Source organism: Babylonia areolata, chromosome 8 (assembly GCF_041734735.1).
Source record: "Babylonia areolata isolate BAREFJ2019XMU chromosome 8, ASM4173473v1, whole genome shotgun sequence".
In the NCBI taxonomy this organism is placed as follows: Eukaryota; Metazoa; Mollusca; class Gastropoda; order Neogastropoda; family Buccinidae; genus Babylonia; species Babylonia areolata.
The window spans coordinates 19,931,037-20,052,746 of NC_134883.1; the positions used below are offsets into that span (position 1 = coordinate 19,931,037).

The 121,710-nt window shown below is 44.1% G+C and overlaps 4 protein-coding genes and 1 pseudogene across 7 annotated transcripts in view; 3 read left to right on the top strand and 2 right to left on the bottom strand.

Moving 5' to 3' along the window:
* Nucleotides 1-4,130: 4,130 nt before the first annotated feature.
* LOC143284632 (aminomethyltransferase, mitochondrial-like) lies at nucleotides 4,131-29,623 on the bottom strand. The gene is made up of 8 exons (XM_076591499.1): nucleotides 29,431-29,623; nucleotides 24,087-24,209; nucleotides 20,242-20,499; nucleotides 18,788-18,866; nucleotides 16,129-16,274; nucleotides 14,860-15,046; nucleotides 9,952-10,068; nucleotides 4,131-7,646 (listed from the first exon to the last, which is right to left on the bottom strand). The coding sequence occupies exons 1-8, from the start codon at nucleotides 29,509-29,511 to the stop codon at nucleotides 7,426-7,428; spliced, it is 1,212 nt and encodes a 403-aa protein (XP_076447614.1). The 5' UTR covers nucleotides 29,512-29,623; the 3' UTR covers nucleotides 4,131-7,425.
* Nucleotides 13,193-13,950, top strand: LOC143284943 (uncharacterized; annotated as a pseudogene).
* A 400-nt stretch (nucleotides 29,624-30,023) lies between the features above and the next one.
* On the top strand, nucleotides 30,024-59,737 carry LOC143285084 (inhibitor of growth protein 3-like). Its single transcript, XM_076592292.1, has 10 exons — nucleotides 30,024-30,182; nucleotides 30,350-30,421; nucleotides 35,201-35,307; nucleotides 35,884-35,949; nucleotides 37,711-37,807; nucleotides 39,758-39,811; nucleotides 45,296-45,561; nucleotides 47,405-47,586; nucleotides 55,658-55,925; nucleotides 59,320-59,737. The coding sequence occupies exons 1-10, from the start codon at nucleotides 30,155-30,157 to the stop codon at nucleotides 59,428-59,430; spliced, it is 1,251 nt and encodes a 416-aa protein (XP_076448407.1). The 5' UTR covers nucleotides 30,024-30,154; the 3' UTR covers nucleotides 59,431-59,737.
* An 11,038-nt stretch (nucleotides 59,738-70,775) lies between these two features.
* LOC143284633 (inactive selenide, water dikinase-like protein) lies at nucleotides 70,776-99,067 on the bottom strand. Of its 3 annotated transcripts, none has more exons than XM_076591500.1 (8): nucleotides 98,970-99,067; nucleotides 97,533-97,771; nucleotides 95,185-95,288; nucleotides 94,233-94,382; nucleotides 92,527-92,639; nucleotides 81,595-81,785; nucleotides 76,055-76,267; nucleotides 70,776-71,423 (listed from the first exon to the last, which is right to left on the bottom strand). In XM_076591500.1, the coding sequence occupies exons 1-8, from the start codon at nucleotides 99,050-99,052 to the stop codon at nucleotides 71,239-71,241; spliced, it is 1,278 nt and encodes a 425-aa protein (XP_076447615.1). In that variant the 5' UTR covers nucleotides 99,053-99,067; the 3' UTR covers nucleotides 70,776-71,238. The 3 variants fall into 3 exon arrangements, with proteins under 3 accessions (XP_076447615.1, XP_076447616.1, XP_076447617.1); XM_076591501.1 differs by lacking the exon at nucleotides 98,970-99,067 and adding an exon at nucleotides 98,610-98,671; XM_076591502.1 differs by lacking the exon at nucleotides 98,970-99,067 and adding an exon at nucleotides 97,873-98,027.
* An 8,881-nt stretch (nucleotides 99,068-107,948) lies between these two features.
* Nucleotides 107,949-121,710, top strand: part of LOC143284634 (filamin-A-like) — a 200,330-nt gene continuing 186,568 nt past the window's right edge. Inside the window, exon 1 of one of the 2 annotated variants that reach the window (XM_076591504.1) lies at nucleotides 107,949-108,095. The gene's annotated coding sequence lies outside the window, so the exon portion shown is untranslated. The remainder of the gene's footprint in view (nucleotides 108,096-121,710) is intronic. The other variant, XM_076591507.1, reaches the window with a different exon arrangement.

The following is a 121,710-nucleotide window of genomic DNA, read 5'->3' on the forward strand; positions in this document are numbered from 1 at the left end:
ATTTCAACACATTTCTCTCTGTTTATTGTGTTGTATTACAACACACTTCTCTCTGTGTATTGTGTTGTATTACAACACACTTCTCTCTGTGTATTGTTGTATTACAACATTTCTCTATGTATTGTGTTGTATACAACACATTTCTGTCTGTGTACTGTGTTGTATTAAACACACTTCTCTGTGTATTGTTGTATTACAACATTTCTCTATGTATTGTGTTGTATACAACACATTTCTGTCTGTGTACTGTATTGTAGTACAACACATTTCTCTGTGTATTGTGTTGTATTTCTCTCTGTCAAATTCGGGCTGTGTATTTTATATTTTTTTGGCTGACAACCTGTTTCTCTTGGTGAAATTCAGGCTGTGTATTGTATTACTTTTTGGCCGACAATCCATTTCTCTTGGTGAAATTCAAGCTGTGTATTGTATTACGTTTTGGCTGACAACCCATTTCTCTTGGTGAAATTCAGGCTATGTATTGTATTACTTTTTGGCTGACAACCCATTTCTTTTGGTGAAAATTTGTGTCTGCATATGCACACTGTGACAGCAATGTGGACACCATGACGATATGGACACCATAACAACAATATGGACACCATGACAATGATGTGGACACCATGACAGCAAAATAATTCTCACATGTGGACACTATGACAACGATGTGGACACCATGACAGCAGTGTGGGCACCATGACAATGATGACACCATGACAACAATGTGGACACATCTCTATCCAATACCAGCCTCTGTCTTCTCCCCACAATCACCAACATCATCAACTCATCCCTTCTCACTGGAGCATTACCATCAACTTTCAAGACTGCAATTGTCCGGCCTCTTCTGAAGAAACTCAGCCTTAACTCAAATTTTTTTTTTTAAAACTATCGACCAGTTTCTAACCCTCCTTTCCTGTCCAAACTTTTTGAAAAAGCCGTCCTAAAGCAGCTCAACAACCACCTTTGTTTCAACATGCTCCTCCACTCTATTCAGTCTGCATATCGTGCTGACCACAGCACCAAAACCACTCTCCTCCACATCCTGAACAAACTACTGCTAGCAACCGACTCATGAAAAATTTCCCTTCTCACTCTCCTCGACTGGTCAGCCGCATTTGACACGTCAGCCGCATTTGTCACGATAGACCAATCCTTCTTTCCCGTCTTCAATTTACATTTGGTATCAACAGCACTGCTCTCAGCTGGTTCAAATCATATCTCACCAACCTATTCCAGTCTGTTGAGGTTGATAATTGTGAGTCTGAACCCGTTAAAGTCGAACACGGAGTCCCACAGGGATCTGTTTTAGGCCCTGTGCTTCACACTGTACACTTCACACTGCTCCTCTCACTGAATTATTCAGCCGCCACAATGTTGGTCATCATGAATGCTTCCTGGACATTCAAATCTGGATGACTCTAAATTACAATTGAACAAGGACAAAACCAAAGCAATCATCATCAGAACTAAACAAAAACTCTTCCATCACAACTGATACAATCAAACTTAGCAGTACATTCATCCCTCTTTCCAGGTCAGTCAGGAAGCTTGGTCGGCGTTGTCCTTGACAACACAGTCCATGCAAAAATTCAGTCAGACCTGTCAGTTCTGCTATTGTCAATTGCTGTGAATCAGTTCCATTCAGATGTATCTGTCCACCAATGCAGTATGCAGACTTGCTGTTTCTCTCATTCTCTCTCGCTCCGACTACTGTAACTCTCTATTGTCTGGTTTGCCTGCTTCATCCATTCAGTCCCTGCAGCACATACAAAACTCTGCTGCCCGATTTGTCCTGAGAAAGAAAAGATCTGAGCACATCACTCCTCTTTTGCATCATCTCCATTGGCTCCCTGTCTCACACAGAATAAAGTACAAAATCAGCACTCTATGTTATAAATGTATTCACAAATCTGCCCCTTCTAATCTATGTGGCTGCCTTCACCTCTACACCCCATCTCACTCTCTACGATCAACTTTGGATCCACTCTGTTTATGCATACCCAGATTCAAACACTCCACTGTTGGCCGCCATTCTTCCTCTGTCTCTGGATCTTGCTTTTAGAATGAACTTCCTCTTCCACTTCATCAGATCTCCTCACTCAGCTCTTGGTCTGGCCTTAAAACCCAACTCTTTCCATGATAGTTTCCCTCCCCTGCCTTTTCTTTGTCTTCAGTTTCATAAGTTTAGAGTTATGTACGCATGCGAATTACTGGTGTGAAAGCACTTTGATATGTCAATGCAAAAGATTCAGCACTATATGAATATTTATTATCATTATGGACACCATGACAGCAATGACACCATAACAGCAATTCTCACATGTGGACACCATGACAGCAATGCGGACACCATGACAATATGCCACCATGACAGCAGTGTGGACACCATGACAATACGCCACCATGACAGCAGTGTGGACACTATGACAGCAGTGTGGAGAAAGGTGAGAGCGGGATTTGAACCCAGAATCTCAGTTTGTATTGGCAGATAAGCATCTTAACCATTCTGCCACCTTCCACCTCACAGTCATGGCGGTGTTTCAATGCGTCATGAAGTAATACTGCACACCAGACATGGTTGTGGCTCAATACGTCATGAAGTAATACAGCACACCAGTTATGGTTGTGGTTCAGTACATCATGAACTAATACTGCAAACCAGTCATGGTTGTGGTTCAATACGTCATGAAGTAATACAGCACACCAGTCATGGTTGTGGTTCAATACGTCATGAAGTAATACAGCATACCAGACATGGATGTGGTTCAATATGTCATGAAGTAATACAGCACACCAGTCATGGTTGTGGTTCAATACGCCATGAAGTAATACAGCATACCAGACATGGTTGTGGTTCAATATGTCATGAAGTAATACAGCACACAAGTCATTATTGTGGTTCAATATGTTATGAAGTAATACTGCACACCAGACATGGTTGTGGTTCAATAAGTCATGAAGTAATACTGCACACCAGTCATGGTTGTGGTTCAATGCGTCATGAAGTAATACAGCACACCAGTCATGGTTGTGGTTCAATATGTCATGAAGTAATACAGCATACCAGTCATGGTTGTGGTTCAATAAGTCATGAAGTAATACTGCACACCAGTCATGGTTGTGGTTCAATACGTCATGAAGTAATACAGCACACCAGACATGGTTGTGGTTCAATGCGTCATGAAGTAATACTGCACACCAGTCATGGTTGTGGTTCAATGCGTCATGAAGTAATACTGCAACCCAGTCATGGTTGTGGTTCAATATGTCATGAAGTAATACAGCACACCAGTCATGGTTGTGGTTCAATATGTCATGAAGTAATACAGCATACCAATCATGGTTGTGGTTCAGTATGTCATGAAGTAATACAGCACACCAGTCATGGTTGTGGTTCAATATGTCATGAAGTAATACAGCACACCAGTCATGGTTGTGGTTCAATATGTCATGAAGTAATACAGCATACCAATCATGGTTGTGGTTCAATACGTCATGAATACAGCACACCAGACATGGTTGTGGTTCAATGCATCATGAAGTAATACAGCACACCAGACATGGTTGTGGTTCAATACGTCATGAAGTAATACAGCACACCAGTCATGGTTGTGGTTCAATATGTCATGAAGTAATACAGCACACCAGTCATGGTTGTGGTTCAGTATGTCATGAAGTAATACAGCACACCAGTCATGGTTGTGGTTCAATACGTCATGAAGTAATACAGCACACCAGTCATGGTTGTGGTTCAATATGTCATGAAGTAATACAGCACACCAGACATAGTTGTGGTTCAATACGTCATGAAGTAATACAGCACACCAGACATGGTTGTGGTTCAATACGTCATGAAGTAATACAGCACACCAGATATGGTTGTGGTTCAATACGTCATGAAGTAATACAGCACACCAGTTATGGTTGTGGTTCAATACGTCATGAAGTAATACTGCACAACAGGCATGGCTGTGGTTCAATATGTCATGAAGTAATACAGCACACCATACATAGTTGTGGTTCAATATGTCATGAAGTAATACTGCACACCAGACATAGTTGTGGTTCAATACGTCATGAACTAATACTGCACACCAGACATGGTCAAAGAATCAACGACAAAAACCCTGTTTTGAGAATTTTTTATTTCTGTCATTATTTTTTCAGCTGTCATGATATATCTGTTGCAGCAGCACTGCACTGCCTTTTGATTGTAAAATTGAAATGAAACTCAGAGAGTTCAATGGAAAAGTAATATGAAAAAACAACAGGGAGAATGTAGTGAAAAAAACAACCAGCATAAAACAAAAATCACAGAAATGATTAAAGGTATATTATTTTCAAAGAGTGATAACCAATAAGGATTGAACAATTATTGGAACAAACAACATGGAAATGGCACATGCTGCACCAAAGAGTCGCACATCTGAAACAGAACTGATCAACACCCACAAACACACACACACACACATACACAAATAATCCATTCAGAACACCTTCAGATTGTTGATAGATATATATGTGATCATTCATAACATTGTTTTTAGCAGCCACACAAATAAATTTAAGAAAACGCTGTTACAAAAGAAAGAAAGAAAAAGAATGATACACTCTTGCTAAGAATACATCACTGCTTCCATTGTTCCAGCCATAGCATAGCCAGGGAGTAAAGAATAAGCACTTTAATATTGACAACACACACTGTTCCCCTGACCCCAGCACTATCACTGACACAATACACACTGTTCCCATGACCCCAGCACTGTCACTGACACAACACACACTGTTCCCCTGACCCCAGCACTATCACTGACACACACAGTTCTCTGACCCCAGCACTATCACTGACACAATACACACTGTTACCCTGACCCCAGCACTATCACTGACACAATACACACTGTTCCCTGATCCCAGCACAATCATTGACACAATACACACTGTTCCCCTGACCCCAGCACTATCATTGACACAACACTGTTCCCCTGACCCCAGCAATATCATTGACACAATACACACTGTTCCCTGACCCCAGCACTATCATTGACACAACACTGTTCCCCTGACCCCAGCAATATCATTGACACAATACACACTGTTCCCTGACCCCAGCACTATCATTGACACAACACTGTTCCCCTGACCCCATCACTATCACTGATAGAACACACACTGTTCCCCTGACCCCAGCACTATCATTGACACAATACACACTGTTCCCCTGACCCCAGCACTATCACTGATACAACACACACTGTTCCCCTGACCCCAGCACTATCATTGACACAATACACACTGCTCCCCCAACCCCAGCACTATCATTGACACTATACACACTGGTCCCTGACCCCTGCACTACCACTGACGCAACACTGTTCCTCACGTATTCAATATAATTCACACAAGGACTGGAATGGAAAATTGAATTTGTTGATAGTATGAATTCAATTTGGCTGTTGGTATGCTATAAAGTATGGACAGACATACAATGTTTCCATTCACACCATTATTTCATCGGCAGATTGTTGGCAAAATGAACACCATCAACATCTAAACAAAACAAGCAGCAAGGTGTGTGTCAGCAAAATGACCACCACCTACATCATTAAACAAGCAACAAGGTGTGTGTCAGCAAAATGACCACCACCTACATCATTAAACAAGCAACAAGGTGTGTGTCGGCAAAATGACCACCACCTACATCATTAAACAAGCAACAAGGTGTGTCAGCAAAATGACCACAACCTACATCATTAAGCAACAAGGTGTGTGTCAGCAACATAAACACCACCTACATCATTAAACAAGCAACAAGGTGTGTGTCAGCAAAATGACCACCACCTACATCATTAAACAAGCAACAAGGTGTGTGTCAGCAAAATGACCACCACCTACATCATTAAACAAGCAACAAGGTGTGTGTCAGCAAAATGACCACCACCTACATCATTAAGCAAGCAACAAGGTGTGTGTCAGCAACATAAACACCACCTACATCATTAAACAAGCAACAAGGTGTGTGTCAGCAACATGAACACCACCTACACCATTGAACAAGCAACAAGGTGTGTCAGCAAAATGACCACAACCTACACCATTAAACAACCAACAAAGTGATGCAAAGCTGTGATTTCAACATTCCAGTCACTAGGCTATATGCAGCTACATGGTAAATGCTGTTCATGTTACACCCTTCAAAGCCTGGTTCATGTGACTTGACAGGATTACAGTGAAATGTTTCTGACAGCGTATGAAAAGGATTTTTTTTAATACCTAAAATTATGTTTAATCTAACCTACCATGACCTACTTGTGTGTGTCGATTGGCCAAACGAGCTAAGTAAGTTTGTGTCCTGATACAAGTCTTTGTCAGATATAAAACATGAGTGTTAAAGAATCGACAGACAGAAATATGAAAAAACTTAGCCGTATGAAGAGCACAGGATCAGGAGTCAAGATGGCTGCCGGAAAAATAGGGCGCTAGTCAGGGATGCACAGGGGAGGTAACCTACTTTGGGAGGTTATCAGCCGTAGCTACTTTTGTTTTCTCCACATAAACGGTAGTAGTTTGCACAGAACAGGAATCAGACCCCTGCCGGAGTCTGCACTAGTGGGTCACGGTTAAGTATGTGTAATTAAACAAACATACCATGACCTACTTGTACAGATTTCAGCAGGGGTTTGATTTCTGTCCTGTACTGAAGGCTACTCCCCTCAACAGCTGTGGCTTGTGACCTCTCAGTAAATGACCTCTCTTTTGCGAGCCTATACACAGTCCTTTGACCAGTGTTCTCTTTAGCCTTTCAGCAGTGTCACTTCACAGAAATGTGCACAATCTCCATTGGCCAGCATTCTAGCAAGGTACAGTCTCAAATGTAATCTTGGTAACCTCACAGAAAAAAGGCCAATTAAAAGTAATCATCGCATAAAACAATCTGAACAAATGCATTCATGAACACAAACATGAAAACAATTCTGGTTAGCGAGCAGTATTCTGATTTAAAAAAAAAAAATCATTTCCATCATTATACACTCCTTTCACAAAAAAGGGGGTGGGGTGGAGTGGGGAATTCCAATTATCAGGCATTTTAAAACAAAACTGCATGTTACAATAAAGGCACCATCGGTTCATTTGCACAGGATGGGAATACCTCTTCTCCATCATAAACAAGGTTATTTTCGTTCTTCATCATATTTTCATGTCATTGTATCATAAACAGGAAGGTATTACAATTCCTGATAACATTTTCAGGTTATTTAATCACAGACATGGGGGTTATTATAATTCTTCATCACATCTGTAGTTTATTGTACAAATAAACAAGGCGGTTATGATTCTTGATCAAATTTTCAGTTTACTGTATCAAATCTTCACAGCTGAAAAAGACACTTGAAGAAACTCTTCATGAGAACACTAACATTCTTATTTAGGAATGTAATACCTGGCAGGCACAAATGGCATTTTGGATACCACTGCATCATGCAGCTTCTTTCTGACCTCAATCTTGACAGTAGTACCATTCTTCCCAAAGTCCCTTTCCACGTAACCCATGGCAATGTTCTTTTTCAGGGACGGGGATGGACATCCGCTGGTGATCTGTCCAATGCTCTTCTCTCCACTGCCATCGTAGATTACTGCACCGGCTGTCAACCAAGAAAATCCACACTTTAGTTTTTGGCTCTCTGTACCAAAATAAACAACAAAAAACAACAAAACTTTGCATTTAATTTCTGTGAATAAGAAAATACAACAGTTTTATGTTTTGGGTTTCTGCATAAAAAATACAAACATTTCATTTAATTTCTGTGAACCAATAAAAAGGCATAAAAATTTTTTTTTTAAAGCATTCACATTCATAAGCAAGAAAAATGAACAGTTTATGACTTGACTTTCTGCATTGTGAAAAACATTGCATTTGTATTCTCTCTGAAATAACTTCATCTTGGAAACAAGCATGTTTTTGATTCATCAAACTGTCACAATCAATCAATGCATTCTCTGTCCAGCTCTCCATGTGAGAGAAATATGATCAATTGTGACACAATCAATCAATGCATTCTCTGTTCAGCTCTCCATGTGAGACCAATATGGTCAATTGTGACACAATCAATGCATTCTCTGTCCAGCTCTCCATGTGAGAGCAATATGGTCAATTGTGACACAATCAATCAATGCATTCTCTGTCCAGCTCTCCACGTGAGAGCAATATGATCAATTGTGACACAAACAACCAATGCATTCTCTGTCCAGCTCTCCATGTGAGAGCAATATGGTCAATTGTGACACAATCAATCAATGCATTCTCTGTCCAGCTCTCCACGTGAGAGCAATATGATCAATTGTGACACAATCAATCAATGCATTCTCTGTCCAGATCTCCATGTGAGAGCAATATGATCAATTGTGACACAATCAATCAATGCATTCTCTGTCCAGCTCTCCACATGAGAGCAATACGATAAACTGTGACACAAACAATGCATTCTCTGTCCAGCATGTTTTTGATTCATCAAACTGTCCCCCACCCCCACCCCCAAATTGTCCACACAACCAAACAAGTTGCTAATCATTTTGGTCACTTTGGACACAAACAGAATTGATGCATTCTCTGTCTGGTTCTCCATGTGAGAGCAATATGATCAATTGTGACACAAGCAATGCATTCTCTGTCCAGCTCTCCATGTGAGAGCAATTTTGTCAATTGTGACACAAACAATGCATTCTCTGTCCAGCCCTCCATGTGAGAGCAATATGATAATTGAGTTTTGTAAATCCAGAGCTGCAATGGCTGTTTGCTGCTTGAGGATGAAGTGAGATGTTGTCTACATGTGTGTTGTTTCGGAAAGGAAAAAAACCGCAAAGTCTGGAAACCCTGATAGAGTTAAGAGGTAGAGGACACATTACCTCTGGGGAGCGATAAGAGGTCAGAGAACACATTACCTCTGGGAGGAGATAGAGGACACATTACCTCTGGGAGGGGGGCGGGGGGGGGGGGGGGGGCACCAGTGGGTGGGGGATGGAGGGCGATAGAGAGCACATTACCTCTGCGGGAGACAGAGTTCACATTACCTCTGGGGGGACACAGAGGTCACATTACTTCTGGGGGGGGGGGGGACAAAAGTCACATTATCTCCAGGGGGAGATAGAGGTCACATTACCTCGGGGGGGGGGGGGGGGGGAGATGGAGGGCACATTACCTTGGGAGGAGATAGAGGTTACATTATCTCTATGGGGAGATAGAGGTCACATTATCTCTAGGGGGAGATAGAGGTCACATTACCTCTGGGGGGGAGATAGAGGTCACATTATCTCTAGGGGGAGATAGAGGTCACATTACCTCTGGGGGGGAGATAGAGGTCACATTATCTCTGGGGGGTGGGGGTGGAGGGCACATTACCTCTGGGAGGAGATAGAGGTTACATCACCTCTGAGGGGTGGGATAGAGGTCACATTACCGCTGGGGGAGATAGAGGTGAGAGGTCACATTACCTCGGGGGGGCACGGGGAGGGGGGGGGGGAATAGAGGTCACATTAACTCTGTGGGGAGACAGAGGACAGAGGATGCATTACCTTTGGAGGGTGGGGGAGATAGAAGTCACATTACCACGGGGAGGCGGGGAGGGATACAGGTGAGAGGTCACATTACCTCTGGGGGGAGATAGAGGTCTATTTACCTCTGGGAGAAGATAGAGGTCACATAACCTCTGGGAGGAGATACAGGTCACATTACCTCTGGGCGGAGATAGAGGTCACATTACCTCTGGGGGGAGACAGAGGACAGAGGTCGCATTACCTCTGGAGGGGGGGGGGGGGGGGGGTAGAGGTGAGAGGTCACACATTACCTCTGGGGGGAGACAGAGGTCGCATTACCTCTGGAGGGGTGGGGTAGGTCACATTACCTCGGGGGGGGGGGGGGGGGGGAGATAGAGGTGAGAGGTCACACATTACCTCTGGGGGGAGGCCCCACAGACACAAAGCCCACCCTGCGCCGTGCAGGTTTGTTGGTGATCTGGTCCAGGATGACCCCCGCCCCGGGAAAGTCCCCTCGGCCTCTTCTGCTCTTGGCTGCACACAGTGCACCCATTTAATACACATTAACTGTGAACATGGCTACAGCCTTTTCCACATCAACTATCAACATGGCCACAGCCTTTTCCACATCAACTATCAACATGGCCACAGCCTTTTTCACATCAACTACATCAACTATCAACATGGCCACAGCCTTTTTCACATCAACTACATCAACTATCAACATGGCCACAGTCTTTTCCACATCAACTATCAACATGGTCACAGTCTTTTCCACATCAACTGTCAACATGGCCTGTCGACATGGCCACAGCCTTTTCCACATCAACTGTCAACATGGCCACAGCCTTTTCCACATTGAAATCCTGAAAGAAATGACAATAAACTCCTGTGAGCTTGATCCTATACCAGCCTCTGTCTTTTCCCAGTGTGTCTCACAACTTCTCCCCACAATCACCAATATTGTCAACTCATCCATTCTCACTGGAACGTTTCCATCTACTTTCAAAACTGCAATTGTCTGGCCTGTTCTAAAGAAACCCAACCTTGACTCAACATTTTGATAAACTATCCACCAGTTTGGAACTTTCCTTTCCTGTCCAAACTTCTTGAAAAAGCCATCCTGAAGCAGCTCAACAACCACCTTTGTTTCAACAATCTCCTCCACCCTTTTCAGTCTGCCTATTGTGCTGACCACAGCACCAAAACCACTCTCCCCCACATCCTGAATAATCAACTGCTAACATCTGAATAATCAACTGCTAACATCCAACTCTGCAAAAATTCCTTTCTTACTCTTCTCCACTTGTCAGCCGCCTTTGATACGAAAGGCCATTCTTCTTTCCTGTCTTAACTTACATTTGGTATCAACGGTATTGCTCTCAGCAGACTCAGATCATATCTCATGATGATAATACTGGTATTTATATGGCCCTGAATCTTGTGCAGAGACAAATCAAAGCGCTTTCGCACCAGTCATTCACACGCATGCTTCAGTTTTGTCCGCATTCAATTGTAACTATTTATCTCACTGGCCAATTCCAGTCTGTCATAGTTAAAAATTGTGAGTCTGAACCGGTTAAAGTTGAACATGGAATCCCACAGGGATCTGTTTTAGGCCCTGTGCTCTTCACACTGCACTGCTCCTCTTGCTGAAATTATCAACTGACACCATGTCAGTCATTATTCTTATGCTGATGACACTCAACTTCAGAAAAGTGATACCCCTGAAAATTTGCTCTTGCTCCTGCAAGACACAGCCGACTGCTTCCTGGACATTCAAAACTGGATGACTCTTGAGTTACAATTGAATGCGGGCAGAACTGAAGCAATCATAGAACTAAACAAAAACTCTCTTCCATCACAACTGACACAATCAAACTAAAAACCGAAGCAATCATAGGAAATAACTAAAACTCTCTTCCATCACAAATGACACAATCAAACTTAACAGTACATCCATCCCTCTTTCCAGTTCCGTCAGGAACCTTGGTGTTGTCCTTCACAACACACTGTCCATGCAAAAATTATCAGTCAGACATGTCAGTCCTCCTACTGTCAACAGCATCGCATCAGTTCCATTTGGAAATATCTGTCCACCGACACAACATCTAGACTTGTCATTTCTCTCATTCTCTCTCACTCCTAATACTGTAACTCTCTATTGTCTGGTTTGCCTGCTTTATCCATTCAGTCCCTTCAGCGCATACTAAACTCTGCTGCCCAACTTGTCCTCAGAAAGAAAAGATCTGAGCACATCACTCCTCTTTTGCAACATCTCCACTGGCTCCCTGTCTCACACAGAATAAAGCACAAAATCAGTGCTCAATGTTATAAATGTATTCACATATCTGCCCCTTCATATCTCTGTGGCTGCCTTCACCTCTACACCCCATCTCGCTCTCTATGATTGACTTCGGATCCACTCTTATTACACATACTCAGGTTCAAACACTCCACTGTCGGCCACCGTTCTTCTTCTGTCTCTGGACCTTGCTTTTGGAATGAATTTCCACTTTCGTTTCGTCAGGTCTCTGCAATCAGCTCTTTCAGGTCTGGCCTTAAAACCCACCTCTTTCCATGACAGCCTCCCTCTCATACCTCTTCAGTTTCTTGAGTTTCAAGTCATGCATGCGTGCGAATGACAAGTGTGAAAACATTTTGATTTGTCTCTGCACAAGATTCAGCGCTATATAATTATAAATTACTATCATCATTATCACATCAACTACAGACATGGCTACAGCCTTTTCCACATTAACCACATCAACTGTCAACATGGCCACAACCTTTTCCACATTAACCACATCAACTGTCGACATGGCCATAGCCTTTTCCACATTAACTACATCAACTGTCGCCATGACCATAGCCTTTTCCACATTAACCATATCAACTGTAGACATGGCCACAGCCTTTTCCACATTAACCACGCCAACTGTAGACATGGCCACCACATTTTCCACATTAACCACATCAACTGTCAACACGGCCACAACCTTTTCCACATTAACCACATCAACTGTCAACACAGCCACAACTTTTTCCACATTAACTGTCAACATGGTCACAACTTTTTCCACATCAACCACATCAACTGTCAACATGGCCACAACCTTTTCCACATTAACCATATCAACTGTAGATAAGGACACAGCCTTTTCCACATTAACCACATCAACTGTAGACAAGGCCATAGCCTTTTCCACATTAACCACATCAACTGTAGACATGGCCACAGCCTTTTCCACATTAACCACATCAACTGTCAACATGGCCACAGCCTTTTCCACATTAACCACATCAACTGTCCATATGGCCACCACCTTTTCCACGTTAACCACATCAACTGTCGACATGGCCACAGCCTTTTCCACATTAACCACATCAACTGTCAACATGGCCACCACCTTTTCCACATTAACCACATCAACTGTCCATATGGCCCCAGCCTTTTCCACAATAACCACATCAACTGTCGACATGGCCCCAGCCTTTTCCACATTAACCACATCAACTGTCCATATGGCCACCACCTTTTCCACATTAATCACATCAACTGTAGACATGTCAACAGCATTTTCCTCAGACATGGCCCAGTTAACAACTTTAAATGCGGTACATGGCTACGTTCACATTAACCACATCAACTGTCAACATGGCCACAGCCTTTTCCACATTAACCACATCAACTGTCCATATGGCCACCACCTTTTCCACGTTAACCACATCAACTGTCGACATGGCCACAGCCTTTTCCACATTAACCACATCAACTGTCAACATGGCCACCACCTTTTCCACATTAACCACATCAACTGTCCATATGGCCCCAGCCTTTTCCACAATAACCACATCAACTGTCGACATGGCCCCAGCCTTTTCCACATTAACCACATCAACTGTCCATATGGCCACCACCTTTTCCACATTAATCACATCAACTGTAGACATGTCAACAGCATTTTCCTCAGACATGGCCCAGTTAACAACTTTAAATGCGGTACATGGCTACGTTCACATTAACCACATCAACTGTCGACATGGCCACAGCCTTTTCCACATTAACCACATCAACTGTCAACATGGCCACCACCTTTTCCACATTAACCACATCAACTGTCCATATGGCCCCAGCCTTTTCCACAATAACCACATCAACTGTCGACATGGCCCCAGCCTTTTCCACATTAACCACATCAACTGTCCATATGGCCACCACCTTTTCCACATTAATCACATCAACTGTAGACATGTCAACAGCATTTTCCTCAGACATGGCCCAGTTAACAACTTTAAATGCGGTACATGGCTACTTTCATCCCGGAAGCAGGTTGGCTTCATGCTAGGTTTAGAGATCCTTCAAACAACTTTGTTCTGTTGGCCACTTTCATTAATCAATCTGATAATTGTTAGTGATTCATAGTTACATCCCTTGTGGCTTGGTAGACATTACATGGACTGATTATATACACTATAGAGCAACATGCTTCCTAAAAGGAAAATGGGAGACAGATCTTAAGACTACATTTCATAGCCTTAAATATTCTTGATGTTTCTGTGTTTGTTAGATATTGTTGATGTTTTTGTTTTGTAGAGCATGAGTTGTTTTTTATGTTGAGAATGAACAGCTGAAGAAAGCAGTGTTTTGCAGAGAATGAGATGTTCAGAATGAACAGACGAAAGAAGTAGTGTTTTGTAGAGAATGAGATGTTTTTTATGTTCAGAATGAACAGCTGAAGAAAGCAGTGTTTTGTAGAGAATGAGCTGTTTTTTTATGTTCAATGTTCAGAATGAACAGCTGAAAGAAGTAGTGCTTTGTAGAGAATAAGTTGGGTTTTTTTATGTTCAGAATGAACAGATGAAGGAAGCAGTGTTCTGTAGAGAATGAGCTGTTTTTTTTTATGTTCAGAATGAACAGCTGAAAGAAGTAGTGCTTTGTAGAGAATAAGTTGGGTTTTTTTATGTTCAGAATGAACAGATGAAGGAAGCAGTGTTCTGTAGAGAATGAGCTGTTTTTTTTATGTTCAGAATGAACAGCTGAAAGAAGTAGTGCTTTGTAGAGAATAAGTTGGGGTTTTTTATTATCAGAATGAACAGATGAAGGAAGCAGTGTTCTGTAGAGAATGAGCTGTTTTTTTATGTTCAGAATGAACAGATGAAGAAAGCAGTGTTTTGTAGAGAATGAGCTGTTTTTTTTATGTTCAGAATGAACAGCTGAAAGAAGTACATGTAGTGCTTTGTAGAGAATAAGTTGGGTTTTTTTATGTTCAGAATGAACAGCTGAAGGAAGCAGTGTTATGCAGAGAATGAGGAAGTACTGACAAATGAGCCAGGTGAGAGAAGCCTCCACAGGAGTGGTGCTTTCGTCGATGTCGTTGCCATAGAGACACAGCCCTGCCTCCAGGCGCAGACTGTCCCGGGCCCCCAGTCCTACCATCTTCACGTCCCCCTCTCTGGATGACAGCAGGCCTTCTATCACACCCACTATGGCACTGGCTGGTACTGATATCTGAAAACATAACATACACCTGGTACTGATATCTGAAAACATACACTGAAATCTGAAAACATAACATACACCTGGCACTGAAATCTGAAAACATAATATACACCTGGCACTGAAATCTTAAAACATAGCATACACCTGGCACTGAAATCTGAAAACATAACATACACCTGGCACTGAAATCTGAAAACATAACATTTGTATTTGTATTTCTTTTTATTACACCAAATTTCTCTGTGTGAAATTGGGGCTGCTCTTCCCAGGGAGAGCGCGTCGCTACACTACAGCACCACCCATTTTTTGTATTTTTTTTCCTGTGAGCAGTTTTATTTGTTTTTCCTATCAAAGTGGATTTTTCTACAGAATTTTGTCAGGAACAACCCTTTTGTTGTGGGGGGGTTCTTTTACATGCACTAAGTGCATGCTGCATACAGGACCTCGGTTTATCGTCTCATCCGAATGACTAGCGTCCAGATCACCACTCAAGGTCTAGTGGAGGGGGAGAAAATATTGGCAGCTGAGCCGTGATTCGAACCAGCACGCTCAGATTCTCTCATTTCCTAGGCAGACGCGTTACCTCTACACCCTACACCAGTAGTATTGTAGTAGCACACTACACAAACCTCCACACCATCTTCAGAACATATACACCCTACACCAGTAGTACTGTAATAGTACACTGCACAAACCTCAACACCATCTTCAGAACATATACACCCTACACCAGTAGTACTGTAATAGTACACTGCACAAACCTCAACACCATCTTCAGAAAATATACACCCTACACCAGTGGTACTGTAATAGTACACTGCAGAAACCTCCACACCATCTTCAGAACATATACACCCTACACCAGTAGTACTGTAGTAGTACACTACACAAACCTCCACACCATCTTCAGAACATATACACCCTACACCAGTAGTACTGTAGTAGTACACTACACAAACCTCCACACCATCTTCAGAACATATACACCCCACACCAGTAGTACTGTAGTAGTACACTACACAAACCTCCACACCATCTTCAGAACATATACACCCCACACCAGTAGTACTGTAGTAGTACACTACACAAACCTCCACACCATCCTCTCCTGTGTAGCCGCAGCGTGTTACCCTGCAGTTTTCAACGCCACAAACATTCGCGGGCCGGGTGGTCATGAATGGAAGATTTGACAGGTCAAAATCAACCAATGGCTGCAAAACTTTTGTCATCAAGGGACCTGCAACAAATGGATTTAAATTTTTTTTTTTTTTGAAATTGTATATAAAACAACAGAACAGAAGAGAGGCCTCACCAAGCATGTTCACTTTTTACTTTCTGCCTGTTCAGTGCATTCCACTGTACATTGTGTCACCAAGCACTAACTATCCGTAGGATATACCATCAATACAATTAACTCTCTCCATACGAACGGCGAAAGAGACGACGTTAACAGCGTTTCATCCCAATTACCATCATCAAAATATTACAAGCGGAACGCTCTTACACTAGGAGGTGAATGTTGACAAAGAATACCACAGTTCTGATGATGGAAGCTAAAGGATGGGTCATTCAGACACCCAGTGGACATCCGAGGGGTCTGTGTAGAGGAGAAGAGAGGACTGGCCGTACTGAGTGAGTTAAACAATGTGTCACCAAGCACAAACTATCTACAGGATATACCATCAATACAATTAAACATTGTGTTATTAAGCACAAACTATCTACAGGATATACCATCAATACAATTAAACACTGTGTCACCAAGCACAAACTATCTACAGGATATACCATCAATACAATTAAACATTGTGTTATTAAGCACAAACTATCTACAGGATATACCATCAATACAATTAAACATTTGAGCCCTGACCACCGGTTTACCGGTGGTGGGGAGGGGTGGCATAACGCCTGGCCACCGGTTGAGCAGTGCGTAAGCACTTGTGTTGTGTTTTGCTATTGGTTGACTTATATTGAAGAGCCAATCAGAAAAACTGTAATATTCCGATGCCAGCGAACGCAGTACCAACACTGCCGCGCCCCCTCACTGTGTTTTGTGCCTGTGCTTTGGATAAAAAAAAAATCGATTTCTACCATGAAGCGTGCAGAGTCTCAACCTGACACACCTCCTTTGATCAACTGATTCTGCATGCTCAGATTCATTTTCAACATCACTATCTGTAGCAAAATTATCCGATTCGAATTCCACTTCACTATCAGAGTAATCATTGTCATACTCTACTTCCGATAAATCATCAAGGATATCAATTACTTGCTGCGTTGTGTACAGTTGTTTTCTCGCACGTTTTGTCCCTGATTTCTGCCCTGACAGGCCAGGTTGAGACTGCACGCTTCAAGTTTTTACCCACCGCTCAACCGGTGGCCGGGCATTATGTCATTTTTCTCTGCCACCGGTAAAGCGGTGGTCAGGGCTCAAGGGGTTTAATACCAATTATTTGAAAATTTTGGCTCAGGAGCTCAGGCAGAAGGGTTAAAATTGCTCAGGAACTCAGGGCTCAAAGGGTTAAACATTGTGTCACCAAGCACAAACTATCTACAGGATATACAATCAATACAAATATTGTGTCATTAAGCACAAACTATCTACAGGATACACCATCAATACAATTAAACACTGTGTCACCAAGCACTAACTATCTACAGGATATACCATCAATACAATTAAACATCGTGTCATCAAGCATGAGCTATCTACAGGATATACCATCAATACAATTAAACATTGTGTCACCAAGTATGAGTTTCAGTTTTCAGTAGCTCAAGGAGGCGTCACTGCGTTCGGACAAATCCATATACGCTACACCACATCTGCCAAGCAGATGCCTGACCAGCAGTGCAGCCCAACGTGCTTAGTAAGGCCTTGAGAAAAAAAAAGATAAATACATAAAGAAAGAACTACTACTAATGATAATATGTATAAGGTGCAAAAACGTGATGAAGTCAACTATAAGCGTACAAAAAAAAAAAAAAAAAAAAAAAAAAGATAAAATAATAACTAAATAATAATAATAATAATAATATTTAAAAATAAAAATAAAATAAATAACTAAAAAAAAAAAAAAAGACCACAATGATGATAAATAAGCAAATAAATGTAAAAAAAAAGCAGACACACATTCACACATACCCACACATATGCATATCAGATATGCACCAAACATGCAGTTTCACAGATATGAAAGTACAGTTAAATACACATAAATGTACATGAGCCCCAACACACACACACACACACACACACACACACACACACACCATTACCCTGCACCTCCTCTACCGCATTCCACACACTCATTTCTAGGCTACGTATTGCAGCTTTCACAGCACACACACACACACACACACAGGCACACTTACTTGTACAAGCACACACACATACGCCCATATCCCCCACCCCAAACCCCACACACATATATCCAAAGATACATATATGCACAACCGCACACTCCAATATTCCGTTGCTCCCACAGTATAGGCATGCATACACACACATACCTCATCCTCTAACCCCCCCCCCCCCACACACACCCTCCTCCCACACACATACACATACACACATGCACAGAACTCTCCTGACACTTGTGTACACTTACACCCTCGTCTTAGGTGTTTTCAGGGGACTATTCAATAATAGGATAGGTAAGACCTTAGTCAATGATGCAGTAAGATATGTCAAGTGTTTAGGGGTGTTTGATAGCAGGGTGGATGAGACAATCAGACAGATGTTACCTTGCACAGCAATGAGGGCGTTTGTGTTGTGTTCCAGACTGACATCTCGGCCAGCCTCTCTGAACTTCTTCTCTGCAGCCTGGATAGTGGGGGAGGGAAAAACAAAGCTGATCAGAGGTTCAAAAGTGAATTTAAAAAAATCATGAGACCAAAGGTTTAAACCCAATGACTAACATTTCCCACATCTCCCTCCTCCCCCACCATGTGTGTGTATGTGAAGGTGAGTTGAGACACTGTGAAGAAGTGTGTGTATGTGAAGGTGAGTTGAGACACTGTGAAGAAGTGTGTGTCTGTGAAGGTGAGTTGAGACACTGTGAAGAAGTGTGTGTATGTGAAGGTGAGTTGAGACACTGTGAAGAAGTGTGTGTCTGTGAAGGTGAGTTGAGACACTGTGAAGAAGTGTGTGTCTGTGAAGGTGAGTTGAGACACTGTGAAGAAGTGTGTGTCTGTGAAGGTGAGTTGAGACACTGTGAAGAAGTGTGCGTCTGTGAAGGTGAGTTGAGACACTGTGAAGAAGTGTGTGTATGTGAAGGTGAGTTGAGACACTGTGAAGAAGTGTGTGTCTGTGAAGGTGAGTTGAGACACTGTGAAGAAGTGTGTGTCTGTGAAGGTGAGTTGAGACACTGTGAAGAAGTGTGTGTATGTGAAGGTGAGTTGAGACACTGTGAAGAAGTGTGTGTCTGTGAAGGTGAGTTCAGTCTGCAGGCAAGAAGATGCCTCACATGAAAGACCCAAAGCAACAACAAGATCCCTCACATGACAGACCCAAAGCAACCCCTCACATGAAAGACCCAAAGCAACAAGATCCCTCACATGACAGACCCAAACAAACAAGATCCCTCACATGACAGACCCAAAGCAACAAGATCCCTCACATGAAAGACCCAAAGCAACAATAAAATCCCTCACATGACAGACCCAAAGCAACAACAAGATCCCTCACATGACAGACCCAAAGCAACAACAATATCCCTCACATGACAGACCCAAAGCAACAACAATATCTCTCACATGACAGACCCAAAGCAACGACAATATCCGTCACATGACAGACCCAAAGAAACAACAAGATCCCTCACATGACAGACCCAAAGAAACAACAAGATCCCTCACATGACAGACCCAAAGCAACGACAATATCCGTCACATGACAGACCCAAAGAAACAAGATCCCTCACATGAAAGACCCAAATCAACAACAAGATCCCTCACATAACAGACCCAAAGCAACACGATCCCTCACATGACAGACCCAAAGCAACAACAATATCCATCACATGACAGACCCAAAGAAACAACAAGATCCCTCACATGACAGACCCAAAGCAACACGATCCCTCACATGACAGACCCAAAGCAACAACAATATCCCTCACATGACAGACCCAAAGCAACAAGATCCCTCACATGACAGACCCAAAGCAACAACACAGGAAAAGGTAAGCACCACTTACACTCATGTTGGCCCAGTCTTTGTCGATGCAGCCAGCATTGGACACAATGTAGAGGAAGCCCTGGTCAGTGCTGGACACGATGAGGTCATCACAGATCCCTCCCTCACTGTTGGTGAAGACGGTCAGTGTGCCTGTGTTGGCCTTGAGGCCAGCGATATCCCCCACCACTATACTCTCCATCATGGCACAGCGGTCAGCTCCACTCACCTGGGTTTGCAGCATGTGGGACACGTCAAATATACCCACAGAATTCCTCACCTGAAACATCAAATATACCCATGGAATTCCTCAGCTGAAACATCACATCAAATAGACCCACTGAATTCCTCACCTGAAACATCACATCAAATTTTTCCACTGAATTCCTCACCTGAAACATCAAATATACCCACTGAATTCCTGACCTGAGACATCACATCAAATATACCCACTGAATTCCTCACCTGAAACATCACATCAAATTTTTCCACTGAATTCCTCACCTGAAACATCAAATATACCCACTGAATTCCTGACCTGAAACATCACATCAAATATACCCACTGAATTCCTCCAATGAAAAATCAAATATACCCACCTGAAACATCAAATATACCCATGGAATTCCTCACCTGAAACATCAAATATACCCATGGAATTCCTCATCTGAAACATCACATCAAATATACCCACAGATTTCCTCACCTGAAACATTAAAAAAAAAAAAATATATATATATATATATATATGTGTGTGTGTGTGTGTGTGTGTGTGTGTGTGTGTGTGTTGTGGGTGGGTGTGGGTTTGAGTGTGGGTGTGGGTAAGTGAGATGCAGCGCGTGAAAACCCTGCTAAAGTCAGAATTTTTGTCATTTATGTACTTTCAGAAAGTTAAAAAATATCAATGACTAACATACAAAAAACAGAATTGATCTATCTTTCATAGTCTGCTTTCTATATATATTTTGTGTGTGTGTGTGTGTGTGTGTTCAAATTGGGTGTGCCTGAAAAGAATGGAGAAACTGGCTCATGAAAAAAACATACATTTGTGTGCTTGTAACTTTTGAACAAGAATGCATGTGGTTTCAAAAGATTCAGAATTTGGCAAACTATAAATTCCTCTATAATATGAAAAAAGCACAGGAAAATTCATATTTTCTTTCTGTACTCAAAAGTCCAGAATGGCAAGTGAAGGATGCCATGCCACAAGAGAGCAGTCAACGGCAATATTGAATATTCAATTGAGAGACGAAGGTCGCATTTGTGTTTGAACAAAAAATATTTCCTATAATGCAGATGAATCTTCTGAACTTCAGCTTTGGATCCCAGATCAAAATAACATTTACTAACTGCAGTCTTTAAGTGTATTGCCAAATCATCGGCTGACAAAATTTCAGAAAAACCTGGAGTCAAAGGCACTGAACATTTCAGCTTAAGTACCAAATGTGTGCAGCAGTACCAACAGTGCATTCACCTGAAAAAACTAAAAATACTACAGTTCCAGACAGTTTTATGATAAAATACCAACACCAAAGATAATACTTCAAAGATACGAAATTTGAAAAAGACCTCAATTTTGATCCTGATGACATATTTTTTAAGCATAGCTAAGAAAGTTGGCTGCAACTTTAGCTGGGTTTTCGCATGCTGCGTCACATAAACCCCCAAGTTCCTCACCTGAAACATCACATCAAAATTTTGGAAACCCACTCCATTCCTCATCCGATAAAACACAAACATCCAAACATAGGCATGACAATCTTTTTTTCATTTCTGATGCTAAATGAAATGTTGATTTACAATTACACTTACAAATTTGATTGAAAACAACGCACTGCCATGGGAATAATCTATAGAAGTTTTATCAAGCAGAAATTGCATTCAAGACATGAATTAGGCCTACACCTACATGCACTGTTCCTTGTCCCCCCCCCACCCCCCACCCCCCACCCCTCTAACCATGCGTGTTCACATTTCCCACATCCCACACCATGTGTAATCACATTTCCCACACACCCCTGCTCCCCCACCATACATGTCCAAATTTCCCACATCCCTCCTCCCCCACCATGCGTGTCCAAATTTCCCACATCCCTCCTCCCCCACCATGAGTGTTCACATTTCCCACATCCCCCCCCGCCCCCCCCCCCCAATGAGTGTTCACATTTCCCACACCCCCCTCCTCCACCACCATGAGTGTTCACATTTCTCACATTCCCCTCCCACCCACCACCCACCATGAGTGTTCACATTTCCCACATCCACCCCCATGAGTTCATATTTCCCAAATCCACCTCCCCCCCCCCAAGTTCACATTTCCCACATCCCCCTCCTCCCCCACCATGCGTGTTCACATTTCCCACATCCACCTCCTCACCCACCATGAGTTCACATTTCCCACATACCCCTCCTCCCCCACCATGAGTGTTCACATTTCCCACATCCATCTCCTCCCCCACCATGTGTGTTCACATTTCCCACACCCATCTCCTCCCCCACCATGTGTGTTCACATCCCACCCACCCTCACCCCCACCATGAGTGTTCACATTTCCCACATCCACCTCCTCCCCCACCATGTGTGTTCACATTTCCCACACCCCCTCCTACCCCACCATCAGTGTTCACATTTCCCACATACCACCCTTCCTTTCATCTGTCAACTAGGTTGGTTAGTTTTTCACAGGATTCTGCAGTCACTCCATAATTACGTTCTTGGCGTACCTTCCTATGATAAGTTTACCTGACTGTTCTTGAACAGTGTGTTTGTACATGTGTACCCATAATGATCTAAGTATAAGTTTGCCAGACTGTTTTTGAACAGTGGATTTGTACATGTGTACCCATAAGTGATGTAAGTATATGTTTACCAAACTGTTCTTGAACAGTGTGTTTACATGTGTACCCATAATGATGTAAGTATATGTTTATCAAACTGTTTTTGAACAGTGTGTTTGCACATGTGTACCCATAATGATGTAAGTATATGTTTACCAAACTGTTCTTGAACAGTGTGTTTGTACATGTGTACCCATAATGATGTAAGTATAAGTTTACCAAACTGTTCTTGAACAGTGTGTTTACATGTGTACCCATAATGATGTAAGTATATGTTTACCAAACTGTTCTTTAACAGTGGGTTTGTACATGTGTACCCATCAGGGATGTAAGTATATGTTTACCAAACTGTTCTTGAACAGTGGGTTTGTACATGTGTACCCATAACTGATGTAAGTATATGTTTACCAAACTGTTTTTGAACAGTGTGTTTGCACATGTGTACCCATAACTGATGTAAGTATATGTTTACCAAACTGTTTTTGAACAGTGTGTTTGCACATGTGTACCCATAATGATGTAAGTATATGTTTACCAAACTGTTCTTGAACAGTGTGTTTGTACATGTGTACCCATAATGATGTAAGTATAAGTTTACCAAGCTGTTCTTGAACAGTGTGTTTACATGTGTACCCATAATGATGTAAGTATATGTTTACCAAACTGTTCTTTAACAGTGGGTTTGTACATGTGTACCCATCAGGGATGTAAGTATATGTTTACCAAACTGTTCTTGAACAGTGGGTTTGTACATGTGTACCCATAAGTGATATAAATACATGTTTACAAGTGTTCTTAGCAGTGGTTTTGTGCATGTGTACTCATAAGTGATGTAAGTATGTGTTTACCAAACTGTTCTTGAACAGTGTGTTTGTACACGTGTACCCATAACTGATGTAAGTGTTCCTCTGAAATATCAGTTCAATAAATTTGCCTGTAACTGTTCTTCTGGTATAATATATCCTTTGTACAGTTTACCATTTGAAAAGATGTTCTTCAAAGTTCTACCGTGCTAATGATGTAAATTTACCTGAAAGTGTTCTTCTGAGATACTGGTTTTGTATTGCACTGGCATTTCCCATCCAGCAAATGGCACCATCTTGGCACCTTGAGAAAGGTGGAAGTCATACAGGCAGGTTTTCCGAAGATCACTCTGAAAACACACCATCTTTGCTGATACACAAACATGTTCATCTAATTGACATCATTTTGTATATATGATACACTTGTTATCACAAACATGTTCATCAAACTGACATCATTTTGTATATATGATACACTTGTTATCACGAACATGTTCATCAAATTGACATCATTTTGTATATATGATACACTTGTTATCACAAACATGTTCTGATGGACTGGTGTGACAGGAACTTCCTCCCGCTCAAGGTCGCCAAGACAGACGAGATGGTGACTGACTTCCGCAGGAACTCAAGTGGCATCGACCCACTTGGCATCAAGGGTGAGGAAATGCATATTGTGCACACCTGTACCTTGGCACAGTCATCGATGACAAACTAGAGTGGACACCCAACATCAACACCTGCCGCAAGAAAACCAGCCAATGCCTGTACTTTCTGAGGAAACTCTGACAGTTCAGAGTGAGCAGCACCATCCTCAACCTGTTCTTCCAGACTACAATCCAGTATGTACTGTAAAACCAGCTGTGTTGTTTCAGCTCTCTCAGGAAAGCTGACAGGGAGAGACTGGACAGGATTGTTTCAGCCACAGCCAAGGTCATTGGCCAGGATGTCACCCCCCTTACTGACACCCACAACAAGTCAAGCCGGAAAAAAAGCCTGCGCTATTCTCCAGGACCCTGACCATCCACTGCACCCTGCCCTGTAAAACGGCACCTCACATCGCGACTCTGGTCTCTTGGAGGTCTGAACTGGTGCTATCATCTGCCATTCCAGCACTGATTCAAATCATTTTGTGTGTGTGTGTTTAATTCACTCCGGACGAATAGTTTTCTCCCTTGCTTTCCCCTGCAGACGACCCATTTGTTAGGGTTAGGAAAAAAATCACAAAAAATACAAAACACAAAGTAACTGAATGAAACTCCCTGTACTTGACCCACTGACCCCTCTTTTCACGTCATGTGCACACCCACCCCTCTCCCTCTCTTCACAGCCCTCAGAAGCTGAGTCACTGTCAGTAACCACTTGGTGGCAGCTTTTTTCACAGCAGATACTTTATTCAATGTCTTCATCATCCTCACCGATGTCAAAACCTTCAGTCTGAAGCATTTCAATCACTTCAAAACCACAGCCGGCACAATGGCCAGGTTGAGCTTTACCATCAGCCATTTTCAAAGCCTTACTTCCAGTTATTACCACACAGTGTGACCGGCTGTCGCTCCTCATGGGTAATGAAAGGAGATATATCAGACTGGTGGCTGTTGGTCTTCATGGGTAATGACAGAAGACATATCAATCTTTCTGACTGTTGCTCCTCATGGGTAATGAAAGAAGACATCAATCTTTCTGACTGTTGTTCCTCATGGGTAATGAAAGGAGACATGTCAAACTTTCTGACTGTTGCTCCTCATGGGTAATGAAAGGAGACATGTCAAACTTTCTAACTGGACTGTTGCTCCTCATGGGTAATGAAAGGAGACATGTCAAACTTTCTGAGACATGTCAAACTTTCTGACTGTTGCTCCTCATGGGTAATGAAAGGAGACATGTCAAACTTTCTAACTGGTGACTGTTGCTCCTCATGGGTAATGAAAGGAGACATGTCAAACTTTCTGAGACATGTCAAACTTTCTGACTGTTGCTCCTCATGGGTAATGAAAGGAGACATGTCAAACTTTCTGACTGGTGACTGTTGCTCCTCGTGGGTAATGAAAGGAGACATGTCAAACTTTCTGACTGTTGCTCCTCATGGGTAATGAAAGGAGACATGTCAAACTTTCTGACTGGTGACTGTTGCTCCTCGTGGGTAATGAAAGGAGACATGTCAAACTTTCTGACTGTTGCTCCTCATGGGTAATGAAAGGAGACATGTCAAACTTTCTGACTGGTGACTGTTGCTCCTCATGGGTAATGAAAGGAGACATGTCAAACTTTCTGACTGGTGACTGTTGCTCCTCGTGGGTAATGAAAGGAGACATGTCAAACTTTCTGACTGGTGACTGTTGCTCCTCATGGGTAATGAAAGGAGACATGTCAAACTTTCTGACTGGTGACTGTTGCTCCTCGTGGGTAATGAAAGGAGACATGTCAAACTTTCTAACTGTTGCTCCTCATGGGTAATGAAAGGAGACATGTCAAACTTTCTAACTGTTGCTCCTCATGGGTAATGAAAGGAGACATGTCAAACTTTCTGACTGTTGCTCCTCATGGGTAATGAAAAGAGACATGTCAAACTTTCTGAATGATGACGGTTGCTTCTCATGAGTAATGAAAGGAGACATGTCAAGCCCTCTCTCTCTCATCCTCAATCCACTCTCTTACCACCCTATCTCTCTTACTCCTTCTCTCTCTCATCATCAATCCACTCTCTTACCACCCTATCTCTCTTTCTACTTCTCTCTCTCATCCTCAATCCACTCTTACCACCCTATCTCTCTTTCTCCTTCTCTCTCTCATCCTCAATCCCTCTCTTACCACCCAATCTCTCTCTCTCCCTCTCTCATCCTCAATCCACTCTTACCACACTATCTCTCTTTCTCCCTCTCTCTCTCCCCAAAGCAAAAGATTAGCTGATGCCTTCGTCATGTTACACTCCCTCCTCCCAACAAAGCCACTCAACCTGAATACTTTGTCATCTGACACGTTATGGGGATGTGTACTGCGCAGTTAGCCATATATGCATGCATGCATGCACAAACACACACACAAAAATATTATAAACATATATATATATGTATGTATGTATATATATATATGTGTGTGTGTGTGTATGTACATACGTATGTCCTGCAGCAAACAGTGAAGCATCTTCAGGGAGGTACATATACATCACTACATGCCACCAGGCACTGAAGACGAAGCACAAACAAAGAGCTCTTCACTGTCACCAGTGCGCAAACACTGCAGAAACACTGGTCACATTATCTGGGAAAATATCTTGGTCTTGACCACAATTACGTTAGTACAAATGCCACATCATTCAAAAGAAAAATCAGAGCGGCTGTGAAAGTCACACTGGGATTTTAATCCATCCTTGACCAGAGAGGCTGGGTACCAATTGCTGACTATGGCAAGCAGCATTTACACCAAATGACACAGGATGTATGCCTTCTTCATGGTGTAACAAGATCCAAGTTCCTGACAAACATCTTGTGACTAAAATGCTGAACTGTATCATGAATAAAAATATATGTAATGAAAACTGAGGTATGAAAAAATGGACGAGGAAATGTCTCCACTAAAACTAGTGCCTGAATCCCCTTCATGTGTATACACATGCAAAATATGCAAGTTAAAGATCCTGTGATCCATGTCAACAGTTGGGTCGATTATTTGAAACACAAAGATATCCAGCAAGTATTAGGATCAGGATCAGGATCAGGATTTGGGGCGTTGCTATATACAACTTAGCCATTTTTGGCTTTTTATGCCCCTTCAGATTTTACTCCTTTTCATTGTTGGTCAGGTCGTTGACTCACTCAGTCATTTTATCCATCAAAGTCCTATTTCGTTTTTGTCAATGATTCATGTTTATCTATGAGGTTCTTAAAAGTATCTATACTAGGTGCATGTTTAATACTGTTTGTTAATTTGCTCCAATAATTTGTAACTCTGTTACAAAATGTAAACTTTCTGAAATTTGTTCTGGAATACTGTTTAACTATTTTGTCTGTACTGTTTCTTGTAGTGTCTACCTTTGGAGTACAAAAAAAGCATGCTTTGTTTACATTGTCAAACCCATTAAATATTTTGCACGTCTGTATCAAGTCCCCTCTTACTCTTCTTGCTTTAACTTTAAGTGATGGTAGTTGTAAGTACTTTAATCTTTCATGATATGAATAATCTTTTATGCTATAGATCAGCTTTGTTGCTCTCCTTTGAACCCGTTCTATGGCTTGTGACTGCTTTATTTGTGTTGGGTACCATACAGTGTTTCCATATTCTAGGATAGGTCTAACTAATGTTTTATATAACCGTAAGAAAGTAACCTTATCTATAAATGTAAATGCTCTTTTAAATTTTTTTTTAATTCCAATCATTCTGCTTGCTTTTTGTTTTGTTTGCTATACTATTTGTTATATGTTTGTCAAATGATAAATTTTTGTCAAATGTGACACCTAAGTCTTTTTCCTCATCACATTTTGATACTTTTATTTCTTTGTCTCCAATCTTCATTATGTACTCTTTCTCTGGGTTTGATTTCCCAATATGAAGTACTTTACTTTTTTTTTTTTTAGCTTTAAAATATAGATTCCACAATCCATGTGTCTGACCATTTTACTAATGTTTCAATATATTTTTGTAAATCCTGATAGAATTTTGGAGAGTTGTATAATTTTGTGTCATCTGCAAAAATTTTACATGTACTCTTTAGTTCGCAAGGGAGATCATTTATGAATAAAGTAAATATTAAAGGTCCTAATATACTACCTTGTGGTATGCCACTTATAACATCAGCTTTCCCGGAGAAGGAACTGCCAATCCTAACCCTTTGAGTTCTTTTTGTTAGAGAGTCCCTTATCCAACCAAGTGTTTCCTGTTATTCCATAAGATTCCTGTTTCTTTAGTAGTCTTTCATGTGGTACAGAGTCAAATGCTTTTGAAGTCTAACACATCTATGTTTTCTCCCTTACCTATCTCTTTTGTAAAGTCCTCCATCACTTCCAGAAGCTGAGTCACACACAACCTATTTTTTTGCGGAATCCATGTTGGCACTCAGCATACAATTTATTAGCAGTCATGTGCCTAACAATAGCCTCTCTTATGAATGATTCTAATATTTTACATATGATACATGTTAAGCTTACTGGCCTGTAATTCCCTGGGTCTGTTCTTGTTCCTTTTTTGAACTGGTATAACTGTTGCTGTTTTTCGATTTGTTAAAGAGTACGTATATGGGGATATATAACAGGACTGCAATCTCTTCACCCTGCTATTTTAGTATTTTTGAAGGATAATTAAGGTATACATAGAAATGCTGCTTAGTGAGCACTTCCCATCAGCATGCACACATACCTGTAAAGAAAATGGTTTAAAATGGTTTCTTCGTTTAAGGAAAAAAAAAAAAAAAAAATCAGTGGGTGTAACATGAAGCATAAACGGGTGCCTTTGCTGTGACCCTGAATGAGTTGGACGACTTAACTAGTGAACTGAATACATACAATGATACATGCGTGCAAGTGAAGTGACCCAAAGTTAACAAAAAAACAAAATCATCAACAGTGCGTTTACCTTTGTTGCATGGTTACGAAAGCTGTGCGCGATTATTCTACACTGCGACAGGAGTGTGATTCCACCTCTGAATAATGCCATATTAACAGACAGAAAACAGGTCCCTCGATATTTCACCCCCAAAACTCCTGTGGTGTGAAGCTCTGTGTGAAGAGCACAGCTGAACAAGTTTCACTCCTCTTCGGCCTTGACCTTAATACCTTAACCTTTAACTTTGTGGTTTCCACTTAACCTTGTGTCTGGCTTTTTTTTATATATTTCTTTTTATCAAATAAAACCAAAGAAATGATCTCTAAAATCTTGGGAGATTGGTGAAAATCAAGACAATAAATTCATCGGTTGCATGGTTCAAGGCTATAAAATAAACAACAAAAATGGTCGCGCACGTGGTTTCATCTCAGAACTTGTCGACAGCAACACTGACAACAGATGTCATTGGTTAAAATGTTTGAGTGCATTAGTTTATTATTTCATATCAAATCAAATATTGAGGTTCAAAAATTCGTTGTTGTCTAGTTTATTCACAATAAAAGATATGTTTCGTTGTACTGGAAAAATCACAACGAACGTTTTTGGAAATAAAAGAGATCGTGTTAACAGTTTCGGTTTCATGTTGGCGACATGGCTGGAGAGTATTTGACCAATCACAGTGACGTTCTTTTCTGGGTGAAAAGCTCGACGACAAAGCGTACGAAATCGCTCACTGTGACAAACAACCGTCAGAATGTTGTATCTTGAAGATTACTTGGAAAGTATGTTAATTCTTCACATAGCTATGGTTTTATATTGTTTTTATAACTCCTTTGAACATTACTACTGAGAATTTGAGTCAAGTTACGTGGTATTGGCAGACATGTCTCTTCTTCAATGCACCTTGCAAGTTGAATGAACTAACTTGCTTTCTGTTTTCGTTCCACAGTGATCGAAAATCTCCCAATGGAAATGAGGGAAAGGCTTACAGAAATGAGAGAAACAGACCTTCAAGTTCAAAGTGAGTTGCTTTACAGTAATTTCGTTATTCGTTATTTTCATTCTGTAGATTAATGTCGCAGAATGCAGCTGACTAGCGTTAGTAGCGACATAGGGGGAACTCAGCTGGCCTACTGCTGGTTGGTGGTCAGTCTTTTTGTGAACAGCATCTTGAAGCTGGCGGCCGATTCAGCGTGAACGACACTGTTGTCCAGGGTGTTCCATTCAACAGCAGTACGGTCAAGTTTTTGTACTGACCCGTTTTACAAATTACAGGGCTTGATAGTGAAGCACTTGTCGTTGTTTCCTTGTTTCTGATGTATGTGTTGATGACGTTACTAGCCAGGAGAGGAGCGGGCCTGTTATACCATACTGCGACAACTTGTGGAGCAGCTGCCTATGGGGCACCGTGTTGAAGGCCTTGGAAAAGTCAGACCGCTACATCCACTTGCTGACCATTGTCGTAGGAAGTCAGCAGGTCATGGGTTGTCATCAGCAGCTGGGTTTCACAGGAAAAAACAGAGCGAAAGCCATGGTTGAGAGGGGTAAGGATGCTGTGGGTTTCAAGATGATGGAGAATGTGGCGGCAAATGACGTGCTTCAAGATCTTACATGGCACGGAGGTCAACGAGATAGGGTGGTAGTTCTCAGCTAGGTGGCGGTCACCTTTCTTAAAGGCATTAGAGATGGTGGTGGTGAGCCAGTCGCGGGGTAAAGTACCCATGTCCAGGGACCTCTGGTATATAAGGCTGAGGGTGGGGGCAATACTGTCAGCACAGGTCTGCAGCACTGTGTTTGGGATACCGTTGGGGCCCGGAGCCTTGTGGGGTTGGAGATCCCGAAGCAACTTGGCCACACCAGCTGTGGAGATCTTGATATGCTCTATAGGAGGGGCTGAAAGGGTAGTACTGGGGAGCTGGTTGTCGTCTTGAGTGGTAGACAGACTTGAACTGCCTGAGAAGGATCTTGGCTTTGGAGCGAGAGTCGCTGTGCAGATTGCCACCTTCACGAAGTGGGGAGACTCCAACGTTGTCCCTCTGTCTCACCTTCATAAAGCTCCAGAAAGGTTTGGTGTTGTTGCTGTCAAGGCCATCCTGAATTGTACGGTTGACATGCCGCCATTCTGCCCACCAGGTTTCTTGTTTGCAGTGCTTCTGGAAACTTCGGTACTTGGTCCAGTTGTGGTCGCCTTGACACATTGGTACAGCTTCTTCTCGCGCCTGAGGAGTCTTACCAGCAATCCAAGGCCAGATTTTTGTCGCCTTTCTTGAAAGCACAGATCATGTTTGTTGTGCATCAATCCTGGGGAAGTTTGCATGTGTTTAGTGAGTTATGAAAAATGTCTCAACGCTGGTGTGATTGCTTGTTTTTTAGTGGTGCAATGCTGATGTTGTCCTGCCTTCAATTGTTTATTTATCGCCAGAAGGGTTTGGTGTTGTTTGTTGGCCTTCATTGATGGTGGTGGTGGTGATGTAGTTCCACTCAGTTTTGCACAGTTGTCATCGGCATTCTTTCTGAGTGAATTTGTAGTTGGCCCAGTTGTTTGTCTTCTTGGCTTTCCTGTAGAGTGGTTTCTTCTTCTCTTCAGGAGCTTATTGATGTTCTGATTTATTCAGGGGTATTCCTTCTAGTTCTACCTGGTGCTCATTTTGGTGGGTATGTGGGTGTCATCAGCTGGTGCCATGCCGTTCTTAAAGGTGGACCATAGAGAGTTTCTGTGTCTGCTCCTGACTCATGGAGTGATGCAACCTTCTGTGTTTTCTTCCTCAGGTCAGCATTCAGGTTCTCCCAACTGGCCTTTCCAAACTGGTAAAATTTTCCGCTTCTTCTGAGTCTAGTACTGAACATTTCGCTCAACTTGATGTTTCTAAGCCATAACTTGCAGCCGCAGACTTGATGTGTTTGATGGAGGCTTCTAGTTCTGCTCCTTTTTTCTCTAGGCTCAGACAATTGACTATCATTAAGGGAGATATGTCTTCTTTGGTAGGTCAAACACGATGAGCTCTGGCTTCTTGTGGGGACGTTCTGGTCTGGTTTCGTCTCTGGATGGGTGGAAGCTTGGGACGTCTGCCAAGGGCTGGGTGGTCCTGGGCTACTTGTCAACAGTTTCAGTTTGTTTCAGTTTCAGTAGCTCAAGGAGGCTTCACTGCGTTTGGACAAATCCATATACGTTACACCACATCTGCCAAGCAGATGCCTGACCAGCAGCGTAACCTAACGCGCTTAGTGAAGCCCTGAGAAAAAAAAAAGGTGAATAAATGAATAAATAATAGAAAAGCATAAATAAATAAATAATTACAGTATAAAAAAAAGGTAGTAGTAACAATAATAATAATAATAATAAATAAATAAATACGACAACAATGATGATAAATAAGCAAATAAATGTAAAACATGAAGACACACATTCACACATACACCCACACATGCATAACAGATATGCACCAAACATGCAGTTTCACAGATAAGAAAGCACAGTCAAATACACATAAACGTACACGAGTCCCAACACACACACACACCACACAATTACCCTACACCTCCTCTACCCCCTCCTCCACACACTCATTTCTAGGCTACATATCGCAGCTTCCACAGCACACACACACACACACACACACACACACAGAGATGAACACTTACTTGTACAAGCACACACACATACGCCCATATCCCCCACCCCCAACCCCACACACATATATATACAAAGATATATATATATACACACACCCGCACGTTCCAATATCCTGTTGCTCCCACAGTGTAGGCATGCATACACTCACATACCTCATCCTCTACCCTCCCCCCCCCCCCCCCCACCTCTCCCTCACACATACGCACGTGCACAGAACTCTCCTGACGCTTGTGTACACTTACCCTCACGCATGCACAAACGCACTCAAACACACAGACCCATACTTGTCAACAAAGGGTTGAAGGTTGGAAAGAGAACTTCACTTGATGCTCTCATCTGACATGGGTTCATAGAAGCTTGGAAAGACCTCAAAGCTAAAAGTGAAGTTGTTAATGTTCATGCTGTCATACTTGCAGCAGAGCCATTGGACGTTTCTGTGTTGGGAGCAAGCTGTGGGCCTTGATATCCATTTTCACTGAAATTCCAGACATGACCACAGACCAGTGGTACCAACTGCTACATTCATCACAGCAGACTGCTTCAGTGCTAGGTGCCCATAGGACAGGGTGTTCACAGAAGCCACAGGGGTAGATAGTGTGGGCTCTGGACCAGGGTTTGGGTGTACATCTGACAAGAGGACTGCCAGGACCACAGAGATTTGATACATTCACTGATTCAGTGGTTTGGGAGGAGAGAGAAGGATGTACTGAAGTAACGTAGGTTGTAGCATAAAAGGATAGAAGTGAGTCCTCTTCTTCTGTCTGGGTCTCCACCGGGGGGGTGGGGGGGGGACCTTGACAGTCTCTGTGTGGTGAGTAGAAACAGAAGTGTAAAGAGGGTTAGTTGGAGCTGCATTTTTCTGCCCTAACACAGGCTGGGCTTGTCAAGTGGTATATTGAGGTCGGTGCACAGGGTAGTAAAGCCTTCTCCATCCTATCACTAGTGGTTCTGAGAAAATAGCAACATGCACCTAGGTTGCTCAGCTGACTGGGATTTATTGGAGCCGTCAGCAACTTGAGTCAGACAGCCAACTTTGCTCAGTTCCACTTTGGCACAACATCCACACACTAGGTTTAAGTTCCGATTGTGTATTTGATCAGTACTGCTATATACACAAATAGCTTGGTCTTGTTGTTAATAAGTTCACTATACATATAAACTAGGTTTACAATAAGCTGTTTCAGGCAGGGTCAACCATCTTAGAGTACCATAACAATTCTGCATAACATACTTTGTTGTTCCAGACATACAGAGGAGTTCTGTCAGTACTTCTATAGCAGCGAAAGGCTGTCTTTTTCATAAACACTTCAACTAGAAATTAGTTCACGTAAGTGCATTTTTTGTTGGTCATGTTATGTTGCCATGGGTTCTTTTTCAATGTGCCAAGTGTGTGTGCACACTGGCCCTTGGTTTATCATTTCACGATTTTCCAGTCAAACTCGAGACCGGAATTCGAACCCAGACACTCACGGACACTGTATTAACAGATAACCATCTTAACCATTCTGTCACCTTCCTCCTTGAATGTAAAGTCATAAGCTTGTGGCACTGTCTTGGAACAGTATGATACCTGGCTACTGGAGATTTGGTTACAGGCATTTATGGTCATTAAGCCATGTATGTTTAGCTTTGTATCGACTGGTCATTCAGCCATGTACATTTATCTTTGTGTAGACTGGTCATTCAGCCATGTACATTATGTCAATCATCTGCTATAAAGATTTTCCGACAGTGGGTGTTCAAAGTTGTCCACAGGTGTGAAGAAATGGCATCACATGTTGTTCTCAACTGTATTCCTTTGATCTTTTTTATTTTTGTGTGTTTTGCAATCAACGTTCACATACAAAAAATATAACAAGTCAGATTAAAGGATTGTTTATCCATTGAAATAGATTTTATTGAGAAATGCATGGCAGGCTATACAACATGATCACAAACATTGATGAAATTAGGTTACACCAGCTGTTGTGTAACCAGCAAATAAGGGCTGGTCACATTGCCTGACATTGATGAAATTAGGTCGCACAGGAAATTTGAGCAACTCACTCACAGGTGTATGTGATGTAGACATTAGCGTATGTCATTTAGCATCAGTTTATGGTACTTATAGATGTTTTGTCAAGTGCATTATTATCATATATACTGCATCATTTTGGGTTCTTTCAGATACTCTGGACAGTTTGGATGAACATGTGATGGCCTTCTTTAAAAAGTGTACACAACCAAATGTGAAGCAGGAATGGAAAGATGAACAGTTCAAAAAGATAAAAGAGGTAAGTTGTGCTCAATCGATATCAATAAAATCTGTTTTTGCAGTATAGGTATAATATACTGAATACAAAACATGAATCATTTAAGCTTGCCAAAACAAAACATCAGATTTGTTATTCCCATACCAGGGTTTAGGTTTTGTGTGGGTCAGCAGTCATTGACGCATGCATTTTTAAATCGACCTATCAATGTGGCAGGCAGTTGGTCACTTGAATTTTCAGTTTTTTGTAAAATCGGTAATGCTGGAAGTGCTTTTGTTGATTTCTCCTTTTCTCCTACAAAAAACAGTCATGGAAAACTCAGGGGGGGTGGGGGGGGATGGAGGGGGGGGAGGTATGGAATGGTTACTGTTGTTCATCTGCAGTTTGTCATCAAGCAAAGGAACATTATGAAAAAAAATTAAAGAAAAATAAAGAACTTGTATTAAGCCAGGAAACAAAATGAGGTATTTTACACTAAGGCTTTGTCACCTGCGTAATGGAAACTGCTGCAGAATACAGTGCCAGTTTAGCTTTTAACTTAAGATTAGGTATCATATGATTTTGAATTTGTTATGTGTGCATAATTTTCTGTTGCAGGAATATCAGAAAGCTGTGAATAATGCAGATGAAAAGGTTCAACTGGCAAACCACGTCCATGATTTAGTGAGTGACATTGTATCTGATTTCCATGCACCTGGTCTCTCTCATCCCTTCATGTTCTGCTCTCCTACACTTTACTGTGCCTTCACTTTCCCTGGTCTTTCTGTCTCACCACTTCGGGTTCTGCTCTTTTACACTTGACTGTGCCTTCACTTTCCCTGGTCTCTCTCACCACTTCATGTTCTGCTCTCCTACACTTGACTGTGCCTTCACTTTCCCTGGTCTCTCTCACCACTTCAGGTTCTACTCTCCTACACTTGACTGTGCCTTCACTTTCCCTGGTCTCTCTCACCACTTCATGTTCTGCTCTCCTACACTTGACTGTGCCTTCACTATTCCTGGTCTCTCTGTCTCACCACTTCATGTTCTGCTCTCCTACACTTTACTGTGCCTTCACTTTTCCTGGTCTCTCTGTCTCACCACTTCACGTTCTGCTCTCCTACACTAGACTGTGCCCGGTTGACTGACAGGGACAGACTGTGTGAACACCATTACCTACTCAGCTACTGTAATTGTAACTGTAAGCCTAGTTGACTGACAGGGACAGACTGTGTGAACACCATTAGCTCCTGTAACTGTAACTGAGCCCAGTTGACAGACAGGGACAGACTGAAAACCATTAGCTCCTGTAACTGTAACTGAGCCCAGTTGACTGACAGGGACAGACTGTGAACACCATTACCTCCTGTAACTGTAACTGTAAGCCCAGTTGACTGACAGGGACAGACTGTGTGAACACCATTACCTCCTGTAACTTAACTGTGATCCCTGTTGACTAACAGGGACAGACTATGTGTGAGCACCATTAGCTCCTGTAACTGTAAGCCCAGTTGACTGACAGGGACAAACTGTGAACACATTAGCTCCTGTAACTGTAAGCTCAGTTGACTGACAGGGACAAACTGTGTGTGAGCACCGATCAGGATGCCAGGCTGTGCCTCAGCACTTTGTCAGCTGCCAAAGAATGCTTTGGTGTGGAGTGAAGACTGCTGGTTTGGATTCGCCTTGCATTCAGTTTTCATCATACCAACCCATCATGGCCCACCAATCCAGCATTGACTTCTTTCTGTAAAGGGGAGGATTTTTCATGGCACCCCCTTGACCTTCGCTCTTACTGCTCTCCATCATGCAGACTGGCCTCCTCCCCCTGTGTAGTGCCTGGAGGACTGTCAGCAGTCTGTTCTCACAGGGTTGTCTGTTCATGAGGTAAACTGCTGGTATGCATCCAGTCCTTGAGCAGTGTGGTACAGGATAGCCCCACTGCCCATAGCATCCACATGTTCCAGGTTCAAACCTTTAAATGTCTCCTTCATGAAAAGGGTCATTGATATGTCATGTATGGTCAGGTGGACAATAGGTGAATTTGAATTATCATGCATTTTATTATGTGTGTGATGGTGTCAGGTGGACAGGTATGTGTGTGATGGTGTCAGGTGGACAGGTTTGTGTGTGGTGTCAGGTGGACAGGCATATGTGTGATGGTGTCAGGTGGACAGGTATGTGTGTGATGGTGTCAGGTGGACAGGTATATATGTGGTGATGTCAGTTGGACATATATATGTGTGATGGTATCAGGTGGACAGGTATGTGTAATGGTGTCAGGTGGACAGATGTATATGTGAGGTGGACAGGTATGTGTGAGGATGTCAGGTGGACAGTTTTGTGTGATGGTGTCAGGTGGACAGATATATGTGTGTGATGTCAGTTGGACAGGTATATGTGCGTGATGCCAGGTGGACATGTGTCTGTGTGTGTTGGTGGCAGGTGGACAGGTATGCCAGGAGACTGGATCAGGAGCTGGCCAAGTTCAAGATGGAGCTGGAGGCTGACAATGCTGGCATCACTGAGATGTTGGAGAAAAGTAAGACTCTGTATGTTGTTGTGTGTTGCCATGCCTTGTTTGTGTGTAATACTGTTAAATGCTGCTGTATATGTTGCCATGCCTTGTTTGTGTGTAATACTCAAGCGTGAGATTTTTCTGACTATAGTCGGATTTCTGACTGAAAATTGGCTCCAGATCCCATTTTTGAGATTCGCGTAAATCCGTTGAGAAAATTGGGGGGAGGTGGGGTGGGGTGGGGGTTCCGTTCTGTCCTTCCAGACTTTGTCGAACACCTTCTCCATGTCAATCCAGACAGCAAGCGTGTTCTTTTCTTGGAATGCATACTCAATGCTTTGAGGAGTCAATATTTCTAATTACAACAGTTGTCTGTATCGTAACCAGTTGAGTGCCAAATAATTTTGTAAAAATGTGCTCTACCCTTGCCAGGGAATTTTCAGGATTTGTGGTGATAAATTTAAAAGAATTCTAGTTAAAAAAAATTATGGGAGATACAGAAAGTAAGTAAACATTTTTGTGAAGGAAAATGAATGTAAATTCTGCATCTGGACTTGTTTTCCCAGTTAGGTTGTTCCCAGTTGGGTTGATTGTAGATAAATGTTCAGTCATTTAAAGTCAAGATAATAATTTTTGTGCAACCAAAAGTCTATTTCCACCTGTACATAATGACATCCATAAAGAAAAAAAACAAAATGCAGCTAGAAATAGCATGCCTGTTGTCAGATTATACCTGTAGAAGAATTGAAAACAGGTTATAACAGCAAATGTTTATAAAAACAAATCACAGTTCGTGCAGACATGAAAGTACCACTGTCCGAACAATGACAAAGGTGGGTATAGTCAATGTAAAAGGTCAATTATGGTCTCGGAAACTGAGCTGGCAAGCTTTTTGACAGCCAAGAGCTTTCGCAAGTGAGGGTGAAGTTCTTTAATGACATTTGCTCCCTTCAGGTTGCACGTGGGCCGATTAAAGTGTCTCTTGTGCATTCGGCTTGCCACCTCTTCAAACAAGTCAACCATCTGATTCAGTGGAAAAAAAGCATTGAAAATAAAAAGCATGTGTTTCATGTTCAGTGCAGTTTCAACCCTGCATTTCATGAAAATCGTGTAGCATTGGAGGTTGTCAATTTTCTGCAGTCTGCATTGAAATGTGAGTAGGTTGGCATCCAACTGTCATGCCCCCTTGATGACCTTTGGCTGGCATTCGACCTATCGTCTTACAACACTTACTGCACGTATTCTGTCAGTCACAGCCACTTGTTCAAAAACGCTGTCTGATTGGATAGATGAACTGAATTTCCATTATATGGGCTGTCAGTTCCATCACTGTTGTTGTCAATCACCTTCGTGTTCAAACCAATCATCAGACAAGAGAGATCCTTCTCCATCGCTATGGCTGCCCATAATCACAAGTACAGCTTTGAGAATTGTGCAAATCCACTGACCTTTGACTACCTCCTTTGCCAGACACATTTTTCAGTGCCTTTTTTTTTTTTTTTTTTTTTTAACTCCCTTTTCTACATGCGTATCTCGTGGTCAGTTAGCAAATCATTATCAAGTAGAAGGGCTCTTCTACCTTATGTATCTTCATTTAAATAGTATTTTTATTGTCCAGACACATCAAAGTAACCGTCCAGAGTCTGTTTATGTGAATTGAACCAAACTCCAATGAAGGAAAAATCGGAACATATGCAGGATGTTGTGGATGCTTATAGGCACTATGGCAACACTTTTTTTTTTTTAGGACGTCAGCTGATGTCTTAGGCACTCAACTGGTTAAACTGATGTCCGATGTGGGGACAGTACTTCCTGGCTTAGGGGGAACAGTCATACTTATGCATGGAACATATGGTTTGACAAACATTTTTCAGATGGTGAGCAGTGAGTGGGATTTGTGTAGGTTGATGCTGTAATTGACATATTTATGCACTAATTGTGTTGATTTTTAAAGTCACTCTGATTTGACTGCAGGATCACTGGAGCTAGACAAACCACCAGCACCTCAACAACCCCAACGAGCTGAAAGTAAGTTTCACATTTGATTATTCCACGCATCAATATTTTTAGTCATGTTTTACAATCCACAGCCATTTGTCAAATTACCCTCCTGTGATAGGTAATGTCACATGTCAAATTGACATATTGGCAAATTATCCTCCTATAATAGGTAATGTCGTATCAGATTGACATGTTGTTGGCATTTGTCTCGGGAGACAGTGGAACTCTGCGCCTAGTTAGGAGTTGCAGCACCTGCTGTGGCTGTATACGCCAATTCTGGATCGGCTGGGTCTGTTGCAGCTGTCACAGGTGAATATCATACCTGGCTCAGAGGATATGGATTCTGTCCTCTTCTGTCTGCGCTCTCTTTCCTCTTCCCAGTGCTGTTCTCTCTTCTCCTCGCTCCTCTGGACACATGCCTTCATGGTCCTCCAGCTGTTACGATCTTTAGCCACTATCTCCCAACCTGCTGGGTCGATGTCGCCTGCCCTCATGTCTCGTTTGCAGACATCCCTGTGGCATAGGACAGGTCTTCCTGCAGGTCTGGAACCAGTGGCGAGCTCACCATAAAGGATGTTCTTAGGGATTCGCCCATTATCCATTTGCCTGATGTGGCTGAGCCACCACAGATGGTGCCAGGTCAGAAGAGCAAGCATGCTGTGGATACCTGCCTGGTCAAGGACTTTCTTGTTTGGTACACGGTCTTGCCACGTGATGCCCAGAATTCTCCTGAGGTTGCGCAGGTGAAAGGATTTGCATTCTGGGTGAGAGTAGAGGGTCCATGTCTCGCAACCACAGAGCAGAGTGCTGAGCACACAGGCTTGGTACACCTGCATCTTGGTGTTGATGGTCAGCATGGATTGTCCCAAACCCTCTTTGCCAGGTGGGCCATGGCTGTAGATGCTTTGCCAATTGCTTGTTGGGTTTGGCATCCAGGGACAGGCTATTGGAGATGGTGGAGCTGAGGTAAATGAAGTCCTTGACGACCTTGAGTGTGAAGTCACCAGTGGAGATGCTTGGGGTGCTGCTCACGTCATGATGTTAGTCTTCTTTAGGCTGATAGTCAAGCCAGACTCTCTGCATGCTCGGGCGAAGCGGTTGATGAGACACTGGAGTGCCTGTAGAGCTTGTCAGAGCTGCGTCTGTGAAAAGCATCTCGCGTATGAGAACCTGTCACACTTTGGTTTTAGCGCGAAGGCAGGCCAGATTGAAGAGACTGCCATTGCTTCTGGTGTGGAGATGCACTCTGTCCTCCGACTGGCTGAAGGCATAGTACAGCAGCGAGAAGAAAATACCGAAGTGTTGGGACCAGCACACAGCCTTGCTTCACTCCACTCTTGATTGGGGTTGGGTCAGAGGAAGATCCGTTGTGCTGAACGATGCCCTGCATGTCTTCATGAAAAAACGTGATCATCCAAACTTCTGTAGCAATGTGAAGAGGCCTTTTCTGCTGCCCAGGTTGAAGGCCTTGGTCAGGTCGATGCATGCGACGTACAGTAGCCGTCTCTGCTCCTGGCATTTCTCCTGTAGCTGTCACAAGGAGAAGACCATGTTGATTGTTGATTTTCCAGCTCACACACTGTGCCTTAGGTATACGTTTTCAGCAAGTAACTGCAGTCTGCTCAGGGCTACACAGGCAAAGGCTTTCCCAGCAATACCGAGGAGGGAGATTCCATGGTAGTTGTTGCATTCGCTGCGACCCTTTTTCTTGTACAGAGTGATGATGTTGGCGTCTCGCATCTCCTGGAGCACAGTCTCTTCATCCCAGCACTGCAGTAGGAAATAGTGCAGGTGGTGGAGTAGTACAATCTTTTTTTCCAGCCTTGATGACTTCAGGCAGGATGGCATCTTTTCCTGGAGCTTTGCCACAGGCAAGGGATTAGATGGCTTTGCGGAGTTCCTCTTCAGAGGATAGGATGTCATATTCTTCCATGACATGGAGGTTAGCTTATGACTCATAACTGCTGCTGCCCATGTTGTTTCTGTCACTGGGGACAGCGGCACTGAAGTGACCTCTCCAGGGCATGAGCCTGGGCGAAGTTTATGGAGATTCTGTTGTGCCCAGTCGTCAGAATCCCCATTACAGAGAGGCGGACTGGACTCTCTTTGAGACCCTCACAGATACATACACAAAGCCAATCAACATCAGGCAGAAGGACTCAAACAAGATGGTTCAAGACTTCACAAAGGCCGTCTTGAAAGCTGCTAGAGAATCCATCCCAAGAGGAGCACGCAAAGACTACAAGCCCTACTGGACGGAGGAACTCCAGAATCTGGAAGATGCTGTTACTGAAGTTAGCCATCACTGGAGAACAACATATCGCTGAAGGAAGTAACTGCCAGATACAAGCTGTCCTGTGCACAAGCTGCAAGAAAAAGCTGGCAAGAGAAAACTGAAAGCCTAAATCTCGACAAGGATGGCAGCAAGCTGTGGAAACTGGCTAGAACCCTCAGCAATGAAAACAACGTCACACCACAATAACAAGAGAATGGAAATAACCTCTCTGGAAAGAAAGCAGCAGACCACTTCATAGACGTCTATGAAAACAGCAATCTGGAAGTCCCTCCTGAACATAGAGCTGCAGTGCACAGAGCCTAAGGTGAACTTCATGAGAAAGAGCCCCAAGAGGAAGTCAAGACCTCAGCTTTCACAGAGAAAGAGCTGGAGAAAGCTTTGAAAAGCCTCAACCTGAAGAAGTCACCTGGACCAGACGGAATTACAAATGAAATGATTCTGCATCTTGGGATGAAGAGCAAGGCAGTCCTTTTAACAATCTTCAACTCAAGCTGGAAGATAGGATCAGTCCCACAGTGTTGGAGGGAAGCAGACATGAACCCCATTCACAAAAAGAAAAAGGACAAGTTGAAGGCTGACAGCTACAGACCCATCAGGCTTAAAAGCTGCTTAGGAAAATTGATGGAGAGATTTAACACTAGGCTTGTCTGGCACCTTGAGGAGTATCAGCTGCTGAGCCCTGAACAGGCAGGCTTCCGCCAACACAGATCAACAGAAGACCAGATTACATTCATCGCTCAAAGCATTGACACATTCCAAGAAAAGAACACGCTTGCTGTCTGGATTGACTTGGAGAAGCCGTTTGACAAAGTCTGGAAGGACGGACTGGATCAGCCAGTACCTACACAACCGCCAAGCCCGAGTCAAGATTCAGGGCCAGAAGAGCAAGAAGGTGGTGCTGAGACAAGGAGTACCACAGGAGGAATCCTTTCACCAACGCTGTTCATCTTCATAGATGACATCGTCAGAGAACTGCCAAGAGGGGTCAGAGAGCGATCTATGCAGATGACCAGGTACTCTGGTGCTCTGAAGAGTACACCACTACAGCACAGGTACGCCCCCAGACTGCACTCAACAAGATCAGAACTGGACCAAAGAATGGCTTGTCTCTGTCAACTCGAGCAAAACAACCTACACAGTCTTCAGCCTATCCAGTGACACTGAACAACCAAAGGCTTGCAGAGGAACCCACACCTACATACCTGGGAGTGACCTTTGACCGCAGGCTCACTTGGAAACAGCAGATCACCAGATGCTGTAGCATGGCCAAGCTGAGACTGGCGATCATGAAGAAACTTGCAGGGACGGACTTGGGGGGCTGATGAACGTATCCTAAAGAGACTCTGTACGGGGAGAGTCCGACCTGTAGTTGAGTATGGGACATCAGCATGGGCATCAGCTGCAAAGTTTAACCTCGACCATCTCAACAAGATACAGAACCAAGCTCAGCATGTCATAACTGGCGCCATGAGATCCACCCCAATCCTGCAGATGAAGGGACACAAAGATCCTCATCCAGGCAGCAAAATTCAAACACCTTGAAAACCATCCAGTGAACAACAAAATGAGCAGACCCACCAAGAGCCGGCTGAAAAGAGGCAGCTTCATCCACCAGTCAAGACGCCTTGAAAGACAGACCCCAGTCTTGATGGAACACGAAGCAAAGCCTATCCCAGCAAATGTCACCCACCCATCTTGGAAGAGGCAGGTGTTCCCAACAGTCGTCACCAGCATTCCCAGAGTGGAGAAGAGAGGAATACAGTCAGACACCCAAAGGAAGGCCCTGGCCATGGAGTACATCTGCAACCAGTACCCCCAGGAAGACTGGACCCATGTCTTTACAGATGGCTCCGCCACAGAAGCAACGAGGGATGGTGGAGCTGGAATCTTCCTCCAATACAAAGACGGATATGAAGAAATTGCGATCCCAACAGGAAAATACTCCACCAACTTCCGAGCTGAGCGAGAAGCCCTCTGTGAGGCAGCCACAACAGTCTCGCAGAACTCCACAAGAACAACAGGGCAGGTGATGGTGTTCTCAGACGCTGTCTCCGTGCTCCAAGCCCTCAAGAACTCCCGCTGCAAAGAACAGAACCATCTCACTTCAGCCCTTGTTGCCCTGAGTGCCAGAGTGGAGAAAGAGGTGATACAATGGGTACCAGCACACTGTGGCATCAGAGGCAACGAAAAAGCGGACATTATGGCAAAAGATGGTGCACAGAAGGAGCAGGCCAACAAACTGGTGTTATACGATGAAATCAAGACAATCAGCAAGGCACAGCAAGGAATAAAGTGGCACCTCCAGCACCCCAAATATAACCCAGAAGACAGATACCATTTGCTGGAACGACGGGAACAGATCAAGATCTTCCGCCTGAGGTCTGGACACAACCGCCTGCTCCACCACATGCACACAAAATTTGGCATTAGAGTGGGGAGTGACCTTGTGGTGAGGGACCAATGACAACCGACCACATCCTTCAAGACTGTAGGACGCATGCAGCATCTAGGAGGAACTGCTGGCCAACACCAACAGCAGTGGAAGCCAAACTGTACAGCACCCTGGAGGAGCTGTGATGGACGGCAGCCTTCTTCGAGGACACTAGGCTGCTCATCTAATGGGAGGCGAACGTGGAAGAAGAGGAGCCTGAGCCACACAGGCAGGCCAGGAGTTGGGCTTGGTTGTCAGAGGCTATTTGAGATGCATACCGTATGGGAACACTTTATAGGTGGTGGAACCTTGTCCCCAGTACCGCCCCTGGCTGTGACAGTGAGATTGACATATTGGCAAATTACCCTCCTATAATAGGTAATGTCATATCAGATTTCATATTGGCAAATTACCCTCCTGTGATTAGTTAGGTCCAGCCCTTATATGTGGGCATTAGACATCGGCTGATGCTACCGAATTTCATCAGTATTAGTGATCACGTTACACAGACTGTTGCATATTTCTCAATAAAATCTGTATCAACAAATAAACAAACCTTTATTCTGCATTTGTATTTGTGTGTGTGAATGTTGACTGCAATTCTGCACTTGTATTGTATTTTTGTGTGTGTGAATGTTGACTGCAATGCTGTCTTGAAACGTGTATTGCTGAGAGGAAAGCCTGAAGTGTTCGAAACGTGTGTTTTGCTGAGAGGAAAGCCTGAAGTGGTTGAAACATGTGTTGCAGAGAGAAAAGCCTGAAGTGTTTGAAACATGTGTTGCAGAGAGAAAAGCTGTACACAGCACAGCATCACTGCACAACCCTGTGGACAAACGCCCCACCTCTGAAGTGCTGTCCAACCTGGCCAGTGAAGTGGCCCGTGAGTCCTTGAACAACTTAGCTTGCTCCTCAGCCTCCAACTCTCCGGCCCTCAAGATGTTTTCCTCGGGCTCCACGTCCTCCCTGTCCTACAGCCTGGGCCACATTGGGGCCGGCAGCAACGCAGCCATTGCAGCTGCTGCTTCTCAAGCCATTGCTGCTACTCAGCAGGTCAGTGACTGCTTTCTTTCTCCTGTTGTCTGTCAGCACTCTATTTGGATGACTTGTGTATGTGGATCATTCTTCAGGGCTGGTCACAGAGATTTGGAATAGGAGGCAAAAATTAAAACTGGTTGTTTGAAAATCAAAATTCTTTTTATTTTCAGGCAAAGTTGGAAAAAACAACAACAGAAGTTACATATTGATCTCCATGTTGTATATGGATAATGCTGGAATGTGCATGTCAATAATGCTCGTGATACTGCAATTCAAGGTGCTTTATGCTGGACTCAGAAATCTGACAGTAGCAATTAGATTTCAATGGAAGAGTTCTTGTACAGTTGACAAATAGCAACAGATATCAGTGCATTGTTTTCATGCACACATTTTTACTATACATTGGAACTAAGATGTGACACACATCATAAGCATTATAACTTGAGAAAACGTTTTCTGTAACTGTTAGAATTGAATACCACTAATATTATGCATCTCATTAAATCAGAGAAAAACAGTGATTATCAACATGCACTACAGATTCTCAGAGTTACTGTCTGGAATTCTCTTTCAAAACAAAACTGGAAAACACACCTGTTCAAACAGGCCTTTGGGTGTGATGAAGTATAGCTAATTGTCTCCATTCTTCCAAACCACCCCACTGTATCCTCTACTGAAATCATCTTGTAGTGTGTGTGTCTGTGGGTGGGCGTTGTGAGCATGTGTGTGAACTGTGTGTGTGTGTGTGTGTGTAGGGCATTTATTGCCGTGTGTGTGTGAGATTGTTCATATCTGCAATTTGTAGCATTGTCTTGGTGTATAGATAAACATATATGTTGTTTTTTTCATATGCAGAGATATGTTATTATGCACAATTGTATATGTATTGTTTCATGGGCTTAAAGCCCATTATATGGGGAGTTTGTGCCAAAAAAAGTACTATCTATTATTATTGTTATTAAATCTAAAGGGATAAAACTTGTGACACATTTTATGAAAAGTAATGATAAATGAACCCATTCAGTGCATATAAGATGTCAGCTGACATCTTGCACAAAGTGTTGCCATAGTTCCTATAAGACATCCACTGATATCCTGCATCTATTCTGATATTTCCTTCATTGGAGTTTGGTTCAGTGAACATAAACACTGAGTGGTTAGCATATGTGTAGATTATAAAAATATTTAAGAGCTTACGTCAGGTGGACAACATGCCAAAAAAGGTGTTGGATACTTCAAGTGAAAACAGTGGTCCCAGTCAGTGGATTTACACAATTTTGCAAGCTGTGCTGATGATTATGTGAGTATAATGTTGAGAGATGGATCTGTCTTGTCTTGTGATTAGTTTGAACTCGAAGGTGATGTCACTGAAAGTGACGAAACTGACAACAACATTCTACTCTTTCTTCAGTCCATCTATCCAGATATCATTTCTGAGCAAGTGACCATGACTTATAGTGAGGGCACGGTACTTTCAGTTAATTTGAGGAGAGGGGAAGGAGAGAGAGAGTGGTGGAAGACAATAGGTTGAAGGCCAGAGGGCTTGGAAAGTGGGCATGGCTCAGCTGTCATTTTACTGTCTTTTCATAGCAATCAACTGCTAGGGATGGCAACAGCCAATCATCCACGATTTTCTTGAAATCAAGGGTTGACAGACCATAGGAATCACATGTTTGTTTGTTTGTTTTTTTTACTTTTTTACACTTTTTGTCACTGATCAGTTGACCGATTTATTAAACAATATTCCATTGTGCATCACTTGTTAGCTGGGGGTTTTCTTTGTGTGTTAACATGAATAAATTTTCTTTGCCAGAATGGTTGTAGGTAAGTGATGTAGAATGTTTGACACATTGAACAGATGCAGCAAGGTCGTCGCACCTCCAGCATGAAAGCCAGTTATGAAATGATGACAAAGAACGTGGGCCTGAACAAAGAGCTGTCGCTGGCTCTGGGAGCGTCCTCCACCCCTGCCACCCCCGAGTCCACTCCTTCGTCCTCCACCTCCTCCTCCTCCGCACCACGCTCACAGCGCACTAAAAAGTAGGTTTCGCTTTGCATCTACTACCACATGTGTATTGCAACACACACACACATTCTCTCTCTCTCTATCACTATCTCACACACACACACACACAAACACACACACACACTATACTCACACTCTCTCTTCTCTCTCTCTCTCTCTCTCTCTCTCTCTCTCTCTCTCTCTCTCTGAGCCCCTCTTTCTCTGTCTGTGTCTGTCTCTCACTCTGATTATCAAAAGATAATGATACAGAAGCGTTACAGAAATACTGCCTGCAAAAACATCCACTCAGAATGAGTCATTAGTTCTAGAGGTGTTGACAGCATTTTCACAGCTTTTATTCATTTGAATGAGTCATTATTTCTATAGATGTTGACAGCATTTTCCAGCTTTTATTCATCAGAATGAGTCATTCACCTGATTCGAACCACCCAGCAACTGAAGACCGATGTCACTCACTTGCAGACTTGGGGTTTAAGGTTGGTTTGGGCAAGAGGGGCAGTGGGAAAGGGTAAGTTGGGAATGTGGAAGAGAGGGAGTGGGCGTGAGGAAACTGGAGCAGGGAAACCAAGACTGTTCCAGCGTCGAACATGGGGCTCTGTTGAAGGCAGTGGCACAGGGGAAAAGTCACAGGAAAAATCTGTCACCAGGTAGACACACAGGCACACCACTGGCCCAGAGTGAAAACACAGACCACACACAGAGGAAGAAGGGGGTGACAAGGAAAACGCCCCACTACTGCTGTCAGACGGCACCCAACAGCTCACACGCTGGAACGGCGACCTGTCTCTAAGAGAGCTTGGCATCAAAAGCGAAGTTGAATCGGTCTGACTAACCTACATTAATTTCTGAACTCGCTCCCAGTTAAAAAATGCTCAAGGAATAGGAACATGCCACACACATACATCCCAGAGATGCATGTCATACACCCAGCATTAAACTGTGCATATACACGGAGATCACCCTGAAGATCATCACCCTGTACAAAAACAAGGGCGAAAGGAGCGACTGGAACAACTACAGAGGCATCTCGCTTCTCAGCATTGTAGGCAAGTCTTCATCCGGGTCCTGATTCACCTGCAGAAACTGGCCAGCGTGTCTATCCGGAATCACAGTGCGGTTTCCGAGCAGAGAGATCCACTGTAGACATGATCTTCTCTGTTCGCCAAATCCAGGAGAAGTGCAGAGAGCAGAGGATACCCCTGTATGTCGCATTCATTAACCTCGCCAAGGCCTTTGACCTAGTCAGCAGAGACGGCCTTTTCAGGGCTCTTCGAAAGATCGGCTGCCCCCCCCCAAACTGCACAACTTGATTGAGTCCTTCCACTCCAACATGAAAGGGACAGTGCAGTTTAATGGTTACCTCTCCAAGCCCTTCGACGTACACAGCGGTGTCAAACAAGGCTGTGTCCTCGCCCCCACCCTATTTGGAATCTTCTTTACTCTTCTCATGAGGCATGCGTTCAGCACAGCGCAAGAAGGGATCTACCTGCGGACCAGATCAGATGGCAGACTCTTCAGTCTCGCCCACCTCAGAGCAAGGACAAAAGTTTGTGAAGCCCTCATCAGAGACCAGCTCTTTGCCAACAATGCCGCAGTTGTGACCCACACCCAGCGGGACTTGCAGTCACTAATGGACTGCTTCTCCCAGGCCTGCAAGGATTTCGGTCTGACCATCAGTCTCAAGAAGACAATCGTCCTGGGCCAAGACACGCCGTCTCCACCATCCATCACTATTGATGACTGTGAGCTTGAAGCCATCCATCAATTCACTTACCTTGGGTCCACCATCACCGACAACCTCTTCCTTGACACCAAGATCAACAAGAGGATCGGGAAGGCAGCCACAACGCCAGCCCGCCTCACACAAAGAGAGTGGACAAATGCTGACCATGAAGACAAAGATGGCTGTATACAATGTCTGCATCTTCAGCACCTTGCTGTATGGCAGTGAGGCATGGACCACACAAGCTCGTCAGGAGAAGAGGCTCAATACCTTCCACCTGAGAAGCCTACGGCACATACTCAGCATCTCCTGGCAAGACAAGGTGACAAACACTGAAGTCCTGACTCATGCTGGCCTCCCGACCATGAATACCATGCTGAGACAGCATCAGCTGCGCTGGCTGGGCCACGTTCGCCGCATGGAAGATGGTCACATCCCAAAAGACATCCTTTATGGAGAGCTCGCCATGGGGCAGGTAAGCATCGGCCACCCACAGCTGAGATAGAAAGACATTTGCAAACGTGACATGAAGGCACTTGAGATCAACACTTGAGTCCTGGGAGGACCTTGCAGATGACCGCAACAGATGGAGAAGCACTCCCAAGAATCAGCTACAGATTGGTGAGGACAAACTGTCAGCTGCTGCAGCAGAAAAGCAAGCTCGCAGAAAAGGGACGGCAGCTAACAGACCAGCATCATCGTACAGATGTGACCGCTGTGACAGAAACTGTTTCTCTCGCATCGGTGTCTTCAGTCACAGGCGACACTGCTTGGTCCAAGCAGACAGCCCAATTAGACATTAGGTCGGATATACTCTATCCATGGTCAGCCATGACCGAAGGAGGCATACTACAGGAAGGAGAGAGGGTGGTAAAGGAGAGAGGAAGAGGAGAGAGAGACTGGGTGGGGGGGGGGGGGGAGAGAAAAGGGGAGAAGGGAAGGAGAAAGATGCACATAAGCACGCACACAGAGATCACCAGCGAGGTGTGACATTGACAGTCATTATTGCTATAGATGTTGGTTTTCACAGCTCTCATACATCAAAATGAGTCATTAGTGCTAGAGATGATGACATTGTTTTCACAGCTCTTATACATCACAATGAGTCATTAGTGCTAGAGATGTTGGCATTTTTTCACAGCTCTCATACATCACAATGAGTCGTTAGTGCTAGAGGTGTTGACATTGTTTTCACAGCTCTTATACATCACAATGAGTCATTCGTGCTAGAGATAATGACATTGTTTTCACAGCTTTTATACATCACAATGAGTCATTAGTGCTAGAGGTGTTGACATTGTTTTCACAGCTCTTATACATCACAATGAGTCATTAGTGCTAGAGATGATGACATTGTTTTCACAGCTTTTATACATCACAATGAGTCATTAGTGCTAGAGGTGTTGACATTGTTTTCACAGCTCTCATACATCACAGTGAGTCATTAGTGCTAGAGATGTTGGCATTTTTTCACAGCTTTTATACATCACAATGAGTCATTAGTGCTAGAGGTGTTGACATTGTTTTCACAGCTCTTATACATCACAATGAGTCATTAGTGCTAGAGATGATGACATTGTTTTCACAGCTTTTATACATCACAATGAGTCATTAGTGCTGGAGATGCTGATATTGTTTTCACAGCTCTCATACGTCACAATGAGTCATTCGTGCCAGAGATGTTGACATTGTTTTCACAGCTCTTACTCATAAGAGTGACTCAGTGCTATAGATTTTGATAGTTTTCACAGGTCTTGTACGTCATAATGAGTCATTATTGCTATAGATGTTGTCAATGTTTTCACAGCATTTGTACAGTGTTGAACTGACTGAATAGACCGAAAAATGTGAAGACTCTCAACACCTGCAGAAACTATCCCTTACATTTACAATTTCTGTCTTGACAGAAACTGTCCCTTACATTTACAACCTGCCTTGACACATCAGTTAACGTTATGAACTCTTGACACATCAGTGTTATGAACTATAAGCGAGACACGTAGTGGGCAAAGCCAACATTTGGCAGACACTGTCAGCATGTCCAAGAGGGTCCTCCACTAGGAGTGGATCCTAGACATGGACACCCTTCAGAGGGTGTGAGATTTGTGGTTTCAACTGATGGTGGACCTCTTTGCCACGAGGTTCAACAACAAACTCGATTTCTGTCTCACTGGTCTCAGACCTGGAAGCTTGGGCAATGGATGCTTTGTCTCTGGACTGGAGCAACCTGGTTGTTTACGCTTTTCCTCCCTTTTTGATCCTGTCCAAGGTGGTTCAGAGAGCCTGTTTAGAACACTCACAGACACCGTCAGGTCCTTAGCTGCTTAATTCCAAGAGCACATGAGGTGAGGGCTATGCCACTTGGCCACTTCTCAGCAGTTGTGCCTCTGACATGTTTTTGGAGATTCCCTTTATCAAATACTACATGTGACCACTGCAGTAAAAAGTGACTTGTTTACTAAAACAGTGAAAATTGATGGAGAATTGTTGATTTAATCAGTCAATCGAAGCTTCGTTTTCATGCTTCTGGAATCTGTAAATGGCTCAGTTTAGAATGCCAACTGTAACAAGCAAGAATAAATGAAATCAAAATAGTATGTTGGTGTGAGAACACTCATACCAGGTCAACAGGGGAAGTAATCATGGTACAAGTTAAATTGTGCCTGGAGTCGAATGAGTTTACATGTCAAACTGGAATGCCTGCCCATCCATCCTGTGGTTCACATGGAGCATTTCTTTGCTGGCCTTTGGAATAACTCTTTAACTCTAGCTGGAAATGGCGTTTGATTGACTAGCAGATGGTAAACTAATAGCAGGATGTCTTATTACTGAGTAAGCCATGTATTTTGGCCAAAGAGAGTAAACCAGTAGACCCAGTTTGACATGGTAAGTATATTTAACCAAACTTGGAGCGTAAAACAAACTCCCCATTTTGATTTTATATTTCATCTGTTGATACACATGCTTTGAAGTGTACTTGTATACTACAGTGGAACCTCCCTATTAAGACTTTGAAAAATCAGCCAAATTTAGGTCTTAATTGAGAGGGGTCTTAATAGAGAGGAGTCACATTGGGCACATTTCACACAGACGCACTCACACACATAGATACGCACACATATGAATGAAAGAAAAACTGTAATGATGAAATCAGTGTCAATTAAAACACTAAACATTACATATACATGTACTGTACACACAGTCATAGAAATCTCTTCTATACATGTGGCTATTGTTTTGTAAAAAACTGTGAGATCATTGATTGTTTTTTGGACACAGTGTTTTTGATGATGTGCATTTTCTCTATCTCTACTTTTGCATCACTCATGTTCTCAAGAATTGAGATGCCATGAGCAAGTCCAAAGCGAGCAAGTTCATGAGCATATTTTGCTGCTGTGGAGAAGTCAATCACTGGTGCTTCTTCAGCCTCAGGCTCCTCTTCCTCAGCATCTTCCTTGACATCTTCAGCTGCACTGCCTGAAGCTGTGGATTGTGCTGTGTAGCAGGTGTCAGGGAAGATCTGCAGGTTTTCCTCAACAGCTGTCATCTCCTCCAGTGTTGCACCCTCCAACAGAGCAGCAGCTCCATCACCCAGAGGCTCCTCTTCTTCACCTGGCCCTTCAGCTGTAGCCACTGCAACCTGGACATCTTTGCACACACACACACACACACACACGCACGCACACACACAGAGTACAGACACACATACACACAAACAAACACACATACACACACAGAGTACAGACACACACACACACACACACACACACACACACATGCACAGAGAAAATGTCACCTACAAATTACAAATCAAAATGTATGTGAAACAAAGACAATGGAAGCACACACACACAAACACACACACACACACACACACATGCACAGAGAAAATGTCACCTACAAACTAGAAATCAAAATGTATGTGAAACAAAGAGAATGGAAGCACACACACACACACATGCACATGCACAGAGAAAATGTCACCTACAATGTATGTGAAACAGAGAATGGAAGCACACACACACACACACACACACACACACACACACACACAGAAAATGTCACCTACAAATTACAAATCAAAATGTATGTGAAACAAAGACAATGGAAGCACACACACACACACACACAAAGAAAACTCACTTCTGTTCTTTGTGTTTGTATTGTCCAGAATTGATGTGAATGAATAAAAAATTTTAACTGTAGAATGGAAACAAGTCAGAAAATGTATATGAAATAAAGAGTTATCACAAACATACACACAAATGCACACATAGAACACAAAATATAAGTTTTATCTCTCTTAGTCTTGCACAAAAACACACACAAACACACACATGCACATACCTTGTTGAGGATCTGGACAGAATCCACACTTCTTGAAACAGCTCGTCACTGTGCTTGGCTTCAAGGAGTTCCAGGCTTTCTTCAGCCAGAAGACAGCATCCAACAGACTGACTGACTTGGCCAGTTCTGTGCCAGTGGCAGTGCCATCCCTCTCCATTTCAAAAAGAACATGGCGAAGAAGGCATTTTCTGTACTGCAGTTTTACAGCCTGGATTATTCCAGCGTCACAGGGCTGCAGACGCGAGGTGGTGTTGGGTGGCAGCATCACAAATTTGATGTTTGAGAGCTGGATTGGGGGGTGAGCAGAGCAGTTGTCCACAAACAATAGAATATGTCTCTGCAAAATCTTCATTCTGTTGTTCAGTTTACTGGCCCACTCTGTGAAGATGATTGAGGTCATCCATGCTTTTTTATTAAATTTGTAATCCACCCCAAGTGATGATATGTCCAGTCCTTGGAAACACCTTGGTTTGGCACTTCTTCCAATTACAAGAGGCTTGAGTTTTTCCCCTGTGGCACTGACACAAAGCAGAATGCTGACCCTCTCCTTTGATGTCTTGATGCCAGCTGCCTCTTGGCCTTTCACTACCATCGATTTGGACGGCAAAGTTCTGTAAAAAAGACCAGTCTCGTCCGCGTTGAAAATGTTTTCCGGGCTGTAGCCCTCACAAAGATGTGGCAAACGGCCGATCCAATCATCTACAGTTTGTTGGTTGACGTCTCCCCGCTCACCACTCAGACACGACTGATGAACATTTCGTCGTTTTAGCCATTTTTCCAACCAGCCATTCGATGCCATGAAGCCATCACACCCACTACCCACAGCCAGACACAGTGCTTTTTCTTGGATCAGTTTTCCTGTCACTGGAATATTTTTTCTTCTGGCTTCACAAAACCACTCCCACACTTCCTCGTCGATGTCCGTGTACGTGGTTTTGCGAATTTTTGACAACTTTCTGTCCCCACTCTCACCGCTCTGCCATCTTGTCAGGATCGACTCTTTGTCTCTGATAATTGACTGGATTTGAGTTTTACCAACATCCAACGATTTCGCAATGGAAATCGCACTTTCCCCACGCGAACTCCGTTCAACAACCTTGACACGTTCTTCCAGAGTCAGGGCTTTTCTTTTTCGTGAAGATTTTGATGCTGACATCTTGAAGTGAAAACGCACGTGGAAGCTGAAGCCGAGATGAAAATGTGTGCAGTGGAACCGTTGTGTCGTCTTTGGCGGAAGGCGCGAACGCTATTGGAAGGGCGATAACTCTGAGCGACTTTTATGAAGCAGTGTTTCCGGTCTTTGTCTAAAAAGTGGGAATGTAGCGACTTTTTAAGATCGGTACCACGCATTTTCGATTTATTTTCAGTCATTTTGGGGCAAATTTTACGCAAGAAGTCGTATCTGACTAATATTTTTCGGTCGCAAGTCGCGTTTGGGAGGTGGTCGTAATACAGAGTTATTTTATATAATAAAGTGTGTCGGTCGTGAGGGTGCCGGTCGCATCTTAGAGGGAGTCGTAATAGGGAAGGTCGGAGTGAGGAGGTTCCACTGTATATCATGATGGTTGGAAGTCTGGACCTAGAGGTGAAGTGATGTGAAAGACCATTCCTTAATGTCACAGGTCAGTGTGGGTGGGAATTTACCTCTTCACCCGCACCTTTACATGCACGTACACATAAAACAAAGACCATATGCCCCAGAAGATGTTTTTAAACACCCATTGTGGCTGTTATTCTGATTTGAACTTGTTAGAAAGTTAAAAAGAAAAATTATTTCTTGAGTTGATGTTTGCACAAACTTCAGAATAGCTGATTTAACTGATTTATGTTTGATGTGAATGGGTGGGTTAGTAGCTCTTGAAAAAAAATTACAGGCCATTGATCAGAATGGTTTTTTGGGGTTTTTTCTTCTTTTTTTTTTTTTTTATTAACCAAGTAAGGTTTCTGGTTTGTAAATGCCCTCAAGAACTGATATAGTTGTAAAGGTGACAGGAACTCCCTGATTGCTATCACAGGCAAACTTCCAAAGCAGCAGCACTGGCACAACAGCAACAACAGCAGCAACTACAGCAGCAGCAAGCAGCAGCAGCACAGCAGCAAGCAGCAGCAGCAGCAGCAGCAGCCCAGCAGGCAGCAGCCACACCACAGGTGGCAGTGGAGGGGACGGAGGAGGTGGGCGGGGAGCTACAGGTTGACGAGTGGCAGTCTGACCCCAACGAACCCCGCTACTGTCTGTGTAACCAAGTGTCCTATGGTGACATGGTGGGCTGTGATAATGACGATGTAAGTCTGTGCTCTCTTTCCTCATCAGTTTTGTAGGAATATCTGTATGGACTTTATTTTTAGTTTTGTCTATGCACTCATTCCTGGACCCCAGTCACAAATTTTTCAGTCACTCCCACATGTCATCAAGGCATTGCCTCAAAGCATAGGTGTATTTTGGATCACACCAGTGTAGTTTTCATATCATCAAGGCATTGCCTCAAAGCATAGCTAGCTGTATGTTGGATCACACAAGTGTAGTTTTCATGTGTTCAAGGCAATGTCTCTAAACACCTGTACATGGGATCACAGCAGTGTAGTTTTCATGTTATGGCAGTGTCTCTGAACAGCTGTGCATGGGATCACAGCAGTGTAGTTTTCATGTCATCAAGGTATGGGATCACAGCAGTGTAGTTTTCATGTCATGGCATTGTTTCTGAACAGCTGTGCATGGGATCACAGCAGTGTAGTTTTCATGTCATCAAGGCAGTGTCTCTAAACAGCTGTACATGGGATCACAGCAGTGTAGTTTTCATGTCATCAAGGCATTGTCTCTCAACAGCTGTGAATGGGATCACAGTTTTCATGTCATCAAGGCATTGTCTCTCAACAGCTGTGAATGGGATCACAGCTGTGTAGTTTTCATGTCATCAAGGCATGGGATCACAGCAGTGTAGTTTTCATGTCATCAAGGCATGGGATCACAGCAGTGTAGTTTTCATGTCATCAAGGCAGTGTCTCTAAACAGCTGTACATGGGATCACAGCAGTGTAGTTTTCATGTCGTCAAGGCATTGTCTCTCAGCAGCTGTGAATGGGATCACACCAGTGTAGTTTTCATGTCATCAAGGCAATGTCTCTTAAACGGCTGTCCATGGGATCACAGCAGTGTAGTTTTCATGTCATCATGGCATGGGATCACACCAGTGTAGTTTTCATGTCATCAAGGCAATGTCTCTTAAACAGCTGTCCATGGGATCACACCAGTGTAGTTTTCATGTCATCAGGGCATTGTCTCTGAACAGCTGTACATGGGATCTCAGCAGTGTAGTTTTCATGTTATCGAGGCATGGGATCACAGCAGTGTAGTTTTCATGTTATTGAGGCATGGGATCACAGCAGTGTAGTTTTCATGTTATCGAGGCATGGGATCACAGCAGTGTAGTTTTCATGTTTTTGAGGCATGGGATCACAGCAGTTTAGTTTTCATGTCATCAAAGCATGGGATCACACCAGTGTAGCTTTCATGTCATCAAGGCAATGTCTCTAGACAGCTGTACATGGGATCACACCAGTGTAGCTTTCATGTCATCAAGGCAATGTCTCTAGACAGCTGTACATGGGATCACACCAGTGTAATTTTCATGTCATCAAGGCACTGTCCCTCAACAGCTGTGCATGGGATCACAGTTTTCTTGTCATCAAGGCATTATCTCTCAGCCACTGTGCATGGGATCACAGCAGTGTAGTTTTCATGTCATCAAGGCATTGTCTCTCAACCGCTGTGCATGGGATCACAGCAGTGTAGTTTTCATGTCATCAAGGCATGGGATTACACCAGTGTAGTTTTCATGTTTTCATGGCATTATCTCTAAACAGCTGTCCATGGGATCACACCAGTGTAGTTTTCAACTATATTCAAGTCATCAAAGCATGGGATCACACTGGTCCAGCTGTGTAGTGCAGCTCTTAGTAGACACCACTGGTCCAGCTGTGTAGTGCAGCTCTTGGTGGACTCAATGGTTCAGCTGTGTAGTGTAGCTCTTGGATACCACTGGTCCAGCTGTGTAGTGTAGCTCTTGGATACCACTGGTCCAGCTGTGTAGTGTAGCTCTTAGTAGACACCACTGGTTCAGCTGTGTAGTGCAGCTCTTAGTAGACACCACTGGTCCAGCTGTGTAGTGTAGCTCTTGGATACCACTGGTCCAGCTGTGTAGTGTAGCTTTTGGATACCACTGGTCCAGCTGTGTAGTGTAGCTCTTGGTGGACTCAATGGTTCAGCTGTGTAGTGTAGCTCTTGGATACCACTGGTCCAGCCCTCAGACTTGGTGCCATCCTCTTTGTTATTGCTTTCACTTTGTTGTCCTCAGCGCATTTTGCAGCATTTCGCAGCATTTCCCTTTGTATGAGAGAGGGGAGCATGGTCCTGCTATCAGATGCACATAGTAGTCATAAATGTGTCATGAAACCAAGTCTTGGTTAAGGATTCTGTCCATTTCAGAGATGTGTACGAGTGTATTATTATTATTTCAAACATGTCTGCATATGTGTTCATAATATAAAACAGTGTCGCATTGAATGGTTCCATTACGGCTGTGTGTGTTTTGCAGCATCCCATTGAAGGGTTCCATTACAGCTGTGTGTGTGTGTTGCAGTGTCCCGTAGAATGGTTGCATTATGGCTGTGTGTGTGTGTTGGAGCATCCTATTGAATGGTTCCATTACGGTTGTGTGTGTGTGTGTTACAGCATCCCATTGAAGGGTTGCATTACAGCTGTGTGTGTGTGTGTTGCAGTGTCCCATTGAATGATTGCATTATGGCTGTGTTTTACAGTCTTCCATTGAATGGTTCCATTACAGCTCTGTTTGTCCCAGTGATGGTCCCATTACAGCTTTGTGTGTGTGTGTGTTACAGTGTCCCATGAAATGGTTTCATTACGGCTGTGTGTGTGTGTTGCAGTGTTGCATTAAATGGTTTCATTACGGCTCTGTGTGTCCCATTGATGGTCACATTATGGCTCTGTGTGTGTGACAGTTTTCCATGGAATGGTTTCATTGTGGCTCTGTGTGTGTGTGTGTTACAGTGTCCCATTGAATGGTTTCATTACGGCTCTGTGAGTGTGTTACAGTGTCCCTTTGAATGGTTCCATTATGGCTGTGTGTGTGTCCCATTGAATGGTTCTCTTATGACTGTATGTGTGTGTGTGCTTCAGTGTCCCATTGAATGGTTCTGTTATGGCTGTGTGTTTGTGTTTTGCAATGTCCCATTGAATGGTTCCATTATGGCTGTGTGTGTGTGTTGCAGTGTCCCATTAAGTGGTTCCATTACAGCTTTGGGTATGTTGCAGTGTCCCATGGAATGGTTCAATTATGGCCGTGTGTGTGTGTTGCAGCATCCCATTGAGTGGTTCCATTACGGCCATGTGTGTGTGTTGCAGTGTCCCTTTGAATGGTTCCATTACGGCCATGTGTGTGTGTTGCAGCATCCCATTGAGTGGTTCCATTACAGCCATGTGTGTGTGTTGCAGCATCCCATTGAGTGGTTCCATTACGGCCATGTGTGTGTGTTGCAGTGTCCCTTTGAATGGTTCCATTACGGCTGTGTGTGCAGTGTCCCATTGAATGGTTCCATTACGACTGTGTGTTGCAATGTCCCATTGAATGGTTTCATTATGGCCTTGTGTGTGTGTGTTGCAGTGTCCCATTGAATGGTTCCATTACGGCTGTGTGGGCCTGGCTCAGGCCCCCAAAGGAAAGTGGTTCTGCCCTCAGTGTACTGCTGCCATGAAGCGCCGTGGCAGACGTTGACAGACTGGTCATCAGAAACATCCTGACATATTCCATGGACGTGCAGTGGCATGCTGACTTTCTTCTGTGAACCAGAGACCACAGGAACTTGGCCACTGGTGTGAGGCTGTGCAACAGCTGGTGCTTGATGTGTAAACTCCATAATTACTACGGGTAGCTGTGTGCACACAGACAGTGGTTTTAAGTGATCTGTTGATTTGCTCACCTTTCAGTTTGTGTCGGTCACATTGTCATTCGAAGAGGCTGATGTAGTCGGTCATCACCCTGCCTGCATGCTGTGCTGAAATCATTAGTATTTTTAAGCCTACACGGTCATGGTGGTGTTTCTTCTGCCTTTTTGGCTTGTGTGTGAATGTGTATTTGGATTTCGTTCATCTCAATGAACTCTCTTCCTTCTCTCTCTCTCTCTCTCTCTCTTGTGGGAATGGTTCTTTAAAGTGAACCAGGAAATGAACCAAGCACAGATGTGAGAGCAGCTAAAATAAAACAAGTGTCTGAGCAAACTGTTTCATAAACTTATCCACCACTACCCTCACCCCACCCCACCCCCCCCGCCCCACCCCCCAGCTCATGCTTGCTTCACACCACATTGTGATGGCAGCATGCTGTAATGTGTGAACTAAAACCCTGGAAGAAGGGGTGAAAGTGTGCTGCCAGCTAAATTCTCTGTTGTGTCAGTGAAAGGTTGAACATGTGCTGCCAGCTAAATCCCCTGCGGTGTCAGTGAAGGGTTGAACATGTGCTGCCAGCTAAATCCCCTGCTGTGTCAGTGAAGGGTTGAACATGTGCTGCCAGCTAAATCCCCTGCTGTGTCAGTGAAGGGTTGAATGTGTGCTGCCAGTTAAATCCCCTGCTGTGTCAGTGAAGGGTTGAACATGTGCTGCCAGCTAAATCCCCTGCTGTGTCAGTGAAGGGTTGAACATGTGCTGCCAGCTAAATCCCCTGCTGTGTCAGTGAAGGGTTGAACATGTGCTGCCAGCTAAATCCCCTGCTGTGTCAGTGAAGGGTTGAATGTGTGCTGCCAGTTAAATCCTGTTTTGTCAGTGAAGGGTTGAATGTATGCTGCCAACTAAATCCATTGTTCCTCCTGTGAGAGAGCAGTGACACAAAGAAGACCAACAAAATGCAGCTGGAAATAGCATGCCTATTGTCAGATTATACCAGTAGAAGAAATGAAAACTGGCTATAAGTTTATTAAAATAAATTGCAACTTGTGTAGACGTGTAAGTGAATAACTGGCCCAGCAATGATAAATGTGGGTACAGTCAACATAGAAAGTCAATCAAAAAGTCAGCAGCCAAGGTTTTTGACAGCTAAGAGCTTTCCCCAGTTAGAGGGTGAAGTTGTCCTTCCAGGTTGTACCTGGGCCTTCCCCAATTTGTTGAAGTCCCTCCAGGTTGTACCTGACCCTCCAGGTTGTACCTGGGCCCTCCCCAGTTAGAGGGTGAAGTCCATCCAGGTTGTACCTGGGCCCTCCCCAGTATCAGTATCAGTAGCTCGAGGAGGCGTCACTGCGTTTGGTCAAATCCATATACACTACACCACATCTGCCAAGCAGATGCCTGACCAGCAGCGTAACCTAACGCACTTTGGCCTTGAGAGAGAAAGAAATTTTTTTTATAATAAATAACAATAAATAAATAAACAAAAGATGAATACATAAAAATACTACTACTACTAATAATAATATTTATAAGGCGCAAAATCTTGAAGTCAACTCAGTGCACAAAAAAGAAGACGATGATAAATTAGCAAATAAATGCAAATTATGCATACACACACTCAAACACACACACACACACACACACACACACACACACACACACATGCATAACCGATATGCAACAAACGTGCAGTTTCACAGATATGAAAGCACAATCAAATACACATAAACGTACATGAGCCCCAACACACACGCACACACACACACACATTACCCTGCACTCTCTCCCCTGCCCCCTCCACACACTTATTTGTAGGCTTCCACAGCACACACACGCACACTTACTTGTACAAGCACACGCACATACGCCCATATCCCCCACACACATATATACAAATATATATATGCACACCCGCACATTCCGATATTCTGTTGCTACCACAGTGTAGGCTTGCATACACACACATACCTCGTCCTCTACACATGCATACGCGTGCGCGCACACGCACGCACGTGCTCAGAGCTCTCCTGACGTGTACACTTACACCCTTGCACACGCACACATACACACACGCACAGAGGCTGCCACTGATTAGCCGCAAGAGGGGTGGGAAAAGATCTCTGATGCCAAGAACATGGTGTCTGGTGTGTTGCTCAGTCTTGTATTTGGAAAAGCCCACAAAGACTCTGTTCTGTTTTGAAAAAATTAGTGCAATGTTGGTTTGGAAATGATGCTGATATTCATTTGATTTGCAAAGCATCGTGTTCTAACTTTCATGCTAGACTTATGGCCGCTCCCTCTTTCTACCTTTATTTCTTTGAGGCGATGGTGTGATGGCCTTGTACCTGTTCTTTTTGGTATTCTTTGACTTTTCTGAGGATTTCCAATTTTCCTAGATGTAGGCCGCTTGTCGTTGCGTTACCAGCAAGTCTGTCAGCTCGCTCATTTCCCTTAACACCAGCATGTCCCAGGCAGTATGACCATGAAAGTTTTTGAATCTGAAAGTTGCGCATTGCCTCATGCCACTCTGGGCTTCCCATTCCACTTTCAATTTTCTGTATGAGGCTCATTGAGTCCGTTAGAATCATGGCATGTTGGTTTCCGGGCATATGGATAGATGATAGCCACTGGAGGGCATGTGTCACAGTTTCCTTTTTTCTTTCTTTTGCGTTCGACAGCTATGCAGTCAGGGTCAAAGTCGAAGGGATGCCACAAACTTAGACGCCCGGCGAAGATCGGCTACCATCCCCCAGAGCTTGGTGTTGAGCTCCGCACCCCCAGACCAGGACTGCTGCCACATCTTCTCATACAGGGGGCGTCTTGGAGAATATGGGATGGGGTCTGGTCAGCCTGGCCACAATCGCATAGGGATGTGGCTGCCACTCCAATCCTCTTCATGTGTGCTCGGAGGCCACAGTGTCCTGTGCGAAGGCAGTAGATGGTAGTCTGGTGTCTCCTGTCCAGTGTCCTGATGGGATCCTGGTGTGCCTGGTAACCTCCATTCAGGGTGACCCAGCCTCTTCGGAATCTGCTGCGGAGGAGAGTTTTTGCTTCCTCATACGTGGCAGGAACGGTCGGCTGTGTGAGCTGGCTTGCTTCCTTAGCAAGGTGGTCTGCACGCTCGTTGCCTGGGAGGCCTACATGGGCAGGCACCCACTGGAGGGTTGTTTGGGTAAGGGTTGCGAGGGAGGCCTTAAGGGACTGGATCAGTGGACCAGGTTCAGGGGAGTCAAGGGCTTGGAGTGTGGACATGGAGTCAGTGAAGATGGAGATGCTGCCAAGGGCCTTTCCACATAGGAGAGGAATTCTGCTGCTGTTCTAATGGCCAGGACTTCAGCTCTGAAATTGGAACAGAGCTTTCCTCCAGGGAGTGCGATGCTGCTGTGTTCTCCATCGGGAAATTTGACGTAGACACCACTGCCTCTGTTGTGTGTGGCTTCCTCCACTGATCCGTGTATACATGCGTCCAGGAGTTGGCTGGGTAGGACTCCTCTATCATGGCCAGAGTCAGGATCTTGAGAGTAGCTGCTTGCTGGTCTTCGGTGGTGATGCCAGGAACTCTGAGGCTGATGGTGGCCTCTATCTCTTGGTCGAGCCTCCAGTCAGGCAAGGCAGGGTCAGTGCAAGACTCCCCTTTTGCTGCCAGAACATCGCTGTGCTGTGCTCTGAGTGCCTTATACTCGTGGTTGAGGCTCTGACGTTTGAGACGGTTCTTGGTGGGCTGCTCCAGTCTGTGGTGTAGGTGGCGTGAGGGCAGTCTTCTGAGCTTCTCTCCCTGCATCAGGACTTTTAGGTCGCGTCTTCTCTCCAGAGGCTCTACGTTAGCAGTTTTCTCCATGTCATGGATCAGCGTGGAGCTCATGGCTCCAAGTATGAGGCGTAGTCCCATGTTTTGGACTTTGTCGAGCCGGCTCTTGTTGGTCTGGAGGCTGTGCCCCACGAGGTTGAGGCGTACTCCATGGTGGGTCTGACCGCTCCCGTGTAGACCCTGACGAAATGCCTGCTGTCCGCTCCCCAAGTCGTCCCGGCCAGCCTCTTCAGCAGGGCTAGCTTGCGGATGCCTCTCCTCTCCATCTCCTCAATCTGGGGCCTCCAGGTCAGGCGGGTATCCAACTTGACGCCAAGGAATGTTGGTGTGTCCATCTTGGGCAAGACCTATCCCTGGAGCTTCAGCTTGACTTGCTCATTGGCGGTGGAGAGACAGAAGAGTGTTGCGTTGGTGTTTGTGGTGTTGAGCTCAAGACCCCAGTCCGTGTGGCGATATTGCTGACAACTTCCTGAAGCCGGTAGGAGGCCGTGCTGGTGTGTTCAGCGGATGTCCATACTGCCAGGTCGTCTACATGGAGACCGTTGGAGACGTGCTTTGTGATGTTATCTTTGATGTCGTTGATATACAACAGAAACTGTTGGGGAAAGCACTCCTCCCTGGGGGACACCCCCATGCAGCTTGACCTTTCTGCTGTGGAAGCCGTCTAGTTTGACCCTTGCTGTCCTGCCAAAGAGGTAGTGGTGGATCCACATGTACATCTTGCTACATACGCCGGCTTGGAGAATTTTCAGGATGAGGCCCTCCTTCCACACTTTGTCAAACGCTCTCGACAGATCAAAAAACACGGCCTGTGTCTTCTTCTCCTGAAAAGAGTTTACGATGTCCTGGACGAGGAGGGCTAGTTGGTCTTCTGTGTTGAGGAATTTTCTGTAGCCGGTCTGGGTAGGTAAAAGGATGTTCTGTGTTTCCAGGAGGAAGGTGAGGTGGTGGTTGACCATCCTTTCCAGCAGCTTGCCAACACAGCTCAGAAGGCTGATTGGTCTGTAGCTGCGGGGGGTCCTTGTTCTTTCCTTTCTTTGGGATCAGGATCGGGATGATCTCTGCCTCTTTCCAGATGGATGTCACAGCTTCAACTTCCATTGTTAGGCTGGAGGTTGTGACTTAGTAGGCAGCATTCTCTTCCCTAATTGTTTTTCCATTTTGTTTCGCAGTGAATCCCCAACCGGATTGGCCTTGGTGACTGAGCCATCTGTGAATATGATGATGTCCTCTTCTTTACTGTTTTATTCTGTGAGTAGCTTCACTTCTACATCAGTTTTGCCCTCCGGCCATTCCCGACAATGTCTTCCTAGAGTGGGTGAAATGGCTGTGTTGAATAGATGAGGTTTTCGGGGTTTTCCTCCCTTTTGTTTCTTTCAGGTCTTGTAGTCGGCATACTAGCTGGATTGTGTCTTCTGCTTTCCCCATCCATGATCTTCCTCGTCCTAGACGGCTGCCTTTTGGTTCCTTGACTGCGTCATGCAGTGGGTTTTTAGGGTTTTCTAATGCTCTGAAGTAGGTCTTAACCTGTTCTTACATGTTTCTGGCCTGCACTGAAGGAAAGTCAAGCAGGTATCACATGGTTTCCGTGGGCGTGTCCTTTGTTGTTCCAAGGATCATCCTCTGCCCTTCCCTTATAAGAGGCTCTGTCAGGACGACCGAATATTTTCCCTCACCACATAGAACACCCTTCTATGGATACTAACAAAACCCTGTCTCACGTGCTCCTCGGGTATCAGCTGCATTGCACGAGACATAAATTCAGATCCCCAAAACAGTCTGGCAAAGGAGGTGGGAAGAGATCGTGCTTAGGTAGCAGACTGACAAAAGCAGAGCGGCTGTCAAAGAAATTCTTTAGAATCGGCAGTTGGAATTGCTCCAGCACGAGAATGAGAATCTCAACAATTGAGAAATTGGCATATGATTTTGACATTTTATGTCTCCAAGAGACCAGGACAAGTGCAGACAGACCAATACATTTTGAGAATTTCAGTCTTTCAAAGGAATGAAAGAAGAGGAGTAGCAATCATACTAAACAAAAATCTAAAAAAAGCAAGTTTCCACCATAAATCCAGAGAAATGGTGTAACACCTCGTGTGAACTAGTGGGTTGAAAAACCTGACGGAATTCACAAAAGCATCGTGCTCATCAATGCCTATGTTCACCCAGGAACCTGCACAACAAAAGCAGATTGGGCCTTTTTATTGGAAATAGAGAACGAATTTGGAGACTGTCATTATCTATAGAGACCGTAATGCAAGATCGAAGTTATGGGACCAGCGGAACACCAACCCACAAGGACTCGCACTTGAAGGAATGATAGGGGAAATTCTTCTTAGCCCACTATCAACCACATCCCCAACTCGCCTTGGAACAAGACAAGGGGACAGTGACAGTGTGATCGACATCTCCAAAATTCAGAGTAGTTATGAATGCAGAGACGCTTCCACACCAAGGCAGTGATCACCTCCCGCTAGTGTTCAGTCTACAGAAACTATCAGATAAACCCTGTATGAAACCGCGTGATCCATTTCAGTATGAAACCAAAGGGACAACCATCATCGAAAAAGTAAGACGCAGAAGAAACAAAAGAACGGCACCGAACTGGATGCAATCTATTCAGCCCCCATGATGGAATACCGACACAGAGAGAGCCTGGATTGAAAAAACATGGGGCTGTCAGACTTTGGCAAAAAGAAAGAACAAAACCTCCGGACAAAGAAATTGAAACAAAAATGAAAGAAAAAACAAAACAGAGGCCAAAAATGACAAGTGGAAACAGTTTTGCGAGGCGCTCAGTTATGACACAACATTGACAGAGTTCTGGCAATTTTATCGTCGCATGGGAGGGAAAACATGCATAACAACAACCCCAGACATGTTAGATACTGATGGAACCAAGCTTAAGACAAACGAAGAAAAAGGATCCGCGATCAAAGAAACTTTGATGAAAAAAAAAAATTTGTTGATGAGTTAAACCAAACCCTCATGCAGACTGGACCCGATGGTGACTTCACAGTAGATGATCTAAACGAAGTTTCAGTAGCTCAAGGAGGCTTCACTGCGTTCGGACAAATCCATATATACGCTACACCACATCTGCCAAGCAGATGCCTGACCAGCAGCGCAACCCAACGCGCTTAATCAGGCCTTGAGAAAAAAAAAGGGTGAATAAATAATAGATACATACATAAAAAAAAAAACAAAAAAAACCCCTACTACCACTACTACTAACATGTATAAGGCGCAAAAACGTGATGAAGTCAACTATAAGCGTACATAAATAAATAAATAAACGAAGCAATAGCTAAATGCAAGAAAGAATCGGCTCCTGGTCCAGACAAAGTTCGTTCCTCGGACATCAAGGAGCTATCAGAAGAAGACAGAAGCAAACTTTTCAATCTGTATCAAAACAGTTTCCCCAATGAACATGTGCCGGAGGACTGGACACACAGCTTCTTAAAACCCATACCAAAACCTGCCTGTGTGTGTGTGTGTGCCGCTGTCTGCCGCTGTCTGTCTGTATGTGCGTGTTGTTGCCTGTGTGTGTGTGTGTCGCTGTCTGCCTGTGTGTGTGTGTGTGCCGCTGTCTGTCGGCCTGTGTGTTTGTGCCACTGTCTGTCAGCCTGTGTGTGTGTGCTGTTGTCTCTGTGTGTGTGCTGCTGTTTGTGCGTTACGCTGTCTATCTGTCTCTGTGTGTGTGTCGCTGTCTGGCTTTGTGTGTGTCCTGTCTGTGTGTGTGTGTGTGCTGTCTGCCTGCGCGTGTGTGTACTGTTTGACTGTATGTGTGTGCCCTTGTCTGCCTGTGTATGTGCGCCACTGTCTGTCGGCCTTTTTGTGTGTGCTGTCTGCCTGTTTGTGTGTGCAGCTGTCTGTGTGCCGTTGTCTGTCTGCCCGTCTGTGTGTGCTGCTGTCTGTCTACCTGTGTGTGTGCTGCTGTCTGTGTGTGTGTGCCGCTGTGTCTGCCTGTCTGTGTGCCGCTGTCTGGCTCTGTGAGTCGTTGTCTGTGTGCTAAAGCTTGTGTGTGTGTTGCTGTCTGTGTGTGTGCTGCTGGTTGTCTGTGTGTGTACCGTTGTCTGTCTGCCTGTGTGTGTGTGTGCCACTCTGTGTGTGTGACTGTGTGTGCGCTGCTGGTTGTCTGTGTGTGTACCGCTGTCTGTCTGCCTGTGTGTGTGTGCCGCTCTGTCTGTCTGCCCTTGTGTGTCGCTGTCTGTCTGCCTCTGTGTGTGTGTATGTGTCACTGTCTGTCTGCCTCTGTGTGTGTGTGTGTGTTGCTGTCTGTCTGCCTATGTGTGTGTGTATGTACTGTGTGTGTGTCACTGTCTGCGTGTGTGTGTGTGTGTTGCTGTCTGTCTGCCTCTCTGTGTGTGTATGTGTCACTGTCTGTCTGCCTCTGTGTGTGTGTGTGTGTGTATGTGTTGCTGTCTGTCTGCCTCTGTGTGTGTGTGTGTGCATGCGCGCCGCTGTCTGTCTGCCTGTGTGCCACTGTCTGCTTGTGTGCGCGTGCTGTTGTCTATGTGTTTGTGTGCGTGCTGCTGCCTCTGTGTGTGTGTGCTGTCAGTCTGCCTGTCTGCGTGTGTGTCGCTGTCTGTGTGCCTGTCTGTATGTGTATGTGTGTCACTGTCTGTCTGCCTGTGCGTACTGCTGTCTGCCTGTTTGTGTGTGTGCCGCTGTAATGTCTGTGTGCCGCTGTCTGTGTGTGTGTGTGCTGTCTGTCTGCGCCGCTGTCTGTCTGTGTGCCTGTATGTGCGTGCTGTTGTCTGTGTGTGTGTTGCTGTGTGTGTGTGTGGCTGGCTCTCTGTGTGTTTATGTGTCGCTGTCTGTGTGTGTGTGTGCTGCTGCCTGTCTGTGTGTGTGTGTGTGTGTCGCTGTCTGCCTGCCCCTGTGTGTGTGTGTGTGCTGTGTGTCTGCCTGTGTGTGCAACTGTCTGCCTGTGTGTCATGCTGTCTGTCTGCCTATATGCGTGTGTTGTTGTCTGTGTGTTTGTGTGTGTATTGCTGTCTCTCTGTCTGTGTGTGTGCTGCTGCCTGTCTCTGTGTGTGTCGCTGTCTGCCTGCCAGTGTGTGTGTGTGTGTGTGTGCTGCTGCCTGTGTGTGTGTGTGCTGTTGTCTGTGTTCTGCTGTCTGTGTGCGCTGCTGTGTGTGTGTGCCGCTGTCTGTCAGCCTGTGTGTGTGTCGCTGTCTGCCTTTGTGTGTCCTGCCTCTGTGTGTGTGTGTGTTGCCCTCTGTGTGTGCTTTCTGCCTGTCTGTGTGTGCCGCTGTCTGCCTGCCTGCGTGTGTGTGCTGTTTGTATGTGTGTGCCGCTGTCTGCCTGCCTTTGTGTGTGTGCTGTCTGCCTGCCTTTCTGTGTGTGCCGTCTGTCTGCCTTTCTGAATGTGCCGTCTGTCTGCCCATATGTGTGTGCCACTGTCTTCCTGTGTGTGCGCCGCTGTCTGCCTGCCTGTGTGTGTGCCACTGTTTCTGCCTGTGTGTGTCGTCTGTGTGCTGATGTGTGTGCCCCTGTCTGTGTGTGTGTGTCTGTCTGCCTGTGTTTGCCGCTGTGTGTGGCTGTCTGCCTGTGTGTGTGTGTAGCTGGCTGTCTGCCTGTGTGTGCGTGCCGCTGTCTGCCTGTGTTTGCCACTGTGTGGCTGTCTGCCTGCCTGTGTGTGCCGCTGTCTGCCCGTGTGTGTGCATGCCGCTGTCTGATTGTGTATGTGTCACTGTCTGTCTGCTGCTGTGTCTGCCTATCTGTGTGTTGGTGTCTGTGTGCTTGTGCGCGCGCCGCTGTGTGTGTGGTTGCCACTGTCTGCCTGTGTGTGCTGCTGTCCGCCTGTGTGTACCGCTGTCTGCCCATATATGTGTGGCTGTCTGCCTACCTCTGTGTGTGTGTCTGCCTGCCTGCCTGTGTGTACCGCTGTCTGCTTGTCTGTGTGTGTGTGTGTTGCTGTTTGTCTGCCTGTGTGTGTGTGCCGGAAAAAGAGGGCACTTGTCAGGGATGCAAAGGGGAGGTAACTGACTTCGGGAGGTTATCGGTCGTAGCTACTTCCATTTTCTCCGCATAGGTAGGTAGTAGTTTGCACAGGACAGGAATCAGACCCCTGCCTGAGTCTGCACTAGTGGGTCACGGTTAAGTATGTGTAATTAAATGTTTTTGCTTCATTATCGGGACAGGTGAAGTCAAGGTGGCAGTTATTTGTTTTCCAAATTTTTGGTCAGATACAAAAGCAATAGAGTCACAACAGCAGCAGTTGGTGACAACACTCTTTCTCGTGCATAAAGGAGACTGAGAAACATTGTGCTTATTGAAAACAGGATTGCTCCGTGGGGTTCACATCCGTGGCACATCACTGATCTATTCTACACCACAGAATGAAACACAATCAATTTCAGTATATCATGGAAAGCCTCAACTTCCAAAAGAATCATCAGTATGGTGTTCTTTTAGTCAGTAACTTGACAAAATTCGAAAAATCAGTGCCACAATTCACCAAGGGTAGCAAGTGAAAAGCACGAAGACTATATTCACACACAAACATTTGTTGATTAGGTTCCTGTTCCCGTTCACTGCTCATTTCCAAACTTTCCTGTGCCTGTTGCTTGCAACTGAAACAGGGCTAAAGAGAGCAGCATTTTCTACATGGTTTTGACAGGCAAGCACCTGAATACATCTAAAATACAAAAAAGTTTCAGGCTGGTTCCAGCAAAAAAAAAAAAAAAAAAAAAAAAAAAAATCTTGATTTTAATTATTTTGACCCTGATAGTGTTTTTCTGGTTACCTATGAATAGCTGGCTGCATCTTTAGCCAGGTTTTCATGTGCTGCATCATGTATTCACTATGAGTACTCGTGACTGGTCATCTCCACATGGTTTCTACCCTTGGTTACTCAAGGTGGTTACAGTCCTTGATACTGTCCAAATGGTGATCGAAATGAGCGTCAAGTCATTCAGATGAGACAATAAATCGAGGTTCCAGGTGCAGCACATACTTGGTGTACTTAAAAAGAGCCAATGACAACGACACTGTTGTCCTCTGGCAAAGTTCTGTAGATGAATTCCACTCTGGTAAGTACACATATACATGCATGCACTCAAGGTCTTAGCATGCTGGGTTAGTTGATGGTCAGGCATCTGTCTAGAAGATGATGTGTAGCAAATATGGATTTTTCCAAAAAAAGTGACACTTGCTTGAGAAACTGAAACTGTTAGATGTAAATGTGTAAAATCTCTTCCCATATCAAACACCTGGGTGGTTTTTGTTGGAAAATCTCCTGTTCCCATTGTAAACATACGGGAGATTTTTGTTTTTTTGCAGACAGCTGTTGCAATGTCAATCGTTTGCTAAGGAGAACAATGTTGAAAGCAGGTGGCAGCATCCTGACCACTTCACACAAGGAGTAAAAGTGGGCATTTCATTTATTTATCAATCCAATGCATGAAATGATCAATGAACACAATGATATTGGCAGAACAGAGGCAAGCGTGTCTGGTCAGTGCAAACATTTCACACCGTTTGTGTTTTCAGCAGGTTCAGTCTGGCATTTGCAGGTTCCTGAACTGGCGTCATGAAGAAATTCTGCAACAAAGTCAACACTCATGCATATGTTCTGCCTTCCTAGGTCAGAGTGCTTGAGAGCAGACAGGGGCTCAACCTTCTGCTTCCAGTCACAACCGAACTAGAACAGTTCTCTATTCCCTTATACCACAAATTGCTATACAATTACAAATGATGAAATGCATTTTAAGTAAATTATGTGTGTGTGGAATGAAAGGCTATGTCAGTCACCACTATGATAAACAGTTGACTGGGTGCAATGTAAACACTTCAACATCAACTGCCACTGTCAACCACTTGGTGCTACTACCACAGTTCTCCATCGCGATCCTTAGCAGGCACTTCAATGACCCTTGGTTTGTCGATGATCCGGGCCGAGCGGTTTCCTTTCTCCACAATGCCGATGATCCACGACTGGTAACCCTCCTGTTTCTCTATGTCCTTGCAGAAGGCTGCAGCTTGTTCTCGTGGCAAAGCTATCAACAGCCCGCCTGAAACAATCATCATAATTACTGATACAATATCCATCTGAAAGGATGGATTATACAAACTGCTTTGTAAAAAGTACATGTATAGGTATCTGTAATTCATTGCTTGAAAATATGGTCGACTTGTTTATAGGACTTCAACTCATCTGGGTGTGGTAGTTTTCTCACACTCCTATATAACACACTGGTACCATGAGTAGGCAGGCAGGCTATCTGTCGGTGTGTGTCCTCATATGGGAGAAGAGGCTGATTCTGGATGCAGAATCAGCCTCTTCTCCCATATGAGGACACACACCGCCAGATAAGCCTGCCTGCCTACTTGTCCGTCGGTCTGACAGGAGACTCCAACAACATATAACACTGGTACCCATGGCATCAAAATATAAATGACATATGAGGGAAAGTGTGCTCAGAAGTTACACTAACTCTGCTTTTTGACAAGAAAATTGGCTTTGTCATTCAGAAGCCTGTACATCTTTGTAAAATGATTAACAGATTTCTTGACTGATGTCAGTAGGGTGTGAACCTTAAGGTAACAAGGGGTGTGTGTGAACCTTGAGGTAACAAGGGGTGTGTGTGAACCTCGGGGAAACAGGGTGTCAGTAGGGTGTGAACCTCAAAACAGGGTGTCAGTAAGGTGTGAACCTTGAGACAACAGGAAAGGTGTCAGTAGGGTGTGAACCTTGAGACAACATGAAGGGTGTCAGTAGGGTGTGAACCTTGAGACAACAGGTAGGGTTTTAAAATTAAAATTAAAAATATTGCTTAGAGCCCAGCCGACCATGAAGGCCATATCAGGGCTATCCACCATTCAAAGTTTGATCACCGCAGATGGGCCACCCCAATGTTTTCAGCTTTCTACTGCACTGTGATCACTCCATGATAAAAATTTCACAACTTTTGTACTAAGCATATACTATATTAAATACTATCAAAAATATTTATTTCTTTTAAATATTGCAATATTGTCCACGGAGGGACATCACGGAACAACGTTCTCAATGAATCTGCTGTAAAAAAAACACCCCGTCGTGTGTCATAAAAGTCCCAACAATCAATCAGAATATGTTGCACAGTGAGTGGTTCATCACACGGAATACACCAAGGAGCCTCTTCTCCTTTCAGGAGGTAGGAATGTGTGATGTATGTATGTATGACCTGTATGAAGTCGGCACAGCACTGTCATTTCTTTTCGATTCACCACAGCCATAGGTAGAGTCTCTTGAAGGTTTGGTCGTATTTTAAATAATTTGTTATCTATTTGTTCATTCCATTCTTTCTGCCAGAGATCTTTAGTATACCGATGAACTTTGGGTTTAAAATCAGTAAAAGGAATATAAAACTTACATTGTTTCTCTCTAACAGCACTCTTAGCCAGATTATCTGCTATTTCGTTCCCTTGAATGCCCACATGACCGGGCACCCAAGCCAGAATGATTACAAAACCATTTCTTTTAAGATGGGTAAACAAACTGAAGAATTCTCGAAGTTTGGGATGATCAATATTACGATGAGCTATTGCCTCCAAAGAAGAAAGCGAGTCAGAAAAAACAACAAATTTACGATTAGATGATTGCAATATAGCATTTAAAGCTAGATTTAAAGCAGTTAGCTCTGCAGTAAACACAGAACTGTCTGACAGAATATGTTTCGTGAGTCTTTGGGAGGGAGAAGTCGGACAAAAAGCAGAAGCAGCCACTCCCTCCTCAGATTTTGAGCCATCCGTAAAAATTTTCTGATATAATGGATATTTCTGGCAGAGTTCGGAAAACAACTTTTTATAGACCAGTGAACTGGTACAGTCTTTCTTGAAGATGGTGAGATCAAATAAGATTTCAGGAGTTTCAAAAGTCCATGGAGGTTCCTCAGGAATTTTAAATTCAGTATCTATTAATGTAGGATCAATTTGGGCTTCTTGAATGTATTGAAGCATTCGGATTCCTAATGGAGGTGTACACTTTGGGTTGTTATCAAATCTGGATTTAAACTTTGGTTTATAAATACTGTTGTGAGCTGGGTTTTCTACTTCAGAAACTAATTTAAGGTAGTAGTTCATAGAAAGTTTCAGTCTACGATTTGAAAGAGATGGCTCTCCAGCTTCTGCATATAAACTATGTACCGGTGTAGTACGGAAAGCTCCCAAACAGAGTCGGAGTCCCTGATGATGAACAGGGTCCAGCATCTTTAGGTAGGAAGGTCTTGCTGAACCATAGACAACACAACCATAATCAAGTTTAGAACGGACAAGTGCTCTATAGAGGTGCAAAAGGGTTTTCTTATCTGCACCCCACTCCGTATGTGCAACAATTCTTATAATATTTAGAGCTTTTTGGCATGAAATTTTTAAATGTTTTAGATGACTAAGGAAGTTCAATTTCTGATAAAAAATAACCCCGAGGAATTTCACCTCTTTAACAGCTGGAATTTTTGATTTCCCTAGATGAATCTCATGATCTGGAAAAAAATGGCGGTAATTGTGAAAATGGATAGATTGTGTTTTGCCAGTTGAGAAAGTGAAACCATTTTCTTCTGCCCAATTTTGGATCTTGTCAACACAGAGCTGAAGCCGGCGTTGAATGCCAGGGTAGAAACTCCCACTTGCATATAAAGCAAAATCATCAACAAAGAGAGAGGAGTCATTGTCATTGTTTACAGAGTTAACTATATTATTTATTTTGATACTAAAAAGAGCAGGTGACAGAATGCTCCCTTGTGGAACGCCCATTTCCTGTTCATGAAGATCTGAGAGAGTAGAACCTACTCGAACTTGAAAAGTACGGTCTTCTAAGAATTTGTCTATAAATTGAGGAAGGTGGCCTCGAAAACCCATTTCATGAAGATCATGAAGTATTCCCTTTTTCCAGGTGGTGTCATATGCTTTCTCCAGATCAAAAAAGATAGCTACCACATGCTGTTTATTTAAGAAAGCATTTCGTATAGCAGTTTCTAATCGGACTAAATGGTCAAGGGTAGAGTGATGCTTCCTGAATCCACACTGCTCTTTGGCTAAAAGTCCATCTGTTTCTAGTTTCCACATCAGTCTACTGTTCGCCATTTTTTCCATTAGTTTACAAATGCAACTAGTAAGAGCAATAGGTCTGTAGTTTCCTGGCGTAAAGCGCTTATCATTCCCATTCCTAAGGCTGGAAAAGACCTTTCTAATCCTTCAAACAGGTAGGGTGTGAACCTCGAGAAAACATGAAGGGTGTCAGTAGGGTGTGAACCTCGAGACAACAGGAAGGGTGTCAGCAGGGTGTGAACCTTGAGACAACAGGTAGGGTGTCAGTAGGGTGTGAACCTTGAGTCAACAGGTAGTGTGTCAGTAGGGTGTGAACCTTGAGACAACAGGTAGGGTGACAGCAGGGTGTGAAGCTTTAGACAACAGGAGGGGTGTCAGTAGGGTGTGAACTTTGAGACAACAGGAAGGTGTGAACCTTGAGACAACAGGTAGGGTGTGAGCCTTGAGACAACATGAAGGGTGTGAACCTTGAGACAACAGGGTGTCAGTAGGGTGTGAACCTTGAGACAACATGAAGGGTGAGAGTTGGGTGTGAACCTTGAGACAACAGGAAGGGTGACAGTAGGGTGTGAACCTTGAGACAACAGGAAGGATGACAGTAGGGTGTGAACCTTGAGACATCAGGAAGGGTGACAGTAGGGTGTGGACCTTGAGACAACAGGAAGGATGACAGTAGGGTGTGAACCTTAAGACAACAGGAAGGGTGACAGTAGGGTGTGAACCTTGAGACAACAGGAAGGACCACACCTTTCAATCACAGTTCCAGTTTCTCAAGGTGACATAACTGCATTCAAACAAATCCATCTAGTAGGCAGATGCCTGACCAGCAGCACTTGATCAGGCCTTGGGCGCATGCTGATATTTGTGTATCTATCAGAGTGGATTTCTTCTACAGAATTTTGCCAAATGCACTCGCTGCCATGGGTTCTTTTTCAGTGTGCTAAGTGTGAGCTGCACACAGAACCTCAATTTATCGTCTCATCTGAATGACCAGACGCTCAGATTTCCAGTCAAGCTTGGGAGAAAGGGCAAGAGCAGGATTCAAACCCACACCCTCGCAGACTCTCTACATTGGCAGCTGAGCGTCTTAACCATTCTGCCACCTTACTCGATGACAGCACACAAGTCAAAAACCAACCGTGAGGCAAAAATGTACTGTAACTTGTACAGCTATGCACAAGTTGCTGCCCTGTGCTGTAGGTTCAAGGCTTAAACTGAGGCTTCACAGGTTTCGCATCAGCTGGTCAGGGGACCACAACCCACCTCCCCCTTTTCTGTACCACTGTGGCAGCACGTTAGCTCCTGACTGGGGGAAGGGGGCGATGAGCTTGCTTGTGTCTCCACCCCCCCCCCACCCCCCCCAACCCCCTGCCTAGCTACCAGGGGGAGCCAACATCACTGATCAGGGATATGAGGTACTGAAAGCTGGACGTGGGTTCCATGCTGGGCAACACCTGCTGGGGGTCTACCAGTCAGCACTGATCTGCGTTCAGGGTTTCTACCAGTCAGCACTGATCTGTGTTGAGGGTATCTAGCAGTGGGCACTGACCTGTGTTGAGGGTTTCTAGCAGTGGGCACTGATCTATACTTAGGGTTTCTAACAGTGGGCACTGACCTGAAGTTTCTGCAGAATGGCCCTGCAGCAGTCCAAACATGTTGCCACAGGCTTTGCTGATGGCGGCCATCTTGGCGATGATGGGCAGGTTGTGGATGACAAAGCCCACTTCGTTCTTCTGCACTTTGGCCAGGTTGTTGGCGTGACCCAGCAGTCCAAAGCCCGTCACATCTGTCGCTCCATGGGCATTGTACTTGTGCATCAAGCGGGCAGCTGATAGCAGATTAAATTACTGCCTGTTATCTTCCACAAAAAGCAGGAGGGGAGGACCAAACCGCAGCTGACAGATTAACCCACTGCCTCCCATGCTACACTGGTCTGTGGTAATATCCTGTTCCCAAGCTAAGGGAGGTGACTATTCAAAACACACTCACTCAAAACAATCATAACAAATAAAATATGACTCACCTTTTATAGTAAAATGTAAATTTTTTTTTTTTTTTTTTTTAAGCAGGAAGTGTAGCTCTTCCAATGAGATACAAAACCAGTGTGACAAAATACCGTAAAACATTTAAAAAAAAAAAAAAAAAAAAAGTTGACGTCGATTTCAGCACACACATATGCCTGGTTCCTCTAGTCCTGGACCCATTTTCTCTGTAACAGGGCTTAACTAGTAACACTCGGGTCCACCAATATGCCACTGATAGGTACACAAAGTTTTAAAATACAATAACTGATATTTATGCTTTTTCTGACACTTTTTCCACAGGGCAAAGTGATTCAACGTTTGCCAAGGAAAATGTTCTCACGTGTTCTTAAATAAACACTTGAAAACAAAAAAGTTATGAGTTGTTTGAGAAGTTGTTTGAGAGTTGTGAAAAAAAAAAAGGTGCGCTAATATTTATATGAGAGACTGACTGAGCCGCTGGTGAAACTCGGCAAAGCACTCCAACTTGCAGAGGTGAACACAGCAGACAACACAGCCAAACGGTTTCCACACCTCGACCTGACGTATTCCCTATTTTAGTCCAAATTTTTCTGTTTTCTAAGAAGTCTTTTATAAAGTTATACATATGTCCCGATAATCCAGTTGTCTTCAGTTTTAACATTAGAAGTGAATGCCACCATTGGTCATAGGCTTTAGTAATGTCGAAAAAAGTTGCGAGGAAACATTTTCGTCTCGCAAATTGGTGCTTAACCTGAGTGGTTAATTTCACTAAATGATCAATTGTGGATCTTTTTTTAAAAACCTGCTTGATTTACAGGGATGACATTATTCTTTTCACAGTAGTATGTAAGTCTGTTTAGCATTATTTTTTCTAGCAACTTCCAGACATGAGAAGTGACTGCTATAGGTCTGCAACTGCAAATGTGCATTTTTGGTTTGCCTTGTTTGTGGACTGGAATTATTATTCCTTCCAGATTTTAGGGAGGACAATCAGTGTCCCAACATCGTTTGAATATGTTAAGAAGAATGTTCATCCATTTATCTCTGTGTGTGTGTGTGTGTGTGTGTGTGTGTTATTGATTCTTCCCCACTTGTTAATTATTATCAGCTCAAATGATAGCAAATGTTAGTAGATAGTGGTAGTATTAGCTGAAGTAGTAGTGATGGTTTGCTGTATCATACATATTGTGATTGTCCACAATAGTAAAAACTGTTTGCATGTTTCAGCTCTTCAAGAATGTGTACATCACGGAGCAGAATATTTGCATCGATGAGGCCCTTTGCCCCTGGAGAGGCCGTTCATCTTTCTGGGTCTACATGAAGGACAAGCTGGTAAAGTGGGGCATCAAGCTGTATGAGCTGTCTGAGAGCTCCTCAGGGTATGTGTGGAACCTTGAAGTGTACTGCCACAAGCCGGGTCTCAGCAACCACCCCCATGACGTTGTCTTCAGGCTCCTGGACCAATTGCAAGACTGCGGCTATGTCCTTTATGTGGACAATTACTACTGCTCACCCACCTTGGCCCACAGTCTCACTGCTGTCAACATTGGATGTGTAGGAACTGTGCGGGCTAACCAGGTGGGCATGTCGAAGGATTTGGTGACCAGAGCCTTCGTCTGCGGCCAGATGGACTACAGGAGACTGCATCAGGTGATGGTCATTAGGTAGGACAAGAGGGATGTGCATATAACTCAGCACATCCCTGAACTGACCACAGTGAGGTCACTGTCAGAACACAAAAGAAAGCCTACAGCTGTTGTCGACTACACTGGCAATATGGCTGGTGTTGACTCCAGTGACCAGATGGTATCTTACATGCCAATGCACCGGAAGACCATCAAATGGTGGAAGAAGCTGGCCTTCCACTTTTTGACCCTCACCATGATCCAGTCTCACTGCCTGTACAACAAGCTGCAGAGGAGTCTGGGGAAAAAACAGCTGACACTGGAAGAAATTGCTGTTTCTGTGTGCCATGATCTGGCTAGTCTTCCAGTTGAGGATGATGAGCTGAATGGTGCTGCTGCCCCGGTCAACGAGGCAATCAACCGCCTCTCCTGCAAGCACTAACACTTTATGGAAAATACAGGCTACAGGCACTGTGTTGTGTGCTATGCCAAGGACAATGCAAGAGGAGCCACCAGAGAGTACCTGAAGAACAGGGTGCAGCGCACGAAGTTTCAATGTCAACAGTGCCAGAAAGCCCTATGTGATGTGCCCTGTTCTGAAATCTACCACACCAAACAAGACTTCAGCAAGTAACAGTGTCACTGAAGTGTATACAGTGTGTGCATTGTGTAAAAAAAAAGTGTGTGGTGTCTTTTCCTATGAGTGTACAGTCTGGCAAATGTTTTTCAGTGTGTTTTTCAAGACTGCAAGCAGCAATCAGTTTTTGGGTTTTTTTCCCAACATATTCTAATCAAATCTCATTTTTTTATGCAGTATGCATAAATAGTATCATAAGCACATCAAACCAAGAGTACATGAGTGTGACTGAACCAGTGTAGGAGGATTCAGAGCATGAAGAAGTGGATTACCTGTGTTCAAAAAAATGTATGTTTTCCTGCCAATGTGTATCATATTGGATTACCTATATCATCAAAACCATGTGGTTCCTTCACTTAAGGTAAGCATTTTTTTTAGTAAATTCATTGTTGTGTATGTCCACTGGTATGTTTTAGGTTTGCAGGGTGAGTGGTTGATTTTTCTGTGAATTTTAAAAAATTGCTTAAAATAGTGTAATTTGAGGGGGAAACCAGGTCATTTTGACTGCGACTTGAGTTAATAGCAGAAGGTCAGACGTAAGTGGTAGGTTCACAGCTCCATGCACATGAACATCTCGCTACATGAATTCATTAATTCCTACAGCCATTCGCGCACACAATCAAAACATCCAATACACTAACTCATGAGTGAACCCCCCCCACCCCCTCACCACAGCAACACCTGAACTTCACCAGCAGACGAGTGCATGGGAGCAGACATTATACATGCATGTGGGAGTGAGTGGGTAAGCACAGGCAAACGTTTCTCTGTGTGTGTGTGATCGGAAGTGATTTTCAAATATTTTTTTATTATTTTATTTTAATTGGATTTCATGTATGTGTGAAGTGGAGGACGTTAAGTCCGTGTTGGATTCCCTGACAGGGAGCACACTCATTCCTTGGAATTGTGGGCATGGGGAAAGGGACAGAGGAGGGCGACTCGCACACTGCCGACTGGCAGGGCCAAGAAAACGCGGAGTGCGTTGAGACCGATCGTGGATCAATTGAATTAAGAGAAACGACACCAATGACCCAAGTATGATGAAACAAACCCTGAGAAGCCACCGGAGAAGGCATTGGAGGTGGTGGAGGTATGGAGTTGACAGGAGAGACCAGAGGCAGTGGAGGTGGAGGGTCAGCGTTGTAGATGGAGCCCGAGGTAGAGGGCCCAGTGTCATATCATATATTAATATGAAGGCCTTCAGGCCTGTAAGGCCTTTTGCCACGCTTGAAATGGGGGGAAGTGAGAACCCCCATAATTGTATAGATAATAATGCGCAAGGCTTATCAAAGAGTAATTAAATGAGTTCTTCATTTTAATTTTTGAAAGTAAGTGTCAACACGATTTTTATAAGTATTCACTGTGTCTGCCGGTCGATTGTGATCGCGCCTTAATTTGAGCTCGATCGCCCAATCGGGCCAAGTAGTTTTGTGACCTGCTGTGATTCATCATTGGACACAAAACAAGAGCGCCAAAGAATCAATAGACAGAAAATACGAAAAAAAAAATTAACCGTATGCAGAGCACAGGAGCAGTAGTCAAGATGGCTGCTGGAAAAAGAGGGCGCTAGTCAGGGATGCAAAGGGGAGGTAACCTACTTCAGGAGGTTATCAGCCGTAGCTACTTTCATTTTCTCCACATAGGCGGGTAGTAGTTTGCACGGGGAAGGAATCAGACCCCTGCCGGAGTCTGCACTAGTGGGGCACGGTTAAGTATGTGTAGTTAAACTTAATGTACTTATTTTATTGGTGTGACATGTTATGTGCATGCATACGTGCTTACATCTATGTGTATGTGTGTGTGTGTGCATTTTACTTATATAAACCATTTATTCCCTGGATGTTTTTATAAATGTACTGTTGTACAATACCTTATGGTCTTAACGTGTGTGCGTGCGTGTGTAGTGAATGTGTGTATGCATGTGTGTGTGTGCACGTATCATTTTAGTAATATATACCTTTTATTTGTTGGATGTTTTCATTTGTAAATATTGTTGTGCAATACCCTATTGTCTTAACATGAGCGTGTGTGTGTGGGGAGGGGGGGGGGTAATCTATCATCAGCTACTGGGAATTCTTATTTGACTAGTTTTAATCTTTTTATGTTGCACATGATAATTTTATGCTGGTGTTTACAACGAGCCTGTGATTGCACAACTTAATTTCCATGTGGATTAATAAAGTGTTTTTCATTTGATCTGATTCGATTTGATAAAACATAAGTTATTTCAACACATCATCCATTCCTTCAAACTGATCAACCAAATTCTACCTATGTCCGTTCACACTGCAGTAGTTGACTAGCTGGACAGCAAAACCTGCATACTCCTCACTTCAACTGATCAGTTCGATTGAAATGTGCCATGGAAAACATGGCATACCCCTCACTTCAACTTGCCAGTTTGACGATGACTTGCCATGGAAAACAAGGCAAACTCCTCGCTTCAGCTTACAGTTCGACTGAGATGTGCCATGGAAAACATGACATACTCCTCACTTCAACTTACCAGTTTGACTATGACTTGCCATGGAAAACAAGGCAAACTCCTCACTTCAGCTTACCAGTTTGATTGCCACTGGCCAAGGAAAACATGGCATACTCCTCACTTCAGCTTACAGTTCGACTGAGATGTGCCATGGAAAACATAACATACTCCTCACTTCAACTTTCCAGTTTGATTGCAACTAGCCATAGAAAACAGAACATGCTCCTCACTTCAACTTACCAGTTTGATTGCAACTAGCCATGGAAAACATAACATACTCCTCACTTCAACTTTCCAGTTTGATTGCGACTTGCCATGGCAAACATGGCATACTCCTCACTTCAACTTACCAGTTTGATTGCGACTTGCCATGGCAAACATGGCATACTCCTCACTTCAACTTACCAGTTCGATTGAGACGTGCCATGGAAAACATGGCCCGCTGGTAGGCTTTCCGGACATCATCTTCACTGACAACCAGCTTGATGCGGTTCCAGCGCTCAGGCTGATCCAGCCACTGGTAAGCGTTGACAGCAACCTGAGTGCCCAGTGGTTTGGTCAGCACCAGCACATCTCCCACAACAGCATTTTCAGGCCTGCAGTCAGTACAACAATCACATTATGTTCTGCAAGGTTTTGTTTTGGTTTGGGTGTTTTAACCCGGAGAGCGCGATGAGCCACGATCGTGGCTCTGTTTACATAAGGTCCAACATTGTACGGCTGTGCTCGACAGCCTTCGTAAAACTGCCTCGTTCTGGTGTTACTGCCTCCCTGCTTGTGTTTGCACAAACTTTGACCGAGTTTATAAGTCCAGATCTTCGTATTTTTTTTAAACAATGAGTGACACTGAAGTTGACAAAGCTCAGGAAATGAGTGACCTGTCACTAGTGATGATTCATTTGCTGACAGGGATTCTGGTGAAAACGGCTTTGTTATTTTGACACTTGGGCATGCTGGCTTGCTTGTTGTTCATTCAGTTTTGTGTCTCCAGCCACAAAAACTGGGGGGTGGGTGATGGGGGTGGGGAGGGGTGGTAAAGTGGGTTAGGCATGGGTCTATTGCGATTTCTTGACCAAATCAAGCTAGAAAAATGGAAATTATTTTGATTTAAAGCATTCTTGCTGCTTTTGAAAGCAACATGAGCTAAAAGAAAACATTTATTTCTGTTTTTGCCTGTGATTGCATAAAGTATTGTAGATGTGCACGTGCGTGGCGTTGGTGGGTGTGTCTCAAACAAATACAATGCTTATAATTTCATTGTTTCAGTTATATTCATATCATGATTCTGCAGCCAGAACATTTTTTGTACAGTGTCACGCGTGCTAAAGCGGACGTGCACCCTCCCCAAGACACCCCACTACAGACGCCACAACGCAACAAGCCCACACAGAAACAAAATTATGTAATGCATTTAATGATTGTATATGTCTATAGATGTACGTAAATAAAAACAAAACAAAACAAAAAAATTTATTAAGAGCATACAAAAAAACCAACAACAAACAACCAACAACAACAACTACCCAAACAACAACAACAACAACAACAAAAAACGGCAGCACAACTACAGCTTTAGTCTTGTCACATTCTCCACAAGGGCACTGGTAAATGAGATGTCAAACCACAAGCACAGCATGGTCTTTTGTTTTCCACGATAAATAAAAAAAATAAAACATGAAAATAGGAGTGCTGCTGACGCTGGCGGACGGAAGACAGGCCCCCAGTATGGAGAGCGTCAGCGGAGCCCTCAGCGGATCCGTCGCCGGCTCCGAGAGGCGGGTGGTCTGGAACCACCATGTCACAACTAAAACATCTACAAAACTGGCGGCACTCAGCGAGGAGCGCACAGGAAGATGCATTGGCAGCCCAAAACCATTGATGAATAATTATTTCGAAAGATATCAGGGTTTTTTTTCAAATATTATGGAAAACATACACTATAGTTGGTTGGGTTTGTTTTTGTTTTTTTTAAGTGAATGACATTAACAATGGTTGCCGGCATCTAATAGTAATAGACTAATAATTATCTCCCTTTCTTCCAGTATTTTCACATGTCCTAAAACAAATCATCATTTACCATATACAACAGTACTGTTTTATACAATCATAAATTTATTCCCGATGTTAGCTCGTGGCCTCTAGTTGGACGAGCTCCTTAAACCTTAACAAAAATATCCAATAAAATTGTCTTGAGCATGTAAAAAGCAAGATATCTAAAATTACCCCCGTCCATTGAAAAAAACTCCCACTTGGCAGACATGTCAAAAATGTAGCTCCTCCCCAATTCTTAAATTTCAATATTTATTCCTTACATTTCCAATATAACATTTTAGCAACAAGTGACAACTCATCGCCCCTTCACAGGCTCATAACTTTCACAATAAACCGTGACAAGAAAAAGGTCACCACAAACAGGAGACAAAATACAACGTAACAATGAACCACGACGGAGGAAAAATACATAAACAAGACTGGAACACAAGCTCCTACCTAGAGCGACGTGACGTTTCCCCACGATTCAAACGGAGGCACAGCACCTCAAGACGCGCCAGGCAACTGGAGAAACGCTGACAGGACAAGAACAAAAGCCACCCACTGGCCACCGCACAGTGTTCCGTAAACGAACAACGGGTGCTACACCGAAACACAGAAATGAACAGTTCCACTGGCGGACACAAAGTCGTTTACAGAGGAAAAAGAACGAACATCAGCCGCTAAGCGCTGGTTCTAAACTGTCCTTCTCCAAGGACTGACTCCCTTCGAGTGAAGCTAGGGACAAACCGGCGAGGAGCATTTGAAGCACTAGAACTCCGCTCACTCTGTTCACTCAGCTTCATATATATATTTTTTTTCCGTTCAATTGCACGAGACACTTACAAACCATAGAAAACATAACACGATCTCACTTCGCTCGAACGCAAGGGGAACACGCACGATGGAAAACAGCGTGCACGCGCATACGAAACACACCCGCCTCTAAAAATAATCCAGCGACCCACCAGCCTCCGCCAGCTTCGCTTGTCATTTTAGAAGAAAGAGGGGATGAGATGGACTCGAACCCCCTCCATAACCGTAAAAGAAAAGAAAAAATAGCGGAACCATTATGTCGTCCGTGACAATAACCCCCCCTCCCAAGATTAAACCACTGGTTTAAATCAAAACAAAATAAGTCACGGACTAATAATGTATAGCAGCTACCTATATACATGTTGGGGCCACATTCAGCAATTGCTCTGACTTGCAGCCAAGGCGACTGAGATAATCAGCAGCCACATTGTCTCTTCCAGGAATGGCCTGGACGACAAACCTGAATGGCTGCAGCTGAAGTGCCCATCGGGTAATACGCCCGCTCGCTGACTTTGTCCTTTCCATATACTGTAAAGGGGAGTGGTCTGTTTGTACAACAAAATCTGTCCCATACAGGTAGGACTCAAACTTTGAAACTCCCCACACCAGTGCCAGACACTCCTTCTCTATCGTGGGGTACTTTTTCTCTGCAGCCGTCAGCTTCCGACTGGCGCACGCCACAGGATGCAGCTCCCCATCACTCTGTTGGAACAGGACTGCTCCCAAGCCTGTTCCTGATGCATCGGTACGGAGCACAAAAGGTTCCCCTGGAACGGGTAATCTGCAGACGGGTGGCGCACAGAAACGGTCTTTCAGATTAGTGAATGCTTGCTCACAAGCCTCATTCCATTCCACCTTCCTTGGACGATCGCCCTTTGTCAGGTCAGTCAAAGGTAATGCGATTTCAGAGAAATGAGGGATGAAACGGCGGTAGTAACCTACCAACCCCAAGAAACTTCGCACCTCTTTCTTTGTGGTGGGGCACGGCGCCTCTCTGATCTTTGCCATCTTATCCTCCTCGGGCCATATCCTGCCTCTCCCTATGCGGTGACCCAAATAGGAAATTTCAGAGCTCCCCAACTCGCACTTAGTCGGGCGAGCAGTCAGGGAACACTCCCGTAGACGCTCCAGCACTGCACGAATCACAGTGACGTGTTCCTCATCTGTGACAGTGGCGATGAGGATATCGTCGATGAAATTATCGATATCATCAGACCCCAGCGGCTGCAACAGCTTCCTCATCATTCGTGAGAAAACCGCGCCTGACGTGCAGAGACCAAAAGGCATGACTCGCCACTGAAAATGGCCCTCTGGAGTGGAGAATGCCGTCTTTGGACGGTCTTCTTCCTCCATGGGTATCTGCCAGTACCCCTTCGACAAGTCAATTTTACTGAAGATTCGTTTCTGACCCAGCTTGGAGAACAAGTACTCGATTTCTGGCATGGGTTCTGCATCGAATTCTACGATCTTGTTGAGACGTCTGTAATCGACACAGAAACGGATCTTGCCGTCTTTTTTCTTCACCAATACAATTGGGGAAGAGTAGGGTGACACGGACGGCTCAATAGCTCCCATATTTAGCATCATCTTTATTTCATCCCGGACCGTGTCACGCTGAGCATAAGGCAGAGCATATGGCTTTGATCTGATGGGCACATCTGAAGACAGCTTTATCTTGCAGGTCTCCAGCTGTGTGCACGCTGGCAGATCAGTTAGTACATCGGCAAACTCTTTAACCAAGAGGCGTAACTTATGCACCAGCTGGTCTGACGCACACCCAATGACAACGTCCTCGGGACCTTCCGTGGGCTCCAACGGAATGACGGGGAGATCTTTACGCCAAACCGGGTCTGTCCCTTCCCCTTCTGACTCGTCAACCACCACAGCCTGGATGGATGCACCCTTGGATTCATCAGCGTGTCTTTCAATGAACCGCTTGAGCAAGTTCCCATGGAAAAGTTTGTCTTTGACACCCACACGCAACTTGTAGTCAGCCTCGCCCACTCGGTCTAACACCTCATATGGTCCTTGCCATGCTAACTCCAGCTTATTAGCCTTAGTCGGTCGGAGAATGAGAACTTTGTCACCTCGCTTGAACGTTCGTGATTTTGCCTTTGCGTCGAAATGACGCTTGTAACGAGTGGCTGCTCTGGTCAGGTTCTCCTGAGCCATTGCACAGGACTCGGCGATCCTGTTTCTCAGATCCACCACGTACTCGGCAGCTGTCTTGACTTCCTGATGTTCTGGGTGCACCCAGAGATCGCGCAACACCTGCATAGGACCTCGCACCCTTCTCCCATACAGCAGTTCGAAAGGAGAGAATCCTGTGCTGTCTTGGGGTACCTCTCGATAAGCAAACAGGAGTGCTGGAATCCAGCGATCCCACTCACATGGTTTTTCCTGCGCCAGACGCCGCAACATCTTTTTCAGAGTCCCATTGAACCTTTCCACAAGACCATTACACTGTGCGTGATATGGTGTGGTCTGAAGTCCTTTGATTGCCAGGAGACGATACATCTCTTGCATGATCTGCCCAGTGAACTGAGTTCCCCGGTCAGTGAGGACTGATGACGGAATACCAGTCCGTGTCCACAGATTGAACACAGCCTCTGCTACGACCCCTGCGGTGATAGTACGTAAGGGTACTGCTTCTGGGTAGCGGGTGGCAAAGTCAACCATGACGAGGACGTAACGACATCCTGACTCTGAAGCGGGCTTGATGGGACCGATGATGTCTAAACCCACACGCGCGAACGGTTCCTGCATCAGCGGCATCTTAACCAGGGGCACTCGAGGCACTCTTCCCTTGTCAACAGTGCGTTGGCATTTGGGGCATGACTGGCAGTATCGTGCAATGTCTGCACACATTCCTGGCCAGTAAAAGGAAGCAAACACCCGATCCTTGGTCTTCTTGGTCCCGAGATGCCCTGACATCGGAATATCGTGACCTAGCGACACTACTGCCTTCCTGAGAGTCTGAGGGACGCACACCTGGTTAATGACTTCATGACGGCCTTCGAACTTCCGCAACAAGACACCCTCCTTCCTCCAGTATGACACCTTGCCACCTTTTGTCTGGTGGCTGACGGCCTCATCACACGACTCGCGCGCTGCCGCCAAAGAGGGGTCACACTCTTGTAACCTGATCAGATCAGCACGGGATGTCCCTATCACTTGCTCTTTTATGGAGAGGGCCTCTGGGACCGACCCCTCCCTCCTTGTCTGCGCCCTGGTCTTTACTGCACCTACAAGCAATGGGTTGGCGTATACTGGTATGTGTTCTAGCTCCTCACTGCCCTCCCGCTGAGCCAAGTTGCCAATGAGGACCTCTTCTACCGGCCGCTTCATAACCAGAACCCGAATCCTCCCACAAATGAAAGGGGAAGCAATGCCTACAACAGCCACTGGCAACAAATTCCGGCACCTCGACTCAGCCAACACGACCGGCATCGTATCACCTGTGTATGCATCAGCAGGCACCAAGCGCTCTGCCACCACTGTGTAGCCTGCTCCTGTGTCACGCAGGCCATTTGCAGGCATACCCTCAATAGTGACAATGCAGCGCGGAGTGTATGGCTTCCGTGCACAGGGGACACACAGAGTCGGTGTATCTCCCTGGGGAACCTGCATAGGACAAGCCACTGCCGCCGTATAATGCATCTGTGGACAGTTCCGGGCAATGTGGCCTTCCTTTTTGCAATGGAAGCAGACAACAGCTGATCTAAGCCGTCCCTGTCTACCCTGAGGCGAGACCTGCTTGCTTTGCTCGAGCGGGGTCTTTGTGTCTGTTGGCGGTTGGAAAAGCACATTGTGCCGATTTTGCACAGGCCGCTCTGTAGTGCCCCGCTCATGTTTAGCCTCTCGGCCCATTCGCTTAGCATCGGCCAACACGGTGGCCTCCTTAGCCAAGTCATCAGCGTTCTTTGGGCTGACCTTCCTTACCTCCATTATCAACTCTGGAGACAGAATATTGTAGAGCTGCTCCTGCATGAACAGATCTTTCACCTCCTCAACATTATTGTCATCCTTGCCAGCAGCTACACACCACAGAGAGAAACAAGCGCGCATCCTAATGAGAAGCTGTTCAAATGTTTCAGCAGCATCCTTCCTCAGTGCCCGGAATTTCTTCCTGTAAGCGTCGGCATCCAGACGGAAATGCCTAAGCAGAGCCGCTTTTACCTTAGCATAGCTGGTAAGATCAGCCAGATCCAGTCGCAACACTGCCTCCCTAGCCTTGCCCCTCAACAGCGCTATAAGTCTGGTGGGCCACGACGACTCTCTCCAGTGACAGAGGGTAGCCACTCGCTCAAAGTGTGACAGATAAGCGTCTACGTCGTCCTTATCACCCAGAGGATCTAAGTTGATATTCCTGTTCTCGCTAGCTTCTACCTCTCTCCCCCGAAGTTTAAGCTCTTCTCTTCTGAAAGCCTGTTCCTCTTCGTCCTTACGCTGGAGTCTGAGTTCCTCCCTCTCTCTAAACAACCTTCCCTCATCTTTCTCTTGGCGCTTCAATTGCAATTCCTCTTCGTCCTTACGCTGGAGTCTGAGTTCCTCCCTCTCTCTAAACAACCTTCCCTCATCTTTCTCTTGGCGTTTCAATTGTAACTCCTCTTTCCTGAGTCTCAGCTCCTCCTCTCCCTTCACCGAATCTGTTATGAATCTGGAGAGGGCCTCTCCAGTCAAGCCTAACTTGCTAGCAATCGCAGCATACTTCTCATAAACCGATCGTTCTTCCGCTATCTCCCCCTTCACCTCGCTCACCTTTGGTCTATCCAGTTCATCTCTGACCCAACGTGCCAGCTCGTCAGTCTGCTCGGGAGTCCTCACAGGAGTGCCTGGCGTACCTTGCTTCGCAGGCTGTTTACGCGGTGGCATGATTCCAGTGTCGAACCCAACGAAACTACTGTCACTAACAATTGAACCCTCAACCACCAGAGACAACCCTCCAGACCAATGACGCGTTAACCGTAGAGCGCTCAAAACCAACAATGATTATCAGCTACTTACAATGCATCAAAACATGTACACTTTGAATCCCTGTGCATAGACCAACAGCAGCTACCCGAAGCACTTACCAGTGCAGCAATATCACTGTAGGGTAACATGAACCATTTTGAAAACAGTCACATACAACACCACAAGACACCCTACCACCTGTCCCTCTAACCTATATCCTAACCCAGCTAAGACGGATCCAAACACAACCTAGCTAAAAAGTACCCCGCATCTCCACCATTTGTCACGCGTGCTAAAGCGGACGTGCACCCTCCCCAAGATACCCCACTACAGACGCCACAACGCAACAAGCCCACACAGAAACAAAATTATGTAATGCATTTAATGATTGTATATGTCTATAGATGTACGTAAATAAAAACAAAACAAAACAAAATTATCAAGAGCATACAAAAAACAACAACAAACAACCAACAACAACAACTACCCAAACAACAACAACAACAAAAAAACGGCAGCACAACTACAGCTTTAGTCTTGTCACATTCTCCACAAGGGCACTGGTAAATGAGATGTCAAACCACAAGCACAGCATGGTCTTTTGTTTTCCACGATAAATAAAAAAAATAAAACATGAAAATAGGAGTGCTGCTGACGCTGGCGGACGGAAGACAGGCCCCCAGTATGGAGAGCGTCAGCGGAGCCCTCAGCGGATCCGTCGCCGGCTCCGAGAGGCGGGTGGTCTGGAACCACCATGTCACAACTAAAACATCTACAAAACTGGCGGCACTCAGCGAGGAGCGCACAGGAAGATGCATTGGCAGCCCAAAACCATTGATGAATAATTATTTCGAAAGATATCAGGGTTTTTTTTCAAATATTATGGAAAACATACACTATAGTTGGTTGGGTTTGTTTTTGTTTTTTTTAAGTGAATGACATTAACAATGGTTGCCGGCATCTAATAGTAATAGACTAATAATTATCTCCCTTTCTTCCAGTATTTTCACATGTCCTAAAACAAATCATCATTTACCATATACAACAGTACTGTTTTATACAATCATAAATTTATTCCCGATGTTAGCTCGTGGCCTCTAGTTGGACGAGCTCCTTAAACCTTAACAAAAATATCCAATAAAATTGTCTTGAGCATGTAAAAAGCAAGATATCTAAAATTACCCCCGTCCATTGAAAAAAACTCCCACTTGGCAGACATGTCAAAAATGTAGCTCCTCCCCAATTCTTAAATTTCAATATTTATTCCTTACATTTCCAATATAACATTTTAGCAACAAGTGACAACTCATCGCCCCTTCACAGGCTCATAACTTTCACAATAAACCGTGACAAGAAAAAGGTCACCACAAACAGGAGACAAAATACAACGTAACAATGAACCACGACGGAGGAAAAATACATAAACAAGACTGGAACACAAGCTCCTACCTAGAGCGACGTGACGTTTCCCCACGATTCAAACGGAGGCACAGCACCTCAAGACGCGCCAGGCAACTGGAGAAACGCTGACAGGACAAGAACAAAAGCCACCCACTGGCCACCGCACAGTGTTCCGTAAACGAACAACGGGTGCTACACCGAAACACAGAAATGAACAGTTCCACTGGCGGACACAAAGTCGTTTACAGAGGAAAAAGAACGAACATCAGCCGCTAAGCGCTGGTTCTACACTGTCCTTCTCCAAGGACTGACTCCCTTCGAGTGAAGCTAGGGACAAACCGGCGAGGAGCATTTGAAGCACTAGAACTCCGCTCACTCTGTTCACTCAGCTTCATATATATATTTTTTTTCCGTTCAATTGCACGAGACACTTACAAACCATAGAAAACATAACACGATCTCACTTCGCTCGAACGCAAGGGGAACACGCACGATGGAAAACAGCGTGCACGCGCATACGAAACACACCCGCCTCTAAAAATAATCCAGCGACCCACCAGCCTCCGCCAGCTTCGCTTGTCATTTTAGAAGAAAGAGGGGATGAGATGGACTCGAACCCCCTCCATAACCGTAAAAGAAAAGAAAAAATAGCGGAACCATTATGTCGTCCGTGACATACAGTTTAATGCCAATTTTGAGATTTTGACTCTGTAAAAGATGTGAAAATACCTAAAAACATTGTGGTTGACGTTTTTGGAAAACGAGTGTGCAAAATTTGTTAATTATATCCTATGGAATATCTCCAACTACATACAAGGTACAGCCTTTTTCTTACTTTTATCTGATTCTTCATTCACTCTACTTTCCAAAAATGTATAGGTTTACCTATTTATTCTTACTGATAAGCATACAAATGCCCCAAATCAGAGCACAGGTAGCGGAGGCAAACTAACCCTTTGTTTTAAGCATGATTTCTGTAAGTATGTTTTATTATATCCAGCACTTTGAGGGTTAATACCTTCCACAAGAGCATTTTCAGGCCTGCAGTCACTACAATCAGTACAACAATCCATCTGACATTCTGCAAGGCTTCGTTTTGCTTTGGGTGTTTAAATACCTCCCACAAAAGGTACACCACAAGATGAACAGTGATGTGTGCCCTCCACCCACAACAGGATGAACAGTGATGTGTGCCCTCCCCCCACGAAAGGTACACCACAGGATGAAGTGATGTGTGCCCTCCCCTCACAAAAGGTACACCACAGGATGAACAGTGATGTGTGCCCTCCCCCACAAAAGGCACACCACAGGATGAACAGTGATGTGTGCCCTCCCCTCACAAAAGGTACACCAAACAGTGATGTGTGCCCTCCCCCACAAAAAGGTACACAACAGGATGAACAGTGATGTGTGCCCTCCCCCACAAAAGGTACACCACAGGATGAACAGTGATGGGTGACCTACCCCCACAAAAGGTACACCACAGGATGAACAGTGATGGGTGACCTACCCCCACAAAAGGTACACCACAAGATGAACAGTGATGTGTGCCCTCTCCCTACAACAAGATAAACAGTGATGTGTGCCCTCCCCCCACAACAGAATGAACAGTGATGTGTGCCCTCCCCCACAAAAAGTACACTACAGGATGAACAGTGATGGGTGCCCTCCCCCCACAACAGGATAAACAGTGATGTGTGCCCTCCCCCCACAACAGAATGAACAGTGATGTGTGCCCTCCCCCCACAAGATGAACAGTGATGTGTGCCATCCCCCCACAAAAGGTACACCACAGGATGAATAGTGATGTGTGCCCTCCCCCAACAAAAGGTACACTACAGAATCAACAGTGATGTGTGCCCTACCCCCACAACAGGATGAACAGTGATGTGTGCCCTCCCCCAACAAAAGGTACACCACAGGATGAATAGTGATGTGTGCCCTACCCCCACAAAAGGTACACCACAAGATGAACAGTGATGGGTGCCCTCCCCCAACAAAAGGTACACTAGAGAATCAACTGTGATGTGCGCCCTCCCCCCACAACAGGATGAACAGTGATGTGTGCCCTCCCCCCACAAAAGGTAGACCACATGATGAAACAGTGATGGGTGTACAGCAGCACTGACTCACAGGATGAACTCGTTGGGTTGACAGACGGTGGTGGCCACTCCTCCAATGGTCAGCCAGGGGTTGATCACTGTCTGTCCACCTGTCACCTGGGTGCCCGCTTCTTCTGCACAGTCCTGCCCACAGACATCTCTTGATCATCATCTTCATTATCTTCATCGTCATCATCATAACCACACAGTCCTGCCCACATACTTCTCTTCATCATCATCTTCATTATCATCACACAGTCCTGCCCGCATACATCTCTTCATCATCATCTTCATTATCATCATCATCACACAATCCTGCCCGCATACATCTCTTCATCATCATTGTCATTATCATCACCACACAGTCCTGCCCAGTTACATCTCATCATCTTCATTATCATCATAACACAGTCTGCCCAGATACATCTCTTCATCATTGTCTTCATTATCATCACCACACAATCCTGCCCAGATACATCTCTTTATCATCATCTTCATTATCACAACCACACAGTCCTGTCCCCATACATCTCTTCATCATTTTCATTACCCTTGTCTTTATCAATGACATAGTCAAAGATATGCCACGCAAAGTCCAGGGAGCCATCTATGCAGACGATCTTGTCCTATGGTGCTCGGAAGAAAACCTCACAACTGCCAACTACAGACTACAGCAGGTGCTGAATGTTCTTGAAGACTGGACAAAACAGTGGCTGTTGACAATTAATGCCAAAAAGACCACTTACACGGTTTTCAACCTCTCACCAAAAGAACAGAAGGCTAACCTGCGCATCAATGGACAAACTCTGCTTGCTGAGAACAACCCCACGTACCTGGGAGTCACTTTTGACAAACGCCCGATGTGGAAGAAGCAAGCAGAGAAAGCAGAATCAAGAGCAAAAGTACAACTTGCCCTCATGAAGAAGCTGGCAGGAACAACATGGGGTGCAGACAACACGACCCTCAGGAGGCTGTACACTGGTAGAGTCAGGCCAGTGCTGGAGTATGGCATGACTGCATGGGGCACTACAGCCAAGTCCAACATTGATCGGATCAGCAAGGTTCAGAATCCAGCTACCCGTATCATCACAGGGGCCATGTGGTCTACATCAATTCAGGAGCTTGAAACCATCACAGAGCTGCAGCCCCTTAAGGACCACAGAGACGCCAAATTTCTGACCCAGGCTGCCAAGTTCAAGAGATATGGATCTTATTTTCGTTGTGTTTATTTATTTTTTTGTGGCACTAGCAGTATTTTCGCTTGCTTTTCTTTGTATTTTTTCCCGCTTGTGTTTATTTCATAACCTACAATATCTACAGCTTTTCTGTAGTATCAGTTTGTGTTCTGGTACAGGAAATAAGTGCGGCTTATAAGCCCATGCGTCTTATGTATGTATAAAGTTCAATTTTTTCCAAAATTTAGTGGGTGCGGCTTGTATACCAGTGCGCTCAATAGACCAAACTTTACAGTACTTGTTTTTTGCCCAATGAGGAAAGACCTAGTTTCTGATCAATGATTTATGATACTTGCGTGTTTTTTTGCCCAATGAGGACAGACCTAGTTTCTGATAAATGATTTATGATACTTGCGTGTTTTTTTGCCCAATGAGGACAGACCTAGTTTCTGATCAATGATTTATGATACTCGCATGTTTTTTTACCATTGAGGACAGACATAGTTCCTGATCAATGATTTATGATACCTGCATATCTTATGCCCAGTGAAGAGACCCCTACCTTGAAGCCTCGCATGATGAGGGGCATGATGGTGTCTCGCTCCTTCTCCGACATCTTGTTGCTGGCAGCAACCAGCATCAGCATGTTGTCACAGTCAGTCACCCCCATGGCATACAGGTCACTCAGCACATTGGCACAAGCTATCTTGCCCTGAGGAAGACCATCATATATCAGGCACTTCACACATCACACCCATGCTTTCCACACAAGTTATCTTGCCCTGAGGAAAACCATCATCAGGCACTTTACACATCACACCCATGCTTTCCACACAAGTTATCTTGCCCTGAGGAAAACCATCATCAGGCACTTTACACATCACACCCATGCTTTCCACTTCCCCCCTGCTTGCAGACAGTGCCAGTTATTGGCTAGATCTGCGCACACATCGTTGATGTTCTTATCAACTTCTCAGCATGACGACCCTGGATCAAAGACACTTCTCTAACCTTTCAACTATAATGTCCCTTACGTTTCTTCTGAGTGATTTCCTTAGATCTTACCAACACTGTCACACCATTTCAGGGGTTGTCATGTAAATACATCAAATGATCAAACTGTCACCTAACACTGTCACACCATTTCAGGGGTTGTCGTGTAAATACATCAAATGATCAAACTGTCACCTAAAACTGTCACACCGTTTCAGGGGTTGTCAATGTAAATACATCCAATCATCAACATAACTGTTACCTTACAGTTACACCATCACTCCATTTCAGGGGTTGTCAATGTAAATACATCAAATAATCAACGTAACTGTTGCCTCACACTGTCACTCTATCATTTCAGGTGTTGTCAGTGTAAATACATCAAATGACACAACTGTTACCTTACACTGTCATTCCAGGATTTCAGGGGTTGTAAGTGTACAGACATCAAAGTAGAAACAGATTCTATTTTAAATCAATCATTCAATGGCATCAAATCAATTGTATAAAGAAAATTTCACCTGCATAAATGGGTCGTCAACCAATGGATAGAAAAAATCTGTAGTCTGAACCAGGGAGAGTCCACCATGACGCAGTGGTGTGATGGAACTATCCATTCCAATACCTGCACAAGACTTGTTTTTCAATACACTGGTGTGGTGCAACTATCAATTCTAATAACTGCACAACCAACACATTGCACCAACTGTCAGTGTCATTACAAGCATAAGCAAGCTCTAAACGCTTTACAATACAGTACCTAAAATGAAAAACAAGAAAGCATATAAAAAGTAGTAGAAACATAAAACAGAATCATTAATATTATAAAAACACAATGCATAAAACTCACAAAGTAACATACTCTCAATATTACAACTGTTACACTCCAACACTCACACACATGATTAAACGGCTGAGATAACAGCAATTTTCACTTAAAATACATACATGTAAAAAGAAGCATAATTGTAATCTGCATGCCATAGATTTTGTAAAAATTGCAAAATAAAGTTTTGAATAGAAAGGAGTAAAATAAAAAGGGTAAAAACCGGGTCATTCTCCCTTTCGAACCACACCACCACCATCCATCTACTCACCCCCATTCTCTCTACTCACCCATCACACACACTCACATTGCCATGGGCCTGGGACAACAGCACTATTTGGGTTATGACAAGTATTTTTTAAAGAGATAAGTTTTAAGATTTGCTTTAAAAGTAGATAGATGAGTTGTTTGTCTGAGAGCAATAGGCAGAGAATCCCAAGTTGTTGGGCCGAAGATGGAAAATGACCTCTTTCCACAGGAGTTTAGGAAGTATCGGGGAACAGTTAGCTGGGAGGAATCAAGAGACCTCAATGTTCTGTTTGGCAAGTATGGGTTAACAAGCTCAGAAAGATATGAGGGTGTGGTCTCACAATTCAGGCACTGAAAACATAGACAGGCAACTTTATATTCAATTCTGGCTTGAACAGGCAACCAATGAAGTGTCCACAAGAGAGCAGCAGCACTCTCTCTCCTCTACTTTTTAAGGACAAGTCGAGCTGCACTATTCTGTATTTTCTGGAGCTTGTAGATACACATACACAAGCATTATGTAGCATGCATGGATATGCTCAAGTAAATGGGAATGTGTACGCAAGACTGTCGAGGACATGGCACATGACGGAGCCACAATCTGTGGCTGCGGACGTCATGTGACAGACAGTATGAGATGCTGATTGTCATCAGCGGCTTGTGTCTGAGTCACCACTGGCTGGGTAATAGCAGAGTCTAGTGGTGTGGCAGAGGGAACTGCCACCACCGAGGTTGGAGGGTCCGTGCATGCACCCACGGTGTGGGCAAGGGGCAGTGCCAGTGCAAGGGAGGTAACCGTGGTGCTCACTGGCGGGTGTGCCTCCCTTGAATTTGAAATTCAGAGTGAGGGGGAGGGTGTACATGTGTGGGCATGCGTGTCCCCTAGTGGTTCATCTTCCTCCCTACCCAGAGGGAGGGCATCCCTACCCGAAAAGGTCGCTGTTGGATGCGAGACTGTCGGGGCATGCTGCGTGAGATCTGTGGCCACGGCCGCCATCACGAATGTTTGAGATATAGGAGCCAAGTGTGTGAAGTGGACAACGTGAAGTCCATGTTGGATTCCCTGAGAAGGAGTACATTGTTTGTTTAAATTGTGGGCATGTGGAAAAATTTGTAAAATTTGAGTTGCAGTTATAAAAAAAAAAAAAAAAAATATATATATATATATATGTGTGTGTGTGTGTGTGTGTATGTATTACTGTGGACCCATCAGAAAATGTTCATTCAAGTTTGGACTGTTTAAAATCAAAAGTGAAAGGAGATGTAGCATAAGTATGATGGTTTAAAAAAATGTTTTTTGGGGGGAAGGGCGGGGGGGAGGTAGGAGTGGGTGATGTACCTCTTCATTTACTTGATTTTGCATGCACCATTGTTGCGCGCGGGGATATAACTATATTCTGTGTGCCAGTTAGCTTTCAGGCCTAAACTGGGTTCAATGCCAATCCAAAGCCCTTTATGGGCGGAGCCATCATAAGGTGGACGGTCGCGTCATGCCACGTGACGTCTCGGACAACCATACCACATGAGTGACCCGCTATGCCGCCATTTTGAATGTGAGCAACCCGAAAGGGTTCCCATATTTCCCCAAATACATAATAAAATACGAGATCTGTTGATGAAAGGTATCATGCATACAATACATGTTACATAAATTATCCTAAAAATGCGAAACAAATCCAGCTTGACACCAAAATGTACTCATTTTGAGCTTATGACGGCTCTTGGAAATGACATTTTGGAAACGAAATAACGAGGCCATTTTTAAGTTTTTTGTCGTGGTAAAATTTGACTTACCAAGCCGAGGGACGGCTGCCACATATTGGAATTGCGACTGTTCGACATCCTGAGCACTGCTGTCCTGTTGGAGTCCCTCAAGAAGTTTGAGCAGAACTTCTTGAGGGACTTTACACCCTCATCCCTTTAGGTCAGCAAACTTTGTGAGTCGGAAATTGGGATCCAACTCGTGTGCTGCAGGATCGAACGGACGTCGCATTGCCATACCGCCTTCCTCGCCGCTGTACCGTTGAGCAATTCTGTCAGAATACAAGACAAAGTCATATAAATCTTTATGCAATAGATCAGAACATTTTTTCCGACATATAAACGAAAACTGTTATATTTTCTATCCGCATACCTTCGTCTGCTTGCACAGAAATGACGACCTCCCTGGGTAACCGGCGAACACCCGGATGTTAATTTCTCGCTCGCTTTGTCAGGGAGAAATCTTATTTTTAAAGTTCAACTTAGAGCTAATTCTTGTTGTTGTCGTTTTTGATCTGATATACCCTATAAAATAAATAATGATTTTGCATTACAGGACATGTACAGTTCGATTATTTTTATTTGCAATCGCTGGAGTCCGCAAGAAATAAACGCAAGATGAATTTGAGGGAGTTATCATTATTTGGTTGTCTCGTCTCATTTCGGTCGCCATGCCCATGACGCGCGGCTTGGATCGGTGGCCAACAGGTGGTCAAACCAATGACATATCTCCCTTTTTATCGAGGTGCGTTATCGTTATCGGAAATTGGACAACCGGTGTGGACTGGTGTTACACTTATACTTCTTGACCAAATCATCAAACTGAAGACTGCGCATAACTTTCGACTCCGTAAAAAAAAAAAAAAAAAAAATTGAAAACCTCTTTTACCAGCTATAGTATAGGTCACCAGTTCAGTCCCGAACACAAGCAAATCTTTGCGACGAGACTCCATTATTTTTCTGATTCAGGAAGTGTTGGCGGTTAATTCAGTCAACAATGATACCGCGGTGCCGGTGCGTACGCGGGCACGCACGCACAGACTGTGACGCACACACACACACTCACTACACATATACACACACATAGCACACACACACTCACACACACACCGGCACACGATGACGGACGTCAGTGACACTGTGACTGACATCATCATCGAGTCACTGATGTGCCGGATTAAGTAGCCAAACGTCGGAGTGCAGCACACCCGGGCTGACTCGGCGACCGGGAACAGCACTGACTGACAACTCAAGTTAAAAACTGCGTCACACACACAGCTCTTCCGACAGCTTATCCTAGCCTGATTCCAGGCCTTTACGTATGCCAGATAATCTTGCCCTGATCCACCTCTTGCCATTTCTTAAAAAGTTGATGTTTCTTCCTCACTGCTTCACTGAGTGTTACCGAGCTACAAAGAGAAAATGTGACATGCAAGATGAAAAGCCAGTGCACAAACAACGGTAACACACCCGCCTCTGATAATCCCAGTGGTCCAAATGCATCCGCCAACTTCGTCTGCTGAAAAGGGGACGATGCGGATTCGAACCCCCATCTGTGACCAAAAAATATACTGTAACAAAATACTGCAACCTGACTAGGTCGTCCGTGACACGCACACAACTGAAAACAACATTTTGCATCAGCGTAAGAAAATGCGGAAGGGAGAGAGAGAGAGAGAGAGAGAGGAGTCGGAGAGAGACTCGGAGAGAGAGAGAGCCCTGAGAGAGAGAGAGAGACCGTGCAGACAGACAGACAGAGCGGAAACCTGAATCACTGAGACAGACAGACGGACAGGCAGACAGAAGGAGACAGACAGACAGACAGAGACAGGCAGACAGACTGACAGAGACAGAGACAGGCCTGGGAGACAGAGACAGAGAGGCTGACATTTTATTACCTTCAGTATAAGTAAACCATAACTGAAGTGAAAGTGGACATTGCATTTCCATTACTCAAATATCGCCGGCATCAGAAAAAAAAAGAACAAGACAATTATTTTCATTCACAGCCAGTTAACTGACCACATTAACAAGCACATTAACCAGTAAGAAATTATTCCATATCAGTTCACTCACTCACAATATAATCTGACCCACCTCCCTTCCAATCCAACACACACACACACACACACACAACACACACACACACACACAGGGGGGGGGGGGGGGGGAGGAGGAGAGGGCAAATGGGAGGTTACCACTCGTGTAACGATAACTTGTCCATTTGCCTATTATCTCCCATGACAAATCTGACGCCCACCTCGCGGTAATTCAATGCAGCTCTGCTTTCGGGCGAAAGGAAACGACTGACTGAACGGATGAATAGATGAATATGAATTTATGATGCGCTTTCAAATGCTCACACTGTAAAGAAAGTGCCAGATAGACAGAAATAACTACATAAGAATGAATGTGCTTGCTTGTAAGTGTATGCCTGCTATCTGTTCACTTGTCACTCCAATCAGAACGTGTTCTCCCCAAAACACGAAACACTTATTAACCACACCCTTTTATTTATTATTAAGAAAGATATCAAAAGCTGTTAATCATGGCCTGGACTGGAATATAATTTTTTAGGGGGGGGGGGGAGGGGAGGGGGGGGAAACAATTTTAATTTCACCTCCTTGAATGTTCTTCAGCAGTCTCGCCAGCTCCTGGCTCCTCACTCAGCACGTCCCGATGGTCCCACCATCACGTTCATCTTCTGTGCCGATAATTCGTCCCGATGGTCCCACCATCCAGTTCTATGAAATCCCGTGCCCAGTCCCTGGCACCTCGGCATGCCTTTACAGGAAAAAAAAAAAAAAAAAAAAAAAAAAAAGTCCCTAACCTGGGCAGCTTCATGACACCATCTGGCCACAAATCTGCACTTCACAGCAGCACATCACATTCATAACTCATGGTGTGATTACAAAAATGCACGTGAAACACGTGAAACCATTTTTCAAAAGAAACAATTTCCAATCTCCCGATATAAAAGTTGCCCTGTAAAAAAATAGATCTAGGAAAATAGTATATCAAAATAACAAATTCCAATCCCCGATATAAATGTTGCCCTGTAAAAAAAACTGATCTAGGAAAATAGGATACCATTTTCCTTACACACACCAACCGGCAAATACATCTTATACACTCCCCTAGTGAGTGTCCCGCAAAGCAATATTTCAGTTCCCCCACAATGGCAGATCATCACCCTGGAGGGAGGTAAGTCAAAATACACATTACTACTCAACTCTGGATGATTTTTTTTTCGCTGACCCACGTAAATATGTTTCTTTCAATGAAAAGCTTCTCTGGTTTGATTCTGTATCTCTGTATGGTTTCCAGCTAAAAGAAAAAGTAGCCTATCCACCGACGGCCGACATATACCATAAAAATCATAGGAACCTGAGACATTCTCTGGGAGTGAAAGTCGTATTGTCTGTGCGCAGTCTATACCCGCTTGGAGGATTACAGTAAAACAGCCACACAGCAGAGTTCAGTGTAGTTTTATTATTCATAGATAGGCCTACAGAAGAAAATATCAACCACATAATTGACCTCGTAAATCAGATGACGAAGGATTGCATCAGTTCTTTCTTTTGTCCACTTCTGGTCTGCAGTTCATGTTCGTTACAAGCCACGTTTATTCTATTTTGTTTATTACTTCTTCTTCTCCTTTCTGACGGTATGTTTTATTTGCTTTTCACACAAAGTATACCCAATGAATTTCCACAACTATCAACATCCAGTCCATGTTTGAACGCGTGAAGGTGTTTAATAGTCCACGTTATCACTTGTGCGAAACCAGTCAAAACTTGACTCAAAACACGTACTTCCCTGCATTCGTGAAATGGATTTGTAAATCTGATGCAAAACAAAAAACAAAACAAAAAAACTCCACATATTTTCATTTCTTTCATACTTCGCATTCATGAAGAAACGTCCATTATGATAAGTTGAGGGGGTGCCAGTGGATGTGGTCAAATGTTCATGATTTATTGAAAATAAAGTTTTGTGTGTATGATGGGGAAAGAGAGAGAGAGAGAGACAGACAGACAGACAGACAGACAGACCGAGACAGAAACAGAGACAGAGAGAGACAGAGAGACAGAAATGAGACAGAGACCCCCCCCCCCCCCACACACACACACACATTGTATACAGACTGAGAAATAAATCGAGCCGATACAGACACAGAGAAAGACACAGAGGTCGAAACAGAAACAGAGCCATCCATGCAGACAGGTAACTGACGACGCTCAGCCTCGACCAGAAGCTCTCACGTTGTGCTGAGAGCAAGAAAACACGTACGCTGGACACTGCCCGTACAGTGAAGTGACACGCTTCTGCACGTCCACCTGTGGAAAGAGTGGTGGTCTGATGATGATGGAGTGGTGGTCTGATGATGATGGAGTGGTGGTCTGATGATGATGGAGTCTCCCGTCGGTCCGACGGATGAGTAGGCAGGCAGGCTTATCTGTCGGTGTGTGTCCTCATATAGGAGAAGAGGCCGATTCTGGATGCACAGCACTTCCCACAGGTGTTGCAAGGGAAAACGTCTCCAGAAGTTGAGCCCTGCTTCCTTCGCTCACTTTTCTCTTTAATGGCCAGCGTTCTCTCGTCTTTATGCCACTAGAGCACAGCATCCTCCAGCGAGAGCGGTCAAGGGCATCAGTTTCCCAGGAAGCGATGTCTATGTCACAGGCTTTGAGGTTGTCTTCAAGGTGTCCTTGAAGCGCTTTCAGGGTCTTCCAAGTCCGCGGTGGCCTTCCTTCAGCTGGCCATACAATAGCATCTTCGAGATCCTGCTGTCTGTCCCTGGTTGCCTGACCAGCACAGGTGACTTTTTCTTAGTGAAGAGGAGTTGTGCAGTCCCTTCCCCACTATCTCGCCTACCGACTCTCACAGTCCCACATGTGCAGATACTGCCACGTGTGGAACGGCCTCGGCAGGTGCAGGTTTTTTCTTCGGAGTTCCGTCTCCTAGGAGGACTTCCAGCCAAGGATAAGAGCTCCCCCTGCCCTTTGGTCATCCTCTTCCGCCTTCACAGCCGTTGGGAAAAGTTTCCTCCTCCGCCTGGTCCGTCGTTGGGAGACTTCACATGCGGCAGCTAGTACTGGGTTACATAGTACCAGTAGCAAGGGCTATGCCCCTGACCTGACACCTAGTGGACTAGTGGTAAATATACATACATCACGTGCAGCAGAAACGAATGCACATGATACGTAAAACACTTCGTGATGTTCAAGCGGTGTTCTTCAAATTGACACTAGACCTATGGGAACATGGTCACTGGGGGCACAAGGGAACCTGGACACCAAGGGACTGGAACATAATTATGGAGGGGTAGCCAGGTGGTAACGCGTCCTCCTAGGAAATGAGATAATCTGAGCACACAGGATCGAACCCCACCCAGTATTTTCGTAAGTATCAGTATCAGTATCAGTAGCTCAAGGAGGCGTCACTGCGTTCGGTCAAATCCATATACGCTACACCACATCTGCCAAGCAGATGCCTGACCAGCAGCGTAACCCAACGCGCTTAGTCAGGCCTTGAGGTGTTTGACCTTGAATGGTGGTTTAGACGCAAGTCGTTCGGATGCGACGATAAACCGTAGTCCCGCATCAGTGTGGTATGCATTTAGCGCATGTAACGGAACCCACGGCAACAAAGAGCTTGTCCCTGGCGGGCAAAATTCTGTAGAATGTCCGCTTTGATAGGAAAACAAATACACCTTCAGGCAGAACAAAACAAAAGAAAAGAAAAAAAAGAAGGAAAAAAGAAAAGAAAAAAAGGAGATGGCACTGCACTGTGATGAAACGCTCTCCTTGAGAAGAACACCGAATCCAATGTTAACTCAAAGAAATCTGGTGTGACAAAATACACTACACTACACTACACTACACTACACTACAATACATTGCACTACACTGCACTACACAACACCATACTAAACTGACACAATACAGTAGAATGCAATACAATATAATGAATTGCTATGTAATGCTATGCAATTTGCCAGAATAGAACAGAATACAGTGCAGTGCAGTGCAGCGCAGTGCAGTGCAGCGCAATACGATACGATACGATACGAAACGGACCACCGACGGCCACGCCCTGTTTGTTCATCACAGGACCTCTCGTGCAGCGGTGTGACACAGTGGACGCCGCGCGCCAGGTGAAGGGACAATCGGTGTAACAACCTCAAACTATCCCCTGCTGGGATTTTACCCCAGCGTCATTCTCGGCTAGCCTCGATAGACCCTGGGTCGTTTTTATATTCGTGGATATTCAAGATCGACCCCCATACTGAGCTGGAAATTTCTCCCTTCTTACAGGTTTAATCCAGTAGACTGAAAAAGTAAGGGGGTCGGGGTGTGGGGTGTGGGGGACCATTGTGGGCTGACCTTTACTGATCTCTCTCCATTATAACTTAAACGGTAGCAAATGTGGGGGTGTTGGGGTTTCTACTTTGCCTATAAAAGGCCAAATTTAAAATCGACGGTCATTTCAAACAAGCTCAGAATCACCCCCATGTCCATTACTGGAGGCGTAGGGGTGTGGGGTGGAGGTGTGGGGTGTTTAGGGGTAAAATCCAACTAGGGGCGAGGAGGAGGGTAGGGGGGTGGGGGGGGGACACTTCTGACTAGTTAGTTTGCGTCAGGGGGTCATTCCAGGGTAGTCTACATAGACCCCGGGATTAACCTGGGCTTGACGGGTTTTTTTGTGTGTTTTTTTTCAACATTTTTTATTCAGACAAAGGTTTACAGATACAGAATTTATGTTTTGTGCATTAGAAAGTATAGGGTAAGCATATAATTTAGTTCTAAGTACTGACAAATCTATAGCAGCAAAACAATATATGTTCAATGTCAAAATTCCAAGGTAGCATTGTATAGCTTAATCTTGTATCAAACAGTTATAAAGTGCCCATTTTTCCACAAACTTGTTATTCCATAGTTATGTTAAAGGCATACTTGTCTACTTCATATGCTTGTTTGAGGTCTTTTTTGAACATTTGTAATGTTAGTTTTATTTTGCTGATTCTACATTTGTATGCATAGAATTTAGCTATCAATAAAATATATGAGAAACATTCATCAGTTTTCATTTTGTTATGTCCAAAAAGCACCAGTGTGTCATTCAGGTTAAGTCTATCACAATGTAAACACTTTTCTTTTAAATATCTCACAAACTCCTTCCAAAAATGTTGTACATGGTTACAATTCCCATAAATAATGCAGAATTGTATCTCTTTCTTCCTTACAAAAATTACACATATTATGTGGGAGTATTCCCATCTTCATCAAAACCGAATTTGTCACAAGAATATGATAATTAATTTTCATCTGGAACCATTTCAACCTTATTTCATGGATTTTTTTGTATTGAAAAAAATGTTTTTCCAGTCAAGCTTGTTTTCAAAAATCAAGTCCCAATTTTTACAGGCATTTGGCTTTTCTGGTTTACCAATTATTATTTCGTAGAAACATTTCGTTCCTCTTAGGGCCTTTATCTTTGCACGTGTATGCTTTATTAAAGTTGATTCCTTTGTGATCATTGTTTTCAAATGTTATGTTCTTTTCTCTTAAAAAAACTTTTAACTGAATTAACACAACCGAAGTATTCTAACATTGGGACTCGATTTTCAATTTTATCTTGGAATTCTTGAATATTGAAAAAAAAAAGTCCATTCTCTTTCACAATGTCTTTCACAAAATAAACATCTTTTCTGACCCAGTCTTCAAAATACAAGACTTTACCATCAATCTTAAATTTGTTATTAAAAAAACAAAGGTTCCATCAGAATATCTTGCTTAACATGTATGTCAGTTTTGTCATAAAATTCTGTGTAGCTACGAAACACATCTTTCCAAAAGGGGTTTATTATACGTCCTCCAACTGTGAGAACTATTGGACCATATTCTTGTAACATTTCAACTTCTGGACATTCTTTTGATAATATAGTTTTCCATTTTGGACGATACGACATATTGTAGCATTTTTTCAACCATGTGAGTTTTAAAGATTTTATGAATGGTAGAATATGTGGAATATTTATACCCCCGTTTTGTACACTGTGCACTGCCACTGATCTTTTAACTTTGTCCTTCTTTTTATCCCATACAAAATTAAAACACATTTTTTTTTTGCAATTCTTGAATACTATTATCTGGTGGATTTGGAAGCATAATCCATAAGTAAATTAATTTTGACAAGATAATCGACTTAAGAACAGCTACTCTTCCTAGATGTGTATTTGGTCTTTTTATCCACACGTTAAACAGTTTTTTTGTTTCATTGAACTTATCAGTTATATTTAAATCTATTATATTACGCAAATCGTTAGTAAACCAGGATTTTAAACTGTGCTGGATTCCAATTCATTTTCAAATTTGATAAATAAACTGTATCATAATTACGCTTATTTCCTAGCCATACATTGCATGTTTTTTCGTGATTTAATTTGAGTCCTGAAACTGTTTCAAAATCTTCTAGTTCTTTGAACAGTTCTCCATATGATTTTTTGTCACCCTCTAAAAAATAAGACGTATCATCAGCAAGCTGGCTAATCTTAAATTCTACCTCTGATATCTTAATACCTTTTATGTTTGTATTTTGACGAATTTTGCAAGCCATTATCTCTGCGCACAAAATAAACAAATAGGGTGAGAGTGGGTCTCCCTGTCTACAGCCTCGTTCAATCTGTATACTTGTAGATACTTTAGCATTAACTACTATTGAGGATTTCATATTGGTGCAGAACGCTTCTACCCATCTACGAATATCCTCACCAAAACCCAAATATTTTAAAACTTTATGCATATATTTCCAACTAACTGAATCAAAAGCCTTCTCAAAGTCTATTGAAACTAATAGTCCTGGTAGATTTTTTTCCTTCAAGTAATAGATTATATCATAAATAAGCCTTAGATTATCTCCTCTATATCTGCCAGATACAAAACCCGTTTGATCTTGATTAATAAGTTTATCCAGGACTGTTCTCATTCTATTTGCAATGCAGGTCGAGCCAGTTTTATGAGTTACGTTTAACAGTGACATTGGACGCCAGTTTTTAAGATATTCTCTGGGTTTATCTCCTTTTGGTAGGCAAATTATGGTACCTTCTCTCTGTGTAATGGACATCTCTTTTTTCTCAAACCCTCAAACGAGATCGTACAACAAAACCACCTATCTGTTTCCAGAAAAAAAAGAAAGAAATCAACTGTCATTCCATCTGTTCCTGGGCTTTTAACATTTTTTTTCATGTTTTTTAATGCTAGTGAAGCCTCTTTTGCAGCCGAGCCTCTTTTTGGTTATTTACCAATCTAAATTGAGTTATGGATTTTACATTTTCTATCAAGTTAAAACTATCTTTCGGTTAATCTTTTCCTTCTAATGTTATATGCTTCTACAATATATTTGGTGAGTGAAAATAGAATACACACAGACACACACACACACAGACAGACAGACACACACACACACACACATATATATAAAATACATATATATATATATATATATATAGAGAGAGAGAGAGAGAGAGAGATTTATATATATATATATATGCATCATATATACATAATTATATGCATAATATATATATATTATATATATATATATACATAATTATATGCATAATACACACACACACACACACGCATTTATATATATATATATATATATATATATATATATATATATATATATCGCGAGAGAGACACACACACACACACACACACACACACACACACACAGCGAGAGAGAGAGAGAGAGAGAGAGAGAGAGAGAGAGAGAGAGAGAGAGAGAGAAGTACAGATGCCATCGATCATTACTATTAGCTGTCAGTCTTAAATGACTACTTTGACAGAACAACAATCAATGACATCATTAACGCACAATTTGGCTGTTTCAGTTTCTCAAGGAGGCGTCACTGCGCTTGGACACTAATCCATATACGCTACACCACATCTGCTAGGCAGATGCCTCACAGCAGTATAGCAGCATAACCCAACGTGCTTAGTCAGGCCTTGGGTACATGCTTATATTTTTGTGTACCTATCAGAATGTATTTCTTGCACACAATTACGCCAGAGGACAACACTTTTGTTGCCACGGGTTCTTTTTCAGTTGAACACAACACTGAAATCAATACAAACAAAAAGCAGAATGACGTAACACAAATAACCACACACACACACACACACACACACACACACACACACACACACACAAACCAAACTAAAAAAAAAAAAAAAGCAAGCAAACAAAAACAAACAAAAATAACAACAACAACAAAAACAAACCTACCAATGTGAGATAACCCCCGAAATTTAAATAAGAAAAGGTCGTGAGCTGAAGCACAACCCCCCCTTCCCTCCTCAACCTCTCTACCTCTCAGGTGACACAAGCTGCCACCGACCACCACTGGCCCACAATGCAATGGGACGGCGGGCACACAGGCGCACACCACGGACGCTAACACACACGATCATCCACCGAAGCAGACGACACAACTAATTTGTATGGTGTATGCAACGTGTGTCTGACACCTGTCTGGAACACTGTGGCTGTTGAACACGTAACTGGTTCCTGTCCTGTCGTCTACAAGTTAGTGTTTTCCTTTGTCATTTATTCAATGCTGTTTGTAAAAGTTTGTAAAGAAGTAAAAAGTATTGGTGCAAAATTACAAATCTCTATTGTGAAGAACTCATTCAAGCATCTAAACAAATAAGTTCGAAGATAGAAGAAAAAAAAAGAAGAAATGTATGAATGTAAGGGGAAAATCTTTGAAATCGAAAGTTTATTCCAGTGGCAAGTTTGTTCATAAACAAACGAACATAGATTATCATTATTATTTTAAAAATTTTTTTTATAACGTTTGCATCATGCAGTTATTTCACTGTAGCGATCCTCGCTGTACTCTTCTTGATGATCATTTTATAAAAAGGTAAAGGCTGTGTATCGCAGAAGCAGCAGCTGCAATGGTGTAATATATGTTGAAAACTAAGTGCAGCCGCAGTGTTGACGAATGTGTTGGTCTGAATCATTAAAGTGACATCGAGTGATGAACAGCAGCAGGCGGAAATTATTGGTAGTGTTGACAAACCTACACAGGCAGCTTTTGGGGCAATAATTATGTTTGTGTTCAGTTTGAAAAGATCGGTGAATTTGCGCTGGTACAAAATAATTAGTGTGCTTAAATTTCTTCTTCTTCTTCCTTTTTTTTCTTTAAAATTTTTTTTCAGATCGTGTGTTCAGGTATGTTGATGTTCTGTGTGAACGAAGTTTTGCTTTTGCTGTTGTGATGTTAAGGTTGCTCGGCAGTGGTGGTAGCGGTGCCCGCTCGCGTGCGTCTGTGTGCATGACTGTGTGTATGTGAAACGTGCTTGTAGTGTGTGTGTGTGTGTGTGTGTGTGTGTGTGTGTGTGTGTGTGTGAGAGAGAGAGAGAGAGACAGAGACAGAGACAGAGACAGACAGAGAGAGAGAGAGTGGGGGGGGGGGGATATCAATACACTCATTTGTGGTGCACAGGTGGCGTTTGCTGGTGAAACTGACATAACTGTTGGAAATAACTGAGTTGTCAACGACAAACAAATCATACTGATGTTGCTTTTAACTTGGTCAGAACTGAAAACAGTCGCGTGTGTCAGTAGGCATAGCGTGTACAGGCAAACGTTTAAGACCGAAAATCAGCAACTTTTTTTTCTCTCCTTGTATTGTGAATCCCTATACCCTCCCACACCCCTGTCTACAGAACACGTCTGTTTATGTAGCGACTCTTCTCTTCCAGTGGGAGGAATCTACATAGCCAGCCGAAGAAATGTGATCTGCTCAGTGAGGAGGAAAGGGCTATAGAAACAGTAAAATGTGTCGCATCAGGGTGGGGGGGACTGCGGAACTAGGCATATATAGTGGGTGTGGTATTCACTGTCTTTGCCATCCTTTCTTGAAATTCTTGTCTGTTTCTCTGTCTTGTATGTCGTTATGTCTCTCTGTCCGTCTGTACATCTGTCCACTCATTCATCTAGTCTTTGGTTTTGTTTTGTTTTTTTCTTACTTTGATATTACCAACCTCTTTTTATATATTTAAGTATGTATGTATGTATGTGTGCAAGTGCGTGTGCATATGTGTGTGCCATGTGCATGTTTGTGTGCACACGTGTTCAGGTTTGTGTAGTATTCATTTGTGAGTTTGTGTGTTTGTGAGTGCATATGTATATAGCAAGGGAGACACACACACACACACACACACACACACACACACACACACACACACACACAGCGAGAGAGACTGATTGATTGACTGATGGATTGAAGGAATTACAGGAGGTAGAACGTTCATGGATGATCGCGTTCGCACGCATGTGTTTGTAAATAATGCACGTACTCCCCCGACCCCCCCCCCCCCCCCCCCACACACACACCCATTCACACACATATACACACATACACACCCCCACCCACACTCAAACACCCCCACCCACACCGATCCCACCCACACACACCCAACCACACACACACACACACACACACATGCACACGCACACACACACACCTTTAATTAATTAAAGGAACCCATAAGCATCAAGACAGTCGCACACCTCCTCAGATCCCCAAGCTCAGCAAAAACAGCAACAACAACAACAAAAACCAACAACAACAACAACAACAAAAAACCCACCCACTACGAATCATGCAACAAACCTCCCCCACCCGTGGATACGTGGATACAGACCCTTATCTTGTCAGGAATTCTACCAATGTTTACTGCTATTGTGAAGCGGAGGGACCGCTAAACCCCTCCTGGGGTCTTGGATCAATGACCACGTCTTGTCTGCCCGCTTTCCCACCTGTGCTTACTTACCTTGCCCACCTGGCCTCACCTGTGGTCACTTCTGTTTACTGCGTCAGATATATGAGAAAGAGAGAGAGAGAGAGGGGGGGGGGGGGTAAGACAAAGAAGGGGAGGAGAGAGGACGGAGAGAGAGAGAGACAGACAGACAGAGACAGAGAGGGGGGAGGGAGAGAGCGAGAGAGAAGAAGAAGGAGGCCGGAGAAGGAAAGAAGAAGAAGAAGAAGAAGCATACATTAGTATGCACGTCTCGAGTGGTATCCGGAGGTTAGTTGAAAAACGTCTTTTTCATTGACTTTTGTAAAAGAGGGCGTTGATCCATGTCATCGAGCTCAGTGATCCATATCAAACAGAGGGAGGCTTTTTTTTTCTTTTGTGTGTGTGTGTGTGTGTGTGTGTGTGTGTGTGTGTGTGTGTGTGTGTGTGTTGTAGGTGTTATTAATTTCGGATTACGAAAGATCAGAAGGAAGAGACAGATGAAATTGCGAATGAACAAGTCGCGAAAAGCGCGTGATCACATTCTCGAAAGTTAAGACATGTATTCAACAGTTGCATCTCAAAAGCTAACAAACTCAGTAACTGGCTTTATTCGAAATGAATGGGGTAAACGTCATTTATTCTAATCTCGGTGATCCTCTGGCCTGTAAAGAGTTCGGACAATATTTCGACAGAGTACGACATAGACAACACTCACACGCACACCGGCACATAGACACACACACGCGCGCGCGCGCTCGGACAGACAGACAGACACACACACACGCACACACTGCACTCACACCCGCGTGAGCACACACGCACACACTGGGAAGACGCACGCACGCACGCGCCCACAAAGAGAGAGACAGAGAGAGAGAGAGAGAGAGAGAGAGAGAGAGAGACAGACAGACAGACAGACAGACAGACACAGTTACAGTCACAGTCAGTCGCACACACACACACACACACACACACACACACACACACACACACACACACACACACACAGTATCAAAGGAATACATTTCAGAGACGGGGTTCTTCTTTTGGAAAAAAAAATGTATACATAGTAACCGTAGTATATATTACACTATCTGTCTATCTGTCATGCTTGCTTTGTGAAGGATGTTTACAGACAATAGGTTAATGCATCATCATTTCAAAGCGTACAGGCCAACAATTGGGACTGCAATACGTGTTTGTAAAGACGGCACTGGACTATTTGCAGAGTCCGTGGGTCGACTGGTGGCTGTGTCCGGGTTAGCAGGGGTCGTGGTGATTAGGCGACTGCAGATGTGAATGCACACACCCACACACACACACACATACTCACGCACACACACACACACACACACACACACACACACACATTCTCTCTCTCTCTCTCTCTCTCTCTCTCTCTCACACACACACACACACACACACACACACACACACACACACATGTGGAGTGTTGGCCAAGAGCTAACGCATCCGCCTAGGAAGCTAGTGAATCTGAGCGCACTGGTTCGAATCCCACAGTCGCCAGTACTTTCTCCCCCTCCACTAGACCTTCAGTGAGCGGTGGTCTGGACGCTAGTCATTCGGATGAGACGATAAACCGAGGTCCTGTGTGCAGCATGCACTTAGCGCACACAAAAGAACCCACGACAACAACAGGGTTGTCCCTGGCAAAATTCTGTAGAAAAAAATTCACATGGATAGGAAAACAAATAAAACTGCAGGCAGAAAAAAATGCAAAGAAGGAAAGAAAAAAAGGGATGGCGCTCTCGGTGCTCCCTGGGGAGAGTAGCTCGAATTTCACACAGAGAAATCTGATGTGACTTGTGTTACAATACAATACTATACGATACGATACATACGATACGATACGCTTCTCATCACATCTTGGTTACAGACCGTGGCTGGGTAGCATGAGCAGCACTAAGTTTACTTAGCACTGAAAACATTCCAAACTGCACGCCAATTCCATAGACTTCAGAACCTTCAAACGCCAGGCTTACTCAGCGCTGCATGATCGCTCATGTAACTCGGCCCAGAGAGAGCGTTAGGATTTCCGTATAGGTGGACACAGTGAATACCATGGGGGCTGCAATACGTGTTTGGCAATACGTTAAAGAGTGTGTGGGCGGACAGGTGACCGTGTCCTATGTGCAGGCTGAATTGAGGAGTGTGTCATGGAGAATTTGAGGTATGATGGTGAATGAATCATCTAGTGTGCCATACAGTCGGTGGATGGTTTATCATTTTTGTGTGGGTGTTACACTTTGGCTTTACAGGCAGAGCCTGTCTGTCAGACTACCAGCACCTACCTATATATCTACCCACCAATCTTCCTGCGTGTCTACCTTCCTACATACCTAACCTCCTCACCCGCCAGAAGGTACGTACCTGTCAAATTAATTTGGTCTATAACTGGTGGGCAAAGCAATGCACATGCAACACATGCATGCATTCATACATGTGTGCATCAGTACACGGACAGGCACACGTACCTACATGCGTAAGTACATAGACTATATACATCACACTTAAACTAAGCACTCACGAAAGACTTGGAACAAGCGCACAGATGTGTGCGTATCGGCTGGGTCTGAGCTATCTCAACTTCCTGTCTGGATTCCCACCTACCTGTCAGTACTTACCTGTCTATCGATCAGATTACTTTGGTGCATGATTTAAGGGGGTGAGGGTGGTGAAGGGACTACAACAATGCTCCATACATACACACAATCACACACATGTACACGCATCTATTCACCTACATACAATAATGCATGCAATCATACACACACACGCATGCATACACACACACGAACACACACACGAACACACACACACACACACACACACACAGCTCTCAGCCCACACAACCCAATCGTTTCACTGTACCGGCCCTCCCTACCATACACCCACTGCATCCCCATCTTGACCCGGACACAGACTTTCTCTCGTATCGTGTCAGACCTCTGACCCTTCGTCAACGCCTATTTGAGGCCACTTCCCTCTCCCATAATTGTTTTTCACATTCTCCATCTCCTCATCCCCCCCCCTCCGCACCCTGCGTATTTGGTGGCACATTCATCTTGCTGAGTTCGTGGTCTCGCAGTATCAAGTGCAACAATCCATGACCTGTGGTACTGTTTTTGTGCGTATTTTGACATCTTTATGTGTCTGTGTCTGTATACAAACCTTGCTTTCTTTTTCTGTCTGTCTGTCTGTCTGTCTCTGCCTCACCGCTGCACCAACCTCTCTCCCTCTCTGTCCTTGTTTATGTATGTCTGCCTGGATTTCTCTCTGTCGCGGTTTTTTTTTGTTTTGTTTTTTTGTCTCTGTCTCGATGTCTGTCTGTGGCTCTCTCAGCTCTCGCAGTGCACACACACACACACACACACACACACACACACACACACACACACACACACACACACACACACACACACACACACACAAATGTCTCTCTCTCTTTCACTCCGTCTCTATCCGTTTCCCTGTCTCCCTGTCTCTGTCACAGTCTGTCTTTCAGTCTGTCTCCCTTGCTCTTTCTTTGCATCTCTTTCTGTTTCTTTCTGTTTGTCTCTACTTCTCTCCCAGCCCTCTGCCATACCTATAACATACATACGCCTACAACTGCAACATCACACCACATCACACCACATCCCTTGATCTCACACTAACACCCCCCATCCACCGGCCAACACCTCCCTCTCCCACATCAGTAGTCCCAGCACGGACCTCGATACACACACACGTCAAAGGGTAACGGGTTCACACCCACACACGTACAGCGTGGAAAATGGTTTGACTGAAAAGGCCAAACGGGGACATACAAATTTGACTTGAAAGACACCCGCAAACTTAGCGCCTCTGCAAGCTGAGGTGGGCCCTTTGGGACCAAATGTTAGGGAGGGAAGAAAGGGGTGGGGGTCAGGAGGGGTGTGGGGGTGGGTTAGAGAGAAATACCGAAAGACAACGAGGCTATGGAACTTCAGAAGCGAGGCCACAAGACACTCAGGGGCCAGTCACTACAGTTTGTTCAGATGAAACTGCTTTTATATTATCTTCCGAGTGGAATTACACCTGCTATCATCTGACTAGAAAAAATATTCGCCCGTATGACATATAATTATTCCTATCAAGAAGAACTTGGGACGAACCTGAACAAGAGAAAATGAAATGAATAGAATCAAATATTTAATAAATAAATATTTTTTAAAAAAAGAGAAAGAAAGCATTTAGCGCAATACAGTCCTTTTTTTTGATCAGCGAACTCTTGAACTTGATTTGTATTTGGAGGTATTTTCCGTCAATTCACTGAGTGATTTGACCCAGGGGTAAACTGAAGGTGTTGTAATGGGTGAGAGACGACCATTGCGGTATTGTTCGCCTGGCACCACACGTTTTTCTCCTTGTCATCTATACATGTTTGTTGTTATTGTTGTTGATTTTAAAGATGTACTGGTGGTGATTTTCAGTAACAGCTCGTTCTTAGCAGATGGGTTATTCTTATTTCAGCGTTCATGAGTTTATATTATATATCCGCATAATACTGTTTACAAAAGAGAAATTAATAGTAGGTAGATTTATGCTTTTTCAGCATGATTCAGTACGAAGGACCAAGAAATAAGGTGGAAATACAATATGCTTCGTAGTCACGTTTAAAATGTTTTGATTTGTACGTGCGAGCGTACACTCTTTTATATTTATGATGTACGTACACACACACACACACACACACACACACACACACACACACACACACACACACACACACATATATATATATATATATATATACACAAATACGTGCGCGCGAACGCACTCATGCACACACATGCACACACGCGAACCGCGGATTCAGTATTCCCCCATGCCACACTCACATATACATTACACACACACACACACACACACACACACACACACACACACACACACACACACATATATATATATATATATATATATATATATATATAAAGAGAGAGAAGAGAGAGACAGACAGACCGACAGAGCAGCAACAACAACTAAATCACCCCATGCAACACACTGCATTCTTACAATAGGGACTCCCATTCGTGTTACAGAAGCAATAAACATCCGCTGTGACTCATAACACACACACACGCACACACACTCACACGTACACACACACACACACAATACGAAAGGGAGGGGAAGGAAAAAAAAAACAAAACAAAAAAAAAAACAAGTCAGATGAAAACTCTGCTCTTCCACCCATTCACATGTCTTTGTGAAGAGTTCACACTATCACACACAGGGTTGACAGTTATTGATGCCGTATTTTATTATGCACCCCCAGTTCCATTGACCTTAGTCATGTGCTTTACAGCAAACGACTGTTCCAGTGTGGCACTGACACCTACTGTGGGTGGGTTCCCAAAGAATTCCTGGTCGACCCATTCTTTTGATAAATCAGACAAGTGCCTATGGCTGGGGTATATAGCTTATCGACTCCATCTGTCGAAAGTTATTGGAGTTCTCGAAACAAAATGCCTTCGGGGTATGCTGAGCCGTGTATGAAGTGTTGTTGTTTTTTTTCTCTCACCTCCCAGCTACGGACTGCACACATACGCACGCACGTTTGCACACACACACACACACACACACACACACACACACATCTCTCTCTGTCTCTCTTTGTATATGTCAGTTTCTTCTGTCTCTGTCTGTCTGTCTGTCTCTCTTTCTCTCTCACCCACTCACTCTCGTCACTCTGTTTCACTGTGTGCATGGATGTTACCTCCTTCAAGTGGCTGAGAATATCAACAGCAAAGCAATAGGCGTGAGAGCGAAAACCCGTTTTCAACGAGTTGCATGAATGTAAAGTCAGACAGAAAACCTCAAACAGTTTATTACACAACTCCACTCACGCTCTTGAATGACAACAAATTGAGTTTTTACCTCCAGGCAAGCATCTCTGAACCTGTCCACTCATGAAACAGCAGTGAATCTTTCATGTTGGGGAGTGGATGGGATGACATGAAAAGCGTGGGAGAAAATATGTTCATCAGTCCGGAAAAGTTATTTGTTGTTGTTGTTGTTTTTGTTCAACACCGAGTGAATGCTAAAAGCGTGAATCAGGAGTCGGTGATTTTATTGCTCTATATCTGTTTTGGACGTGTTTTACACAATACACAAATTGTTATAAAGATGATCAAGTATTCTATAGGCCTTTGCATCTCCGCGTTCTTCTTTCTCACTGGCTAACTGTATGAATTGCTCTTATAGACTGTCTCCTCTTCTTTTTCTTTCTCTTCTACACTCCTCTCACTTCGAACCCAATATAATACATTTTAGCGATGAGAGGCACTTTAGTTGTGAAGAACAGATACCAGTAGTACTTTTCAGTTTCAAAGAAGGTACAAAGCGTGCAACTTGATCTAGATATGCTTCAGCACGTTACATAAAACAAACAAAAATATCTAAAAGAAGGAAAAGAAACAATTCCTGCATATACACCAAACTCACAGGCCAGGCATTAAGGGCTTTCTGGTTGTTATCTGTTTTGAGTATTTGTTCGGTTGTTTCCGTTCGAATGTAACTGTTACCAATGGCAATGCTTGTAACGTTGTCTATGTGTGTTTTACTTGAGTTACATTTCTGTCAATTGAGAGAATGTGCAGCAATGGTATTGAAATAAACCCATGGGCTTTGGTATTTCAGTTTCCATCAAAGAGACTTGCTGTCCACACACCAGTCGCCCTTTTTACGCATGCCTGCTCACACAGACACACACACTTCTTACATCGAAAACAATATTATCTCGGTCTGTTTTTTTTTATTTTTTATTAAAACATTCTGATGAAAACTCTAACTTTAGTCAACTAAATCTAACCGTAAATTGATAGTTACGTCTGAAATTTCGTCATTCGTATCTTACGTCATTTTCTCCTCCCATCTCCCTCGTGTTCCCTTCCTGCTCCACACACACACATACGCTCTCTCTGTCTGTCTGTCTGTCTCTCTCTCTCAAGTACCCACTCACTCGCACACACATGCATGTGTGTCATCACATGCGTAATCTTAATAACGAATAAGCCAAATTATCATAATTATGATCAGGCCTGTGCTAGAACAAAAAAAGAAAAAAAAAAAGCAACAACAACAACAACAACAAAACAAAAAAGCAACAACACCCACACGGATTTGGACACGTGCACGCACACACAGAAATGTACCTAGGCACACACACACACACACACACACACACACACACACACATGTAGTGTTGTGAAATCTTCCTTTGTTTGGGAATTTTGACCTTAAAAGACACTCGTCTTGTAATGCCGGAAAGAGCAAGGTGCAGAATAAAAGTATCTGCAAATTCATTCGATTCCATGCGTTATCATAAGCGAGCGTGGCTCATGCAAGCAAATAAGACAAGCAGCAATCACAACAACAGCAACTGCGACGCAAACACCACAACAGAGAGAGAGAGAGAGAGAGAAATCAGTTGAGTGAAGGATTACAGTTCGCAGGGAAATGTTAGAGAAAATGGGACAGATCTATGAAGATCTATACAAACACTGACTTCCACAAAACAGACAGAGGAAGAGAGAAGATCGAGCGGGCATACAATAGTACAATAAAATGGAAAGGCAAAAGAAAGAAAGAAAGAAGGAAGGAAAGAAAAAAAAAGTATACAATTCATATTCGCTGACTACGCATTCCTTCACGTGAACAGCATTGTCGCGACTGTGATGGGTTAGCAGACGACATTCTGTCTTACCCAACCTCTTAACCCCTGCCCCTCATCCTTCTTACGCATGCGCTTGCGCCCAAGTATGTGGTCTGCAAATATGTCAGAAGTTAAACATTGAAAGTGCGTATCTGCGAATGGGTTATCTCTTTGTCTGGGAGAGTTTAGCAACTAACAGGATTCGATCTATGCAAATGACACATTTGAAAACATTGAGGATTTCACAACAGCTAGCCCATCGATGGGTATAGACATCCATTTTGATAAGATCTGAAAATATCGTACTTCGATTGGCTTATGTTTGGTGTATCGAGTTAGATAAGTTTTGTTAAATCAGCAAACAATCTTGCTCATGTGAGTTATTGTTTTACATGAAGCACTTTTGTTTTCTGTTAAGGAAAACTGTTATTTGTCAGACAAGTTCTCGATCTCTCAGTCCCAAGCAAACATTACAACGGCTTTTTGTTTGTTATTCCAGTTCGCTTCGCGTGACCCGCTTATGGAGTTAAAATTACAGTTTCAAACAGTTAAACAGGGGAAAGGGGGTGGGAAGTGAAGGGTGTGTTCCTTGTCACCTTTCCCCTGCTTTTATTTCAATCCGAAGCAAAATCTCATATGTATAATTGGCATTTTTTGTGTGAAATGTCATCTGTCGACGCTTAATGCTCTTAATTATATGTTCCATTTTAAGAACACACACACACACACACACACACACACACACACACACACACACACACACAGAGAGAAATAAAATAAAATAAAATAAAGCATCGAATTCGCCCAGGTTAAATAAATAACAACGGGCGGAATAGCCGAGTCGTCCGAGGGTTGGCCTCCCAGTCTGAGGGTCATAGGATCGATCCTGGTATGGGTACCTGGTGGGTTAGGGTGGTAATCATTTATATTCCAATCTCCCAGGTAAACACCTGTGCACACCTGCTAATGTCTTACCCGCTTCATGTGCATGGAGCTTTCGATATCACAGGCTGCAGACGACACGCAGTCCGTCACACAAAAGGTCATGAAGCAGTCATGTTATGAACGTGACGGTGCACATCAGTTCTACTTACCTTACTTTGAAACCAGCAATCTTCGCACTTAAAACTCGCCGCTCACCTGCATATTGATGACAGTGAAGAGCTCATTGACGTAGGTGTACATGTCATCGTAATCAGATCACTGACTGAATCATAACACAAACAGTGTGGGGGAGAGGGGAATCGAAGGGGGTTGGGGGTGGGGGTAGGTGGGGGGTCGGGGGTCGGAGAGGGGATGGGGAACAAACCTGGCAAGTCTGGGACGGTGACTGACAGTGACAACGCGGTTGGAACAGCGGACGAAAAGCACGTGCACAGCCGACCCGGGGAATGGGAGGCGTTTTTCAGACTTTTTTTCCCCTTTTTTTTTTTCGGAATGTCGGTTGTTCATCTATCTTATACACAAGCCACCTGCTTTTGTTTCACTCGCGCCAAGTTATCACAACCACTGGGACAAAATGAAACAATACCTATTACTATCGTGTCAGTTATGGCATGGCGCCAGATGTCCGTGAGAGTAGCGTCACAGTTTAGAAGCCTTATTTGCTTATGGCCTCGGAAAACAAGAAACACATGCAGAAGATCTAATGCGCACGTTAAAGATCTCGTGATCCATGTCGACGTACTGTGGGTCATGGAAAGACGAACTGACATTCCCAGCATGCACAACTATGACAATCCCGGGAGTATGGCTTCTTAGTCAGTGGGGTAAAAGTAGCAATGCACGCAAAAGCGCATTCGTATATGTTAATGAGTGAACGTGGACCCGAACACTGGCTCGGAGAAGAAGAAAAAGAATTTACTAAATCATTGACGGCACGTGGTTTCAAAACGCTTCAATTCACATAAAAATTCGTACCGACCAATAAACTATTTTTTGAAAGTTTTCATTCTGTTTTTCTCTGATTGTTGTGTGTGTCCTTGTGCATGTTCCTGTGCTTGGTGAGAGGGATGGCCACACACGTGCACCCGTGACACGCATTGTCTGTACTGTAGATTCCTGGCCCCAACCATACAAAGTCAGTGAGTCCGTTAGAGTGAGAGTGAGAGCAGAGACAAAGACGGACACACAGACACAGACATACAGACCGACGGGCAGGCTGACAGCCTTGCGTGTGCAACGCAGCACTGAGCTGTCTCATTCACTTGCAAAAGTTTGTTTTTAGTTCTCGCAGGTAATGAAGCGTTTGGGGTTTGTTGATGCGTGTGTGTGTGTGTGTGTGTGTGTGTGTGTGTGTGTGTGTGTGTGTGTGTGCGTGTGTGTGTGTGCGCGCGCGCGCGCGTATGTGTGTGTGTGAATTCGTATGTGTGTGCGCGCGCGTGCGTGTGTGTATGTGTGTATACATATATTAGAGAGGAAGTATGTTTGATTTGAATACAATACTTAAAACACCATTTGTTTTGTGAATGCTGTTTTTGAATTGTGAACTGACGTGTCAGGAATGTTTTCGGCATTCTGTCTCTCTGCCCCTGCCGGTCTGTCTGAATGTCTGTCTGTTATACACAACTGAATACATGTGTTATGCATGTCCAGCTCGGTTCATAAGTTCACTGTATTTCAACTAGAGTTTCTTCTTGCTGTGTGCACAATCGTGTTTATATTTCAGCTTGCCTGCAGCACACCTGTTTGTATCATTTGTGACATCTCTTTCAACCGTTCCCCTTAATTTTGTCAAGTCTTTGGACGAAGTGTACGGAAGAATCGTCTCCTATTCTTATTTTTCTCATGCTAGTTATTGTTGCATTTAAACTGTTTTCCGCTTGTCTGCTTCTCACGAATTACACCGTTTTTGGAACGATTATTAAATTTTCAGCAGGATTTTTCCGTGTGGAATGCCTCTTCCAAATATTTGAAATCGTTGTTCTTGATGAACTGTGATATAAATATGGGGCCATTTCGCATTCCGCAACCCCAGTCGAATCACTTCGATGTCGTTCAGTTCTGCCTGTTCAGACGCCACATACTGAGCCCCCCCCCCCCCGCCCCCCCCCCCCCCCCCACACCCCAGCCCCTCCCCCGGCCCCTTCTCCCCACCTCCGCCCTCCCGATGACAACAATTATTGTTTTGTTGTGGACCTAAACTTAGTGAAAGCCCCCATACACCCTCCGTCTAAGTTCCCAGCGGGTATCCATGGTACCTACAATCATGCTCTTACAAAGACGGCCCCCATCACTCGGCTGACACACAATACTTTGTCATAAAGCCAACACCAGTGTCAAAGTAGAGGGGACATCGAGACGAAAATCATCATAAGAACAAGGTGCTGAAAAAACAGAGTTATTGACAACTTTCCTGTATTTCTATGATAATTGAAGAGTGGGGTATATTGTGATTGAAGAGAATAAGAATGACGGTATGGGGATACATTCAAGGTTTAAGACAACGTGACAGGCACTACGCTTCATATCATCAAGATATCCCCGCATCAACGCACGCGGGGATCAGCGCATGGCGCATGCGTCAGGAAATTCGCGCAATACACTCAAAGACGCAACTGTGGAGTGGATGAGGCTCAACCGTGTGACTATCCCGCCACAGCCCACAGCCGACGGAAAATCCCACAGTAGTATACCTCTGATGTGGTTTTGAACCCATTATCTCCCGCTCGTCAGCCCTTGATGCTAA

Coding starts and splice junctions, on each gene's coding strand:
- LOC143284632 (XM_076591499.1), bottom strand. CDS start 29,511: ATGGCATTATTCAGAGGTGGAATCACACTCCTGTCGCAGTGTAGAATA. Junction 18,867..20,241: donor AAGACTGGGCCAACATGAGT/GTAAGTGGTGCT, acceptor CCCACTATCCAG/GCTGCAGAGAAGAAGTTCAG. Junction 10,069..14,859: donor TTCTCTCACCTGGCTCATTT/GTCAGTACTTCC, acceptor CACTGTGTGCAG/CCAAGAGCAGAAGAGGCCGA.
- LOC143285084 (XM_076592292.1), top strand. CDS start 30,155: ATGTTGTATCTTGAAGATTACTTGGAAA. Junction 37,808..39,757: donor CACTGAGATGTTGGAGAAAA/GTAAGACTCTGT, acceptor ATTTGACTGCAG/GATCACTGGAGCTAGACAAA. Junction 39,812..45,295: donor ACAACCCCAACGAGCTGAAA/GTAAGTTTCACA, acceptor CATGTGTTGCAG/AGAGAAAAGCTGTACACAGC.